Below are 144,179 nucleotides of genomic sequence, written 5' to 3'. Positions count from 1 at the left end.
TTCTGCAAGAAATTAGAAAATGCGATTCTCAGGAAATATTTAATAAAACAGCAAGCCACATTCAAAATTCAATAACTGAAACTCACAATACCTCTTACAAAATTAAAAAGCAATAAATATTGAAACCCCACATCTGGTACATAACGACGCAGGAGATTAAGAAAGATAGACTCACTGAGATGGCGCATGCAGAGAGCCCCACAAGACCACAGGAGTTCCAACTTTTAACAAAAAACCAAACGATTTACATGAGGCATGTACGACAAACCAAGACGTCAAGTTGGAAAATATTCTGTACAAATGTTTCGAATCCCTTTGGCAAGCAATGTAAGGTGGTTTTCAAAAAAACAATTCCACCAGCTCAATTAATCTCTCTCGAAAATAGGCATCTCATACAGGAGGTCAATCGAAAACGGTTGAGAAACTGCCAGAAGAGATTTTTTCCACACCTCTGAAGAAAATGGGGGTCTTCCTATAATCATTTTAACTGCACCAAATGGAGGGCATTCTCAAGAGATGAAATAGTTACAATAATTAAAAAGTTGCATAAGGGTAAAGCACCAGCACCAGACAGAATATAAAATATAATTCTCCAACAAATAAATAAAAATCATTTCCTTCTTTGAATTGTTCAGTAAGTGTCTGCATCCGGGATTCTTTCCGGACCCACTGACAATAGGATGCATTATTCTCTTTCAAAAAGAAGGAAAACCGGAAGATGAGGCCTCTTCCTATAGACCTATCACTCTTCTCCGCTGTATTGGTATCATCTAGTGTAATCTAATCAAATCAGTGAGCATCAAAATGGATTCAGAGAAGGTCGGTCAACAGAATTGGCAGTACATCAATTAATTAAAAAAATAACAGAGGGAAGTAAGCAAAACCATCATATCCTGGTATTAACAATTGACATTAAAAATGTTAATATTGTTCAGCACAGCTCAATTGTGACCAGCTTTAGAAATAGACAATGCCTTAAGCACATGACAACAATCTTTAAAAATTTGTTGCTTAGTAGAAAAATCCCTCTAAATTCAAGTGAGGGTTCAGCCATTAGAGAACACAGGATGGACTGTCCACAAGACTCTTATAATTCACAAAACAAGTAAACAAAAAAACAAGTAAAGGATCCCATGCAGATAGAGCAAAAATGCTTAAATTTTGCCAAAGATTAATATTTAATAACTTCTGTACGCCATTGCTTAGCAAGATGTCTTTCTGGATGTCATTAATCAAGAAAAATATTAAAGAGCATGTGAGAAAGTTTTAAAGAAACCACGTTCGCTAGTATTTGTGAAATTAAACTTAATTTTTAATTCTGATTTCAAGCATTCTAAATCAAACTGTAGAGACCCTTCTGTCAGTTGAAAATAAAATTTTATTAAACAAATTTGAATTAAACTTCAATTTTACACTAAAAGAATTCAGTGTTATTACTTTCTGTGAACAGATTTGTTTTAAACTTTTCCCATAATACTGAGTTTTGATAATATGTATTTTGACGATCTGACTGGAAATTTGTGAAATCGTCAAAATATACACAGTTTACGAAAATGTGAAGAGTGGCGCTAAATCATGCTAAGCTATTTCAAAATAATTGAGTAAGAAGTTTATGTTTTTCCAAACTAGAATCATTCTTAATGAAAAATCTCGCAACCTAATTATACTACTCACAATTGCATTCTATAATCTTATTTTTAGCAAGAGTTTAAATTATTTAATTTTAAATTTAGGATGTTTTCAGATGGTGGATTTTGCCTTCATCTTGAGTAAGGATTATCTAAGTGAATTCCGAGACAAATTCAATTATTAATGTTGTTTTAGTAAACATACTGTGCGCGAGATAAAAATCAAGTACTGCAAATTATGAAATAACACCAAATATTTTTATATACATCGCATTTTCGTTAATCTAACGAAAATAAAAAAAACATGCAGTTGTTAATTCTTCAAAATAATAATAAACTTCTCGCGATGCATTAAGTCTCGATAATAAATAAACTTGCATAATTTGGAAACAAAACTGTAATTCCACATTTGTTTTTGTTTTTCTCTCTAATACTTATTCAAAATGTCAAGATGTAATCAATAATTATTCGAGTCAATCCTGACAGAATGCGAATATAAATCTGAATCAATTTCATCATTATTTTATTCTATTCTATTTAAGCTAAAATTTCAGTTACGAAGATAATGCAATTGAAAACAAGATTCTATTATTTAACATCGAGGTTCACATTCACTCTTCCTATTCCAAAGAAGGAAACTGAGTGCTTTTTATTCAAACAACTTTTATCCAAATTTGCAGACGTTTCAGAGTATGTAGAAGATCTTTATTACTTACCTTGATTGAAACGATGAACACATTTTAAAATCGGGATATTCTTCTGAATTGATCACAGATCTATATGTTCTGCCTGCAACTTCTCAAGATGGTGGAGGTAAGACGCTTTCCGATGAAGAGTCCTAATAGTAATGATTTTGGACATTCTTTAGATGCGAAATGCATTGTTTAAAAGTAAATTTAAACAAAGTATAGAGCAATAAAATAACTTTAAGGAACAATACTACTGTTTGTTGTAGTTCATTCTTTTTGCAACAATGCTTCCCATTGTTAAAAAATTTTAGTCATTTAGTTCTCAAATAGAAGTTGACAGCATAGGCTGACTTTTACTAAAATAATTAAAATTCAGCCATTTATTAAAATATCAATTTCGTTATGAGTTCGATTCAAAAGGTCCGGTGCACTGTGACATCTTTGCAATGGTTGAGATAGCAATCAAGTACAATCCGATTTATTGTACTAATTCCTCGTTTTTTAATAGCAGTATAGGATTTCTTCGCAGATAACGTTTTATAATTCGGTTCCTGAATGACATTATAAAATTTGTTGCAGAAGCTTTAATAATTGCTCGTCCTCTTCCACAAGCCATATTAGATTTAAAGTCAACAAGCTGACGCTATTTAAAAGTCTTATTTCCTGCAATTCCATTGGTTTTATGACATTTAACATGACTTAGTGACATTCGGGATGTTGCGTTTTCATATAAAAGCAATTGTTTCTCATTTCACAACTAAGCATATCGCTGATTTCTAATTTAGCATTTATTTTCGAAACATTTCATTTTGACTTTGAATTAATTTGTCAATAAAAGGCTTATGCATTGAATATTTATGCTTCTTTCTATCCACAATTCAACCTCATTTTATTTCGGGATTTTTCCAAAATACCAACATACAGGGAAACGTATAGGCTAAAAAATCGAATGTTAGTTCTCATCTGATTTTCTTGGCTTCAGAGAGATAAAGTTAATAAAATAAACTTAAAGCAATAAACCCTCGGATGAATGTACTTTTCGCTTACTAATTTTTAATTTAGAATGTCTGAACTGAAATCTAAAAAGAAATGAGTAGCAATTTTTCAGTTGCAAGCCGACTGCTACCCTAGCCGTAATAACTAATTTATGGCTTTTGTGCCAAAATAAAAAATAAAAAAAAATTTCGCCACTATTATATAAATAGCCGTCTTGATCTTGGTAACGCTGGAGAAGTAATATTACTGTCGAATTTCAAATCTTTCAAGGAATTTCTCTAAAAAGTTGAAATTATATTAAATGTGGCAAATACTCCATGATGCTTGTTATCATAAAAGCTGATGAAAGATCCGCCAATTTCACCACCATGATTTATTGCTTTACATCATTGAGTGTATTGTTTGAGAAAAAAGAACAGCTTTGATATACAGTCATTCACCAAAAAAAAAAAATAGTTTATCGCCAAATTTTATCGAAATGGCCAAATGTGGCACGAACGGCAGCAATAGCGAAACGGTAGAAAAAGCGCCACCAAAGAATTGCCAAGCTCGCAAGACACCAAATGATTGCATATTAAAACTTAGCTCAGGAAATTTCCTGAATATTTGAAAATGAGATTTTTCAAATGGATGAAGAATTGTACCAAATACACCCATTTGGTACAATTGTACCAAAGACACCCAGAAGAATTGTACCAAATACACCCAGACGATTTATTGTGATACATCACACAATAATAGAATCTTTCGTAACTAATGCGCGCCAGTGGCAGATGGTTGGTATTAAAATCGCGAAGTTACTCGGCTAATGAACAAGTATCGAAATAAATTATTAGAGATGTCAACATAGACGAATTTTAATCATTTTTTGTGTGGTTTATCACCAAATACTATAAGTCAAGTATAATTATGGGCACAAAATGCGTGAGGAATGAGATTGACATTAAGTCAACAAAATATTTATTTATTTTATGTTGCTATAAAGAGGTTTCAGCGCGAATTTTTTTTAAAAAAGTAAATGTTCCGTTTGTTCTTTTGCTCTAATTCTTTCAAATGCTCTTTTATTCTATCAAACGATAAAAATAATTTACATACCTTCTTCTTGTTGATGTTGCTCAGATAGCAAAATGAGACGGTCGACTGCTTCAAAATCCATTTCTTTTATTCTTATCTTAACAAAAGATAAAACCTTTTACATACTTCCTTCATGTTGATGTTGCTTGTGATGTTGCTTCGATAGAAAAATGAGATGAGTGAATTTTTCATTAACCATTTCTTTGTCCTTAACCACTTCTTTTATTCTTAATTTCTGAAATTTATAGCAAAAAACGCTACATTCTCATAGTTAAAATAAAAATATTCTTAAAGCCTTTTGTTTTTTCACACTTAATTCTTTTTAAGTAACTGAAGAATATTGTTAGTTTGTTTGAGGTGAGAAATTTTTTAAATACAACTTTTCTCATACTAAACTCAATAAACAATATGCTATTGTGGCGTTGAAAGCAGATATTTCCAAACTTGGCGATTTATTAACACTTCAGTTTAACAGCTTATCAAACGCGCAACTCATTTTAGATTCAATTTTAAGACTATTTAAACGAGAGTGTGGATTCTACCCAAAATTTCCTTTCATACTCTCTAATATATTTGTTATGTCAGAGAACGCGTTACTTGGTATTGGTACAATAATTATAAAATATTAACTTTTGGCGAAAATTTGGCATATTTACTGAATCTATCATATAATACTTGGCGAGTTATTTCGCTATTAATCCCTACAGGCATTACTAGTTCCAAAATTGAGTTTGAGCTTTAGGCACGATTTTCAGAATCGATTAAAGCAAACATTTGACAAATAACTGCATTTGTAGCTGCAAAATCCCATATATAATTTGATAGCTTTAAGTCACTGCGTTTTTCAATGATCGCGAATACATGTTTCTAAAAGTACAGGATGACCGATAGTCAGCCAGTTGGATTTGGCTCAAAATTCGACAGGTTCATTATAGGTATTAAATGTGTGGTTTAATCTAATATTATAGATGTTAAACCGAATTTTATGGGTCTCTCTTCGTTTTGTAATTATCGTGTTAAATTCCTCTGAACAAATTTTACTCAAACTGACTCAAGACTGCATACCAAATTTCATATCTCTATCTGAATGCTTTTTGGAGTTATCTTTGTCACAGACAGACTGATGGATTTTTCCGAAAAATATATATATATCGAACTCAGGGGTGTCTAAAACATGGAGATTGGCCAAAATCTCGAGTTCGAATTTTTTGATAGTTACTATAATTTCTCTATACTATATATATATATATATATATATATATATATATATATATATATATATTAGAAGGTGAAGAGTAGACTGCATCTAGATTTTTCTTTGCAGAAAAACAGAAACAATCTGAATACTTTATCATAAGAAGACTTGTATTAAGTCGACAAAATATTAATTTCCTTCAAGGATATGAAGATGGTAAATTTCTCTTCTGATTTGAAACTCTTTGTAAGTTTACTTAATAATGATGCAGAAGTATATTTAATTAATTCAGAATTTTTCGAAAACGGTTTTTCGAAATATATATTCTATTTATGATGACACCATTTTTAGCCACAGAAATCATACAAATTCAAATTTTTGGATTCTTTTCGAAACATTAAAATATTAAAAGTATTTTTCGTACTGAATTGATGAAGGCTTACAGATGTTGCAGCTATATGGCGATACAAATAATCTTTCCGATATCATTCAAATACGTAGCTTTGAATGCATATGTTGTTGCTGCCCAATGGATGCTCTAACATCATCATATCCCTCGTTACAAAAGATAAGAGAAGAGTAGGTATTATAATATTCACATCAACACTCGGGTGAAGATTTTTAAAGAGGTGCTTTGAATATTTCATCCATATACATGCATATCCAACGATGATCTCTCATAATAATTGTCAGTATAACATGTATCGGTACTTTGGGATTATCCCGTTGCCCTATCAACTCTCGCGAAAATGCGCCAATTCTTTCGCTATCTTTTAGTGCCCTTTTGGCGATAATATCGGGTTTGGTCAAAATGTTCGACGGGTTAATCCCAAACTATCTATTTATCATTGTCAGTATCGAGAAAGTCTGCCAAAGAATGCGCTACAGACGTGACGATGTCTCTTTAACAAAGGGATCGGTGGTAAAAGGTTACAGTTGGATGCCCCTTGATTTTTTGAAGGCAAGATCAGTACCAAGGGATCTGTTTTCTGTCAGTAACCCAACAATAACATCAATGAAAACTAAACATTATGGAAACCAGAAGTAGTGCTTCATCGCTGATATTTGTCGCCAGTCGATGGGGCACCCAAATCTACACTAGAACAGGAATAGACAGAGTGGTCTTTCAAAAACTTTCTTGTATACTTCCCAATAAAAGCGTTACCTCAGAAAATGCTTACAATGAATAGCTTACAATAGTTTTACAATAGGCACCAAATATTAAACTTTGGTGGTAATAACTTTTTTAACTATTCTATCGAGCCATCCTAGGCGATTAAACCTTGACATAAGATCATTATTATCCGAAAAATCAAATTTGAGTTTTAGACTCCTTCGTCCAACCGATTGAAAAAAAGGTTTGTCACAAAATGACACTTATAGTAAAAAAAAAAAAATCCTATACCAAATTAAATATATTTAAATCATTGCGATTTTGAGTTATCTACATGTTTCAAATTTCAAAAATAGAGACGCTCAATCGCAATTTGGATTTGGCTCTAGAAATGTTAAATCTGTGCACCGAATTTTATTCGTCTAGTTCTTTTTGTTTTGTATTTTTCGTCTTAACTTATACTCGAATGGCCGACGGACATTCTCTGAATGCATTATATTCAAAATTTGATAGAAATCTACAAATGCCGTTTGCAGGCCATGCAACAAATTTCATTTTTGTTATTCAAATCAATTTTTAGTTTTCTTCGTTCTAGACAGACGGCAAAAATGTTTTTTTCGAACACAGGGAGGTTTAAAGCATGAGAACGTAGGGATTCGTAAAAATTTCGACTTCGAATTTTTCGGCAATTACATTACTTTTTCTATACTATGCAAATGAGAAAGTAAAAAATTTGATACCTATATTGAAAATGTGTATGTAAAACTTCTTGCTGAATGTATTTTTGAAATAAATTCAACAAACACCTGTATTACAGTAGAGATTTAAAAACAGGGTATTCTTTTTACATAATTTTGTTAAGAAAAATGTAAGATAAGATTTATTTTTCAATTATACCTAAGAAATGTTTTCTTTACTATGAAGATCAATCTTTTACTTTTTATTAATCTCTTTACTTGCTATTTTAATCCTGTTATGCATATACCAATGAGGCAATTAAGTCTTTTTCCCGTATTAAAAGAAAGATGACATAAATATGAGTACTTCCCTCGGAACAGTCAGTCATTTAAGTAAAAGCAACGTGTAAAAGTGAAATAAAAAGCATTACATGCAAATTTTATTTGAGACAATTTCCTGAATTAGTATTCAATTTTTTTAATAGATTCGCTTTCGAAGATTGATTTGAGCAAACTTTAACTTTTATATTTTTAACATTTTTCCATAAAGATTAAAAGTTTAACTACCACAGCAATTGGATTACATATCATTGATATTATGAAATCTCCAAAATACTGATAGTTCTGCGAAAAGTGTGAAAAATAAAGAAAAGAAGTTCATGTGTCTGCAAACTAGCAGCATCCTTGTTGTCAAATATCGCAACTCCACTATACTACTCAGAAATACATTCTATAATAAGATTTTTAGAAAGACTTTGAATTATTTATTTTTAAATTTCGGATGTTTTCAAATAGTGGATTTTACCTTCATCTAGAGTAATGATTATCTAAGTGAAGTCAGTGACAAAATCAATTGCGAATGATATTTTAACAAATATATAATGCGCGTGATGAATTTCAAGTTTGCAAATGGCGTTATCGTGCCAAATATTTTAAAATATTTCACTTTTTCGTTAGTCTTATAAAACATTCAATTGCAAATATAATAAAATGATAATAAACATCTCGTGACGTATTACGTCTAAATAGAAAATAAACTTGCATAAATTGAAAAAAAAACTGTATTCCCACTTTTGTTTTGGTTTTTCTCTCTTATACTTATTCACTATGTCAAGTTGAAAACAAGCATAATTCGAGGCAAAGCTGCCAGAAGGCGAATCTGAATCTGAATCTATTTCATCCTTATTTTATTCTATTCCCTAAAAGACAAAATTTCAGTTGCGAAGATAAAGCAATTGAAAACAAGATTCTTCTGTTTAACATCGAAGTTCCCATTCACTATTCATATTCCAAAGAAGGAAACTCAGTGGTTTTTATTGAAACAACTTTTATCCAAATTTGCAGAAGTTTTAGAGTATGTGGAAGATATTCATTACTCACGTCGATTGAAGCGATAAACACATTTTAAAATCAGGATATTATTCGGAATCGATCACAGCTCAAAATGTTCTGCTTGCAACTTCTCAAGATGGCGGAGGTAAGACGCTTTACGATGAAGATTCCTAATAGTAATGATTTAGACATTCTTCAGATCATGTGAAATGCATTGTTTAAAGGTAAGTCTTAACAAAGTATAGAACTTTACAGAACAATACTAATGTTTGTTGTAGTTCATTTTTTTTCCAACAATGCTTTCCATTCTTAAAAAATTTTTGTCATTTAGTTTTCAAATGGAAGTTGACTACATAGGTTGACTTTTATTAAAATATTTAAAATTCAGCTATTTATTAAAATATTAATTTCGTTATGAGTGTGATTCATAGGATCATTGCATAGTTTTGCTTTTGCAATGGTTGAGAAAGCTGGCGATCCATCTATTTCGTTCAATTACTTCATCATCAATAAAACTAAGATTTATCCTTTAAAAACTCTGGTGTGGTGGCAGTATCACGCTCTTAAAGCATTACTCGTTTACTTAGAAAGAAAGAAAAATAGTGATCTTACAACTTTATTATTTCTAATTTTTTCAACTGAAAGGACTTGCGCATGCATTAAATACATTAAAATCAGTTATATTTCACTGGCACTGAAATGCTTAAGATTATCGGTATATTTATCATATTATACATAAAAAAAATAGGAAAGCTATCGATTTATTGTATTAATTCATTATTTTAACATCAATATACGATTTCTTCTCAGATAAAATTTTGTAAATTTGTTACTGAATTGCATTATAAACTTTATGGCTCAGGCCTTAATAATTGCTCATTTTGTTCTACATGTCATATTAAAACATTTCAATACCAACAATCTCACTCTATTTATAAGTCTTGTTTCTTGCGATTGCATTAGTGATATGACATTTAATGTGACTTAGTGACATTCAGGATAATTCAATTTCATATAAAAGATATAAAGTTGTTTTTCATTTCATGATTAAGCATATCGCTGACTTCTCATTTAGCATTGCTTTTCGAAACACTTCATTTTGGCTTTGAATTGTTTTGTTAATAAAAGTCTTCTGCATTGAATATTTATTCTTCTTTCTTTCCATTATTTAACCTCATTTTGCTTCTGGAGTTTTCCGAAATACCAACATACAGAGAAAGGTATAGGCTTTATAAAAAAGGAATGTTAGTTCTCCTTTAGGCTTCAGGAAGATAGAGATAATAAGACAATTCTCTGATTAAAGTATTTGTCGCTTACTAATTTTTAATGGTAGAATGGTTTAGGTTGGACTGAAATCTAAAAGCACTGGGCACCAATTTTTCAGTTGCATGCCAACTGTTTCACTCGCCGGCAATATTAATCTCTGGCTCTTGCGCCAAAAAAACCCGCCAAATTCAAATTCACCGCTAATATTACATAAACAGCCATTTTGATTTTAGTAATTGTCAAAAAAATACTACTAATTACAAATTTCAAATCTTTCAAGCGATTTGTCGAAAAAATTTGAAATTAGATTAAAGATGGCAAACCTTTTATGAGGATGTTTAACCTAAAAGCTGATAATAGATTCGCCAGTTTTGCCACAATACATTGCTGCTGTACATCATTGAATGTATCGTTAGCGGAAAATTCCTGAATATATGAAAATGTTATTTTTGAAATGTTTGAAGAATTGTACCTAAGACTCGCATTTGTTAATATTTTATTTATGAAATCTTAGAAATGTATCATTTACATGAATATATGTTTTTCCTAAGTATACATCCACTGATTCGAAATTCTCGTAACTTTTTTTCATAACAATAAAGAATTATATTTAATTAATTCAAAATTTTTCGGAAGTGGGTTTTTGTAATACAATGTTTAAAAAATGTGAAGATATGTCAAAATCTCCTGTTCCGATTTTTCGGCCATTACTATACATTCTCTAAACCAACTTTACGAGAAAGTAAAAGCGCAGTGACTTAAATATGTCAGACTCGGTATGCCATTGATTTTACGACTTCAAGTATAGTTTTGTGTCAATTTTTTTTTCAATCTGTTGGGTAAAACGCTTCTAAACCCCAAATTTGATTTTAGATTACTTTTAAATGCATGCCAAGGATTAATCGCCAAAAAAAAAAACAACTAAGGATCACTGGATAGATTCAATAAAAATGAACTAAACTCAGGCCAAAGATTAATATTTAGTAACAGTTGTATGCCAAGACATGCAAAGAGCTCTCTTGAATAACATTACGAGAGAATAATATTAGAAAGTATGCGAGGAAGTTTTGGGAGAACACCTTCGATGGGATTTTTTTAAATTCATTTTTTTAATTCTGATTTCAAGGATTATAATCAAATTTTAGAGAACATTCTGTCAGTTGAAAATAAAAGTTTATTAAACAATTTTGAACTAAACATGAATTTTTCACTAAGAGTGTTTAGTCTTATTATTATGCAAACAAATTTTTTTAAAAGACTTTTTCATAATACTGAATTTTAATAGTATGTATTTTGGTGATATGATTAGAAAATTGTTAAATCGCCAAAATATTGACGGTTCAGTGAAAAGTGCGAAGAATAGCGTTAAATCAATCTAAACTATTTCAAAATATTTGAGTAAGAAATAGAAGTTTATGTTATTGCACACTTGTAGCATTTTTTGTGTAAAATATCGCAACCCAATTATACTACTCAGAATTGTATTCTATAATCTTATTTTAGCAAAACTTTAAATGCTTTAATTTTATATTTCGCATGTTTTCTAAAGATGGATTTTGCTTTCATCGAAGTGATGATGTCAGTGACAAAATCAATTACTGTTGAAATATGTACTGCGCGAGATAAAAATCAAGTATACAAATAATAAAATTATATCAAATATTTTTGAGTGGTTTACCTTTTCGCTAACCTTATAAAAATAAAACATTCAGTTGTTAATTTCATAAGAAGAAAAAAAAATCTCTCCATGCATTAAGTCTCGATAATAAATAAATTTGCATAAATTGGAAATAAAACTGTAATTACACTTCTGTTTTTGTTTTTCTCTCTTATACTTATTCACAATGTTAGTTGAAAGAAAGGATAATTCGAGGTGAAACTGCCAGACGAAGAAGGATGAATTTCAATCAATTTCTCCATTTTTTACTGCAAAATAGCTAAAATTTCAGTTGCAAAAATAAAGCAATTGAAAACTAAAATCTCGTGCTTAACATCGAGGTTCAAATTTACTATTCATATTCCTAAAGAGAAGAAATTCCGTGATTCTTATTCAAGATCACGGATTCTTATTAAGATTCAAGTTTAAACCACTTTTAACCAAATTTTAGAACATACACAATATCTTTATAACTTACCTCGATGGAAGAGATGTACTCAATTTAAAATCAAGATATTATTCTGATAAAATCGCAAAATAATCCGGCTGAAATTTCTCGACATGGCGGAGGTAAGAGGCTTTCCGTTGAAGAATCTTAAACAGTAATGGTTTTGAACATTCTTTAGAATATGTGAAGTGCATTGTTTAAACATAAATCTAAATAAAATATGAACAATTAAGGAGTTTTAGGTAACATTGCCATCGCTTATTGTAGTTAATTATTTTGCTAACAATGCTTCTCATTGTTAAAGGATTTTTGATCATTTATTTCTGAAATGGAAGTTGACTACATAGGTTGATTTCTATTAAATTAATTAAAAATCATTTATTAAAATATAAATTTTGTTACGAGTCTGATTCAAAGTTATGTGCGCCGTGATTTTTTTCAATGATTGATACAACAGTTAATCTTTCTATTTCATTTAATTATTTCTTCATCACTAAATGTAAGAGTTACCGTTTAAAAACTCTGGTGTGGCCACAGTATCGTGTTCTTTAACATTACCCTTTTATTTAGAAAAAAATAAATTTAGTAATCTGATAGTTTTTTGATTTCTAATTTGTCAACCGAAAAGATTCGCACACGAATAAAATTTATTAACATCGGTGACAATTAGCTGCAAATGAAGTGTTTAAGGTTGTTTTCATGTATATCATATTATGTAGCAAGAAATAATATGAGCTCTCGAGTGATTTATTGCATTAATTCACTGTTTTTTACAAGCAATATACGATTTCTTAGTAGATAAAATTTTGTAATTATGTTACTGAATTGCATTATAAACTTTATTGATGAGGCCTTAATAATTTGCTTATTCTCTATGCCATATCAAGTAATTTTAATACCGACAAATCTACCTTATTTAAAAGTCTTGTTTCCTGCAATTCTATTGGTGTTAAGACATAATGAATTAGTAACATTCAGGAAGTTGCATTTTCATATAAATAAAAAATTATTTTTAAATTCATTATTAAGCATATTGCTGATTTCTAATTTAGCGTTGCTTTTAGAAGCATTTCATTTTGACTTTTGAATTGTTTTGGCAATGAAAGCCATATGCAGTGAATATTTATTCTTTCTTATTTACTATTTAACTCCTTTTGCTCCTGAAGTTTTTCAAAATATCGAAATACAGCGAAACATAGGCAAAAATATTAAATGTTGATTCTCCTCTGACTTTCTTGGATGAGACATAGGGATAATAAAATAATCTTAATACAAAAAGTCCTCCGATGAAAGTAATTTTTTTATTTACTAATTTTTAATGGTAAAATGGTTTAGGTTGAGAATCTAAAAGAACTGAGCACTAATTTTTCAGTTTCATGCCAACTGTTCCCCTTTGGCAGCAATATTAATCCACGGCTCTTGCGCCATTCCCCCCAAACCCAAATTCACGGCAATATTTCATAAAATGTCATCTTGATATTGGTAGAGAAACACTATTACTGTCAAATTTCTAAACTTTTAAGCGATTTGTCTAAAAAATTTTGAAATCTGAATAAAATTAGTAAATACTTTATGATGCTGATTATCATAGAACTTGATGAAAGAGTCGCCAATTTTGCCACAATGCATTACTGCTGTACATTACTGACTGTATTGTTTGAGGAATTTATTGAATATATAAAAATGAGATTTTGCAATAGGATTAGGAATTGTATCCAATACACCCATTTGTTAATATTTTATTTATAAAATCTCATAACAGTCTCATTTACATGAATATCTGTTTTTCCTAAATATGCATGTAGATTTGAACCATTTTTGTTTGAATGAGGGGGATTAAAGGATTTTTAGCTACAAAGACTGTCATCCCAATTTGAACCATTTCAACAACTATAATAAAGGTTTTTGTGCATTAATCACATCCCAGCAATTAACCGGGATGAATCACACGTTAATAGACTCTTTCGTAACTAGTGCTCGCCCATGGCAGGCGTTTGATATCGCCAAAGTAACTTGGTAATAAAAAAATCGCCAAAGTTACTTGGCTAATGTAAAGCTCCGAAATAAAAAGCAGCGATTCCAACATAGACGAATTTTAAGAAAATTGTGTGTACCCTATGGCCAAACATTGTAAGCCAAGTATAAGTGTTGGCAGAAAATGCGGGATGAATGAGAATGATATCGAGGCTTGTTACAAAGAAGTTTCAGCACAATTTTTTTAAAAAACGGTAAATATACCTATTGCTCTTCTGCTCTAATTCTTCCAGCCGCTTTTTTTATTCTAACAAACGATAAAATAATTGACATACCTTCTTCTTGTCGATGTTACTTGGATAGGAAAACAAGACGGGTAATTACTTCAAAAACAATATTTTTCTTTCTTACCTTAATTTCTGAAATGCATAGCAAAAAGTTATGATAAATTATGTTTGTGGATATAAAATTATTCTTAAAACATTTTTTTCTTACATTTAATTCTTTTTAAATGTTTAATATTATTGTTAGTTTGTTTGAGGTGAGAAATTCTATAAATACGATTTTTCTCATACTAATTTCAGTGAAAAGTATATCATTGTGGCGATACAAATAGAAATTTCCAAACTTCGCGAGTTATTAACAGCTCAGTTTGGCTGGAATTTAGCCTTTTTACTGAATCAATGGTGTCATCCTTGGCGAGTTATTTGGCGATTCATCCCTGGCATGCGTTAATAGAATCCAGAAATCAAATTTGCGTTATAGAAACGTTTCTCTCAACTGATAAAAAAAATTGCAAAATAACTGCATTTGTAGTCAAAAATTCCCATTCCAAATTTGATACTTATAATTAAGTGCGTTTTTCAATTATCGCGTTAACATTTTTCTATAAGTACAGACTGACAGACAGTCAAAGATTTTGATATGGCTCAAAATTTGACTGTTGCATTATATATTTTTAATCTGCGTTTATCAATTTCTTTGGTTTCTCTTCGTTTTGTAGTTATCGTGTTCAATTACTCTGACCAAATTTACTCAAAATTTGTCAGAAACCTACAAATTTGTTGGTAAAACCGTACACAAAATTTCAACTGTCGAGCTGAAAGAGTTTTTGAGTTATCTTTGTCACATACAGTTGGCCATTTTCCAAAAATGGGGGTTTTCCGACAGAGGGAGATAGAAAATGGTGAGATTTGTGAAAATCTCGAGTTCGTATTTTTTTATGATTACTATACTTTCTCTTCACTATATATACAGTGATTTTCCGTGGTGGGAAAACAGAAATGGTCTGAATACTTTACGACAAGCAGATTGTTATTAAATAGGCAAAATATTAATTTGTTTGTAGGATATCAAGACGGTCCATTTCTCCTTTGGTTCGAAATTCTTGTAACTTCTCTTAATAAGAATAAAGAAGTGCATTTAATTTATACAGAATTTTTCGTAACACATAGTCTATTCGTAAAATTTTTAGTCAAAGCATTCATACAAATTCAGATGCTTTTGATTGTAATCAGAGCATTTACACATTAAAAGTTGTGTGTGTGTTTGTGTGTATGTGAGTGTGTGTGTGTGCGTGTGCGTGTGCGTGTGCGTGTGCGTGTGTGTGTTGAATTAATGCAGCTAAATGACGATGAAATGTATAGATCTAATATCTACACATTTTTATATACATATGTTGTTACTGTCAAACGGATGCTCTAACATCATCATATCGCTTCGTCACACTCATGACAAAAGATATTAGAACATAGGTATTATGGCTTTCACATCAATCCCTAGATGATTTTTTCTGAGATGCGTAGAAGATTTCATCTGTTTCTATGCATATCATATCCAGTGATACTCTCTCATAATAATCGCCCGTACTTTACTTTACACTTTAGAGAGGGCTACAGGCGTGACGGTAACTCTATAACAAAGGGATTGGCTATGAAAGCAGCGGGAGGGGTCTCTCTAACATTTTTCTCATATACTCCCTAATAAAGTTGTTAAAGTTTGGCGAGAATTTTCCAATTTCGCTGATTCTATCGAATCATCTAAAAATTTTATAGGTGTCTGAGTGTTAGACGTGTTTTTTCAACCGAATTGAATGACTCAAAACTACATTTATAGTCAAAAACTCCCATACCTAGTTTAATACATTTAAATCATTGCGATTTTCTTTTTCCGAGTCAACATGTTTACAGATAGATGATCAATTCCTTTTTAAATTTAGTTCAAAATTTAGTAGTTGTCTAAACTATAGATGTTAAATATGTGTACCGATTTTTTCATCTAGTTTTTTTGTTTTGTTTTGTACTTATGTTAACTTATACCGAGCGGTCGGATAGACTTCCTCTGAACGAATTTTGCCCTAAATTTTATAAAAATCTGCAAATGCTGCTTGAAGACTCAAATTTCATCCATATTGCTCAAGGCGTTCTTGAATTTTGCCTATCACAGACTGACAGACAGACGGACGGATATTTTCAAAAAATGAGTTTTTCGAATACAGAGAGGTCTAAATTTTGGAGATTCGTCAAAATCTCGAGTTTGAATTTTTTTTAGAGTTAAATACTTTCTCTGTACTACATAAAAAGAAGGTAAAAATATGATACCTAGATTGCAAATGCTGTATACTGAAGAAAATGTATTTGAAAGAGATGCAATAAATGCCTGTCTTACAGCAGAGCTTTTAAAGCAGTTTTTTTTTTTTTTTTACTCACTTTGGATATAATTTTTTTAAAAGAAAACTGTAAAATAATATTTATTTTTTATATACATCTAACCAATCTTTTACTACCCAAATACTGCAAGGGCATTATCATGGTCCATCTCTAATACTTCTTATAAATGTGAAAAGCCATTTAATTTTCTTTAGCTCATTCATGTTGTGTTGACATTGTTATTTTTTCTTACTTCTTCAATAATGTTATGCCTATGTCAAAGAAGCAATTAAACATTTGTCCAATATTAAAACAGAGATGATTTAAACATGAATGATTCTCTCGTAAAAGTGTGTCATTCAAACAAAAAGCAACGAAGGAAAAAGTGAAATAAAAGGCATTAAATGCAAATTTTAATTCAGACCTCCCCTGAATTGCTTTCAATTTGTTCAATAATTTTGTCTTCAGAAGATCGACCGGAGCAAACTGTAATTCAGATGTTTTTAAAAGATTTTCTTAATGAACAAAGAGCTTAATAAGTACAGCAATTGGACCATTAGATTCGGAAACTCCAAACACTATAGAAAACTAATTTTCATTCACTTGCATTTCCCATATAATCAAATTGGGGAAATATTTTATTATTTGTTCTCCTTAAGCCGGGGGGTAAAAACTTTGGTGTTTGATAAGGATTTGAAAGATTTTTTTTAACCGCAAATGAATGCGAAGCATAGAGAACAAATCAGTTTCGTACCTTATATCAGAATACCCACGGATAACTTAAATCGTTTATTGACAAATCTTTGCAGACGTCAACATACAAGAGAAAGAGTGCGGAATAAACAATTTAAGAATTTATTTCCTTTTGAGATCACTGACACATTCTAAAATCCTATTAGTCACTTTAACAATGAAATCGATTTTAAATGATTATCTGATAATCATGTTTGCCCAATTTTACTCAATATTTCTCTTTTAGAAATTGTAGGAAATACCACTTTTGCGGAGTAAAATATTTCATTGCATTAATGTCAGTTATCTGAGAAAATGATTTCTTTATTAATCCTTTTGAATGCTATTTTAGTTAAGCTAGATACTCAATTAAGATTTCTTTTGATGACATTTTTCAGCTGCTTCTAAATGAAGTTGTTTAAAATTCTTAGGACTATTTTCATTTCAAGATTCACTTGCTTATTTAAGCTGTTTTCTGTTAATCAACAGAAACTTTATGGAATAATTTATTTGCCCTCAAAGAAAGGAAAATAATAAAGATGAAATTAAACTATAAAATATATTCGCATTATATTTTTATGTTATATGAAATTGAAAAATAAAACAAGTCCGCGAGAATATAACATTTAATAAACTGTTATCAGTATTTCGAGATACAACTCGGGTTATATTACATCTTGAGTAAAATAAACTATCACATACTGGAATGTAAGCAAAACTCAAATTGAATTTTGAACTGTTGTTGAACAGTTGAAGTTTTCAGATCAAGTAACAGTAGTAAAATAAAATGAGCTTAAATGTGGTCAACAAGACTGAAAAGAACTTGTTCAAACTAGGAAACAGCAAGAAATCTATAGCAGTTCAATCTGAATTTTTAATACTTAATTTTATTGAAATCTCTTTGCATTCAAAGGAATCTATTACTAACCTGTCTTAGAAAGAAAAAAGCATCCACTGAACATACTTCATAGTTGTTTTCTTGTGAATTTATCAGAACTGGAAACGTTTGATACGCAACTTTACCAAGATGGCGGTGAGAATACGATTACCAAAGATAAATCTTAACAATAATGCTTTTGAACATTATTTGGATTATGTAAAGACTATTGTTAGAAACTGTTTCTAATTACACTGGAACAATAATTATACCCAAGTAACAATATTATGACTTGTTGAAACCGATTCTACTTTCAACAATGTTTTTCATTGTTAAACTTTTTGAAATTCATTTCATATTATGAAGTTAATATTATAGCTTCAATTCATAAATCTGTCTAAATCAATTACAAAGTCATTTATCTTACAAAAAATAAGGTTATTTTTATAACTATTCAAAATTTTATTTGTTTTCTATCAAAAGGAGCTTTCAGCTTTTTTACAATTACATAAGCTCTAAAATCACAAGCAGAATACGATTTTCAAATTATACAGTGCAAATGTATTAAAATGAATTTCATTTTTAAATTTCGCTTGATAATGCTTTGAATAATAACAATATTTTAAAAAGTACTTTAAAGAAAACGGAAATAGTGATTTGAAATTATAATTCTTGAAGAATAATATATTTACTATATTATTCAAACCATTTCAACGACAAATGATTCTAAGTTAGTGATATTTTTGTCTAACCAATTTCATTGTGTCAAAAAAGAAATTTACAGTTGAAGAAGGGATTAAATTGAAGAATAAATTGAGATAACTTGATATAAATATGAACCAGCAAAAATTTTGGAACCACATTTTTGATTAGAACGTTTTTCATTATAATAAAGACATCTGATGATTTTAGAAATTTACTATCCGTTAACACTAATTTAAGTTATGAGGATAAAAATAAATAATAACTATTCTATAAAAGTTACCTTACGTTTCTTTTTATGTGCAAATAATACTAAGGAAACGTACTGAATTTAAAAGTGTAGTTTTCAGTAGTTCATCTTGCATGGAATTGGCATACAATAATTATGAATTATTAACCTTTGACGTGCATTAAACATTTTTAGTGAATTTGTCGTGTGATCCTTGGTGAGGGTTTTGGAGATTAATCCCTAAAAAACCCGTTAAAAATATCCTAAAATCAAATTTGGGATATAGAAACGTTTTCCCAACAAATTGAAAGAAAAATGTGATACAAAATTATAATTTGAGTCACAAAATCACATACAAGATATAATATATTTCAGTCTCGCGTTTTTGAGTTACCGAGTTTACATGTTTCTGAGGGTACAGACCGATAGACAGTCAATGTTTTCTTGGATATGATTCACAGTTTATAGTTTTCTATACTGTTTTGGCCCACGATAGCTCAGCTTTAAGAAAACTCAATCACATATAAATAAAACACTAACGCTTGGACTGTATCCCCATTGCTTTCTTCTCAACACTCACTAAAAAGGTTATATCATTTTTACCACTTGGTGGCGCTACAAAATTAGTGGGAGGAGCGTTCTGCTGACTTATTGGTGCCAACATTCCGCCCCCCCCCTTCTTGAAGTATCATTTCAAAATTTCAGAACATTATAGAAATAAAAATTTAACAATTATCTTGCACAGAATACAAAAAATATTACACTTTAACCCTTTAAAGGGCCATTTTTTTCTAGTCATATTATGTTAAAATATTTTTAGGTTTGAAATTAGAATAAGAAAGGGATTCATTTTTCTTATTATATAAATCTTATTTGATTAATTAATTAATTTGGTTAATTAATAATTAAGTAACAAATCAAGACACATCATTTTGTGTGAGATAAAGAACTGAAGCATCTAAGTTTCTGTCTTTCTAAAAAAAATTTGTCAGAACTTATGCCAACCTACATAATTTCATACAAAGATTGATAAATTTGGTGGGAAGCATACTTCCCACGGCCCTAGACAGGGTTAAAATAAAATTGAACATTGTATATAAAACAATTCTGAAAAGAGAAGATATATTTCAACAGTTACGATGAACAATTTGAATAAACATTATATACCATTTTAAATACTAAATACAATAATTAATTACACCAGATATACATTGATTTTATTCACATGGTAATAAATAAATCTTTGAAATAACTCCTTTTTTATTCCTTGTGGAGTTTTCACAAATACTATTCTAACTTTGCCATCTGATCCATAAATTAAATCTTGTATTCTTCCCATTGTCCACTGGGAAGGGGGAAGATTATTATCTTTTAAAAGAACCATGGAATCTTTTGAAACATTTTGTTTCTCACACTGCCATTTGTGTCTGGTTTGCAAATTATTTAAATAATTCTAATTTTCATTTTTTTCCGAATTATTTGGACCATTTTGCTCAATCTTTGCCATTGAGATAAAAGGTTATTTTTTCTCTCTGAATAATCTGGATCAGGAATACTATTTATAGGGCGTTAGTTAGAATTTAATTTATCTGAACTCGAATCGCTACATCCTACAATATACCCAAATACAGAGTCCTGTAACATCAAATTCTCATTTTTAGCATTTAATTTTCCCGGCTTTATTATTTCCTAAAAGTATTCAGCGCCATATAAAATATCTATTTTCCCAGGAATATTAAAAGTAGGATCCGCAAAGTCAATTGATTCTGGAATCTGTGCACGCGTATCTATGTCTCATCTTATTCAGTATTAAATATGTTATTTTTGATACCACTAACATCGAAATATTTCTTTCGAAACTTTTATTTTTATTAGCCACAGTTGCTGTAAATCTGCGATTAACTACCAGCGAGGCATTATTAATTAATGGTACTGGGACAAATGCAGGAAATAGATTAATTTTTTCTCTTTTTGAGTTGTAGCCTCTGCATACAATTCCGACTCATGAGGCAGCACTGCGAGCAGTTATCCAAAAGGCACTTATTTCCTGCCATTGCGAACATTTATCTTTTATTAAACACCTTACAGTAGACAAAACTACATTTTGATTTCTGATTAGATTTGTTGCAAGGAAAGACATACTCCACTTATTGGAGGAAACTGAACCCTGATCCAAATTTATCCCCTCCGATTGCGAATTATTTATGACTTCAGTTTTTTTTTTACATTTCAAGATAAAACATTTTTTTGCTTCTTTCGAAAAGTGTATTAATTTATTGTGAGCTTTTCCACAGAAATAATTTCTATACGAACATTTTTAAGGCTGCAATTAGACTATTAACATAAAAAGCAGGCGTTTTTATTTTTTGCTGCTATTACGCGTTCAAGAACCGAAAGTCTCTTAAATTTAGGACAAGCATATAACGGATGACTTTCGCTCTTTAGACATAAATCGCAATTTTTATTTTTCATTTCATTGAAAAATACTTTTAATGCCGGTTTAAATTCGTTGCTATGATTTTGCCCTTTTCTCGTCTCATTAATGCTTTTGTCTTTGGAAGCAAAATACAGATCACATTCTTTTCCTAACTGGGGAGGTGTAAACCACTTTTGGTTTTGTCTAATATTGATATGAGTTGCTGTTTTTTTGTCCAGAGTTTGGAATAATTTATTCGAAACTACCAACTCTTTTAAGGTCTCGAAATCTGTAACACCTCTTAATTTTAAATAATATTCAAAACTCGTCATTAAATATTGCACATGAGTTTTGCGTCTCTAGAAGCATTTCTAAAATTCTCTAAAACCGCTTGCGCTGTTGGTTCAAATTCTCTTAATACAATTGATTTAATTTCGTCATAATTATTTAAATCTTTCTCAGCGGTATGAGTTAAGATATTACAAGTTCTTTTCCCTAATAAATTTAATAAAATATCGGCTTTAAACTTATCGGGTACCTTTTAGTAAGTACTAAATGCTCTCTAACGAAGTAAAAAAGAAACCTCAATCCTGAGCTTTGCTCAGTGGTTTAATACACAATATTCTCAGACTTTAATAAACTATATAGTGACTCTTCTGGTTCGGTTTTAAACTCTACATTGATAGAAGCCCGAGTACTATTTTCATTAGCCCTTAATTGCGCTAATTGTATTCTATTTTATTGTAATTCTATTTTAATTATCTCTAATCTAAGACGCTCTAGTTATATTTTACTACCCTGATCAGATTTTTTTATTTCTATTCACTATTACACGATCTACAGAATCTTTAACAACTTCGTTGTCATTTTTGAACACATCAGTCTCCTCAATTAAACGTTTTATTTCACTCTTTTCATGTCTTCCGCAACAACCAAACCTATATCCTCGGCGACAAGTTTTAATTCATCTTTCTTTAATTTTGCTAAACCCGCCATTTTAAATATATAATTCAAGAAAACAATATCACAATTTTATTCTAACCTCATTAAAACAAAATTAACTTCATCTCGGGTAATTAATTATAACGCATCAAAAACAAATTAAACTTCAGCTCGGGAAATTAACTAGTTAATAACTCAAAGGATAATACTTCCCATACGTCTTTGCTGGGACTGCTGTCACTCGAGACCAGTTATCCACAACAGAATTCTCATTCTTGGTATTTTCGCACCAAGTTCGTTATCATCGACGATACCTCCACTAAAAATTACACATTTCAAATAACGAATCATTATACAATAGATGCATAGTCATCTCCGGCGAACTGGACCATGTTTTCACCCACGATAGCTCAGTTTTTAAAAAACTCAATCACATATAAATGAAACGCTAACTCTTGGACTGTATCTCCATTGCTTTCTTCTCAACACTCACAACGCACTCTAAAAAGGTTATATCATTTTTACCACTTGGTGGCGCTACAAAATTAGTAGGTGGAGCTTTCTGCTGACTTATTGGCGCCAACATATACTATAGATGTGAAAGCTATTCTTATTCTCTTAGATTTCAGTTATCGTGTAAATTAATATTCGAAAGCCGCAGCGATAAAAAAAAAAGTTCAAATGTGCTCAAAATTTGACAGAAATCTTTGAATTTGTGGTAAAGATTGTATATCGAATTTTCTCCTTCTAGCTCGAAGTGTTTGAGTTATCCTCATCATTTACAAGCAAATAGACTGACAAACAGACATAATACCAAAAATTTGGTTTTCGAACAGATAACAACTTGGCGATTTCAGTCTCCAAACTTTATACTATGTGATTCAGAATTTTTCATAATCAATAATAATGCACTTGGGTATATTTTTATAATTTGGCGAAATTATTTCTAGGTGCATTCAGTTAAAACCGAATTGTAGCTTTTATTATAATAATATATTTCGGTTGTTTTAAATTTTTATTACAAACATCCTAATTAAAAAATAATATCTGGAAAAAAATAAGGTTAACTGATACAAATACAATGGCATACAAAAATTTTTAAAGGCAGACACTTATTCTGACACTTACGTTAAGTATCATATTATAAAAACTCATATGGCAATTTTTGGAATCCATTAATTCAGCGTTTCCCAACCTTTCAATATTTGCGGCCCAGTTTTCAATCATAATTTTCATCGCGCCCCCCACTTACAATAAAACGTATACAACAATAATGTATATTGAGTATTTTGGATTCTGTTTTTAAATTATTTTTAACTAACTGCCAAAACAAGAGTAAAAACGAGCCAACGTTGGCGAGAAACCGCATCTTGCATTTTGGTCAAGCCAGTGGTAAACAGCGAATGAAAACGGGTAAAATTTAAATATTATATTTGAAATAAAAGTCAAACAGGAAGATAACGTTAAAGTTATCTCTTACCCAGCCAGTTTCATTCGAATCGATCCTTTTATCGCTATCGAATCTATAGTGAATGTGTATGTTATACATGTTTTCGAGTTAATTGCAATTCACCATATTAAATATTCACAGCAGTAGATTCATGCAGACTCATGGATACATTTTTAAGCGGAAGTAAGCAGCATTAGACGATAGTCAAACATCAACAAGTGCACAGACGAGCGGGGTTCTGAAAATAAAATCAAGAAAATATTCTCAAGAATACTTAAATTTTGGGTTTACCAGTGCTGAAGTAAATGAAGAAGAAAGGCCCGTGTGTATCATTTGCTCAAAAATGTTGGCCGCAGACAGCCAGAAACCTAATAAACGACATTTGGAAACGTTTCATAGTGAGTACGTCGACAAATCCAGAGAATTCTTCAAATTAAAATTAAAATCATATAAAAAGCAAAAATCATTTTTAAAGAAACTTTGTCTGTGAATAAAAAAAGCTTTAATTGCATCTTACAAAGTTCATATAAAATAGCCAGACGTAAAACTCACATCATTGGTGAAGAGCTTATTTTGCCAGCAGCAATTGAGATTGTAGAAACTTTGGAGATAATTTTTCAAAACAATTGCAGTCCATACCTCTTTAAAATGATACTGTTGCTCGTCGAATTGGCGATATAGCAGAAGATGTACAGTGTCAGCTTTTCTCGAAGTTGCATGACACAGAGAAGCTTTGGCTTCGAAAGAAATGAGTCCTGGTCTGAATATTGTGTTAACTACGGTTGTAACCGTAGTAAATTATATATAAATGAGACCCCTGAAATCGAGAATCTTTTCCGCACTTTGTAAAGACATGGGTTTCAGTACATTCAGCATTACTATTTTATTGCGAAGCAAGATGGTCATCACATGGGAAATTTTTGCAAAGTGTTTATGAATAAAGAGAAGAAATTGCCAATTTCCTAGCAGAAGAAAACAAACCGGAGGCCCCGAAATTTTCGCGATGGTTTATTTGTGCTGAAATTGAGGTACTTGGTCGACATATTCGAGAAATTAAATAACTTGAATCTTTAACTCCAAGGAGCAAATACACATACGTATGTTGGATACGAGTGATAAAGTTCATGCTTTTTGTAGAAAATTGAAATTGTGGAGCAGAAATTTAAAGCAAAAAAAAAAAACCCTAACAATGTTTGCAAATGTGAATGATTGTACTGAAACTTACAAGGCTGAAGAAGAACATGTAAAAGCTGTTTTTGTAACCATTGAAAATCATTTAGCCTTGCTGATAGAATTTTAAAAAGTATTTTCTTGCTGACGACAAACTGATAGCAAGTTACGAGTGGGTTAGGGATCCATTTCATAAGACTCCAGAAGGACTGTCAATTGATGAGGAAGAAAAATTAAAAGACAATTTAGTAATAAATCGCTATTTGAATTTTGGGCAGAAGTAAGGATGATTTTTCTGCACTAAAAACAAGGACATTTCACATTCTATTATCACTTTCAACATCCAACTTTTGTGAAACTGGATTTTCTGCTATGGCTTCTTTGAAGACAAAATATAGAAATAGAACTGAGAGTGGCTATTTCTAATACTAAGCCTTCCTTCGAAAAACTTTGCTTTACAAGACAGGCCTAAGAAAGTCAGTAATAATTATTAAATTTGTTTTTAATTTAGTATGTTTTGATTAAGTAAGTTGTTTTACTTTAATAAGTTATTAAATATGTCGAAATATATTTTGTTTTGTATGTGTGCTTTCCCTTCAGGCAGTTAACCAATTTTTTAAAATATTTTCTCTTGGATGTTCTCGCGCCCCCCTTCTAGTGTGCTCGCCCTCCCCTAGAGGGCGCTCCCCACAGATTGAGAATCGTTGCATTAATTAATATCCTTCTTTAAAATGATATCGGAACAATTTTGTCAATTATTTAAAAAGAATTATTACCAAACATCAACCCACCAATAGTAATCATAAATGAGAGTTATCTTAAGTTTTGGAAGTTTTTTTTTAACTTCCAGTCAACAGAAAAATACATATCGCCTCCTCTAAAGATATGTTATTAGATCCTCGGGTTTTCAATAAAAATGAAAGAAATAATGCACCAAACATTTGAGAGAATTATCTCCACTGGTCTTTGCATAATTTTTTAGAATCCTGATATCGATTTGTAATTATATTTCATTAGAAGAAAGTCGATAGTATCCAAACTTGAATGTGTGAGATAATGAAATATCGCCAAAATATGGGGAGTTTTCGCCACTATTTGACAGGTATTTACTTGGGATCCTACGAAATTAAATGTACCCTTTTTCTAATTTTCTGAGCGATTTACGGAAATTTTTAGTACCTTTCAGGAAACTCTACCATGATAGTCCAACAAGTTCATAACCTGCAATAATTAGTTCTATATAAGTGAAGTTTTTTTTAAAAAAAATGAAAGCACTCCACTAGCTTAATAGCTGAAATATAACATTTTTAAACACTCTTTCAAGCAAGGCACATTAAGTTTTTGCATTCTAGATTAATCAGTATTACAAAAAAACAAATAAAAACTTACTAAATTTAACGATATTTTACTATAATAATAAAACCGTAAAATCAATCACAAAAAAAATACATTTTCCAATATATAGTCACAATTCAGTTCAATGGGATGGAAAAGTTCCAATGCGAAAGTTTTAGATCAAGACATATATCTTTAGATTGGGAAAGGGTGGAATATCGACGATGTGTAGGTCTGATGCTTTCCAAATGAGAAAAGGATTTACTATAATTATTTTCTTTCCATTCCTTAAATTCCATATTAATAATTTCATTTTTGATGTACTGGAATATATTTTCGGGAGATATTCATTTCACAGCGTCAGAAATTTGCGCTTTTCAAGTTAAGCCATAAATTTCATTTTATTTTGAAAGAGGAACAAATGTTCCTGGGTAAGTATAGTTAATTTAGGGAATGAATGATTAATATTCATAAGAGTTGGTAAAACTGATAAGTTATCTGTGAGTAAGACGTAATTATTTATTTCTAAGCTGGAAATTTCGGGGAAGATTGCCAGTCCTTTACATGTAAAAATACTGTTGAGATCAAGGAATGATCCGGAAATTTGGTAGCCTGTTGTTGTATTAATAATTACCAGTGTCGATATTTCCTTGTTTTCTTTTTGCTGCATCTATCGCAATTAAAATTTAATTAATACACACAGACATGCATCTTCGATCAAGCTGCTTTTTAGGAGCTTGAAAAAACTTTCTTAAGACTTCCCTCGGTAAATGTTTATTTTAAAATGATGAATCATGTAAGTAAAAAGTGATTTTGAACAAATCTGTTTGAAAAAGAATAAACGGAATGATAGAAGTATGAAAAATTTTACGATTCAAAATAAGAGTACCAAATAAATATTGAAATGCTAAAAGTTTCTGTAATATAGGTCAAACAATGGGGGAAGAGGATTGGAGAAGACAGGTTAAAGCTGAATTCTTACCAAACGTAGAATGTTTAATGTAAAATCGTGAAGTTAGAATTTTGAGCCTCTGGTTTAAAGGAATTTGACCAGTAATCCAATAGCGAAGTTAAAGTGCAGTTGGATATATAATTTCGAGAGGGAGAAAAGTTGAGTTTGAGGAAGCGCAGAGAATGAGGCTATCATATTTGAGAGGAAGATTTGAAGCAAAAAGAATTCCAAGGATTTTAACATTATTACTCCAAGGTATTAACTCATCGCCAATATAAAAACGGCTATCTTGAAATTCCTTTTTATTTGAAAAATTGAAAGCTGGACGTTTTTCCGGTTTAATCGTAATATGCCATGTCTTACAGAAACATTCAAGTAAAGATTTCTAGATGTTATCAATTACTCTATCCATATTACGGTTGAAACATGACAGAAAAATATTATCTGCTTACACATAATAGGGAAAACCAGATGGTGTTATTTCAAAAATTTCATATATGTTGTTGGATTGAACACCAATTCAAACCAAGTCCAAGAGATCGTCGAAAGCGGGGTGCAGTAGCTTCTGAGAGTAAAGACCTCTAAGCACCCGAGGACAGAAGTTGGACTTTAACTCATATGAAGATGACACTCATACATTTGTCTGCACAACACTTTTTACGGGGGGGGGGCTTTTCATACACCTCACAGACAGAACACTGGATAGAGAACAACCATGCTCGAACCAGGACTCGAACCCGGCATTCCCAGATCACGGAGCAGACTCGCTGCCCCTTGGCCAGGACGCCGGCTATCATACATGTAAACAGTATAAAGGAAACGAACTTAGAACGCTTCCCTGAGAAATTCCTCGGGTAAGAATTTTTTGGTAAGACAACATTTTTCCAAGAAACGAAAAAAATTCTGTTATTAATAAAATTATAAATCCATCCAACAAGGCTACCTCGGAAACCAAGATGCATAATAAAAAGCATTGATATAAGGTCGTCTATCCACACTGAATCATACGCCGCTGTAATATTAAGTTTAACCATTACAATAAATTTTCTACCATTTTTCGCATTAATGATGTTATGATGAATAATATATTGTATATTGTTGCAACCCAGCATGATTGGGGTGAAATCTTGTATAAGAAAATTTGATGGTTCGACTGAGCACTATGCGTTCAAATATTTTGTACATTGCTGAAGGTAGTGAAATCGAGCAGAAGGACGATATTTTTTACTGGTTTATTGGGTTTTGGAATGGGAATAATTTCAGCAATTTTACAATAAGCTTGGGTTTTTTTATTTAACCAGTTGTCATTAAAGACTGACAACACTTTTGCAATAAAAATTCGTGCTTCAATCTAAAACTAGATTGGCAAATGCAGAAGTCATGTTCGATTCAAAGACGTTTGATATTGAAATCTTCAAGGATTAAAATGTCCACATAATTAGGAAAAAAGTTTGTCAAGCCATTCCTCAGTAAAAAAGACATTTTAACCAGTAGATGTTAATATAATTAAGAAAAATAAGAAGAAAAATCTTTTAACAGCCATCGCTTCAATATCTGTTGCCGTTAAATAGTTAATGTCGATAGTCTGACTTCAGATTTTAGAATTAATTGCTACCTATCACCTTTATCAAAGCTGAGAGGTCTACCTTTCAAAAACTTTTTTTTTATTTGGGAAATATAATGGACCAGACTGCCAAGAAAGTTTCTTGAAAAATAAGAATGTCTTTATGGAATACGAAGTTTTTTAAGTAGGCCATTTAGATGTAATGTCATGTGCATTCTGTTGACTGACGGAAGCACGCAAACCCATGATCGGAAGGGAAAAAATTAAAAGATAAGCAAAAAGAAAGTGAAAATACCCCAAACAAAGAAAATAATAATAATAAAAAGTGAGGGGCTAATTCATATTTAAGATATCTACTTCGCTAGGTTTTTCCAAGATATTAGAAACTGAAGAATATTTTCCTTTAAATGAAAAGATTTCATTTAAAATTCTGATATCAAATTTTTGAAGAGTGGCCGAAGTATTTAATTTCTTAAGTTTTTTTCCTCCTTTCATGCTGTTGCCCCCTTCATTATAGAGACCAAATTACGAATTATTTTGAAGCACCATCGAAAATATCGGATAGATATTTATGAAATTCTCGAACATAGTGTTAAAAAAATTGGTTTGATCTAAATTTGCGGTTTGAATCAACTTATGCGTTTCGTTGGTATGATCCTTTAATATATAGGTCAGTTCTTCTTTCGATACGAGTATTTTTATTGGCCTTTCAATTTGCTTTTTATAAACTTCTGCTATGCTAAGCTCCGAATTAGGAGGTCGAAAAAGACGTTGAGCTTCAATAAATGTCTGATGGTTTAAACATTTGAACCTTAAAAAATTTTTCTCGGACAATTAGTGTCTGTCATTTTATGCTCGCCTGAGCAATTAATACATTATTATAGAAAATGTCAGATAGTAAATAAACAATGCGCGAGATAAAAATCAAATATTAAGAAGTGTGTCATCATTCCAAATACTTAACTTTTTCGTTAGATTTACAAAAATAAAAAAAATTCAATTGTAAATTTCATTATATGATAATAAATATCTCGTGGTGCATTAAGACTCGATAATAAACAAACTTGCATAAATTGGAAAAAAACTGTAATCCCACTTTTGTTTTTATTTTACTTTCTTATACTTATTCACTATGTCAAGTTGAAAGCAAGGATAATTCGAGGCGAAACTGCCATAAAGCGAGTACACATTTCAATCAATTTCATAACCATTCTATTTTGTTTCCTAAAAATTAAAATTTCAGTTGTGAAGATAAAGCAATTGAAAAAAGAGTCACGTATGTAACATGAGGGTCCACATTCACTATTCATATTCTGAAGAAAGAAGAAATTCAGTGATTTATATAAAACAACTTTTATACAAATTTGCAAAAGTTTTAGAGTATGCAGAAGATCTTCAAAACTTACCTCGATTCAAGAGGTTATTATAAACATATTTTAAAACAGGGCATTCTTCTGAATTAATCACAGCTCAAAATGTTTCTGCTGCAACTTCTCAAGATGGCGGAGGTAAGACGCTTTCCGATGAGGAATCCTAACAATAATGGTTTTGGACATTCTTTAAATTATGTAGAATGCATTGTTTAAATCTAGATCTAAATAAAATATAGAGCAATAAATGAATTGTAGGTAAAAAAGCCGTTAAATGTTGTAGTTTATTCTTTTACCAACAATGCTTCCTATTGTTAAAGCCGTAATAAAAGTGAAGTTTGCTGCGCCAAGGATACCAAGTCGCCAATAAAGATGGCGGACAAAGTAAACAAACACTTCTGAGGAACAGTTACGGTTACCCTTTCTATAATATACTTATAATTTTTTTACTGACAAGTATCGTTTTTTTTTCAGACCTGCTGCGCCGGTCGATTGGGAGCAGAGCAAAAATTTGAGCATGCGATGCCTTCGACATCTGTAGATGGCACCGGGTAGAATTTTTTAACTTAAAAAAAACATTCTACGGCTTCGCTGGCAGCGGGAGCGGGAACCTCGTAGCTTCGCTAACAGCGGGAGCAGGAACCTCGAAGCTTCGCTAGCACATTGAACATAAGGACTGTGTGGATAACAGGAACAATACATAACCAAAAGAAAAGAAAGAAGAAAAGAAGAAACAATCGAAAAATTCTCCATACAAAATTTCAAACAAGCATCCTTTTCCCAACTTCATCAACTCATAAAAAATATAATCCACGCACCCTTCATCCATTCTGCCGGTTCAAAATACTTCGATATGAAACCATTCTTCGGTATCAAATCATTCTTCATACAAAATTTCAAACAAGCATCTTTTCCTAATTTCATCAACTCGTAAAATATGTATTACTCACCCTTCATCCACTCTGCAGGTTCGAAATACTGTCTTCCATCCCATTTACCCGACATCCATTCTTGCACAATTGCCGACATAACAAATGAGCAAGGGAACCAACAGTTAGAGCACCAAAAGAATTACGGGAACTGAGAAGAATTCTATTAACTATTGAAAATTTGGACAAGATATATAAATAAATATATATAGGGAGAGTGTGAACTAATAGTAGGAATTGAATAATAAAAAGAAGTTCGTCGACATATTGCGTTAACGCACTGTTTTTCAGTAGCCCTCACATATGAAACTTTGTAATTCTGTTATTCAATTCCATTTCACTGTTGAAACATAATGTTAAGGGTATATTGCTAAGATAAAATTTGTTTCGAATTTAATATTTTTCGCATCTTTTTTCACCAAGTCGTATCAAATTTTCTGAAAGCTAGCATGCTAAGTTTATTCAATAATCTTGCTTCGTGGAATTATGAAGGTATTGTGATTCACAAAATGTTACATGTCCATGTAAAAGCTGTAGAGTGATTTCCCAGATTTGTTAGAGAGTCCAACTTCATTCAGAAGAGCTGGGATGATGATCATCCGTGTAATTAGATGTGCTATAATTATATCATATCTCCTAGTGCTTCCTGGTACTTACTATTTTAATACATTTGGTGTTTATTTTAAAAGGAAGTTTCTTGATAATATCTTCAACAGCAACCCACTCAAAGGTATGGATACGACTCCGTTTTTAAAAGTAATCCGCTTTTTCATTCCAATTCATGTTTGAATGCCCTGGAGTCGATACCAATACAAATTTTTGGTTGAGACTTGTTCTACTTTTAATTTTAATTTTTTTTAAATTTACTTTTTGCTATTCTATGGAAAAACTCTCGTTGATTTAATACATTTTTCAAGGCTTTAAGGATAGATTTTTCAAGGCAGTACTACAAGGCTCTTACTAACAGTATTTTTTTTCTGGACTTGTGAATTTATTAAGACAGACTGCTAGAGCTTCGGTATAAAGATAGAATAGATTGGGTAAATTCGAAATCCAAACGAATAAATGATATACTTTCGATAGAAGTTATAAAGTGCGATTTGGATGCATCTGCAGCTATGATAAAATAATCTTGAAATTCTGTACTGAGAATTTTGTTCTGAGATTTTCAAAATGTAGGTTGTGATTTTTGAGATTGAACTCGGAAAGGAATATTTTTCACACTTCATTTCAATAAATGGTAGGAATAGAAAGGATTATAATTTTTGCTTGAAAGAGAGTCTAATTTTCAAAGCATGCTAGTAACTCCATTTTAACCTTATTTTAATTATTTGGCGTTTAATTAATGCCAAATTTAGACTTTTGATCATATATAGCGTAAATATATGGGCAATATATATTATATATCATATACTGAGCACTACTTGTGATTTGTGAAGAAAATCTTTTGATTTTATTTGAAATAATTTCTTGGCCATCAATTTCTAACGAGACAACGTTTGAAGTCCATTTAGGAAGAGCAATTCTGAGAGCCATTGTTTGAATAGTTATGCAAGCTTTGTATTGGATTTCAGAAAATTTGTTTATAAATGCACAAGTGTAAAAAAAAATAAACTACGTATACTGTTATTGCAAATATTGATATCTTTTGTTCTAGATCCAGATGTTCTGTAGGGGATACAGTTAAAAGTGTTGATTTTTCTAAGAGCTTTTGTCCGGATGTTCTTTAAGTTAATCTCATTTTGGTATGTTTCGGAAAAAATTAAAACTAAATATTTAAAGTTTCTTTGCAAGGCAGTGGGAAGCCTGCATAAGTAACGCGACATAATGGAATTTCGTTCCGAGAGATCGGTTATAAAATATTTTTCTGGGCAAATATTGCATCCCCAGTGTTTGTATTATCGATAGACGTTTTCCACAGTATTTAATGCTTTTTATATAATACAGCGAAAAGTGAGAGCAGAAAATAAAAAATATGCTTAGGTGAAATAGAGCAGTCCACCCGTTCATCAAGGATTTCAAAAACTCAGCCGGATTTCCGCTGAGTTTTTGAAATCCTTGAAACATTTCGGATCATAGATTATGATCCGAATGAAACCATTGAAGACACCGCAACTATTGAACAGCAAGAACCGCCACCACCATCGTCCTTTTAAACGTACCCTGAAGGAAAAATTAAAAGAAAGCCCAGTTCGATGGGTTAATTTTAAAGCATATACCCCATCTTAAATACTACTGTCCTTGACAGGTATTTAAAGAAACATACGGTTAAAAGGTTGCCATAATGTTCTTTTTATCTTCGACATGGTTTTTTCATTTGCATTTTGAACTTTTTAATGTTTTAAACCATTTTTTCCTATTTTACCTTATTCTCGTTTTAACTAGCTTATAGTGTTCTAGAGATTTGACATTTCATTTATGATTGATCTTACATTTATACAGATTTTAAAATACATTTCAATTCTACCATTTTATTGGCGCAGTTTAGCCAAATCTGGCTCTTGCGCCATTAAATCCCAACCAACCAATTAAAAACTCAGCCATGCAACAGGAGAAGAGAAATGATGATAAAACGTAATTTTTAAATTCTTGAATCTATTTGTTGGAATATCATCATTTCCTGGTGAAGAATATTTTGTTTTTTGGTAGAGTGTCTAACTTCCTGAAGATGAATAGATAAGTTAAGGGTGATACATAAATCACCAAAAAAAAAAAGAAAGAAAGAAAGAAAAACCGAAGACAATTGGTTTATGCACTATGAAAAAGTCTGAAAAGAGATTACTTTGGATTTGAAATATTTTGATGGTCAAAATAAGATAGTTTGAAAGATTTATTTCTTGATTTGAATGATTATATATTTTATTAAGCTTTGAGTAGAAAATACGAGGGTTTTGGCTTATACTACACATTATGTCTCAATATTATTATTTTTATTCTTTAATGTAATAATGAAATTTTGCCATGTATTTTTTGTGCTTGCTTTAGTACAAAACTGAAATAAACCCAGGGTTTTTTTTAATGGAATAATTGCTTCAACTTTTGGAAATCATGACATTAGTTTCTCCGCCACGGCGGTAATTTTTGTGTAGTAATAGCTAAAGCTTTATCCTGCTGGATATTTTTCCCAAATTTGACCATGTCATTACGACAACACTAGGCTCTCTTTTGAAATTCTAATCTGAAATGAGACTATTGAACTTGATGAAGAAATGAATGGTGTCTATAATGTAAGATCAAGTAATGAAGCCGTTTTAATATAAGCGGTAAGATTAGGATTTTATTTGAGTAGAAAGAAATGAGAAATTTGTACTAATTGAACGAAAGCCTTATTAGTTGGTTTAGTTTTATCTGAACCCTACAAAGGGAGATTCGAAAAAGTCGTCAATGCACAATGTACCCAGTGGGTACTTATATCAAACCTATTCCAAATATTCATAATGCATTTTGAAAATTCAAGAACTAAAAAATGTTAGCAAAAATCCTCATGTAAGTGTCAAGTTTAATAATTGCAGCAAAAAAGTTTGTTTTACATCCATACCTGCCAACTTTCAGACGTATACTCAAAAGGGAATAAAACTATTTTTTTTTTTTTTTAATTTTTCAAGCTTTCAATTATATACTCTAAATAACAATTTCATTTCGAAAAAAAAGAAGCATTTAAAAAAAATGAACATTACATTCGCGGCAGTCAAAATTAAACAAATGAGGAAGACAAATATTAAAATAATTTTGTTTAAAAACTTAGTTTGAACAAATAAAAAAATATCTCCAAGAAACCAAAACATTTCATTTTGTCAACATTTTCTAAAATTATATTCATTAATCAACTGAAATTTTTAAAAACATTTTTGATATATGTTGTATGTCTATGATTTCATTTCCTTGCCCTTAAAGGAAATAAAGTATTTCGAATAAAATCATTATGTAGGACATTTCTACATATCTCGGATGAAAATAAATCCCATTAAAGGTAAATGAATGACTAGATTTCATAAAATATAATAAGATATCTCGCAAAACATATGCTCTCGACTGCCATAATTCGATAAACTAAAAATAAAAATCTAATTCAATGTTTAAAAAAATTAAATAAAATTGATTCACTCGGGTTTGAAATAACTTAAATATCACCTGGAACGAAGTAATGGATCGATTGGCAAAGGAAACAATAAAAATATCTTTCACATTCGAACTAATACCTTCCGATAATGCTATTTGAAGCCTTAAAAATTTTATTGTAAATAACTTCCATAGTAGCAAGTATATTTTAGGAACATACAATTACACACTTAAGTAGCATCCCAGGCATTGATATTATTACGCTCTAAATAAGATTCGAAGAAAAGCTATTATAATTCGATTAATCACTAAATTGATAATTACACTAGGATTCTTGAACCTTTTAAACTTATATAATGATCCATTTTTGCTATGAGTGCAACAGCGTCAATGATATTGATCATATCTTATTGCTCTGCAAAATGTTTCCTTACTAGAAAAACATTCTTTGGATGAAATGCTTTTTCTCAACATACAGGGTTAGCATCACATTTAAAGCACTGTTGGCCAAGTTACCAGACAGTAAATCCAAACTATGTTTTCTTGGGAACTTTTAAGTTTCTCGGTGTTTCCTAACTGTGATTGCTTTGAGAAATAAGGGAGAGCAGCTTTTATTGCTTTTTCCCATATACTCATCGTTTCAAGTAGAAGGAAATTGAAGCTAAATCAACATTCATTCTCAAGCTAAAAATCATCGATCAAAGAGCATTAAAAATCCCAGAAAAAAAGAGAAAAGCTTTCCAAATGGTCATGTTTAAAATTTTCTGCTTATTTCATAAAAATTCTGTTCAGGTAGAAAATGTTTCATCACTAACCTGGAAAGAAGAGACGATCACAAACATTTAAAAATACGTTACTTGGTTTTTCTTTTAAAAAACACACAAAAAACTCGGAGTTAAAAATGTTTCGTCGACAACTTTATGAGATGACGGAGAAAAGGCGCTTTCCGTGAATGAATTTTAACAATAATGACTTTGTGCATTCTTCAGAGCGTTATTAAAAGCATTGTTCAAAACTCGATTTAAACAAAGCTTTGAACAATCACTGAACTGTAGGTAACAATATCTCACTCTGTTACAGTTAATTTTTTTCCCTCAATGCTTTCCATTATTAAAACTATTTTATCGCTCATTTCGGAAACATTAATGAATTTAATTAATTTTTTTTAATGAAAATGGAATGAAAAGACCAGTGAGAAAGAAAATATCTGTAGAAATACAAAATAAAATGAATTTCATAATGCTGGCGAAATTCTGATTTTTATTCTTTTTATTCGTATGAAGTTATGAAGCATATCAAACCATTATAATAAATTTTTTAACATAAATATTTTATTAACTCTTCTGTATTAATATTTGTTTCATTAATTATCACTTTTTAATAAAGCGAATGTAGTATTTCAGTTATATCTAATAAATATTCTTAATCATTTAATATTTAATTGGTAATTGTCATATGATATAAAGGGCACGTGAACATTAGAACTTGCTAGATACTATCATGTTCACGTTCTTATGTTCATCCTATTGGAAATGGATTTCAAAATGTATACTTTGAAATAAGGAGAATTTTCACAAACAAAGCAGAAAGAAATTAAGGATGCAATTTTTCAAAACTGAACCATATCTGCAATTGATTCAGTTTTGCAAAACTACAAAACATAGTTTAGATAGAGTTTAGAGTAGAGTATTTAAATTCTACAAAATGATTGTTAGTACCCAGTTATATAACTGTGCTCATTTAAAAAAATTACTTTTTTAAAATAACAGATTTAAATACTCAATTTAAAAATTTCTTATATTTTAAAAAAGTAATATGGGAATGTATTCTTTCAATTATAAGATTATTAAATTCGTTCTTTTTCTTCATATTCGACAATTTAAAACTGCTACTCAGAGAGAATCTGCATTGTGAATTTTTGTTCATTGCATATTCTTTGAATCTCATTGGACTGAATGGGAGATTCTTATTAATTATGTCGATGTGAAGTTGATATTCTGCAAAATTTTACTAGAAGGCAACTTACTAGATTCTGAAAACCAAATTCAAAAGAGGGTTGAATTCAACTCCCAAATTTCCTCAGAAAATATATTGTATTTTTCATTTGGCATTATTAAAAATTAAAAACATTAAAAAGAGGCTGCACCAATGAAATATCTCTAAACCTGTTTTAACATACAGTTGATATGAGTTCTATTATAAGAATGAGTTCATTTTGCATTAAATGATAAAATAAAATGTAGGAATAAAGTGAGGAAATCCAGTTTAATAAAATTTTATTTCCACAAGAACAGAACCCTGATTGAGCGTCCCAAAAACAGGGGTCGATAAAAAATAACATTTAAAAAAGTTTATTGTGTATAATAAGCATTTAACGAGAAATCAATAAAGTGAATTATATCCCTTCGTTGATTCATCTGCACTTTTACGAGATTTCAGTTTCGGTGCCGGTTTTGAGGAGCTGCCACAGGTCACGGCATATTTGATTTCTCTCATGAGTAACTTGAATAAGGACATCTGAAAAAAATAAAAATTCTATTAGATTGAAGACCTATGCATTGATAAAACAGATTTAAAATCTTGCATTAAACAGAATACCTATCTTGAAGATTGTATTCTTGAAAAACTGTCAATATCTACTAGAAATAAGATTGAATAAATGTGTATCGGCGTTTTACAGGCCAGGTCCTTTGCTCAGAGCTACCAAACTTAGAATAAAAATTATTCGGAGGTCGCGAATGTGCGCTTTGAAACAATATTTTTGAAATTTCAATTAATTAAAAATTAAGCTCAATTTTGAAAATTTTACCAGATGACATTTGACATATCATCTAAAAACTCAAAATATTATCTCTTTAGTGATGCTAAAATTATTGTCATATGTTTTTTTTATTATGAATCAAATTTTTTAAAGTATTTTACAACAATGTTGAAATTAAATCATTACAACTGTTGAAATTAAATCATTACGACTATTGAAATTAAATTCAATTTTTTCCAGGGTTATTAATTCTATTTAATCTGTTTTATTTTCCATTGCTGATGATCAAAATATGAAGATTAAGTTAATTTTCCATGTCGAGTAGCTTTCAGTATAATGTGTTCTTCAAGAAAATTTTTAAAAATTTATTGTACTTGAAATTTTGACTTAACTTCAAATAATGGTGAAAAAATTTGCACTCATTTTTAAATATCGCTATCATTGTGACATAATTGCATGCATAAAGATTTTGGCAGAAAATTACAAAAATGGAAAGCACACTTTAAATCTTTTTAAATAATATAAGTTATACGTATGTCCATCAAAATTTCAAGTTTAAAAATTCTTTGCTAATGTAGCCATTAATGCATAGTTACACAAAATACTTATTGATATTTTTAGCAACCATTAAACTCGAAGAATCAATTGGTCACCAAAAGCGACAAGTTAGAAATATACATACACTTAAAATGCTTGTTATTATAATCAGGTTGTAGCAGCGTAATTCGGACATCTCTTACCAGAAACGAAAACCTTTAAGCTGAAACGTTTTACGAAAATAAGAAAGGCGGAATTTATACTGTAAGGGAATAGGAAGAGGGGCAAATATTTGTCAATAATGGGCTACAATAAGTCGTTGGATTTTGACGCCGTAGGAGAACATGCGGACATATAGTTTTTCTTTAATATTTTAATTTATAACGGCACATCTGATTGTTGTCACCCTTAAAAAAGATGTTTTCATCATGCTGATGGTTTAAACTAATCCTCACACTCCTTCAGTTAGGCCCTGCAGCGTTAATTACTAATGAAATTTACTTTAGGGATAATCGTGCATCTATGCAGTTTTCAGAAATAATTCCAATCAAGATAATTTTATTCAGTTTTATAGTATTACGAAACTTTTTGTCACTCACCTCTCTTTCTTTTTCTAGTTTCCGTTGAAACCAGAAGAATTCAATGACTCCCATGACAGCAGAGAGTAAGATGCCCAATAACATGACTACAAAGACGCCACCAACATTCCCCAGTCCCAACTCGTTCACTGATCCTGATGCTTTTGGTGATTGGGAACAACTACCACCTCCCTTTTTCTGCTTCCACCACCGTTCTTTGAAAGTATGCAGTTGCCCCTGCTCTTGAAGTTTCAAGATGCCGCCCGACAACCAAGCCCTCAGATTTTGTCTTCCTAAAACATAATTTATATAGTTTAATAATGCATCTATGTACAATCACAAAAAAAGAAATTTCTTGCATTGTTTATAGCTAAAATTCTGTCATCGTTCATCGTACAATGTTAAAAAAAAGTTATTTCGAAAGGAATTAAGGTACTCTTAAAGTGTTTTAGACCAGAAATTACCCAAAGAGTGGTCTACATATTAACATAAAAAAAAAACTTCCAAATTTCCATTCGCAAAACCCTATTTCCAATCCACATTAGAAATTCTTCCAGGAAATCAAGTTTCATTAATCTTAGTCTATTCATTTCGAAATTATGAGCCAACAAAATTTTGTCTATCTAATGTTAAAATAAAATTTTAGACTTTTATCCATATTTTAAAAATTACTATAGAAATTGATCTAAACTTTTTTGTTATGGAAATATAAGTATTTTACACAACGTATATTATTTATTACTAAAAAAATTTTAATTTCAAAATACTGAAAGCGTTTTATTTGGCATTTAAATGTTATTGATAATGCATTTCGATGGCCAACAGAAAAATAAAGTAATATGGGTCTTTTTTCCCACGACTGCACATTTCAAACAAGATTCTTAAATAAAATTTTTGTCTAATATGATCAATGCTGATCAGCTAAGATTTATTTCACTCCTGGATTTTAATCCCATTGCTACCAACAAATCTAATTTTTAATTTTTTTTTGTGAGATATGTTTTGACAAACTTGAAATTAAATTTTGAATTGGGAGACAAGGAGGTTTGCTTATGAATACAAAAGGGATATTAAGTTTTAAAATTCTTATTACTAACTTTAAAAAAATTGCAAAATACATCTGGCCAACACAAGTCATCAATCAATAGTATAGTCGTGACTTAAACTATGATATTTTAGGCAGTAATTACTATGTGCCATAACGACTGTAAAGAGTTGTGCCATATTTGGGAAAAGTTTTATGAAATAATTCTCAGAAATGCTTGAAAAAAATATCCACTATTAATGATGCAAATTTCACATGGTCCATACAGTAAACAGCTCATATTATCGAAATCGCCAAGTATCTTTCATGAAAAAACTGAAGTTACACAGGCGTCCTGCCATCAACCTTCTTAGCAGAATCAAGTAACTGTAGATAAAACTCTTTACATAATCACAACAAAAGATGATAAATAATGAAAACAATTTTATGTCCAAACAATCACCTAATGGATGTGACCTGAATTTCACACATTTAACCTTAGGATGAAAAACTCGATACTGCATTGTAATATCTTGATCCTGACCGATCAAATAAGAGAGTAACGTAATAAAACAATTCTTTTATTTACAGCCTTATATATGTACACAAAACAACTTGTTCTCCTTTAGGTTAATATCATTTACAAAATTCACACAACAGGTGAAAGTTTAATCATGAAATAGTTCCTCTATCAAATCGGAGAACAGACACCAAAAAGACACTAACAGGCTGTTAGCTCAAACGGCTACTCCAGGGGGCCGCTCCAGAAATCCACCGATCTTTATCGGGTGGATCCTAACACAGAAACTCGAATCACACAGAGCTTCTTACAAAATCAGGAGTCCCTTTTTCGAACACCGACGTCTCTCCGAATCCTCCTTTGACACTTCTCACCGCTCTTCTCTCTCTTTTCTTCAAACAAAAAAAAAACACAGCATTATATTTCCGTTAGATCTCCCCCTCTGACTTTCTCATTGCTGCACTTGAGTTCCTTATCACCCACTAGCTACTCAGCAAGGTTCCCTCAATGGTCTCCTGTTGATTGTGTGAATGTCTGTTAATGATTCATCTTCGTAGCTGGCCCTTCCCGAACACTTTTTAATTATAATCAATTCACAAGTAACATCGGTGAAAGTCCATCTGATTTCGACACTTAATGACAACGGTTGCTGGGGATTGATTGTTTCTCGAAGGTTTGAAGACACCCTTCATAATGGAAAAAAAGTTTAACATCTGGATGTTTTGACGTTCTTGTCCCTTGAAGATATGTTGGATCACTTTGAAACGACGAAACACGTATCGCTAGCATTTCTGAGAATTATTTCATAAAACTTTTCTCAAATAGGATGCAACTCCTTACAGTCGTTATGGCACACAGTAATTGTGCTCCTTTATACAAAAAAGTATACAACAAATGACCAGACACAATGACTCTACTGGTGAAGAGGATCCCCATCTGGCGGTCCGTAGGCACTTAACTATGTGTGGGAAAACGGGTGACGTTATATCTGGCCCGAATGCCAATTACCAAGTGAGGAAAAAGGGGAAACGTTACAGCATGGTGCATTCAACAGATATATTACAAGTTACGATGCGCCACAAATTTATAAATTTCTAGAACATGCAAAGTTATTTTTCAAAACTCTAAATTCGAGTCCCGTATGAATTTCGATTATAGAAATACTTAGTTAAGTTATACTAACATCTAGTTTTGAAGCAACATTAGGGCTATTTGGTGATGATTCATTTTAGCATTCAATATCAAATCAATACCTTTCTTAACAGCAATCCCATATCCTTTATTATCGAGAAGACCTCCTACTTGCGTGAGGTTACATTCTCGCTCTATATTGTACTCGATGGAAGTAGCTTCCATGAAGTATGCATAGTTGCCGTCATTTACTTTGTGAATTCCTTCTGAATTGGATTTCATGTACACTTCGTCAGCATTCTTCTCCATAAATTCAAAAATGCGTCTATAAGTGCTCATGTTTGATTTCTAGAAATAAAATTAGTGTTCAATATTCGCTAATCGTTTTGAAAAACAATTTAAGCATTTGATTGACATTTAAAAAACATTCATAATCTTTATATTTGAAAGAAACATACTAAGGAAAAGAAATAAAGAAACTTAAAAACCAATGAATATACGTACCTTAAAAAATCCATAAGTCGATCCACCTTTTAAGCATCCGTATTTTATCTTCTCTTGATTAGCCAAATCTTCGACATTTTCAATGGGAGACACTAACTTTTCGACTGTCAAGAAAGCTGCCAAGTTCGCAGTGTAGGAGGATATCATGATCAGACAGAAAAAGTACCAAATACTTGTGATAGCTCGAGTTGACATTGCCCTAGAGGAAGAGTCAAATAAACAATGAAAAAAAAAAACAGTTGACTAAGACAGTTTATGTTTGAAATATTCTTGAAATTTCTTTTCTTACTTTCCTGGAAATGTGAGAATTTAGAGAATTCGACCGCAGGAATAAGGCGGGGAAAATATTCTTAGACATGAAAAATTGATTGTGAGATTATTATATTTTTTCCGATATTTCCGCAAACATTATAGAAACCAGAAATCTGCATATCAGTTATATTTTTCAGGTATGAAAATATTTTTTTTCTTTTAAAATTAAATAATTATTTTAAATAATATTAAATAATTTATTTATATTATTTCAAATTTATATTTATAGTTATTTTACATTCATATTTATATAATTATATTTTTTATATTTATCTATTTATTATTTTTATATTTATAGTTATATAATTATATTTCAAATAGCTTAATCAAATTAATAAAACTTTTGTTCATTGTGAATCTACATTTATAGATTTGATAAAATTGCAGAATACATCAGATATTTGCTTTTTCAATTACGTTGGCTTTTAGTATATTAAGACAACTCAGTACAATAGATACAATGAATTTCTACTTTCTGGGTAAAAAATTCAAAAGAAAAGTTGCATTCAATGAATTGACTGTCAGAAAAGTGCATATTTAATCCATGCATATTTAAAAGTGCGTATTTATTCTGACAATCAGTAATTCGTGAGATTACGTAAGAAGAGTAATCCGTAAGATTTGATCCTTCACAGTTAGTATAATTCTAAAGAAATGTTTATTTAAAGCATTCTTATAATGTATTGCAAAAAAAAAAAAAAAAAAAAAAAAAAAACTTCTTTACAAGTGAATTCTTCAGTGAACTTCTTGTATTGAAAAATCATCTGAAATATATTGCTGTTTGGACATGACTACAATTTGTTTTTTGTTTTGAGCATTTATGGAAGAGGAAAGCAACGTTTTTCTTTAGTACACAGAGCTAATTAATTGGATTTTTCCATGAAAAATTAAAAAGCTTTTCCAAAAGCACGATTTTTTTATTATTATAAAAGCATTAAAATATAGGAAAATGCAAAGGTTAAAAATCGTAAAAAAGGGAATGAATCGCTAATAAAATAAATTCTGAATGAAATTTTTTGTATTTATTTTGATGTTTGTTGTGGTTTACTTCGTTGTATTATTTTTAGCGTATCTAGTTTTTGTAAATTTTGCCTTGATCTCCTTTAATAAAACATTATTTTCTACAATAAAACGAGTACTTAACGAGTACCTCGTAAACATTTCATTTTTATCTATCTTTTTTTAATCTTTGATATATTCTATAATCCATTTCTATAATCATTATGGAAACTTTTAATCAATTTTTTCTGAAATTTATAACGAGGTAGTAACTGTCATAATGTGTCAAAATCTAATAAATAAAGAAATTAATTTAAATTTAAATTTCTCTCTTGGAATATCGTCAGTTCTATCACAGAATGTTGTAGATTCTTATTTTAATTCAATAAATAAATCCATTATATCTCGAAGCTGTTTGTCATTAGAAATGCGGATAAGAGTAATCAGTGAAATTGTTTCCACTTATAACATTATGTTTCTAAATCCCCAAAATGTTCTTCTTAATTAGCATTAGCAGTTTCTTTTTCCCACAACTATTTCAAATATTGCAAGCATCTTGTTAAGTTTTTCAGGAAAAAGTTTTAACTTCTTTTCTCGCTCAAAGTCTCTCCGTTCCAATTTATGTCATTCACACCATATTTGCATTAGATTTGACGATATTAAAATATTTTATTAAAACCATGAATATAAAACCATGTAAACTTTCAAAAGTCTAACTGAATGCCATCCATTGAATGCAAAATCTAGTACAAATTAACGAATAAATAAATGTAAATAGAATTCTGTTAAAAATAAACAACAACTTACGTGGGCGCTATATCTGAACCTTGCTGCATAAGAGATCCAATAGCGAACCACATGCTGTTGAGTAAACTGAAAACATTTTCTTCAACTTGATCGTTCTGGCGACAAGGGTGGGGGTTGGACCACTCGTATGGACTCAGTCGACCAATCAAGAAGTAACTGAAACTGATGAAAGTATAAGCAGCCATCACTAAAAGCCATACCTCCCCGGAAAACGGCAGGAGGAAGGAAAACAGAGAAGTAACTTTTTGTGTAGGTTTTTTGAAGAGAATGCTGATGCCGGTCTGCATGAAGGGTAGGGTGAAGTCGACCCCCTGTATTCGTTCTGTAGTGATGGTCAAATCAGCAATAGCTAAATCCACTTCCTGTGAGGAAAAAAATGTTGTTATTTTTTTTTTGCTTTATTTTATTGAAATATATTTATTTTGCGATTTATTAGAAATTCAATGAGTAGCATGATTTAGCAGTCCCCAGTAACTTTAAAAATCAATAATTTGAAAACGAATGAAAATAAAAAGAAAGATGCGCAGAAAGATGGATAAAGTCTTGCTCTGTCGAGATGCCACATAAGAGTTGATTGATATCAAACGAATTTGTTTCAAAAAGTTGGGAGACAGATATAAATCAGTTCGCTGTGTTTTAACGTGATAACTCGTGATAGAATGTATAAAATGATGATAAGTAGAAAAAAAATATACTGAGCTCATTGATTTTTATTTATTATAACAATATCATTCTTCCGCAATTCGCTCTTCGTTACATGCTCTCCTTGTTTATAGAAATGCCGGCTTCTCTATGAGATCGAAGTTTAACCTCCAACCAAGATCAGAACAAAGCTATAATGTAGCAGAAGATCAGAATAAATCTATAATGTATATTTTGTCAATAAACGGGAATTTGTTGGCTATATCCATTTGAAACTGCTAGACGGCTCTGCAATTATACATTGCAAAAGGTAAGATTCTAAGAGGGGTAATGGCATCAAAATGTTCAAAGTATCGTTTTTCAAACAATAACATTAGCTGTAAGACAAGTTAAAACCTTTGTAGCAGTATTAAGCAGCACTTCGGAAACGGATCAGAACTTGAACAACAAAAATGTTGTTTATTGCTATAAAAAAAGTGTAGTAGTTTCTCTCTACCATCTGAACTTCTGAATGGAGGGGTGGCACTTTCAATATTTGTGCATTGCAATTCTAACTTATCCTTTGTAAGGCATTCCTAGGGTCATCCCAAATAGGCAAACGATGCGAATATGCAAGGTTCCGCGGCGCTCACTGATTTTACAAAATAATTATTTCGGTTTTGTTTTTCGTTTTAATTCGAATTTACGTATTTGAATATTATCACGCGATTTTTCAAGTTTCAAGTCCATTAATTCAGGGCAAAAGAAATACTTTAAATCTATCTAATAAAATTCGTAATCAATAATAATTACTGATGATCCTGATTAGTCAAAAACGATTCATCGTCTTTGACATGTTATTAATCAAATGCTAATCAAACAAAAAGACACCTAAATTACGACGATGATATCGAATTTATCATAAAATATTTTAGAAAACGAAACAAAAATATATCTTTATAATTCACATATCAAACTGTGTGAGTCTTTTTTGTTTTATTAACTTTTTTAATTTTGATTTATTACCTTTTGTGATTGAAAAATTAAATTTATAAAAATAATTTGATAATTCGTTATTTTCGTGTATTGTTAAGTCTTTATTATTGTAATTTGTGTGCAATGCAACAAATATCGAAATGCAATAAAGTATTATTTTGTTGCACGAAATTTGCATCTAGTCTCCGCAAAATCAAATTGGTTCCAAGCTCCGCTTTTGCTTGGGATGGACATGCACATCATCCCTGCAACTGTAGGACTATCGGTTGAGTTGTGAATTACGCTATCAGTAAATTATAGAATAGCAAGAAAAATCAATAAATGTTAAAAACTTACAGAAGCACAAATATGTAGTCCGAAGCATTAAAGCATGATAATGTTTCAGACTTGATTCGTTTTTTTATTTCATTTTTTACAATTTACTCTTAATTATAAAAGCAACTATTATGTGCATACAAAAGATATAAATGTAATCGCTACATGCGTGTGTGTAAAAGTAGTTATTAAAGCAATGTTAAGTGCTGTTGTACAATAAATTAATAAAAAGTTTTAAAATAATTGTTAAATTTTAAAAAAAATGCGGAAATAAAATTAGTACATTTGAGAAGCTAATTTTTGAGATTTTTTAATAGTGTAAAAATAGTTTTCACATGTTTCTCATTTTTTTAAAAAATACCCTCAAAAAATTTCAATTAAGTTTTTAATTGAAATATAATAGAACTGTTTTTTAAAACTTTTGCCTTAGTACTTCAACTGCTTTCCAATACATAATTACGTGGCAAATTTTATATCTCTAAATCAAACGATAGGCTCTGTGAAGAATACTGAAATCATGAATGTTTGAGGATGGAATTCAAAAATATTATATCAGCTTGTATAAATAGCTATATCAAAAACAAAATTGTAATTTTTATCCCTTTTTGGCAAAAAAAAATCATTTTTTCTTCCTTCATTCGTTTATGCATAATTGATTTTTCAAGTTGATTTTTTGGATCACTCTGTTTTCCACTTTATGGAAATTTTACTGTAGCATACCTATTTAGCGAAAATTCTGATTTGTATGTATAACTGTATTTTGTAAACTTACCCCACTCACAACCTCTCCAATCATGCCATCCCATTCACCACTATCGCTGAGTCTGCCGTATTTCGAATCCTTAACAGGGTTAATTTCGTATGAGAAATGCAGGTACTCTGCCAGGGCATTCAGCAAATCGATTGCATAGCCCTCGAAGCGATCATTGCCCTGCATTTTAAGGGAAGACTCCTTGTACATGACGTAAGGATCGGTCTGTAATAAAAGGATACATTTGTGGTCAGGAAATGAAGTCTTCTGATTTGAATATCAAATATAATATGAATCTTTCTAAATATATTAACATTTCAACAATTTCATAATCAATTACTATATGGATTCTCTGGTATACTTTGTAAAGTGATAGTTAAAATTTAAAATTCGGAAATGAAATTATTGCATGGTTAAGGAGCTATAAATATTATCAAAGATATTCTGTGTTATAGTATCGTCAGTTTCGTTATTACATTCTTGAATAATATAAATACTGTCATCGTCAAAAAAATTCAATCTGGCAATTTTTATGAATTATTACTCTTAAAATCTTCCCTAGTACAAAAAAACACATTTTTAATTTCTTTAATAATAATTTTAATTTCTTTAGTATTCAAAGAGGAAAAATTGCAGTCGTCATAAAGAATTCGAACTCCTAATTTGAAGTAATCACCTCGTCCCAGGAGCCCGAAAAACAAAATTTTCGAATTATGTCTGTCTTTCTGTAAACATGACAACTCAAAACTGTTTTTAACTAGACAGATAAAATTTGATTTTTACATCAAATTTGTAAATTTTTATAAAAAATTTTTCGTTATCCATAGACGGAAAATCCGACTGTGTACAAATCAGAATCTGTACAAAGTCTGTATCAGATTTTCCAATGAATCTGCCAACGGGAAAACTCATTATCTGTCTACTCGGGCAAACACTGAAAAGAGCAAAAGATCTAGATGGATGAAATTTAGTATGTATTCTCTACATAAAAACCGCCGACTCATATCAAATTTTGGTCAAAATACAGTAGGTAAAAGTGCTCTTTTAAAAGATATTCTCGATCTTGCTTCATTTAGGCGAACTTGGTTATGTAAAAGTTCAACAAAAATACAACATTTTGAGACAAAAATACAACACTAGTTGAGAATAAATTGATTAATAAAAAAGATCCCATTTATTTATTTTTATGAGTGTCACAAAATGAAAAAAAAGAAATAATAATAAGAGAAAAATATTCTAAATCGCACTTTATTTAAAATTATAAGTTTGGTACTTACCAAGATAGTCGTTACTTTGAACCGCGAGTTTTCCAAGTCAATAAACTGAAAATCGGAAGCATCTTCAGGTGGAACAATATTAATATTCCATTCACCTTTCTTAGAAGGCACGATGGATCCTATCTGTAAGGTAATGGAGTTTTAAAAATTCCATATGATTAAATATAATTAAAAATAACTCCAAACATAATAATGGGTGTTTTATAATCATTTTTCATTTTATTTATTCAATTACTATCTAAAAAGATATTATGAAGGAAAATTAACCAGTATTTTGTGCATAAAGTAGGGAAATATTTTGTTTATTGGTTCAAGTTTTAAAGATGTAAGATGATATGAATGTGAATGGTAATTTACTTTGTATTTAAATAAAGACTTTCAAAATTCCAATCCTAATTTTGATTAAACTATTTTTTAAAAATAAAAAATAAAAATTGTTTATGATACATTTTTCAAGATTAGAAGCTTCACTGTGTATGAATCCGATTTCCTTGTAATTCAGCTAAAAATAAATGGCTTTAGCGAAACTAATAACCCTAGTTGAATAGATTTTGATTCGTTTGTCTTGTTCTGAAGTCTATTTTATTAACTTGTAATTATTCCATTACCAGATGAAATTTTATAACATTTCATCAGAAAAGTTTTTAGAATAAAATAACAGTTTTCATAAGAAAGATGATATTCTTGGTGAATGCAGTTGATTTTATTGAATCTGATTTAAAGAAAGTTCTATATATGTAAGATATGTTTCCATAACATATATTAAGATTTCTGTTCGGAACTATATAATCAACTTTGAATTCGTCTTCGTAGTATGATTTTTCAAAACCCACTAATACTCCAGCTGATAAAGCTTTCATTTCTTCATGATTTAAAATGTTAATTCATTTATCTTAACATCAAAGAAATATTGAATAAACCTATTAACAAGCTTTTCTGAAGTTTTAACACAAAATAATGTACTAAAGCATTTAGGAATAATCATTATCTATAGTACTTTTATCTACTTATTATCTATTACTACTTTAAATGAAATTAATTTGTCCTGATAAAATTCATTTCAATTGCTAAACAAACGAAAATGCGATGTAATTTGAAAAGAATTAATTTATTAGAAATAAAAAATGTTAGTAGCCACACCTTGAAATTATTAATAAATAGATTATATGGTTCCCAATAGATATCCATAAACTCAATGACATAAAAATAAATGATATTTGCAAATGAAACATACCTTTTCTAGCCCATTAGCTGTCATGTATATGACATCCAATGCAATTATGGAACGAAAGCCTTCAGCATCGAATTCTATCATACCTGTTAAGCCAGGCGTATTCAGTGCTGTCTGAAAGAAAATTCTCATTTAATAAAAGATTTTGCGCAATTAAGATTCAAAATAAGAATGTGATCGAAGTTATATGAATTAAAGTAATAGGAATTGCTTTAATGAGTCACGTTTTCGTTATCGGGGCAGAAGGGGTCGCGAGTTTGATGAAGAGTTCGATTGAAGCTATGCATGTTTGTCTAGTTCAAATAAATTTACTTCGGGACTCAAAGACTCTCATATTAGTGTAGCGGCCAATTATATGATATCCACTTATGTGTCATTCTCATCATTTGACGATTTCTTATATTTATAAAACGTGTATTCAAGTATCCCTATTTCAATTCCAAAGCGTTATATTATTTTAAGGAATCAATTATTTATATTATTAATTGATTCTTCTAAAAGAATGTTCAGTATATTCAGATGCTTACATATCTCTATTAACTATAAAGGAAAATGTGTGTGGGTATATTGATTCTCTACAAGACAAATCAATCGACCTAAAGCTAACAAATTTGACCCAAATGTATTGTGGAGGAGAAAAAGGCGCACTTCCAGGCGGGTTTTTTTTTTAAACTTCCCTGGATTTAGGCAACTTTTTTGATATATTTTTTTTTCATAGTTTTAAATAGTAATTTTCGCTGTTGAAAGGAAATAAAAACCATTTTAATTGTTTCATGAAATATATAATCTTAATTTTCTTCCATTGTGAAAACTGGAGCAAAACGATTCTGCTGATTATCGTCGCAATTTATATGAGAAATCAGAAAATAAAATTACAATCCACAAAAGACAACATACAGTTTGAAAAAAATTACCCAGGCAAATCTTTATTAATAAAAAGATATTAGGCACTAAATATAACATGCATAAAGTTATTAAAATAATACGCTGATATTAACTTTCATTGATATTTTAAAAACAGTTTGTTCAGAGAATCATAAATATAAAGTATGCACAAGAAATTTTACTGGAATAAAAAGACAGAAAGCTACCTCCAAGAGTCTGTTGTTCTTAAATAAAATTAAAGCAGGCAAGTTTTAGATTGTAGAAAAGGAATTTAATACTGTCATTATAAAGAATGAATAGAAGGTACAAACTTAAATTCAATATTTAATTAAATTAAATCCGTTCAAATAAAATATCTCATTGCATGATTCAAAATAAATTTAAATAAAAAATTTGGAAATAAGATCATGTGCAAAACAAATTCATGGTGACTTCATTTGAATTCCTATAAGTACTATAAGATGAGTGTTTATGAAAGGGAAAGAGGTGCGAAATAAATATTTCAAAGTTATGATACGCATAAATAAATAAAAATGAGAATCCATAATAAAAGGCAGAAATGATATGAATTAATGCAGCTGTATGAACTGATGAAATTATATGAATGCTGCAAAATATTTTAAAGTAATATAATATGACACAATATTTATTAAAAGTAGAATAAAACTAAATCAGCACTTACATTTTTCATGAAATTAAAAAGTGTCGTTCCGTCTATTCCTTTATTCATAAGATTACAGGATATGGGTGGAAAAACGGAGATATTTTTTGCTAGGTCCATTTGTTCTAGAGCAGAAGCAAAGAGTTTCACACCATCGTACATCAAGGCAGCTTCCGTCTGATAGAAAAATAAATTACATTGCAGACTGAATCCAATGAATTATTTAAAAATTGTCTGGAAAATTAAAATTTCTAAATTATTATGGTCTGGAATTTTTATACAATGACAAGGAATTTCTTAGTTAATTAAATCCTTTTCTACAACTTTCTAATATTAAATTTTAATTAACAATCAATTAATCAAAATTGAATATTAGATTAACTCAATTAATTTAACTCAATTCTAATTAACAGTCAAAATTAATATTATTTAATTAATCATGTGATTAGTAAAATTTCCTAAATCTAAGAAATTTTGAATTTTCAGAAAAAAAATTTTAGAGGATGGAACAGACTAAGTACATACTTGAATTAATATATAGAACGAACTAAAAGTGAAAGCATTATTTATTATTTATAAAATAAGTTCGTAACTGAAATGTTATGTTCTTTAATAAGACCATATTCATTCGAAAGTTCCAAAATTGCATATTAATAATTTTCCAAGCAACAACTTTTGGCAATATATTCCACATTCCATTTCCGAGCTTAATCTGATAAATTCTTTTAAAATATTAATATTTTGTGATTTTCTAGAATATTATACTTTATTATGTAAGTCTTCAATTAATTAAGTAAGAATAAATTAGCTTAATTTTCCTAGACAACAGTATTTTACTGTGATTTAAAATCTCAACGTAATGCAACAAACTGCCAGTCCAAAGAAATAAATATCATAAATTCATTTTTCGGGGCTATAATTACAGCATCAAATTACCGACAATTTCGTGGATATAAATTAATTCTTCATCATAGAATGGATCTCTTTACAGTATACACAGAATTTCATAATTAATTTTTGGTATCAAATTCCATAGAAATAAATGTAATAAAAAATTTATAATTAGAATTACAAGTTTTGAGTTAATCAATTGAAGCGGAAAGAAAAAAAAGTACTGAAGCTTTCAGACTAATATTGAATATAAAGCTTCTTAAAATATCAATCAAAAACCCAAATAATATGCTGATAATTCAGTATAGCAAATATATCTATTAAAAAATCTTTTAAACAATTCTAATAAATTATATTTGTCAATTTATCATTGAATAATACTTTATTTGCATGTTCTGTTTTCTTATGAAAATATGTATGTTGAGTATCTTTAAAATAATTTTAAGGCTATTCAGGATAATTGTTTTAACTGAAAAGAAATATCGACTTAAAAAAATGTGAGTAAATCTGCTTGAATTATTGAAATTTCAATACAATTTGAAAATAAGTTTTCTATAATATAATTCTATTTAGAAGAAGAGAGTAATTTTTATGCTAAATTATATATTAGAAAATTACCGTTTCGAAAGAAATTGGAAGAATCTGTACGTATAATTCTTTAATTTAATAAATCTTATGCGTTAAAATAGCAAACATTTTTGCAAACAGTAGTAATGTGATGCTTGATGTAACTATGTTAATATTGCAGTGAAGTGAGAAAATTTATGTGTTTAAAAAGAGGAATTTTCAATGAGATTCTATTTAGAATTTTTTTTATTTTAATTCATATTCTCTTTTTCTATTCATAATCTATTTGTAAGATCATACATATACTTTATCAGGAATTTTTTATACCTATTTTCAAAAAAGGTTTTCGAAGATGTGGAAATATTTTTCATTATTGCGGGAACTACTGACAGATCTCATCTCCTGTATGGCGCCATGTTGGCCATCTTGCGTCATTAATCACGTGATGCTTTCCCGCCATTGTTGGCAGACGAGGTCTGTAAGACGTACAGCTCACGCTCATGTATCTTTATGTGTTCTATGTTAGTAATATTTTGTCCTTTGTCCTTTAATCTTAATAAATATATTTCACATATTAATGCTGGTCGTTGCCTTTCCCCACATTATTTTTACCTTTTTCTTCAATATCTTAGAAAGAAAAGCAAAAGATAAAATATTTGAATCTCGGCCTATTTTAGTATATATTTCAAAATAAAAAGTGTGTTATTATTTTTAAAGTCATATGCGTCACAAAAATTAAACTCAAAATATTTGAACCGTGTACTGCAACTATTTAATAATCCTTATTCGGATGCAACAACGACAAAAGAAAGCCCGTTATGACGAATGAAAAGTGTATCTTCAATCGTTGCACTGTGTTCTCTGGTAGAAAATGTATGATTTAATGAAAACGTATACTTCATTAAGGCTAAATTTTCTACTCTTGAAGTTAAAGTGAAAAAAAATGATGTGATTTGGAGCTCGACTGATATTAGCTATGCTAGCTAAATTGTTTATCTTTGTTGCCGTTATGAGATTTGACCTGACTGTTTAAATTCACCGAGGGTGGCATCTTGCTGTAATTAGTTGAGTGACCTTGAGCGTAGATAGAGGCTCTTTCTTTCGCTGCTCCAATCTTGCATTGATTTCTTTCAGAACCTCCCTGAATTCCATAGTTTGCTCTTGAACCAGTCGTAGTCCGGTGATATTTGTTTTTCCGAACTGGAAATCCTCCGTATCAATTGTATGTATATCCTAAAATATAGGAAAAACCTGAAATTAATGCTTTGGAAAAAGACCTTATCCATACTGATACACACATCTATATATACATGTATTAAATATTATTTCTAAACACGTAAAATAATTATTTAATGCTTCAATTGCCTTCAATATGTTTTCTGACTTTTGATTGTTTATGTTTAAAACAAAATTTATTTTTATTGCAAAATCCGTTTTACTTTCTTCAAAATGTCTAAAACTGATTCTTGGTAAATGATCAAACTTTTTGAATCTTTTGACATAGATGCTTTACAATTCTGATGCACAATATAGGAAACTGATAGACAGATATAAAGACTCGAAACAATTCGCTATTTTGAAAAATAAAAGAAGAATTCATAAGAAGTATGAGTAATGTATATTTTTGTTCTTCATTTAACACTGTACATATGATGGTAACCATGTGATGTGTACAGTATAATTTGGGAAAATGAATCCTTCAAAACAAATAAAAAATATTTAAATCTAATAAATCTTTCTTAATATGAATTTTTTGTTCAAAAATAACAAACAGGACCATCCGGAACATATCATTTAAACTTGGGATATTCTGGATATGTGCATCAATTAATTTAATAAATTAATTCAATCTGTTTGACCACAATATTACCGGCGAAATAAGAGATTTTATACTCTCTCATGAAATGTGCCGAAATTTTAATGATATATTGATCTGGTAACATATTTATTTGTAGTTAGTATGTGTTAAGCTTCCAGAAAAGAAATTTCGATTACGGTCTTGATATACTACATTTATCAAATTGGTCCAAAATGTTAACAGAAATCTACCAATCTGATATAAAAACAACATTTCTAGTTCAGTCAGTTTTTCATTTCTCATGCTCGCAGACAACCAATCCATGTTATTTTTTTTTATTAAAGGAAGCGTGAAATATAGCTATTTATTGAAATCTCATGGTTTATTTTTTTGATAATTACAACAGTTTCCTTTTGTATACGTAGTGTACAAAAAAAATTGTAAAATGCCTGATATTACGATTCTTTAACAGTGGTAAAATTTTTTGCTAATTTCAATTTAACTGATCTTTAAGCTACTGTAACTTTACGTAAATAGAAAAAAACTGTAAATACATGTAATGAGAAATATATATAGTCAAATTATATTTTTAGAAAAATTATTTAAAAACCTAAAATGTTTCGTATTGTTTTCGCAATTTTGTTGAGCCAACATTTAGGTTTCACATCTTTTTTTAAAATAATGGTTCCAAGAGCAAAATGAAAATAACAGCTTTATCATGTCTCACGTATAAATAAATCTTATGATCTCATTTATAAATAATATCTATTGTTATTCAATAACATCATGCAATATACCCCAAAAATATGTTTTTGTTTCTGTTTTAGAAGCATACTGGTTTCGACATGATATTGCCACACTTAAGTCATCAATAATAAAGCATATATGAGCACAATTCCTTTGTGGAAGCACTACTTTAAATGAATATGGAAAAAAAACAATATTGAAAAAAATCATAAAATTATCTGAATGTTTAAAAACATTTAATCAATAATCATTGTTACAGGATGGAATTTAATATGTGTTAGATAAGTGATAAATGGTTATCAACAGCTATAAACTAAATTGTTTGATAAAAAAATGGCAAGAATTAAATGAATGCAAAATAAAATAGTTTTAAACACCTTACCAGAGACGTTATTAAATACTTCTGGTGCTCTGTCATCATTCCAACTTGTTGAGCCTGTAAATGAAGTGGCAATGTAATCAAGAAATGATAATTTCATGAATAAATTTCGAATTTTTTTTTCTTTTTTATTATGCACACATTTTATAATTTATTTCAAACCCAAAGTGGAAAATAACATTTTTTTTTTTTTGTCTTTGGAAATATGAAACTAAAAATTGTAACCCACGGATTGGATATCCTCTCGATGTGCTCCCGAATCTACTGAAACTAAGCTGGCTTGCACACACTAAATTTTGATTTATTATCATATTTTTAATACGTACTTTGACAATTTGTTCCAAAAGATATTCTGTAGTGCTTTTTTTAAATATTATATCTTTGTTGAGAAAAATGCTTAATGAATTTGATGCATGATACTCATTTAATAATACTTATATATGTTCGATCTGCACAAATCTTCGGTATGGAATAGTTTTGTAGGAATTTTCTATAAGAAAAATTGGATAATTGTATTAAAAAATTAATCTTTCAACTATTTTCCAAGCATTTACCATCACATAAAGGAAGCAGAAATGAAATTTATTTTTATATCTGTTCATTAATTATCTTACAAAATTTATAATTACGACAGCAGAGGAATTTAACTATTTTACACAAAAAAAATCAATCAACGAGCAACAATACTTCGATGGTGGTTACTCATTGTTATACTAATATTAATAACATAAAAAACTCAATATCATCATAAAAATATATCGCTATATTCTATTGATGTTCAAATAATTTGATTTTATTGCCGAAATTAAGGAAAATTCAATATTTTATTTAATCAAGCTTCTAAAATGTATTTATATTCTTTTCACCTATAGACTGAACAAGGGAATACGAATAAGAATACGCTATTTATTATATGATGGATTTATTCATTGAAATGTTGTTTGGTTTAGGTAAATTTTTATGCTATTTCTTTCTAGATGGCTTTTACTTTCTTTAAGGCTATATCCCAAATTCAGATGAAACTGCAGATATTAATTACATTTATTTTCCATTTGAATGCGGTTACACAAGTCTGCACGAACACTTACTTTTCTAATATTTGGAGACAGCGTTGGTCCAGTGAGTACAGTGATATCTACAGCGTGGGTCGAGAAAGTACAAACTATCTACAGAAACTTGAGTTTTTTTGTTTGTAGAGTGTATACATGAAGTGGTTAAATGTACCATTTCATATAATTTATATTAAAGAATGTTCAAAAAAATATTCAAATAAAGAATATTCAAAGTTCGTTAATGTTATGAAATTTTATGAATTTCCAAACAAATTCGAACAATGCACCAATTAAATTATCATATATTCTAAATCCAAAATACCATGCAAATGAACCAGTTATCAATATACCAATATAGGTTGTTCTTTTTTTACGCCGGCCTCCTGGCATAGGGGTGCGTCTTCCCCATGATCTGTGTGTTCCGGGTTCGAGTCCCGGTTCGAGCACGGTTGTTCTTCTTCTGTGTTCTGTCTGTGAGGTGTATGAATGTGTCCCCCCCCACCCGTGAAAAGAGGTTGTGCAAGCGAATGTGATGCATGAAGTAGCAAAATCGTACTCTTGGCCCTAGTTGGCGCTACTGAAAAAACAAGAGACGCTCACTCGGCTCAAATCATTGACAGATCTGTCAACGGGCTTGTAAAGTGTCATAAGTAACAACAACAACAGTTATTTTACAGTCATTTCTGATTAATTTGAAGGGGAATTAAATTTTGGAATCCATTGATGATGTCATATATATCATATATATCAAAGTTCAGTTAGATGCAAGTAGATGGCTTGCTCAATAACATTTGCTATGTGCTATAAATTCAGTGAATCGACTTCATTGATTTCTGGATGGTAGGGATTTGAAAAGGTATTTAAAATTTATCACATGTTACTGACAAACAATTTAATAAAATAAATTGATATAAGCATAATGCATAATTTATATCATCAGTTTATCCTGTTCATTTTAATAAACTCTTGAATAACGGGATGATTAGGGAGGATCCTCACAGTGAGTACAAAATTTACCTTAAATGCATGAAAAAGTTTGCTTTATTCGACATCTCTAAACTTTTACTAGCTTAGAAATATTTAAAGATGATATAGATAGGATAGATTTTTACCAATATATGCTGTATTTGAATTCTCCATATAGCTAGCAGAAACTGGATGTGTGTCATTCATTACACTGTGTGTGCCGAATCTTTTTAGAATATCCCAGTAATAAAATATCAAGTACTTTTTTGATAAATGAAATAACATCATAAACAATAGGACCGCTTCATAATACTCCATAGACCAGCTGCACTATTTAAAGATAGATGGCTCAGACGGAAAAATTTCAAAATCTTTCCAGAACAGCTTAATTGAATATTGTTTCCAGTTTGAAAGAAAAAGAAATAGCGCCGTCATGTCACAATCTAAATTATTATTATTTTAAGACCTAATATTTTCTAAGTCTAGACATCAATTTCTTTTATTCAAATCCAAAACTTACAGAAAATGCTTGTTCACATTTAAAATATACCTACTAATACATTACGTAGGATGAAGTTAAAACATAGCTAATTAAGTTGTGTATGTTGATATCAAAATATACGAAAAAAACGTATTTTTTAGCAGTGATTTTGATAAATAATACGAAGTTATTGTATTAGTATTACACAAATTATGATTATATTTTTATTTCTTCATTATTTTTTAATATATGAAGTTATTCTTGCTATTACATTTCATCCGCATATACACCATCTTTAAAGTTAAATGAATTGCTTTAAGCAATTGAATGCTTATATAAAACTAAAATGATTTTAATTTTCTTATTCATAAGATTTTAGCATAGTTAAATTATTATTAAAGAATTTTTTATTGGAGAAAAAAGGTAAATTTTTATATCTTCAGCTTTACATTTGTGTACGAAACAACAATATTTTAAAACAAAACCAATATTTAATTTCATAGAAATCGATAGCAAAAAGCAAGAAATCAGACTTAAAAATTTGAAAGATTAGATATTTTCTATGAAATATTTTTAATTATTTATAAAATATGTGGCTCATACATCCTTTGCGAAAAAGACGCAAGACTGTGGCTATTGAACTATTTCTGCAGTGATATAATTATGAACACTTACCGCTTTCAGAACATCATAGAGATGTTCTCTTGGAACGTCGAGAACAATTCTATATTCTATTACAGTATCTGCCTTTGACCTTGAAATAGCTGCACGTTTGATCTCCCAAAAGGTGTCCCGGTAGCTATCATTTCGAAACTGATACAGTTTAATATCCCACTTTTGGTTTTCACCTTCTTGTAGGAACTCTTTCAGGCGAATGATAGCTGAAAAAGTTAAATATTAACTGCATCTTTAGAAGAACCCCTCTGTTTACTGTTCAAAATGCAACTCTAAAGAAGAAATAAAAAATATACTTAGTATTTGCAAATGTATGTAAATTTTTTTCTTTTTAACGTAAATAAAAGTCATTGTGATGATATATGTATGTTCCATATCTCCTCCTAAACTATTTGATCAAATTCAGTGAAATTTGGACAGTAATTTAAGACAAGAGAAAGAATAATGTCAATCTTCTAAAATGAATTAATAATTCAATTAATTAAAAATTATACAAAATTTTATGATTTTTCCACAATAAAGAACAAATTAGTTTACAAGAAATATTTTATACCATTTTAAATACCACATTTTACCTGTTCAATTATATTAATATCATTCTCATAAACGATTTTGAAATAAGAAAATTATAAGTTCTCCGTTGCAAAAAATAATAAAGAATTTAATGATGATGATGATTTTGTAATGGTTATGCGTTTAATAATAATTAGACTTATGATAATGAATACAGCTTTGTAGTGAATTGGTATGAGCGAGGATAGAACCTGGGATTTTGTGGTTCGCAGCCGAGTAACACGATCACAAGACAAAAGCAATTGCCAGTGTTTCGTAGCTGTTAACTGGCTTATAAGCTTTTCACCACAGTACTCTCCCTCCAGTGAGTCCGAGGTGAGACTGTTGAGTGGTGATGTATTAGCTGCTGATTCTAATGCGCCTGTGCTCCTTTGAGTAGCGCCAAGCGTTATGGCGAGCGTGTGTGGGTGCGTAGTTGTTGTTACCTTTTTGTGTTGCTGCGTCAAGTGAGTCTGACGACTTTGTGTTGCTGAGTCAGGTGAATCTGACGACTTTGGGTTACTGTGGGTAGAACAACTGTACGAAGGTTGAAGGTTCATTGTCCGAGGTCACCAATGTAGCGGATTGGTATGAGCGAGGATAGAACTTTGTGAACCTTGTGGTTCGTAGCCGAGTAACAAGACCACAAGACAAAAGCAATTGCCTGTGTTTCGTAGCTGTTAACTGGCTTATAAGCTTTTCACCACAGCTTATATTTAGCATATACGCTATAGAAAAAAAATTCAACTAATCTACAGTTGCTAACATTTAAGCTATATTTATTATAATTAAAATTTCAGTTCATTAAAAATTGAGCCACATGTGGGTCTTTTTCCGTGATATATTCTGAAAACATTATTTCCCAAAAACTATTTTTACGCCATATTTAAAATTTAAAAAAAAAAATAGTTTCTCATCAATACTGATTTTATTTCTTCACGCAACGTTTTCTTCTATTTTGCAAAATTCAGTTTTTAGACTCATTTAAACTGTTCGACTCTCTAACTGATATATCTTCTGAAAACTCCTTTACTTCACAAGTATTTTAGTACTTATATGCCACACCATAGTGGTAAGGTGAGTGCATGATTAAGAATTGTGATGACTCAAAACGCTGGTTTTTACTTCCTTTGGAACAGCAATAATGGTTGTATGGTTAAATGGCCATATTTCCAATGGCAGGTTGCACTAGTTTCAAGAAGAGTTGGAATGTTAATGGTCATTTTGTAGCTGATCACAGTACACGGATTATCATCTAAATTATACAAAAAATACTTTTACACTACCCTTTTTCCATTTAGCGATCCATATGAAGTTGCCCTATACGAGAATTTATGCTTAAAAGTATAATGATAAATATAGCAAACAGTTGATTAATTGAAAAGAACTAATTGGAATTAATATTTTCATGAAAATATTTGATTCTATTTGTTGGATTTACTGTCATATTATCATTACAAACTAATTTAAATAAATATAGTTTTGTTTGTTCTCTTTTTTTTTGTTGAAAACATAAATTTATGAAAAAAAAAATTATTTAGTTCAGTATGAACTAGAGTTTTGTAGAATCATCTTTTTTTATAAAGAGATATTTTAGAGAGTGAGTGTGTGAGAGAGAGAGAGAGAGAGAGAAAGGGGTAGAGACTGATAGAGAAGTCTCATGATTGTTTCAAACCGATTTAAATTGGTTAATGACTTAAATTAATTAAGACAAATAATGATTTAAAAATAATAATGTTCTCGCATGAGAACTTGAAATTTGCGATCGTAGATTTCACTTTAATTTTTTTTATCTATTTATTTAATTTTTATCAGTATTTGTACTATTATACACATATTCAGCAAAACAGATTATACACCAAAGTAAAATTATAACCTTAAGGTCAATTAATAAAAGAATATTTTCTGTGAATTTCTTCTTGTAAATCGTTCTTTTCTGTAAATGCACTATTTTTATGAGTCTAACATTTAAAGAAATTTTACATCGTTCATTTTCTATCTGTTCGTCATAATTATTGATTTCAATGTTTCATAGGAATCTCTCCTATCAGTGATGTTCCTTATTATTTATGGGCTGCTGTTGCCGGGTGGTAAAATATTGGCTACAGAACCGAAGGGTTCAGGCTCGAGACTCGATTCCATCGAAGAAACATTGTGTAAGCGGGTCTGGTGCACATTAAATCCGTCGGAGACAAATGTCCTCCCTCTGATGTGAAATGGAATCTTGAAGAGGGAGTTTCAGCTCCGACGCCATCCTCAGCATCTGGCCGCGGTTGCAAGCTACGAGATCCATCCCAAAATATCCCTAGTGTTGGTGTAAAATGGCAAAATAATTGAATTGAACTTCTTATTATTTAGTTAGTGGAAGGGTTTTGTTAACATTAATTTCTCCATACCTTCGGCAGTCTACATATTAAAGTTGGTTTCATTTTTATTAGCTGTAACACATGTCTCTAAGCAAAAAAAAAACAACCTATTTTATGTTCATCCTGCATTATTTAATATTTTTTAACGAAATGGACCCTTTTCTTAAGCAAAATCTATTAGCAAAATAAATTTCTAAAATGAAAAATATTAAAGTATTGCTTTTACAATAGCCTTTAGTGATTCCTAAAATCCTGTTTAAGAAATTATAGTCTTACCATTGTCTTCTTCATAAAGCACTATGAATTCTTCCCAGTTCCATGCTTTTACAACACGCACGAAAGCTTCGCTGAGCTCAGAAGGTTTTGGATAGAGATTGATGGAAAGCTGATCCCTATTCAAACGGTATTCCCATCTGGCTTCTATATGTGGAACTTCTAAGTCGTCACAGATGGATTGGACATGCATACTGGAGAGTTCCATCTGCGGGCCGAAAATGGCACCAAGTCCTTTCTGGAGCAAACCGCAACCTGAAAAGAGTCCGACGCAATGACACCTTTGGAAGCTTATAAAATGTTTGTAGACTGCGAATTTCATTTAGAAATATGTTTTCATATAAAAGTATTAATTAAATTTATATTATTAAAAGTCGAACTGAAGGTTGATTAGAAAAGAAGGAAAGCGTAGATTTCTACATTGTTCCTTAGTTTTGTAGATGTCTAATATTGTATGCATATTGTAGCTTTTGTTCTGTTCAACATTTAGACCTTTAATTCTTAACTAAATTTGAAACATAAATTTCAGTAAATTCCTCTCAAATTATATTTTAAATATCAAAATTAAAATCGTTATGTAATAAAACAAAGTTTCCATTTTTTTTATATTTTATTTTACGAACATTATTGAAAAGTCAATATAAAGGTAATTTAGAAACCTTTTTGTGTATAAATATCCAGAATATTTCTAAAATGTGATAAATATATAATGCAAAGATTAGTTTCGAATTCTACCCATTACCTCGAAAATAAATCAAAGCAAAAATGACCATATTTTACTTCAAAATCTGGATGATGCATGAAAGTTCGAAATTGTTCAGCAGCATTGAAAAATTTAAAACTAATGGAAAGCCTTCTATTTAGCCTTGGAAATGAATATCTTTTAAATAGGAGCGGTAACACTGAGTGGTAAGTTTTTGGCCAAAATGGGTGCAAGAGTCCTCCAGAGACCGTTGAAAAGCCTCTCATTTTATTAAGTCAAACCAACTGGTAAAAAGAAGACTTGCCTCGAGGATAAAGCAGAGAGTACTTTTTGACTCTGTCGGTAAGCTATGGGCCTCACTGCTTGATGATAATAACAGTTGCTCCCAGATTTTCGTAGAAGTGCAGCTGTGGCACTTTTCCATCATAATACAGGCCATATCTGTTTGCCCGCGTACTTGTATTGGCTCTGGCTTTGTGACTCTCCCTTATGTTCTCTGTGCGGGCAACATCAAATTTGTGATGCTATTCATCTTGACTCGTGATCTGCACTTGCATTTTAAAATCGTAAAGTTCAGAAAAATTGGAAGGCTGGAGATCTAATGGCGCCATAACCAATCATCTGGGCATTTGTAATAAATAATAAATGTTGAGAGGTAACGAGTTAAGCATTTGTTTTTTTGTTTGTTCAAATATTCACTATATATCATTAATATTTTCTAATCCTTAAAACTATGTTAACTTATTCTCTACGATGACATTCTGTGGTGTAATGTGGACTGGTTAGGAATCTACCAGCGTGTAAAGATTTTTAAACACTTCAGGAACACAAAAATCCTAAAGGTTTAATTTCATTCTTTTAATCAAAATTATTCTGAATTTTAAAGAAGCTAAAATCTCTTGAATAAAAATCTAAACAATGAGTGCAATATTACTTAGCTCACTGAATGGCGCCAGCCCTAATAAAAGTAAAAAACAAAACAAATGAGATGTAAAAAGGTATTTAAAAAAATGTGCACTATGAGGTTAAATAACCAAAAAACAAACAATTAAGTGGCAACTGAAATATGAATTGCAAACCAACTACTGCAGCGAGTATGTTAAGAAATTTTCAGTACATTATTTTATTGCCGAATAAAGTAAAGAGGAATTCATCCACTTAATTATATTTATTTAGAGAATCATGAAAAATGTTATACTATAAAGTATTAGCTGTCATTGATGATCAGTTGTTCTTTCTCCCCTTCTTATAAAAGCATTAGTTTAGTAATGGTCATCAGTTTTGATGACCAGTAGTTCAAATGAAAGTACTGTTTTAAACTATGTAATTTGCTCAATCGACAAAACATCATGATTGGTTTGCTATACATATAAATTTGCAAAAAAAAAAAAAAAATAGTTAAATAGCCCCATTTGTGGAAACTGACGACTATGTAAAAGTGTTATTTTGCTATATTTCATGAAAGTGGACCATGATTATTAGTAACGTCATTTCGAATGAATGAATAATTGGTGATCAACCACCCAAAGAAATAATAATTGATGAAACTTGACGAATAGTTGGAGTTTTGGTACTGGTTTTTAACTAATTAATAGCTTTAATAACCTAATAATTTAAAGTATATGGATAATTATCTTATAAATAAAAATAAAAAAATAGCAAATTTTATAAATTTATATGTTTTTTTCTTATATAAAATAAACAACAAATATAAATATTATTCAGATAAATAATAAACAAATTATTTGGATTGAGCTTTTTAATTTTTTCAGCTATTATTATTCATTCGTCAATTCAATTAATTCATCATAATTATTCAATTTAAAATTCATATTTTTATTTTATCACGATGATTGTTGGATGCAATCTTATAAAATATAAGATGCGAAATGCATGATAGTAAAAAATAATTGAAAATGTTTCCGGGGACAGACATAGGATATAGGATCGAATATAAATGTATACATTTTATATAGATATATCAAATTTAGCACTTAATTATTTCTTAGGTAATAAATGGTTACTAAAAGAAGAGCCTTTCAAAACTTTAATAATTTTTTTAATCAACAATCAGTTAAAATGCTTACGTTTTCCTCGCTAACATCAAAGTGTATCATTGCACAAGAACGATTTTTATAACAATTAAAATTCAAAATTCATACATTTTCGTTCCTACAGATTTTTCTCTTATCTGAATTAGCTTTTAAAAATATTTTATAACAACTTTTGTACTTTTTATTGCTTTAGTTACCGGATTTATGTATAGGCACATTGTAACGCTATTAAAAACATCCTTATGTATGTATGTATATGTATAATACATCGTTGCTATATAATTAAGAGCAAATTTTTAAAAAATATTATGAAAATAAACTAATAAAACCTAGGACATTATCACTCTACAATTATTCAAATTATAATATTAATCGAGTTAGTTCGCCATGGTAACATAAACTACAAAAAGTAGATATATAAAAAACAATTCAACAACCATAGGACATGTTTCAGAACAATGGATTATTTTTTCAGAATGTTATAACTAAGCAAACAAAACACTGCTTCTCAGATAACACTAAAATGCAATGATAATACTAAACAGATAATTTAATAATAAAATATCTCAGAAGCTTTTTCTCACTCATTTTCTAATAAAAATAATTTTACTTTGACCAAAAATTCAGAATGTTTTTCATTTAGTAATATTTATTTAATTCTCGCAGTCTTCTATTTTTAGTGTTTGTTAACAGAGATGTAGAAAGTCTATCGTCAATCTTCTACCTTTCAACAGTTATCATACAGACTTGCTGCCAATTTTATTTAAAATTTTTATTGGCTATTTCATGAATAATATGTTTTTCCAAATAAGTTAACTCAAGATTTTAAATTGAGGATCTTGTATAAATTCGTTATTTTTGCAAAACGATGCATGAAAATATGAATGAGATTCACAGTTCAGAAACTCTCGCGAATCTTTAGAATTTCACTACTCTACTACTCCTTTTCAGGTTATTTTATTTAATTTTTTAACTACAGCTCACAACATTATTCAGTGTTTTTCCCCCATACTACACATATCGATTCTCACAATGAAGAAAAAGCAAAATATTTTCTAAATTCCTCGACGTTTTTAGAACACCCTTAAAGTAGTAAGGAACCTTACAAAATAGGAAAATAAATAATTAAAAATGGGAAAAAAATAGCTAATTATATTTTTTTTAAAGCAGAAAGAGAAGAAAAATTTAAGAAATTTGGAATCTCCAGTTCGAAATATCTCAGCGCGAAAATGCTTTGGGACTTTAATTAAGAACTAATTTTAAAAATAAAATATTCAGTGGCGATAACATAAAGATGAAAAATTTATTAATACAGTCTAAAAGTGAGTAAATATAAATCCAATATTTAAAAAAATGAATAATAATACTATATATTTAATATTATTTTTAGAAATTTTCTAAAATTATAGAAAGAACTAAGGAAAAATATTCAGTTTGCTTAAAAGCCGATTTTTTAAATTTTAAAATGGTGTAAAAATGATTTTTATTCAAGAATAAGCTCCGAATATGCTTGAGAGAGAAATTAAAATTTTATTTAATTTTTATTTAAAAATCAAACCAATGTTGTAGATTCTTTCTTGTGGAGCATCTACAACACAAAAAATAACTATGTACCAAATTTGGCAGCTTTATATCTAATGATCTGCTTTGTTGAGCATTTTGAAAGATTTATTTATTACTCAAATAGTAGGATACAATTTACAGATAATACGGCAACCTATGAACATTATAAACTAATCGCATTGATATTATATTTTCTTTTGCTTTTTAGTTTTCCTTTAGGCACATTCATCCACGTTAATCATATCAAGTTTACTTTACATTCATAGCAAAGTTGCAACTTTCTGTAATTATTTTCAATGGTTACTTTCTGTAATTGTTTTCAATACTTCTTTTTAACGAATTTTTGAAAAATCCTTTCTTATGTTTTTAGTCTGAAAGTTAAATGATCGATATAATGGACAAAAAGGAATAAAGAAAAATAAGACATGAAATGAAAAATAAGCAAATGAAACACCTGTCGGATATGTTCTGCAAGCTTTTGAAATCCTTCAAATCGTCTGGATTTTTGTGATTTATCAAAAAACTTCTTTTGGATTTAGAGACACTAGAGTTATAGAAAGGAAAAAAGATCTGGAAAATTGAAAAAATGGAAAATTGAAAGGCCGATTGTTTCTTTTTTTTTTTTTCACTTCAAAATTCAACTTTTTTTTCTCAGAGAGAGGGTTTTTTTTTTTTTTTTTTTACTTTTTATATAAATTTCTAATTGGATTCTGTTTCTCCTAAACAGGAACATATCTGAATCGTCGAATAGTTATTTTCTTTTATTAGAAGTCACTTTTCAAAAGAAAGATGCTCGTGTAGTTTTCTATATTATTTAGATAAAAAAAATGACAGATCTATTATAATTAACTATACATGTAATAAACAACAGACATTGCAAATCGTTTATTGCACATCTTTTATGACTTTTATTTTTGGACGAGTATTATCGGGTTGATTGGACAAAGATGAAATGCGTGGCAAGGGAGACTCGATAATTTATCTTCTGAACCATCACTTCAACATTTATATGATTTTTTATTAAAAAGACTACGAATAATTTATTATCCGAGACAATTTCCTAAACTAAGATAAAAGCGTTTAAATTCGGGATTGTTTGATTTATCAATAGCCCTTTGTCAACTTATCGTAAAAGTTAGAAAAGATAATTCAATTTTACTTTTGTAAATTTATCACAGTTTCATCTAATAATATTTATAGGCTGTCATACTATGTGTAAAATGCATCATGCAATATGTACGATTAAAAATCGTTTAAAATGCGCCAAAGAACAGGTTTTTTTGGATTTAGATCTACCAAATATGGCAAGTAGTTAGTTTTAAAGCAGTAGATGCTCGTTAAGAAAGAGTTTATAAGAATTTCCTTAAGATTTTGAATAAAAATAATTAAAATTTTCGCTAAATAACTTCGAAGGTTTATTTTTTGTATTAAAACTAATTTACATTGAGTAAAAAAAAATTTTAATATTAAATAACTGTTCAATGCTATCAATTTATTGCCATACAATTCAATTCTAATAATTTTTTTTCAAATTATTTTAAGTAAATTTTGCGACAATGCTTTTCATTCTTTTAATAATTGTTTATTCACAGGTGAATTGCAATGATATTAATAATATCTTTTATATTTATTAATAAATATACAGTATAATACAATGTATAAATAAATATATGACTCTTATAACAAAAAGTTGATTTTTTAAAAATAATATAGACATTGTTTCTAATTCTAAAACATTTTCACGCCACATTGTTTAGGACTGGAAATTCTAAAATTTAATTTAATTTAATTTATTATGTATGACTAATAGCGTTAATAACACAAAAGCATTACAAATTTTACAATATTATATTATCCAGTAGTTTTATACAGATTTTAAGCTTATCAATCCTCATAATTAAAAACTTTTAATCAATATTCCTGAATACTTTTAAGTTTTAAAAACACAATGTAATGGTATTAAAATTAGTAAAAATGACTATATTTTTATAAAAATTTCCTCTTTCCTTTGAACTTTATCTGTTGTGACCATATTATCTGAATTCCATTCTTGGGTAGATCGTATATATTAGATAAATGAAAAAATAAAACAAAAAAAATTGCAGAGTAAGAAAAGTATTAATTATTCAAAAAAAAAGTGGAAAATTATGGAGAAAAAACATAAATAAATTATTTTGCCTAATAGAAAATTCATTTGGTCACTTTATATGTACAATTATAGGAGAAAGAAACTTCTTTAGAAGCTAAATTTTTGAAAAATCATACCTAGCTAAATTTTTTCTTAGTATAAACTACTCACTTAATTGAAAAAACAAATTAATCCGGAGCATATATTACACAAATGCACATTTATCTTGTAACCTGAATCCTAAATTTCAATTAACGGCGTCTCTAATTTCATATGATGCAAAAGTAAGAATGTAAACAAACGCTGTTTTTCAATATTTTTGAGATTTTGTTTAATAGTTATTGTTAACGGACTTTACTTATGCGATCTTAGAAAATGAGCTAGCATCGTTCTCCGGTTTCAGATGTGTAATTAGAGCTAATATTAACACAATCAAACATTTTGAAACTTAATTGAAAGATTTCCAGTAAATTAAAATTTTCGTCTTTATTAAAATACATATAAATAAAATGCAATATTTCTGTTGATAAGACTTTTGAAAAGAAGCAGGTTATTAATAGAGTCTAGAAACTTAGCCACTGTTAGTCTGCCTGTTTAAATTGCCATAAAAGATAGAACTTTCTCGCATTGATTTGTTAATAATTACCTTAAGTCTTAATCAATCTTAAATGAATTTCTTGTTATAGTTGACATATATTTGTTACACAATATACCTTTCCACTAAGAGACTCTTACCCATATTATATATAATGCTAATAGTTAAAATTTCATAATAAAACGCTAAAAGTATAAAAATAGTTTATCATGATTTAACAAAGTTAATTATTCTGCTAAACCTTTAGTTTAGAAGATAGTTTCGATTTAAACAACACAAAATGTGTTAATATTACACTATTCGAATTAACGATACGCTGTAATATTCCTCAAATGAAATTTTATCATTGAAAATAAAATTATTATTATTTTAGGAACGACATTTAGGATTGCTTTCACAAAAAAACTATTCAAACACCTACTATAATAACCTGGTAGTATTTCTTTACATTTGCTCTTTAGATATTAAAGGCTCCGACCGTTAAATACTTATCTGCAGTGTGATTGTTTGAAATTAAGAATACTGCCCCCAGTTGCAAAATGAATATGCACTTGTGAAATATGCATCGGGACCATACGCCTAAATTCTGAGCTATTCTGCCTGATACAAAACTTTTGGTCGTCTTATGAGTTTTACAAAATTAGGAAAAGAAATTTCTCATTTACTTCATATAGTTAATCTTTTTAATTATTTTTTCAAATATCATCTATTTACTTTCAAGCAAAATCCAATATATATACGTATATGGGATCCATTTTCAATAAATCGAAATCGAAGCCAACTAAAGGTAGTAGCAAATTTAGGCATTTTGTTGCTTTATGCATTGCATATTATGAGGTCTGTCTTTTAATATTTTTGCACGTTTATAATATTATTTCAACATATTTTTAAATTCCATTCCTTATAAAAAACATTTTAAAAAATGATTACTACTGCGATAAAACTTATTTTTTCTGTCTACTACATCTCGGCCCAGCAATCGCAGGTACTTGCTTAGTCTGTCTAATCAGATATCGACGATTGATTCGGGACTGTCGCGATTATAAACAGGGAATGTCTAGTCACTTCAATTTTTCCAAATATTATTGTCCCATGGCAGCATTGCTCAAAATCTTTCACCGTAAAACCTTTGTTAAAAAGAAAATATTTGGATGTCCCCTTTGAGCTCTTATAATGATTACCGTCTAGATAAGAATCATTAGAAGGGAGGGACAAAAAATGGCGAGAAGAAAATTCTAAACACCCAATTGTGAATCCTGTCTTTTCTTCTCCCTGCCGCCAATACTTTTTTTCTTCTTTTTCCGTTAAGAAAAACATTGGCATCTTAAAAGCAGTGGCTGTATTTTTAGGATACGAACTCGCACACAAAGCTGACAGATGACGTCAGTTCAAAGATTTTTTTTCACTACTGCGGGAGACATCTATTTTTAGCCAGGAATGATACTTCGCTTTAATTCTAAACTTATTGTGCTCCCAACCACCAACAAATAGATGCATTTTGCGACCACGTGCCTCCATAGGTGCGTGTACTCTTCGATCAATAAGTTCTCGCTATTGAGGAAAAATAACCTTTCGTAAAGCTCTTCAGGATTTCATTCAGTGTTGTGAATGAACTCGTAAAAAGGAATTTTACATTGTTGCAATTTTTGAAACGCTCTTGATGTAAACAAAACATTTTGGGTTCAGATTTTTAGAGTAAATTAGACGCTTTTGGTACTAATTTGCTTGACCAGATGTTAGCATTTTAGGCTATTTCACTACTAATATGTAATTTTAGGCAATTAAACTACTAATTTTAGAGTAAATTAGCCGCTTCTGGGACTAATTTGCTTGACCAGATGTTAGCATTTTAGGCTATTTCACTACTAATATGTAAATCATATATTTAAATTTCACTTAGTTATTTGATAAGGTTGAAAAATATAAATTTAATGGAATCTTTCTGCAATAAATTATTGAGGATTCAAGTACATTAGGAAATGAAAGTGAAAATTGTATTAATAAAATAATGTAAAAAGGGCAATTTTTTTTTCACTCTTAGCATCGGCAAAAACACGTGATTAAATATTTTTATAAAACAATGGAATTAGTTTGAATATCATCATAGCAATAATGTTTTTGCAGGTTGTGTAGCAAATTGTATAAAAAATCATTTTTTAATAAAAGCAAAGAAAACAATACCGGAGAAATGACATTAATATCGTTAAAAATGTTTTTGTTTGTTTGTTTTATGATAGAATAAAAATTCTTTTTGTAAAATATTTCCTGAAGACATGGCTGAAAAATATTAACAATTTGTTTCATTTTCATTACCATAATTTTAATGTTGAAAAATTGGTAGCGATCTCAAATTTTGAAAACTAAATATCAAAAAGCTATAGATTTATATCAGCGGCATATAAAAATGATTGTAGAAATCTGTATTAGCGTTTCTGAGGAAGAAATTCTTCATGAAACTGGTAGACACAAATTTAAGCAATCGGGGCTATATTTTAATTTATAAAAATATGAATATTGATATACCTACATAACTCTGTCGCTTTTAAACCATCTTGGGAATATAATTTCTCAACCATAGCAAATATTCTTGAGTTTTTCAGCATTGTTTCATTCATATTGAGTCTGTCAACAGCAACTCTGAATGCCAATTCTATTTCATCGTCCTCTTCTTCAAATATGCCTCCTAAAAAAAATTTATCCATAAAAAAACTAATACTTTTTTCATACAAGCAAATGCTACAATAATTATGGCAATGCATTTTTGTATTATCACTATTCAGATATATATAGATAATCTTTAACTCCATTCATATTAATAAATTTCCCTACCTCTGAAAAATTATAAAATGTAAATGTAAATAAAATGTGTAAAGATAAATTCTTTAAAAAGCGAAATATATAATGTACAATAAATAAAATATTTCATTAGAATATAGATTTTTTTTTATATTTACAAGTGTGCAGAGGAGATGCTAAAGTAGTAATAAATTTAAAGACATTCTAACTACAGATATTATTACTTTTTGCAGACATTTTTGTAATAAAAATTTGAAAAAAAATTGTCTCATTAAATATTGGAGTGTTTAATGACAATATTTTATTTAATAACTGATTTTATTTTTTCATTATAGTTCATTATACCTCCTCATCTGATGAAAATATTGAACAAATACGTTTAGCACTTTTTCTTAACTATAACTATTGGCTATTTGAGATACATTTTTTAGCTACGAAATTCGGTTCTAAATTAGAGCTGAATAATTTTTTCTTGAAATAATTTCCTCCTACACATTTATAAAAGTTCAGTCACTTAATATTCAAAATTACGTCGTATATGTAACTGAGCCTGTCTTTTAGCATCTAATTGAATGTTGCTTTGCTAAGGGCTTAGATTTCATATAATCATATCATAAACTGAAGGAACAACATCAATTTGAAATAAAAAAAATTTGTTACAGAGGTTAAAAAGTATAAATATAAAATACAAAATACAGTATGAAAAGAAAAAATATAAAATACAAAAAAACTAAAGCAAAAATAAAATGTGAAAAATAAATTTATTGAAATGCAGTCACTCAAAAAAGTATTGGAACACTTGGCATGAATAACTACAAAGCTATTTATAAAACATTATAATAAAAACTAAATGAATCAAGAAATATTTTAACCTTTGATGTATAGTTTGTGAAGAAAATTCTATTGGTATTTTAGAATTATAATTTGATCTAGCTTTTCAAATATAATTCAAAGGCAAATACGAGACAAAAAAAAATAGTGGAACACTTTTGAAATGAGAAATTCAACAAATATATAGCACATCAGTGGAATTGAATTTACTATCATTTTCTTTGGATCATAATTTTAAGCATGAAAGTTTCAACGTATAAGATTTCTTATAGAAAAAGTGGCAAGAAACAAAGATAATCGGTTGATGTGCGAAATGTGTAATAAGTCATTGGAAAAATGGAAAATTATTTCGCTGTATAAGATATATCTTGATATTGAGTAAGGATAGTGTTTTTAACATTATTCACAGGTTCAAGAAAACAAATGATGTTAAAAACAAGCAAAGATCAGAGCATCCAAGGGCATTTACTGAACGTAAAGAGAGGTGGATTGTAAAACAAATTCACATTAAACCAAAAACTAGTACAATACAATTGACTCTTCAATGTAAAATTAAGTTTGAAAAATATGTAAATTCTGAAACTGTGAAAAATGTTTTAAGAAAACGTAAATATCATGTCAGAGTACCTCAAGCCTTACATCAACAAAGCAAATGGACAAAGTAGGCTGGCATTTGCTAAAATGTATGTAAAGCAGCCAAGAGAATTTTAAGAAAATGTAATATTTGTTGATGAAAACAAATATGTCGGATCAGATGGCAAGCAAAAAGTTTGGCGGAAACTAAATGCAGCTACGCATGCCAAAAATTTACAGCCTATTGTCAAATATGGAGGTGGCAATCAAATAGGCGGGAGTTGTATGGCAAGCACTGGTATCAGAAACTTATAACTAAAATAATTTAACTAAACTTTTTTGATGATATAATGAATAAATACGTCTATCTTGACATTTTCAAGCGAAACTTAAAGCAAATTCCCAGCAAACTTGAAATCTCAAAACATTTTAAATTGTACCAAGATAATGTCCCCAAGCATACTGCTGGTATTTGCAAGTTATGGGTCCTCTACCATTGTTCTAGTGTTTTTAAGATTCCTGTTCAAAGTTTTCCAGACCATAATCCCATTGAGCATGTGAGGAATTATTTGAAGCAAAGACAAAATAAACATCAAATTTCTAACAGACAGGATTTAAGAAAACACTTGATCCACGAGTGTGCCAAAATCAGTGGATCGTTTTGCAAAATATTACTCTAATCTATGCCAAATAGTTTACGAGAGGGCACAAAAAGAAAACATGCGGGTTTTTAAAGGATAATCAAAATGATCATATGAATTTATTGGCGACGATTATGTATTTCAAATTTACAGGTCATCTATTATCTATTTTACATCAGAACTAAGAAATAAGTTCTACTTGGATTTATTGTAATATTATCTACGTGGAACAACAATGTAAAACGATGCAGTATTCTTTTTTGATATCCAATCAAGTCAAGACATCTATAGTCCGTTCATTTAGATACATATGTTCGAATATAATTTCTTAGTAGGCAAATCTTTCTACTAAACTTCTTACTTATTTAATTATAATTTTCAATAAAGAGTTCACGTTGTTTGTGTGTCTTCTATTTAAATGACTCCAAACAAATTTCTTTTATGAAATCATAGTAAAGTATGTTTGTGTAGGTCGATAAGCAAAATCTGCTTTTATAAGTGAGTTTATTTTGCTGCTGATCAGTCCAGTAAATGTGTTTACGACACCACTCATATATATTTTTTAAGGTTGAATATTAAATGAAACTCATTTAATAAGCCTCAAGTGAAGAAATACTTTTTACTCTCCAGTTCATAATCTATCATGAAATTCAGATTCCCGTGTTTGTTTCCATTTTTCCAATTTACAGCAGTTATCCAAGAGTTCTTCTGTCTGTAATCTCTAATTAATGACCCTCATTTGCAAAAATATTTGTTGATAGATCAAAACAATAATTTTTAATAACTTTTCCATTTTCTAAAATCTTTTTCGCAATGTAGCAAAATTGCTCTTGGTAGTTCTGAACTCATAATCAACATCTATAATTGAACGCCATTCTTTCAATTTAACTACAATATTTTCATGTAGAAAATCATCTACATGTGTTATATATATATATATATCAACCAAATATCAAAGCTTATTTCCACATTTAACAAATATTCGGTCATTCGCAATTTACCTTTGTGTACGAAAATTAATAAATTATGTCTGTCCCTTAATTTATGGACGTTAGCTAATTCCCAATGATAAAAGGAATCTTTTTTGTATGAAAGTTATAAAACGCATTGTAATCGCCAGAAATCTGGTCCTTGAGAATTTCAGAATTTTGCGTTTTAAATTTCTCTGAATAATAATAAAAAAAATAACAACAATAATAAAAACAGTTTTTAAACAATGTTGTCTAAGCTCTGTCTTCAAGTGAACATGAGTATTCAAATATGCAACGAGATGCAGGGATGAAACTATTTTCCAGCCTTTTTAAAAATTTCTATTAAAATTTGACAGAAATATATCATTGGGAAGACTGTTCATCCATGCCAGCGTGAATGCAATAACCCAAAAGTTAAATGATAAAATTCATTATATAGTTTTATTATTATATTATTAAGAGAATCTAGCATGCGTGCCAATTTTGAACCCCGGACCTAAATATATGTGGCCCTTATGCATATGTAAACACATTAACTCAAGGATGCATCAAGCTAAATTAATTTTATTCGGTATGCGTTCTTATTATTAAAATCTTAAATCGATACCAAATTTTTAATATAATAAGTATTCGATACATACCCAATTTGTTTCATCATACCAAACTTAACACAGAGCCAGCCGTACTGTGCAAATATGCTAGGGAGTCGAATGCTCAACACTCACGATAATATATGGTCAAATGGTATTCGACCGTCAAAATATGCTATAATGTATAATATTTTGCTTTAATTTTTTAAATGATTTTTTTTAAAAACGCATTTTTAAATAAAATTAGACTACGAAACTTCCTTTTTTAAGCCAATAATCGCCAATATTATAACAATTCTGAACGGTAAGAGCATTATTTCTAGTCGACTAGTTTACTAGTCGTCACAGCTAAGCAGCTGGTTTATAGATATTGATGATCATTATTTGATTTAAGAGAAATTGTTTAGATATAACTTCGTGTCCAAAATACAGTGATTTTGCCAGATATTAAATTTGTGTTAATTCAATTACATATGCTTCATTCATTGTGTACGTGAATCTTTCTAATTGAAACTATTCCTATGAAATCATGAACCTATTAAAATGTAAATATCCTGTTTATCTATCTTCTAAATTCGACAGTATTGTAACTTCATTCTCTAATTTGTCTTGTAAACTACACAAATATTAAACAAAATCATTCTTTAGTTTTTTTATAATGGAAGAAAATCACATCATTAAACATTGGATGAAATATTGAAAGCGGTTTGAATTCAGAAATACAATTTACTGTTGGAAAAAAGAAGAAAAAAAATGTTTTTTTTAAAAAAAAGTACCAACATTGAGGAAAAGTTTGCAGGACAATTTCATTGGTAACATTAAAAAGCCGGGTTTTTTTTGTTTTTTTTTTGAATTTTGAAATAGTGAAAATTTTGTTATCAAGAAATCATATTTTTGGAAAAAAACGCGAAAATCTCAAAAATTTCGCTAAATTGTTAATTAATTCAAATTCTAATTAAAATTTCAAAACAAATCGCTTTGAGGTGATTCTCGCTCTCCAAAGTATAAATGTGCGAAATTTGGTAGCTCAAAGTCAAACTGTAGGGCCAATGCAACACCAACACACACTTCCATCCTTATTATTAGTAACCATTAGGGATTAGATGGTTCATCAGGGATATTGTTTATACTTAATTTTAGTTAAATCATTTAGATATAACTTCATGTGCAATTGCCACTCATTAAGGCTGTGTCACTATAATTATCTTATATTGCTTACTTTGTGTACATGAATCTTTCTAAAGAAAACCATTTCTGTGAAATTATAACACTGTACAGTTCATTTAGCCTCTAAATTTTGAGGTACTATAACTTCTTCTTTTTTATTCGTCACATAAACTAAATATTTTCTTTAAAAAAATCTTCTGTCTCTTTGGCTTCCAACAATAGAAGAAAATCACGCTATCAGATATGTGATGAAACAATGAAAACAGTTTGAATTTCAAGGTACAAATATAATCTACTGCTGGAAATTAAACAAAAAAAAATTGGAGAAAATTATTCCATTTTAAAATTACTATAATTAAATGAAAATTTTGAAATGTGTACAGTTCATTATCGTGCAATAGTATTTTCGTAAATTATCGCTGTAAAATGCAGAAATTCAATTTAATTATTAATTAAATAAAAATCTAATTAAAATGTTAAAAATTACTCCGACGTTTATGTTTACCTACTTTAGAATAATTTTAAATAATTAGAAACTTTAGTAGAGATTTGCGGTAACATTTTTCAAATTATCTTTTTTTGCACTTTTATCATCTCATAAATTGAAAGAATAAATAAAGATATTATCTTTTAAAAGCATTTCAAATCCTCCTCTTGAATCTTTATGATCATGAATCATTTCAGATGTATAAATTAAAACAGAATCAGGATTAACTGTACAGAATCTTTAAAAAATTTATTAAAAGAATTCTTAATAAATTAATTTTATTTGTTTTAAAAGAAAACTGTGCTACTTTTTTAAAGGAAAATTCTTTAAATATATTTTGAAAATATTCATCTTTAGCGATTTTTTTCAGAGCTATTACGAAACTACGGCTTGTTTCAGAACTGCGGCGAAACTATTGTTAGTTTCAAAACTGACTACGTTATTGTAATGCAGAACTGTTTGACAATGTTTTGAAACTAGTCACCTTTGGAGACCAGCTACATCATCAGGAGTATTGATAATGTTTAATTACAATTAAATCTCTCTTATATGATATAACATAATGGAAAGCTGTCATCACTGGAAGAAAATAACGTGATCAAATATTTGATATAAATAAAAAGAATTTATATTTTATCTTAACAAAAAAACTATTGTTAAAAATTTTGTAGATGAAAAACTGTATAACATTTAGATTAGAGTCATTAAAAATGTAATTTTTAAAATATTTCAACAATATGGAAAGAATTTTTGTAATATATTTTTGAGATTTCTTACTGAAAAAAGTCCAAATTTTACTTGATTTTTAATTGATTTAAAATTTTAAAAAAAAATCGTCTCGAGATTCATATTTCTAGCTTTTAAATTATATATCTGCCAAATACGACAGATCTTGGTTAAATTGTTCTGGTTTATAAAGTACTGAAATACACACACAAAGGCACATAAACATATTTCCTTATATTATTAGTAGAGTTATTCAGAGAAAATTTATTAACATTTAAATAATGTTTACATTTTCGCAATTTTTGTTTATACAATTACTTATAAAATGGGACCTTGATAAAATTGAATTTTCTCTCAACTGAAATAAAGTCTTTATTTATGGCTTAAAACTTTCACGGAATAATAATATTAAAAACGTTTTGCGAAAATTTTGATTCTACAGCAATATTTAGAACTTCCTGTCTTTCTTTCTGTTTATAACAGTTTAACACTAATCTTACATTCAGGTATTTTTAAAAATCCAATTCACAATCATCTTGCCAAACTTAGGACAGGTGCCCTCCAAGTGATTAACTGCAAGGAATTAAGATTCAATTTTTCAGCAAGTCGTATTTTTCATAGATAAATTCTTTACTGTCAGTTTTCAAAATAAACTAGGAAGAGCTTTGTAAATCTTTGAAACTTCCTTGTTACTTCTTACGGCTGTAGTGACTTTAGCTAAAATTATAATAAAAAAATGTTGTATTTGAAGCAAATTTAAATGTGGCAGTGAATTGCTAAGCAAAAAATTTATTATAAATTTACTTGAAAATTTATTTAAAAATTTACTTATATTTAGCTTATTAAAATTTTTCTGCATTTAAGTTGGGCTTTTAAAAAATGTTTCTTCAGTAAAAATGCGTTTTTACTTCTGCCATTAGTTTCTAATAGTTTATGTATGGGATAACGAAGAATAAAGCACATCCTAAACTAAATCATCTGCCATTTCTTTTGCATACTGTTTAACAAAATATTCAAGATGTTTTTTTTTCATATTATTACTATATGCTTAAGAAAAATTACCATGAAATTTAAATCTTAAAACAAAGTATTCGATTTCTTTAAGTCTGAATCTCTGAACGGTGAAAACAGGATTTTAAAAAAAATATTAGATATTATGCGCATTGTTTGATTAAAATCGTATGGGTGCACAGAAAAAAAATTACTTCACGGTTAAAATATTTTCTTAGCGATTAAATAAGAGTAAAACGATTCAATTAGTATACCAGTTTAAAAAGCATTGAAAAATACATATATATTCAAAATATCCGAAACATGATAAAGATTTTAAAGAATTGAAATCAATTTTACACATTATTTTTATTATTATTTCAATATTAATCCCCTGCTTTAAACGTAATGTAACATTGATATGTGATCTCAAATTAGAAGGAAGAAAAGTCTCTACTAATAATAAGGAGGGATTAGTGTTCATTTCTGTGTGTGCATTGGCGTTCTATAAACTATAATTTAATAATTACTGATATTTTTAGAACTGGGCATATATTTTTGAAGACGGAAATATGCACTTCGGGGTGAATTTTTTTTTTAATTTTTAAAAAGAATTTGAATTATTTTAAAAGTACAGAAATTTGGAAGTTTTTATACCCTAGCTTTATTGCGTTTACGTCAATTTAAAATTTAAAAAAAAACATTTTTATGATATTATTCATCATCAATGTTTCCTAATTTTATTTAATTTCTAAAAATATTTAAAGTATATTTTACAACAATATGTTTAAAGGTTGAAGGGAAGCTCAAATCGTTTTCATTGTTGCATTATTTCTCATTGTTGATGATTAAGAGTGAGTATCAAGATGAGTATTTTTCATGTTGAATAGCTTTCAGTATAAGACATGCTTTTAATGAAAATTTTTTAAAAAATCATGTTGTGCTTGCAATTAAGGTTTCACTTCAAAACCAAACATTGATGAAAACTTTTTAAAGTAAGCTCAACACTTCAAACAATTATGAAAACTTCTTTAAAATATGCCCAACATTTTTTTATCTTTCCAGTGACATAATTGAACGTATGAAAATATGAACCGAAAATTCAGAAATGCTTAGCACAGTTGAACAGAATAGTATAAAGACTGTAAAATAATATATTTTTGGCAAAATTCGAAACTAAAAGTGTTTTGAAGAAGTAATTCTTAAGATCAAGTTATAAAAACATTTAATTGAAATTTTTAGCAACCATTAATTTCGGCGAATCAGCAGGACTCATAAGTTGGGAATTTATAAAATAAAATCCAACAGTAATGCATTAAGGATTATAATTTACTTGAAAATGATAATAACATTGTTTTATTAATTAAAATTTGTGGAAATGCAATCAAGCTTAATGGGAATAAACAAGGTATTGTAAGGAATCTGCAATTGAGTAGTCAAATGACTATAGAGAAATATTTAGAGTTCACAAAAATATACTTGAAAAATGAGTTCAAAGAAAAAGTCTAATAGTTCAAACTAGTTTTTTTTTTAAATATCAACAATTAATTTAACTTTCAAAGCAAAAGTTAACCCTTTAATTTGTTTAATAACTATGCTATTCTTAATCTAACCAACAAAGAATAATTTTTAAAAAATTACCGATTTTATTATTCACTAATAGATCTAAGAGTTCAAAATGAAAACAAGTTCTTTTTTATTTAAATTTCGATTTGAAGTATTTAATAAACTTATCTGTCATTAGAACAGATTAACAATCTCATTGGTTCATAATAAATATTAAAGCATGTAATATAAAAATAATTTATTTCATATTAATATAGAAGCCGGAATGGTGAATTTTATTAGATAATTATAAACCGAAATCCGTAAACGATGTGTCATGCTTTTTAAATATGTGTCATCTGAACATCCGTCTTTGTATGATAACAAACATCTGTAGGTAATTCTTTTTAAGTCTGGTGCATTCTCTTTTCTATGCATTTTCGGTTTTAAGGAGGAAGATAGGATATGGCTTAAATGTCAAAAAAAAATCGGATACGAATAGAGGACGATTAATTTTAATTATTAATTTAGGAATTTATTAATTCGTACTAAATGAAAAATTTTAAATATAAAATACCTATAAATAATGCATTTGAAATTTTTTCTTACAAAGTAATGAAGGATTAAAGGTAAAGGATTAAATATATGAACATCTTTGAAAAATATATGAGCAATTTCATTCACCTCGAGAGTTTTACGATTTAATTCCAATCGATGCAGAGTGGTATGAAATAATTTACAACTTAAAAATATAATGAGGTGTTTTTAAAAAATTAAAGTCACAATAAAGAATTCCTGGAAATAAAATAATTTTAGCTCTGAAAAAAATGGTTGCATTTTCGAAACAGCAGTGAGAAACCACATAAAAGAACCGAAGTTGAAATTATTATGGGATTATTTCGACAATATTATTTTAAACGCAGGAAAAAAAAATTTTCTTTCCATTTAATAAGTTGCAATCTCCAGGAAAGACAAAAAAAGTTAAACGGTGGAAAGTGATATTAGTAGCCCCAAATTATATTTCTGATATTTACTCATGCAAAAGAAAATTGAAAATTCTTTCAGGATAGTGTATCGATCTAATAGAGATTTCGCATGTAAAAAACTTATTTATTGTATTTATTTTTAAAAACTACTAATAAGCTGCAAATAACTTTAATAATATAGCTGTTTCATTGAATCATACCTTGCAGTTTATGTCAAAGCTTCTGGGACGGTATCGTTTTTTTTTTTTTTTTTTTTTTTTTTGCTTTTAAAAATTGATTTTTTTTTTCTAGTCTTATAAAATAAATGGTTATGATTGCGGAAATGTATAATATGTATAGTTTTAAAAGGCTGAAAACTCATAAAATAACATTTGAAAATGTATCTTATGGGAGTTCTATGGTAGAAAGATACAATTTTATGCCTGTTACACAAAACATGATTTTCAAAACACATAGATGAAATTTTTTTATTTGTAATCATAATCTCATGCTACTATAATTACTAACTTTATTTATCTATTTTAAACCTATTTATTTACGCCCAGGTATTTTGAAAAGACAATTTATAATGAAAAATATCATACTTTTAGATTTTCAAATTACATGACAATAAATATTTTCAATTCTTTTTAATTTTGAGTATATTAACTGAAAGTGAGGTCATTGCATATATACTCACATGTTATGCCAATTTTGAAGTGATTTTATCTAGAATTATTTTTGCTGAATGTACCAATTTTTGGCAATGAGCATGAAGATTAACAAATCACTATACATATTCGAAAAAAATATTTTTATGATTTTTATAGTAAAAATACTCATCCGTTCGATATATTGTAAATTTCACAATTAATACAATATTTCCTGAAAACTCCATCTATTTACAACTCAAATTTCGGTAATTTTCGTTATCGGAAAATAACCCAGTTCCCATAAGTGAATTGCTTATTGTTTGCTCACAACTGCATCGTCATCTCTATCTTACATTTTGTTTTTATTTAAGATAACTTATTTTGGTCTAAAACTGTTTTAAGCGGAATTATTAGAAATTATTTTCAGTAGAATAATCAGAAAATTTTGATAATAACTCAAATTAGAAAAAAATAACACTCTCAGTAAATATCTTAAAAACATTCATTATAAAATTAAATGTATTACATATTTTATTTAGGTATTACAAAATGTTTTGAGCCCATTTACATTTTATTTGATAGTAAAAATATTTGTTGGAAAATTAAAATCGTTAGAAAAGATAACATTTGTTTGTATAATTAAAATTGTCCTAAAATCTTCATCCTAACAAAAAAATGATTAAAAAAATTTGAGCAAACACTAATATTTTAGTTATTATAGACCGATAGATAATGGCATTAATTAATCCGAAGCTACTAATGGCGCTTGCCAACTAATTTGTTAATGGTCCATGACACTCTAATCAAACGGATTTAATCTTTGTTAGAAACTGTCGATTTAGCAAAAGCGAAATGAATTCAGATGTAATTTCATTGTTGCGGATCATTTGCTTATCTTTTGCATTAGGTAAAGATTGCCAGCACGGATATTTCATTCTTTTGTCTTCTATTGAAGTTTAGAAAGCATTTGAACAAATTATGCAATTTCTTCGTTATTAAAGTTCAAGTAAAAATTCAACAATCTATTTGTTAGTAGTTTTCAAATTTTCTAACGCTATATTTATTATCAGTAAAAATATTTCTTCTCTTTCTTTCTTTCTATTAGCCTTCCCTCGTTTTGTTATTTTTATCTAATTAGATGCTGTCTTTCTTTCTGAAAATATACTGTCTTATTGATTCCGTAAAAAATATATATAGAATACTTGAGATTTTTGAAGATTATGTGCAATTCTGTATCGAATTACAGCGTCTTCGAATGATTTAATTTAAGCTTATAAATATGGGAAGCGTAATTCGATGCCCGCATGCTGCATTATGCGATGATTAAGTGTGAAATATAATTTTGGATTTTATTATTATTTTTTTACTAAAAAACAAAATGCTTAAAAGCAAAATAATAACCAGGTTATTTTAAGAAGTAATTAATTAAAAGTAAAACTTACTTCCAAAATTAATACTGAATCATAAATTTGATTTATTAAACAAAGTTAATATCGAATTATTAATCAAAGTTCATATCGAACGTATAGCACAACAACAAAAACAACATGTACCATTGTAAAAAGTCTTCAAATACTAAAATCTTACCAATATGAATGCGGCCAGGTAGAGCACAGCACAATCCTATTACCGCAAAAAAAGCTGTAAGCCATTTAATCAGCTCCATCTTTTTCCTCTGATGTTTTCAATTTTGCATCATAGTGTCAATAAGCCATTGTTTGAAACATCAGAGGTCTCTGAGCTCAACTGCTGGAAGTAACCGCATTCGGTGTTCTGGAGGCAGATGCTTTCATCCTGGCTGTGAGTTTGTTTGATACTGACGTCGGCTGGTGGGAGTGAAGCCTTAGAAACTTGGAGAAGGACCCAAAACTTTTATTTTTGTTTTTTTCACTGGAGTGGAAAGAGACCGCTGGCATGAGTGACTAATTTACCGTTCATCGTCGCCGTCTACTACTTCCAGAGGGGATAGCACCTGTCTTACAAATGAGAAAGTCGTGGTTCTCAAAGGATGGATGCGGTAGACGTTGATGAATGTTGAGTTCAAAGGTGCTTCGGTGAATTTGATGTTAAAAAGAGATGAAATCTAGCTTAATTTATTACGTTAATTAATATCCCAGATATGATAGGACTTTTCATTTTTGATGAAATAATTTTCTTATTCTTTTTATTTTAATTCTATTTTTCGAAATCTAATTATAATTTTCTATTTATTAAGTTATTTATCTATTTAGTATTAAAATTTAAATTTAAATCTTAAAACTATTAAATGCAATCACAACATGGAAAGCATATTATGTTGAACTGAAACAAATGTTTATTACATTATCATATTAATATACAGACAATCTTTCATGAAGCGAAAGAGAAGATTTAGTTTATTATGTAAAAATAAAGTTTTTGAAATTCTTTATTTTTGTGCGTTACTTTTTAAGACAAATAGTTTTATAAAATTTATTATTACTTCCTTTTAAATGTAATCAAATAATAAAAAAGACTAATAAGGAAAAATTTGTGATTTAAAATGTTCAGATTTTATTCTAGCTGAACCTTAACTTGCTTTTGTTACTAAAAGTCAAAAGATATTTTTAGCATGGTAAGGTTTACAGGTTGGTATACTGTCTGTAAATATCGGCGTACGTGATACCACATGTATTATTGAATAAAACGCTGTGTAGGGAAATCACTGGACCGATAGCTGACTTTTTATGCTCGTGATTGACTTGGATGAGAATGCATGTTAGTAGCTCAGACAATGAAGCTGAAAATCTCTTTGCTAAATTAGGGAATTTTATAGATTAAGAAATTACTATTCCAGCTCCCTACTCATATGTAATAAAAGAAAAGTATATTTTTATTCATTTATAATTTTTTAAATATGAAGATAAGTGAATCAATTTTAAAACTTTACCAAGCACTTCCGATTATAAATTTGAATCTCTTTATTTTTTAATATCATATTTCATATTTTATTGCCATATTTCAAATTCTATTTTTAAAATACAAAAATTAAAATACCTAAATACCTTAAATATTTTTGCAATTCTCAAAAATCAAAACATTTACTATACTTAAAAATTTTCCACTACACTTTTATAAGCACAGATAAAGTTTTAACATTTTTTTTACATTACAAAGTTTTAGTGTTGTTAAGGATATATTCTTATTTTTATGGCTTGAAATTATTGTTATAAATAATCATCCGATAAATAGCTTGTATACCGATAGATGACTACCATAGGAACATTTTATATAGAATTAAAAATTTCTTTTCCTTGGTTTATTTTGTCATTAATTTAAAAATAATTTTACAGATTTAATAGTGAAGTCCATATAAGAATGTATAATTTTCTAAAGTTTGATTTTGAAAACTGCATTTAGTTAAAATTTATTCATTTAAATATACTCAGAGCCAGAATTAAATAATACTCATACTTTGTTTTTAATTTCACACATTCCAAGTACTTAATCATTTTGAGTCTTTCGAAAAATATTTAATTCAAAAAAAATCTTTAGTGTCTAACTATCTGCCTTTGGAGACCAGCTTGTGTACTGGGGATAATGGTTGCATTTAATTTCAATTAAATGTCTTATGCATAACTTCATGTCGATGATTTCGTCAAAAAAATATGTTTCAGCAAATGCTTTGTTCATTATGCACATGAACCTTTCTAATTGAAACCAGTCTCATGACATCATAGTGCTATTTATAACTTAAGTATCCTCTCAGTTATCCTCTTTCTTGGTACTGTAATTCCTCTTTCTTATTCCTAGTTAAATTACGCAGGTATTAAACAGATTCCTTGCTTTACTGGCTTTTAACAACGAAATAAATTATTGATTAAATACGTATTTGATAAAACAATGAAAAAGATTTGAATATCATAGCAAAGTGTAATCTTTCTTGAATTGATATTCAGGCAATTAGCATTGAAAAAAAGATTAAACTAGGCAAAAAAATTGCCAAAATTTTGAAAGAATTTATGGAATATTAAACTAGTATTGAGAAGATATTTTTTTTTTAAATTTAAAGATGATGTAAAAATAATTTTGATGTTATAATATTTTTGGAATTTATTGCAGAATTTTTCTTAATTTTTAATTCAGTTTTCAAAAAATTCGCATCTAAGTGCACATTTTCCGCCTTCAAAGTATATTTGTGCCAAGTTTCTTAGCTCAAACAGTCTGGCTTGTATAAAGGGAAAATACATACACATTCATCTTTATTACTAGTAGAGATTTTGCATTCAGCTCCAACAATATTTTGGCAACCAGATATAACTAGATAAAATATTTACAATAATTAGACTGAATAATTTATTCACAATTTTGAATTAATAATTCTTCTTAACCATTCGATTATATTTGTTACTAACTGAAAAGCAATGTTCTTAAGAATTACTAAATATTGTGATATGCGAAAAAAAAGGATTATCAGAATATATTTTATGTATTGGTTATATAAAAGAAAAGTAGCATGGTTAACTTTAAGAAAATGGCGTTTGAAGTTACCCAAATGTAGTAAACCATAAGTGCGCATTTGAGGAATTAGAAATCAAATTTTAAAAGTATGTTTCGAGATATACTTTTTTTTTCTGAACATTAAAAATTCATCTTTGTTACATTATTTTAAAATTAATTATTACAATATGTGTAGTCATTTTTAATTTTGAAAAACAAACCTTCTTACTTTAACGAACAATTCCCAATAATGAAATTCGAAAATGTTAATTATCTCCATAAAATTTAAATATATGTGTACATCTTTCGTATATAAAATATATGTGAAATTATAATACTTACCTGAAAAGTAATTATTACCTCGTCATTAACAATCCACATATCGAATTATTCCGAGTTATCCAATAAGGTAAACTGACGAATTTTATACTTGGAACAAAAGAAAAAAAGAAAAAAGAAAGAAAAGAAAAATAGAAACCGCCTAATAGAATCTTAAGTACTTATTCAGAGCTACCTTTGAACACTTTCCAAATATTATTAGCAGCTTGTAAAATTCACTCATCAGTTTACAGAATTGCATATTTTATTGTATATTATATTATCATTCATATAATATCTATAAATTCTTATATTTAAAAACCATCTGGATATCGTTTAAACTATTAGCATTTTTTTCTCATTAATATACAGTATCTTCACATAAATATTTATGCAATAAGAATTCTAAATAAATTTAACAAGAAGAAGAATAAACGCAAACGATTCTGCAAAATAATAATAATGAAAAATGTTGCCGAAACAAAAAGGAATAATAGTTCAAATAAGTTATTAAAAAGTTTTTAGAGGTGATATTTTTTGTTGGAAACAAATAAATACCGAATAATTTTTACCTTATCAAAAACAAATAACCAATTAAAAAGTATTACTTAATATTAACATGACCTGTAATTTAATCAATCACATTAATTTTGTTTAATATTTTGAATAAAAATATATTTTTGTTTTATACATTAAAATGTGATTTTCATCCTTATTTATAAACAGCAAATTGGCATTGCTTTATACCATTCTTATCCAACAACGTCAAAACTATTTTTATTCGTTGCTTTTAAAATTCTCAAAGATTCATTTTAAATAATAAAGAGTGAATGATTTTTAATCTATAAATTTTATTTAAGTGATGATGTAAATAAGATTCTTGTTTTGTCATGAGGAAAAAAATTAATAGTTTAAAATTAAATGTGCTTATATTTCATCTTATTTCTCTGTTGTTGCATTGCAATTCTGAATGATCAATTTTTCTAGTGCTACTCAAGGAAAATACAAGCCAAATTTTCAGTTCTGTTTGCTTGGGAATTTATAAGACCAGTGATGAATGATCAATTGATTATCTTTAAGTTTGAACTTAGTGATTAAAGTCACGAAATGTTATAATATTATGATAATAGAATTCCATACCATCAATATTCTCCTTAATAAAAATGTTAACAACTGTTACAGCAATAGTATTAAATTAACTTTTTAATCCCATTGAACCTAAATACCTTCGAATAAAAATTCTGATAAAATATAAAATTAAATTGATCATATAAAACACAATTATTAATATACGGAGGGAAAAGGAGCTTCTACGCAGCTCAAAGAATCACTAACATGAAAATATTTCTCACTATTAAATTTCAATACGTGTAAAAAATGTTTACACTTTTAGTTATACGTTTACAAATACATTTATATGTCAGCAAAATTAAACATTTTAAATCAATTAGAAGTTTAAATTATTGAAATTCGAATTCATATTTACCGAACTCAAAATGTTTCCATTTAATAGAAATAACACATTTAGAGTATTTTTGATTACTAGTAATTTTTAGGTTCGAGGTAGCTAAAAATCAATCAGGACGTTTGTTAACTCTTTGAACCATTTTGAAAGTATTAGAACAAGAATTTTTGCTACTTTTGAAGTGATTTTATCTCACACTACTTTTTTATGAACTCGCTGAATTTTTTAGCTTTTATTGCTGTAGTTTTCAGCTTCAAACTAGAATCTCACACCAACATGCATCAAATCGAATACAAATGATATGATTCAAATACAAATGCTATTATATTTGAATCGTACCATTTGTAAACTCTGTATACAAATATAGAATACAAACATAATTTTTACATCAAATTGGGTAATTATAACATGAAACTTTTTGCTATATGTTTTCTAAGAATATATCCCGTGATTTTTTGAGTTTAGGTTTATTGTGAATGTATTAGATAATTCAATAGAGCATTTATATATACTTTAATGAACATTTTGCTTCTAATTTAGAAATACAATTTTTTCATATAAACTGTAATTAATTTCAGTATCCAACTTTTATAACTTATCTATTATATCTATTACAGGGTTGCCCCAGCACCGGGAAATACAAAAATTTTTTAAATCATCTAAAAATGCAAGGAAAATGCAAAGAAACTTGTAAATTTTGATATCTGAAGTTTCTTAGTTCCTTTTTCTATCTGAGAAATGCCGATCTCTAAACATTACAAGAATATATTACACTATATCCAAAATTTCCAGCAACGAAATATCATTTGCAATTGTGTAATCACAGAAACCCCTTTTCTACCGCCTCTTCTTTTTTTCTCTATAGTTTAGTCCAATTTCTTTTCAGAAGCAATTGCCTCTTCTTTTTTTCTCTATAGTTTAGTCCAATTTCTTTTCAGAAGCAATTGTTCCCGAATTGCAACTAATGAGTATGCGCGAAATTGCTGAAACTACATGAGAAAATGGAATAAATTTCTTTGGTGTGACTATCAACATTCAATCTGCGGGAGCATCGCGGTTGTGTTTAGTCGATCACACATGATTTTATTGAATATTTTGTATATTATTTGTAAAATTGTGATTTTATTCAGAGTAGATTAGAGATTTTATTGTAAATAATGAGCTGTCCATCCATTCCACATTTAACTCGGAATGGATTGATAAAGATGCTAATTATGACTCTCTGAAGGGATTAGAGAAGTTCCGCAAAATCCATTTGCTGAGTACTGCTCACTTTTCAAGAAGATAATAAGTTCAAGTAATATGGGAAAATAAGCTTTTTTACTAATTATGCCAAAAGAGGAAAAGATATAAAATTGCATGTTAGTTTTTAAAAAAGTCATAATCGGTATTGGATTTTGTAACTGAAAGGAACACAGAAGAAGATGGCATGGGAAAAAAAAGTCAAATTTGATGCACGAAAATAAGCCAATGTCGAACTGTTTAGTTCAAAAACAATCATTTAAAACTGAACTTTTATGGGCATTTGAATTTGTTGCGTCACATTCACCCTTTAATACATTCAGTGGTACATCGGAAATATTTTCACGTGTATTCACTGGCAGTGGAATAGCCAAAAAAATATATCTTAGGTCATACAAAAATGTCGTATATTATTTGTTACAGTTTAGCTCTATTTTTGCAATATTTATTTTTTTTGCAATAATTTCTTCAGAAGCCATTTTATAGTAAAAAAAAATTTTAATATGCTTTGATGAAGCTTTGAACTGCGTTTTACAAAAATGCCAAATGTATCTTATTGTAAGATATTGGTGTGAATCAAGCAATAGAGTCACCACAAGATATTAGAAATCAGTATTTTTAAGACACACCATTGCTCAAGAATTATTTGCGAATTTTAAAGAAGTTATATCAAACTTAGACATAAAATTGCTTTTACAATTTAATAGGAATGAACCAAATGTAAATTCAGAATTTTAGAAATATGTCGAAGAAGAACTTTCGTGCAGGAATGACTTTAAAATTTTAGATTTAGGTACTTTTCGACTACACATAATTCATGGAGTGTTTTAGTGTGGACATGTACTCGATAGATAGTAAACGTTACTTTAAAAATATTATATAGAATATTTATAGTCCAAATGGATATATCGATTTCCTGGAAGTTACATGTTCTAATGAATTTTCATTGAAGTTTTAACCTATCCACTGAGTTGAAAATGTATGTGTTTGCGAACGTACTCTAAAAGGTCTTTACAACATAAAAGAAATACATTGATTCAGTATTAAAATATGTTTGCTGGATCTTCCACGATTGATAACATTGTAAATATTTGTCGGGATAAAAGCATTCAGGCTCAGGTTAACTTCTTTTATATTGCTAATATTCCTCAGCCATTGTACAAAAAATTTCAGACATATGAACCAATGATACCTTTTTTTATATGAAAATCTTTTCATTCTTGTGAAACAGTTGACGAAAAATATTGTCAAAAGGTGCATAATTGACGAAGCAAAAAAATTATATAGCCTATTTTCGATAGAGCTAGATGTTCCTAAAAATCTAAGACTGAGAAAAAAAAAGGATTTTGGAATAGGGACTTCTGCTATTTGAATATAAGTAGAGCTACTGAAATTGAAAAAAGAGGCTTTTCAACAGTGTTTTACATTTGTGTACTGTTCTGTCTTAGACGTCTTTTTTCCCTTTTTCATCTATGGTTGCCATGGAAACCGGCGCATGCGCAGTTTTCCTAGAACTTTGATACTTTTTTTTTTTAATTCTTAGCTATTCAGATTTGTGATGTCTAATTCGAGATGTAGAGGTGAATAACTTATTGTTCATGTCTGTTTTCGTGTTCCTAAATAAATGTCATTCTGTATTTAATGATATACTGTATTATCAAGAATTAGAAAATAGATTTTAGATGTTAGATTATAGATAATTAAAGCTACTAAACCACATAATAGATTTAGAATTATTTGTTGAAAGCTTTGGAGTCATAGATATTAATAAAAACTATATTGAAGAACTATATATAATGAACTATATATATGAAGAACTATATTGAAAATTATTGAAGAACAATGAATTCTTGTGTGAAAAAAGAATGGGAGATTTGCTTCAACCTCTTTATTCTATATCACAAATTTCTCTGTCATGTTTAGAACGTGCAAAGTTCCAATTTGAGATTCTACTCATAAAACTAAAAAGTGATTATAAACACATTGGTTAATCTAATGGAAAAATTCGTTTACATTATTTCTATTCTAATATTTTGAAGTCAAAAGAATTTCCTTATTTTTTGGTAAAAATAATTCCTGAGTGATCAAATGGCAGTGTGTCTGTGGTATCTTTAGTATCAACAAGGATATGAAGAAATTCTTTTGAAATTCTATTCTTCAGGTGGTTCTTGTTGAAAATCTGAAAGAAGATTCTTTAATTGGTCTAAGAAGTGTGTATGATGTCATAAACTTTTATGTATGCGTTTTAAATTTTCCGATTTCAAAAGATTTACTTCTGTAGACTAAATTAGGATGTAAAAGGGATTATGAAGCTTTAGAAAAGCAAGAAAAAGTTCAAGGAGAAGAAAAAGAAAAATCTTTAGGGGGAGGGGGAAGAAAGAAGTCCGACAAACGCAAGCAATATAGCAAATGAAATTCGTGCAAAAGAAAACAATGAAACTAGCGACTAAAATATCTACGGAAGCTACATAAATTGATTGAATATATGAATTGGCAAAAATAAATAAATAAAATCATGCTAATCATGTTTCTTAATGTTTTTATTAAGTAATCATTGATTTGGCGTGCTTTATAAATAAAAAGTATAGGAGGTGATCAATATTCTTTTTTCTTCTTAATGTATTAATTTTGTCTTGTAAACTCTAGGCAATAAAGAAATGGTTTTTTCCCCTAAATTTAAATATTCTTTTAATAAACAATTATTTCGAGTAATGTCAAATTGTTGCCTCCTTTCCTTGCTATTTCCGCTCATTATAACTATGGAGTATTGTTATTCTATTATAATTAGCACATGATTAATATTCGCGCAGTGCCTCTTAATTTGCATTTAAGTATAGGAAAAATGTATAGAAAGCATAGGGAATTTATTTTTACACATTTGAGTGGCAATTTTGTATTACATCATTTACAACTTTTTACATATTTTCAATCTTTTGACCTCATATTTCAATATTTGACAAATGGCATAGAATCTCCAATTTTATATTTTATATTATAAATGCAGTTTCATTTTGTTTTCTGTTTTGACGAACGCCGATTTCAGGGATTTAGTGCAAACAAAAGGCTGACCTTCTTTTGAACTTGAACACTGATATTGTTTATTGTAGACACATTCGAAAGCTGATGGAATGGACAAGCCTTTGGTTGAATTAAACATATTACGATTAAAACGGTATTTACGATTTTCTACATTAAATATTTTGGTGGTAATTTGATTTTGCATATCTCCAATATTTCAGAGCTTGTAGTTCGACTTTAAATTCCGATATTCTGATTAAAAGGATGTCATCTTAAATATCTTTTTCCTCTAACAAAACATGTGCTTTTTTTTAGGTTTTAGTATACCAGAAACTTTTTTAATTAGAATTATTCCCGATTTGTAACATAATCACTTTATCCGCCATAAACTGAAATTGGTAAGAAATAGGATTGGGTTCCCATAGTGTTTTATAATCCACATTGGCAGTTTTATCACTTTCTTCCATTTTGAAAATTAGATCAAACTCACTCTGTATACAAATTTTCTATCTTGATCAATGTATGGAAGGATTTTCTTTTCCACGTTAGGTATTTTTGAAACTTCACTCTTTAGAAGTTTTATTTGCCTTTTTTATCTTAAATGTTTGGATCTTGTTTTGATAGGCCAAGATTTTGCATCAAATAATTGAGTTATATTTCAGAGAATTTTTGTGATGCTGCGAAACCTCATTTTCCCTTCAACTATTAAATTCAGAATTATGTACATCTTCACCACACGAAAAAATGTCAGGCAATGATGAAAAAAAAAAAACTCTGGTACAATTCATATCTTTACTACGTGTCATAAGTTGTCTTGCTGTTTTCAAAGAAAAGTATCCTTTTTAATCTTCTTGTAATAATTTAAATCTTTTACCTACACAAAATAAAAACTTAATCATCATAGTGATTAACAGGCTTTCCCTAATCAAGGGCGCATTAAATTACAAACCCTTTATGCGTGATTGATATTGTGATGTGATATGTAGCATGATGTAGAATATGTGATTTGTTAGTACTTAACATTTGATTTAGATTATGGTATTAAAAATATAAATAAAATAGCAGAATAGGGAGAATTAAAAAATATATAAGAAGTAAAACCTATAACATATGTTCGTGGTGGATACACCGAAAAATAATAAAGTAAATAAATGAAGCTTTGATAGAAAAACCCAAAGAAAACTGAAATTTTAATCGCATTCGTATACAATTTTGTGTGAAAATTTTTTTTTAGTGATTTTTTTAATTCTTATTATATTTACCATATATTGTTTACAAATCCTCACTTTCTTACATTTTTATTCCCTTTCGCAGATTTTTGATATAAAACCATATTCCATTTATTAGTATTCTAATAATAATATGTTCATAAAAATTTTATATATATTTTTTATTTTTTGTCCTTCTTAGTCTTTAATTTATAATTCACTATTATAAATATTAGAAAACCTTTTTTTTTAAAAAAATTCCCTTAAAATTCTCTACCATGTGGCGCCATCATGCGAGATCAATTTCTTAATTAATTTTAGTCTGTGAACTAATAATCAAAATGTAGAAATATTTAAATAGTGCATCTTCTCTCAAATTCTAGAACTAAAATTTTAAGACTCAATCACTTCAAGAAATGTGTAAAAGAACTTTAACAAATTCCCATCTTTTCAAATATGAAACAAACCAAGATAAATAAAATCATATAAACATTAAAATATTAATTACTGAATCCGATGTTAGGAAAGATATACAAAAATAAAACAATGACTCTAATCAAATGTTTATATTTGTTTATAATTTTAATGCTAATTATTTCAAATTTCATAATTCATTTGCAAAAGAGATGCTAAGTTCATTAAAAATCATTGAAATAGGGCATGCTGAATTGTATGCAAATTTAATTTCCGAGCTCTTAAATTCTTAAAATGATTAATTTAAATAAATAGAGCTTTTACTCTTGGTTTTAAATTTGCTTCTTTTTTCAAAGGTTCAAAATTGTATCTCAAAAAATTCTTTTGGATAGCTTTTTTGCAATAGCGTTTTAAAAAAAAATAAATAGATCATGCTCCTTTAGGGCATGGAAAACGACTTGTAGATCGCTATTGTTTGTCTTCTAATCGAACACTGCCTAAGAAAACAGTGGTTTGAGGTGTATAATTGTGTCCTCAAAGAAGCGACATTCTTTTTTCCTGGATTGTTTGCCAGGACGTTTTTAGACTGCCGCTCTTCCGCCGCTACCTCCATCGAACACACTCAACGACCAGTTACGTGAAATCGCAACCTTTCACTATTCCTCAATTACGCAGTTATTTCGCTTACAGAAAGACTCACACAATGTGTTAGATTTGTAACGTTTCGGAGAGATAGTGAGTGAAGTGTTCGTAATTCAGTGTTGTTTGCCTGCATAATGTGCAGTCAGTTATTCTGAAGTGTGTGGGTGTTGCCAACTATTTCCTGTGATGCTTAATTCACCTTGTTAACGAAACAATCAAGGAGATGCTGTCAAATGTTGAAAAAATAAGATAATATTTTGCTTCAAAGTATATAGAAATATTTAAAAAGTATTAGAAATAAAACTAAATGAAAATTTAGAGATTTATGGAGATTTGTATAAATTTGTGGCTTAGATTTTACTATTTTAAAACGAAAGTTTTGGAAGAAAATTATATCTAACCTCAGAATTCAACGCATTTTTTGCTGGCTTACTTCAAACGATTTTCTAGTAATATTCTTCGTCAGAATGTTGAGATGCCGTCTCAATGGTTATGAATTTTTTTGCAAATTCTGGATTTGAATAAGCATTTTATATATATATATATAAAGAAGTTCGAAAATAAATATCAAAATTAAGCTGGAGAATGAAATCAAAATTGTAATAACAAACTTTTATAGAGATCCCCAATTAATATTAAAGATGTGACTGAAAAGCTTAATGTGTGCATATCTAAAAAACTGCTGATTTTGGATTTTTATACCACAAATTTCATTAACACCTGTTTTTAAAAATGGAATATTTTTTCAATGAAAATTATAAGAATAAAGTGGCAAAGCATTTTCAAGGAAGTGAACCAAAAATTAATTAGTTAGTAGTTGAATATCAAACGTATCGGGAATCTCAAAGTATGACGGTGAGTTACCAATATGATGTTGCTTCTTCTACTTCCGGTGGTTTTATTCGGTTGTTATTCCGATGGAGGGGAAGCATTTGGAAGTTGGTTTACTTGGAAATGTTCTTTTTCACAGCTGCATATTTCTCTCTTGCAATGTTGTACAGATTTATCCTCTCGGACTATTACAAAAGGTAAGAAATGCAATGGAATTTAACATTCAAATATTGTTTAATTTGGTGAAATTAGTTTTTAATAAGAATGCTGATTATTGATGAATTTTGTGTTTATATTTTAAAACCACTGCATTAAATAAAATTCCATCATAACAATGCATAAAGAATGATATGTATAATGTATATAAAGAGTATTAGATATATTGTGTATACAGAAAAATAAATAATTTAACATAAGATTTTAAATAATCAAAATGAGTCTAAATTATAAAATACCATTAATATCTACTGTTAACATCAATTTATCGTTTAATAAAATGGTATTGATATCTGAAATTGTTAACTATTCCCAAAGAATAGTATTGGATTTAAATTCAAATTTCCAATTGAAATTCGTACAAATATAAAACAAAAAAAAGCATTCTAATTCTTTTTTAAACATAAATTATGTATAATTAGGGGTAAAAATTTATTACCTACCAGATTATTTAGTTCTCCAGGAATCCAGCTTGTGTTTACTCAAATAAATCTCTTATGTATAATTCAATATTCAGAATTCCCTCAAGAAAACATTTTTGAGTATCTAATCGTGATAGAAATTAAGGCCGTGTTTGCAACATAGATTAACACCTGTTTATTATTTATATGAACCCTTTTTACAGAATCAAGTTTCAAAATATATGGGATTTAAAGACTAAAGTATTATAGGGCTGTAGCTCTTAAAGATAATCATATATTATTAAAACTGTCAGTATCCTGTTTATTTTTAATTTCGCGATACTACGAATTTACTTTCTTATTCGTCACGTAAACCAATCAGTTATTAAACAGAGTTCTACTTATTTATCTTTCAACAATGGAAGAAAATTTCTGCTTTTAAATATTTGATGGAACAATGAAAACAGTTTGAATTTCAGAGCAAAAATATAATCTGTAATTAAAAATTTGAAAAAAACTTTTTTTTAAAATTGTTAACATTTAAAAGAAAATCGGCATAACTATTAAAATGGCATCAATAGAAAAATATTTTTTTTAAGTTTAAAGATGATATAAAATCGGTCTTTGTATCATAATATTTTCGGCAGTTATCACAGGAAAATATTAAAATATTATTTAATATTTAATTAATTAAAATGCTAGTTAATTTTTTTAAATGGCTCCGAAGTACACATTCCATTCTCCAATGCATATTTATGTGCTAATATTGGTAACTCTAGATCTAACATTCTTTCCCAACAGCGCCGACGAACACATGGGAACATAGATACAAAGAATCATCTTTATTAGTAGTAGCGATTATTAGCATTATTTACCTCTAAGAATTTGTTAACCCATGTACTTGCCTTCAAGTAAAATATTTTTAAGGATAAACTTTTCTAAAATGAGCATCATATATGTATGTATATAGTTACTTTTGCAACAGTATGAAAAACAATTAAAATTATAATTTCTGTTCATTTGTAATAAATATAAAAGCATCTTTCGTATAAAATTCGAAATATTTCAGATCTAAATTATTTATTAAAGTATTTTCGGGTGCATAAATGAAATATGTGGTAATTATTAAAATATATTAGCTAATATATTTTTATATTATTATTCTATAGCTATATATTATTATTGTTTAAATAAAATTTTTCTTTTCTTTGACAATGAATATTGTTTATTGCACTAATCTCTTTGTATAACTGATTTTAAAATTCAATTTCAGATTCAAAATAACCGAAAACATTATACTAAAAAATTAGCAATCTAATTATACAAGGATAATGTGGGCATATTTCCTAATTTTGATCCGTATTCAAATAATGCGAAAAAAAGAGTAAAAAGAACAATAAGAAATATAATATGAGTAGAAACGGTAATTGATTTTATAACATTTGTATTAGTACAATGACAAAACTATTTCTTTAATTGAAATGCTTCATATTTTTGCAATTTTCTTCCAATATTAATATGTGTTGTAATGAGTATGTAAAATAGAGATTTGTTTTGGAATGAAGAGAAAAGTTCTGTGCATTTTAATCATTCAATTTTTTTAGAAAGTTTGGTAACTTTAAATTTAAATCAAAACGTAATCGGAAATCGAAAACTCTTAGTATATATTTAATCAAATATTCTCTTCCAAACTTACTGAAACCATACTTCGAGCAAAACGTCTTTCAATATAATTTACAGTCGATTCTGAATATTTTTTTACAAATTTTAGAACATTTCATTCAAAACGATTAAACTTGCTTCGAAATTTAATAAATACGTTTTCTAAATATCTTTCATGAATCATGGATTTAAGAAGATTCACACCTGAGATATTGGATAAATAAATCAGAATTTCCTGGCGGCTTTTTATGAACAATTTTAAGCATCTTACATCATTATTAATTAGAACGATTGGTATGAAAATGAAGTTTTTAGGCTTGTCAGACATGTAAAATCAATTTGTTTACTTTAAAGAATTTGATTTTGTAGAGATATCATTTATTTTTGAAAATTTTCGTTTTTTTTTTTTTTTTTGCAAGCAAGAAAGAAGTATTTGCGGTCACACAACACATGCGATAATGCATAGCGAAAGTTCATCCTCCGTTTTCGTATTATACAGATATTTACTCTCTAACTATAGTTTTTTTTAAATCTGATATTGTTTATGGTTAGATTCTATTTGCAAATTACAACATGTGATAAGCATGTTACAAAAATCGTTCAAAACACTTCAAAAAAGACACACTATATGCTTGAACTGTAGATATCATATTTGGTAGATGCAATCATTGAATTATAACTGCTCATTAAAAAGGATTTTCAAATTGTAAGTTGATTCTTAATTAGTCTTTCACATAAATTATCATTACAATTAATAAAGTTTATAAATTATGATATTTTATTAATCTTTTAGTTAATATTCTAATCAGAAATGTTAATAATTGCATATGCATTATTGCACAAAAATAAATTTATACATAACTTTAAAATTAAAAAAATGTTTTAGTGACAACAATTTTTTATGTAATTTTAAAATAACTAAATTATAAATAAAAAAACTAATTTAAAATAACTAATTAATATTTCTAAATATATTTAAGAACAATATTTATTATTATAAATATTATATATAAACACACATGTTTTGTGATGATATTTATGTGTATATAATCATTTCAATTTGGATAAAGAGTAATTTTTTTTAAAAAAAATAATATAAAAAAGACGAATCAGGCCTAAATGATTTTCATGCCACGATATTTTGAACTAGACATTCGATTTTTTTATAAACTAAATATAGAAAGTAATGTTAAAACAATGCTAATCTTTTTTTATTGCTGTTGTTTCCAAATCAAACCGAATTTAATATGAAACGAATTTGTCTTCATTTTGAACGGATTCTATAGCCTAAATGGTTCAAACCTGGCTTTTCTAAATGATTATAAACAAGTATTACGCTTATTTCTTGCCGAATAACTAGAATACATTCCGTATTAGTATCTTTTATCTTCAAATATTTCTAATACATTTCAATTTGAGCCAACATTTTTTTATCAAAATTTCAATTATCCCATTTTTTGTTTCATCCCTTGTAATCTTTCTTTCTTGCCACAGAAAGTAAGTTTCTTGATTATAAGATTTATTTCCAATTATTATATTTAAATTTAACTTATATTAAAATATTTTTTAAATCTTTTTCCATGAAGCCTTTTCTTTCCCTTTTTTTATTCGCAAGAACATGTTTTGGTCCCTTGAATTCTATTGCAATGATAATCCCATTAACAGGAATGAAACTAAAAATTTAATTGTTTTTTTATTCTTCAAAATTTTGCTTTGCTAGCTTCAAAGTTCAATAAAGCCTTTCTGAATCTCTTATCAAACATTTCGGTACAGAAATGGAAGATTTACAGTACAAAATAAATGTAACATGCTTCATTTTCCCTTTTGGAGGATTCTAATACACAATATTTCAAATCGGACGGCAACATCATAAATATGATGTCTATAATGCATAACTACACGCCTGACATTGTATTGTGATGTTATGCGCCTTTCTCCTGACAAAATGAATAATAGATCTCAAACATCGATCTCTGGCAACGGATAATATGAAGTGTGTCAAATGAACTGGAATATCTTAACTAGCCATTTTATAGATGGGTTTATACTCGGTCAGTTATTAGACGGCCGGTAAGACAGCGCATGCGCGGACAGGGACTGATTTATGTCTGCCACAACTTCATAAGATAGATTCGGGTGTTCCTTGTTTGGCCATAAATTGCCGTTTTGGCGTCAACTCAATTTTTCTTTTTCACTTCATATCGTATTAAAATGATGGATATTTACACAAAGAAGCATGGTAAAATTCAAAAAAACAAAAATCAACATACCTAAATTTGGGAAATTATGGAGAAAAATGGTACACAAAATGAAAAAAAAGGGGGGGGGGGAACTCAATCTGGCATCAGAAAGGACAAAGAGCAAAAAATGTCGGAATTAATCTATAATAAGTTATCAATTTTTTCGCGCCAAAAAAACCTGCCAAATTCTACAAATGCATGCGCAGTAAGGGAAAAAAAATACAATTCAGAGGCAAGTTGTCCCATCGTAACAAATGCTAGACATGGATTTAAGAGTATTTTTCAGCCTTTCTACGCATGCGCTGCCTTCTGGCTGTCTTATAACTGGCGGAGTGTAAACCCATCTTATTACCACATCAAAAGCATACAATTTGTTGCAAATTCTTATCTTGTCTTTTAATCTTAAAACTATGCCGCCCGCTTATCTAACGGAATTCTCTTATTTGACGCAGGTAGAACTTCTGTCGCTGGCGGTTTCTCGAAGTTTTCAAAAAATTATAATTTTGATTTTCATAAAATAATTAATTGGTTTAAAAATTAACAATTTTCATACTCTAAATAATAATTTATTGCAAAGAATTAAAATAAAATAAGATATTCATAAAAGAAATAAAAATTCACATGACACCAATGTGGCGTCATCGCACTTGCTCGGTAGTTTCTGTATGACACCAACGTGGTTTCACCGGGTGGCATATAGTTAAATTTGTATTTTTTCTAATTACTAATTCTGATTTGTAAACAATGAATTATATTGAACAATTTAATTATTTATGAAAATAATATTAGGACATATCATTTTAGCATTATTTCCACTAGAAAAAACGATTTATTCATAGATCAATAATTTTAAAAAATTTGAAGTACTGTTTTATTGAAATATGCAGCGAGAGATATCGCACAATTTTCACACTTGCACTTACAGTTTTATTTCAATTTTGTAAGTCGTAATATCAAGTAAAATTGGTGCAACTTATAAGAAAGTGGTTTGCATGAATTCCATTAAATGTTTGTATTTTCCTTTATGTTCCATTAATGAATAAACTTTATGTTTGCACACAAAAGAAAATGGCTGTTTGCGTTGAGTCTAGAAGCGATGTGTTAAGTTTCTGGATTATTAACTGTTTTGAGTGTACTCATTTTTTTTTCCACCAGAGGTCAGAGCCCCGTACCGAATATAATGCTAAGTACTAATTTTTTTTTAAAAAAAAATTTAATTCTATATGTTATTCTTATTTGTACAAAGCTGGGTCTTTCAGTTGTTGCTATCATAAAAACAAAACATTTAAATGTGTAAAAGGAAGATGAGTGGTTTTCTCTGATTCGATTTCGCGGGGTGCGAAAACATAAGGGATCATCAGGCCCACGCAGATACTTCCTGAACAAATTTTTTTCCCGTTTACAAATATTTATCAAATAATGTTTTTAACATTTACAAATATTTGTTCGATATTTTTTTTTTTTCATTTACAAATTTTTGTTGAACATTTTTCCCATTTACAATTATTTTTTGAATAAATTTTATATGATTTACTTTTATATAACTGATATAAATTTATCAAAAATTATTTGTTGAAGTTTTATTTAAAGCATCAAAAAAATCTGTATCCAACAAGACTGCCAATTAAATAGGTTTATTAATTATTGTTATAATTTGCTCTTTTGAAGAGAATAACATTTTTTCGAAAAAATCAGCAATCAATTTCTAAAAATAATGGAATAATAAATTCTAGAATAAAGTAAGATTTGTAAAAGGAATGAATGCAAATATTATTTATTATTCAAGAACGAATTATTTGATGGATATAAGATCATTTTTGACATCTTATGCCAATTTTTGTTGATGTTCTTTTCTGATAAACTTTTTCTATTGAAACTTGAATAAGGTTATTGGCATTAGTAGTCTCAAGAAGTTAATATCCGCCTTCATTTAATTTCTTTATATAATTTGAAGGCGGCACATCTTTAAGAAATAATGAACAGAAATTTGCATTTGATTTTTCCATTTTAAATATAAAATATAATTATTAATAAAAAATAGCACAGAATATAATTTATCTTAAATAAAATAAAACATTCCTTATAAATGAAAAGTTTGTTGCTTTTTTTTTCAGAAAAACCAAATTCCAAAAGGATTTTAGTTTACCATAAAAATAAAGCATACATAGATATAGATTTGCAAAAACCAAAAACAATTGTAGTATTCTTCAGATTAATAAAAGAAGATATTCAGTCGTCAGACGATTTCAAAATATGAATATTAAGAAATAAAAATAACAACTCATAAATCGTTTTATTGCTATAAAGTGGAATAATACCTAAGAAATAAAAGAAAAAATGAGATGATTTTTGTCCTAAATGGCAATAAAAACTTCGGCATTTCGAATTTTACTTTATGTGACTTTTTAATTTTTTTCATTCTAACAAAAATAAAAGTAAAACAATTTTAATCTAAGGAAGTATATAGTAATTTTTGTAAAAATCATAATTTAAAATAGTAAAAAAATTAAAGTAATGAAAAATAACAAAAATAAAAGTAAGACAATTTTAATCTAAGGAAGTATATAGTAATTTTTGTTCAAGTCATAATTTAAAATAGTAATTCTGTAATTATTAATATTTTGAGCTGAATTTTGTATATTACATTTAATCCTTTTTTCTATAGAATTTGAACTTTTGGAAATTAATATCAAAACATTAAAAATATTTATTTATTTTGAAAGATGATTTCTTATTTTTGCCGTAACAGAATCTATATCTTCATATTTTCATTGAAACAAAAGACATTTTCTTATTTTTTATTTCTTCTAATATTTACTTTCGATGTAAGTGCATCTGTTATTGAAGGTTCAAATACTTTTGTTTGTTTGGAGGAATTAATTTAGGATTTTGCGGGTTTAGGTAATGCATATTAAGAAATCCTCTTTTAATAAACTAGTCAATTTAGCTTCAAGTTTCAGCATAATTTGAATATAATATAAAGCTGACAATTTATATTAAATTGATTTTTAATTTTAGTACTTTGTTTAATGTGTTTAAGCTTTTATTTATTCAGCAAGACTCATGACTCCATGGCATCCACATTTGTTCACATTAGGAACGCTCGGAAATTAAATATTCAGGGTGATCAAGAAATAACAGCAAGTGTTTGGAGCCCTGTAGCGTGTTATGTACCGGACGAAATATGACAAAATTTGGCCACATTAAAGTATACAGTTTCGAATTATCATATATATATATATATATATATATATATATATATATATATAGTACCTAAAAACGCCGGGGAATAAAAATAGGGGGAATCCTGGCGCTGCAAGCCCATAATGTGTGGGGGAAAAAAGAATACATAACTGCCAATTGAAACAGTAAATAGCAACACACCAAATATCAATGAAAAACGTTTATTAAAGCAACTTACAAATTTGGCTCAAGGTGACCACCAACTTGATGCTCTAATAATTGCATGCGGTACACGAGGTTTTCGACGGTGGCTCGTAGCCTATCGGCATTTATTTGTCTGACATGTAACGTTATTTGATAAAGTAGTAAAGTAGGAATATCAGGAGCATGTCATTGATGCACATAGTAGCCCCACAACCAAAAATTGCCAAGATTCGGATCAGTGTCATCAGTTAATGGGTGGTATCTAAAACGGATAAAATTTCAGGATCTTACACAATATCTTCTGCACCGTCGAGAACGGAATATCTGTCTGTCGTGATATTGAACGTGCACTGCTGATAACCTGCTTATTAGCTATCGCCTGATCCATAACAGCAGTTGCAACTTCTTCAACTTGTCCCTGCTTGATAACTTTACGTCCTCGGCCTGGTTGCACACCAAGAATTCCTGTTGTTTCAAATCTTTCAACCATTCTTCGTAAGTTAGTTATGGTCATCGATCCTCTACGTAACTATTTTAACCGCCGGTATTCACGAAGAGCAGCACTGGCATTTTCATCTCGCTGATAAAACAGTTCGACTAATAAGGCGCGTTCATGCAGTGACAACGCCATCGGAGGGTGAATTCTTGCAGAATGACTTAAATTTCCGCAACCCTTCCTTTTATCTTCGATGTCATGTAACAAAATATTCGTATAAGCAAATTACATAATAAAGTTTCCGATTGCAGCTCCAGAATTTCCCCTATCGGTACTAATTTTTTCTTAGTATTAATTTTTTCTTAGTACTAATTTTTTTTCTTGATAAATCGAAACCGCATACTTTAATGTGTATGGTGGTAAAATTTTGTTATATTTCGTCCAATACATAACACGCTACAAGACTCCGAACACCTCCTGTTATTTCTTGATCACCCTGTATATTCATTGTTAATTAATGTCTAAGTATATTTTCTGTAAGAACTAAGAGAAAATATTAAAACAGATAGGAACTTGATCATTTATACTTGGATACTCGAGTGTATTATTATTATATAATTAACAATTAACAGAATTTGCATTTTTTTACAAATTTATTTATTTGGAAATTATATTAAATATATCTTTTAAATTGAATTGCTTATGAACCATTCATTCCGGCTACATAGCACTCTCCCACTAGTTATAAATAGTGTATATAAAAGAAAATTCATGTGAAATTATAAACGGATTCGATCGTTTTAAGGTAGCATATTCTAAAAAAACTTTAGATTTTTAATCTCTTTTTTCATATTAACATACTTTTTTTAATTTTGATAAATATTTTATGGACTAATTTTTCAATTTTCCGTGATTGGAAAAATTCATTCATTGTGAAATATTATATACATTTCATTTCATAGAAATACTTTTTATGCTTAATTTTTAATCTTTATATGTGATGTTTACGAGGAGAAATGTGCAGTAATTTTATTATCGAAAAATTCGACTAAAAATTGATAAATTTCCATTTTTAAAAACCTCTATTATCAAAAATAAAAACAACATCTTTTTATATCCTGTTAATTTGTGAGCAAGATAATTAAAAAGAAGGAATTATTTGAAAGAATGATATTTACCAAGTGATAGTAAAGAGTAAACTATATATTTGTATCGAATATTGCGCAGAATTTGTCAACAAGAATGTCAGTCTGCCATATGTATGGAAACACGACAATTCAAAAGCACACAGAATAAAATACATGAAATTTGCCATGTGGTTTAATTACCAGAAGTGCTGAAATTTTGAGTTATATCCGCCTACGGCTGACTGTCCAGCTATCGCTATTCGGGCATGTACAAGTTATAGTTTAAACATACAATAAGATATGTATATGAATTTTATTATACTATTCTTACTCAAAAATTTCATACAATATATATATATATATATATATATAATTCTGAGTAAATCTGCAGAAAGGTAGGGTATCTTTTCATGTATAAAAAGGGTGTCCCAAAATTAAAGCAAGATTTGATTTATCCAACATTCGTACAGTAAAGTGTTGGCAACCTTATTAAAAAAACCATTTTACAGTTGGTAGTTTAGAGTTAGTAAAAATGGAGCGTTACACGACAGAACAACGTGTTTTCATTGTTGAACAATATTTTTAAAATAATTAAAGTCTGGCAGCCATAGTTCGAAAATTTGAGAATTGGCCACCTAGATAGTGTGATTTAATACCAATGGATTACTTTTTATGAGGTTATTTGAAGTCAAAGGTCTATGCCAACGAGAGTAAGTACGCGAGCATTAAAGGAGGATTTCAACTCTTCATCAATGAAATTCCACCACATTTATGCAATATGGTCATAGAAAATTTGGACTGAATAGTGCGTATCTGCCAGCAAAGCAGTGGAGGAAACGCATTTGCCCTGCCTGTTATTCTATACATAATCCTATCCTGTATACTTTACAAATCAATAAAAATATAACAATTTAAAGAAAAAACTGTATTTTTTATTTAATTCAAATCTCGCGTCAACACGTTGTTCTATCGTGTAACGATCCACTTTTACTAACCCTAAACTATCAGCTGCCAAATGGGATTTTTTTTTTATTTGATTGCCAACACTTTACTGCGCAAATTGTAGCAAATTCAAATCTTGCGCTAATTTTGGGATACCTTTTACTTGTGTATATTTGAGCGTAATAACTCAAAACTCTAACGAGATGGATTGGTTGAATTCAGTATTTGATCAGAAATCTAGATAAAACGGATTTGGTAAAGATATAAATGTAACATCGAATAGTATAATGCCAAATTTGATATAAGTATGATACCCAAATCGTTAGTCTGTATCAAATTTTGGGATCAATCGGTCTACAGAAATGAGTACTCAATCCTCTTCGATACTTGATGAAATTCAAAACAAAACATGACATACTGTATAAATAAAGAGGACGTCATGGGATGAAAATATCCGCTGGTTCAAAAACAATTTTATACCTATATTATGCCTCCAGACACAAAAACTGGAAATGTCTTCATAGATAAGAAATATATATTACATATTTCATTTTCTTTTTGTCACTCTGTTGTAATACATTTTTATTTTCATTCTATTTTTTAGGATTTTCGAGAGAATTGTGTCCATGTGCTCCACTTTCATGGACCTAATCCCTCTCAGTTTCGTCTTAGGATTTTATGTTTCTTTTATCGCCACAAGATGGTGGAACCAATATGTAGCCATTCCTTGGCCGGACAAGTATGAATTGCTAAGTACATTTTAAAAACCTGAATTGTTTGCTCTTCTATATGTATCAAATATTTTTTGTAACATTGGATAGATGTTTTCAATGTGTAGTTTATGTTCTGTACTTTTTATCTAGAGTCATGTTCCCCGGAGAGGGGGGGGGGGACACATCTCGTAATTGAGGATAAGAAGCTACTGGCATGATGGTTAGTTCTCGCCATCCTTGTTGGTATACGTACCTTATACCTTATTGGTTTGTTACCTCCTATCGATGACGGGACGTTGTTCCCAAGGGAAGGGTTGTACGGTGGCCGGTGATAGCCCTAAGAACACAACCACAGTTCCCGCCAGTGTTGTTGTCGCGGCGGTCCTTCAAATTTTTCCGTGTGCCTTCGGGTGGGTCGGAGTAGTCAGTGTATCATTACCTATAGTCATAGTTTAAAAGTAAAAATTTGATTCATAATTTGAAGCATGAAAGCAGCCAAGTAAAGTAGAATAAATAGCTTAGTTTTAAATCCCCAATATACTGTTAAAAGATGTTTTAACTCATTTTCAAATATATAATTTTTTTGGTGTGTGTGTTGGCATTTTATTCCCGTTTCGAATTATTTTGCTTCTAGAATTACTTATGCGTTGGTTTATATCTATTATAAAACTTTCCTTACTATTACTGTCGCTTTCAGTTCAGCTTTTCAAAACCGCACTAAAGTAAACGAAGTAATGTTTAAGTTGTGAAAAGTAATATATCTAATAGAGTTAAAGCCTTAACTGGGGACGTGCGGTCTGTGAGACCGCTAGCGATAGATTCAATTCAATTCAATGGATTGACCCTGTAGCTTGCTGTTTTGTGACCTTCAATACACGTGCACTTTTTCAACCGATTCAACGGATACTTTTTAAAATAATTCAGTTATTTCTTTGAGCACGGTCTCTAAGACCGCACCTCCCTGTTAGTGTCCCAGTGATAAACAAGGTTTAGCAGATGGCGCTGAAACTTGGGCCCCGAAATATCATTCAATTTACAGATCCTAATATGAAGCAGTGCTCTAGACACTTTTAAATGAAGCAGAAAGGGATTTCAGTGATAAGGATAATTCTACAGAAGAGTTTTTCTATGAAAGTTCGCATTCAGCTGATTCTGATATGCATATTCAAACATAATAAATTTTTTCTAGTGATAATGTATTTTGAAAAATTTATAAAATATATTAATATACCAAGAAATATATATATACAGAATTTATAGGGTGATTTTTATACTAATTCTTAACTTGTATATTTAAAATGCCCTAGAAAACTGTGCTATGAAAGTCACACAAGCCGATAAAAAAAGGGCCAATTTTACCCATTGTCATTTTTTTTTCATATAATTATTGAATTTTACATTATATTGTCTTCTATATACCTTCATACACTGTAAAAATAAATACGATTTAAAAAGTAAAATGTTTTTTCAAGAATATTTATTGTAACATGTAGTTTGAGAAGAATATGTATGTTCCAACGCATTTACTTTTTTCAATGATAATATATTTTGAAAAATTTCTAAAACATATCAATATATCAAGAAAAATATCTGCAAAATATATTGGTAGTTTTTCATACTAATACATTCATTAGAAAATTTAATTTGAGTGTAAATGAAATGCGGTCTCGTAGACCGCACTCCCAAGTTAAGTCCTAAAATTTCACCTCCCCAGTTAAGGGTTAATATATTCAATTATTCATTGCTGATCACTAGAGTTGACATTCCGAGGCTTGATTTTGCGCCATATACAATATACCGCGTCTTCAAGACAAACCTTTATAACTATTTTTTTTTGTCATCACCTTCTTTGTAACCATAATAACTTCATAAATCCTCATTTAACCTGAATTTGTCAATTCATTTTCTGTATTGGACAAAATTATTATTTTTAGAAAGAATTTAAATTTGGGACGAGTTTAAATTTCCTCTGGATTGCCAAGGCGGAATTAAATGTTAAAAAAGCCCTTAGACAATGAAAGTTTTCATCTTTCCTTCTCTTTTTCTAAAGCCATATATTTAGTGAGTTTATAGCTATATAAACAGTTTTTATTTACCGACAAATTGAAATAATAAAACAATTCATTCCAGTTGGCCACCAAGACAAATTATTTCAATACGAGGCGTATAAAAAAACTGATTGTGAATTGATATTCAATTTTTAAAAAAGAGAGACCATACTGATCAGCAAACGATTTAAAAAAATTCTTTTTTTTTTTTTTTAAGAATAATATTCTGAAACTTAAACGATACTTGATTTTAATTTGAATGTACAAGTATGTGGTTCTTGTAAATCAAATGAAGCGCAAAATTAATGAATCATTAAATAATCACAAAAATAATCTCGAGATCTAGGAGACTCCTGCAAAGCTGTAGGACCTCTAATAAAATTATTACGAATTATTTTAATTTATTTTTCAATAGATATTTTCATCTTTATGAAAACATAATCCAAGTTTCAAACAATTTATTTGTTATGAATTATACTGATTAACATTCGTGTTTATGAGTAGTGAATGTGTGTCGACTAGGGTGCTAATTCTGCAACATGATCATTTAATAGAAATAATAATTTGATTAATTAATTGTAAATAAACCATATAATGCGAATAACTGAACTGGTCTTTAATTAAATAATTTATCTATTAATAAATTATGAAAATGTAATTACGAAAGGTTACGTTATCTACTATTAGAATGCAATCTAATGACTTGAATACATTTTAATTTCAGAATCATATATGAAAGACTGAAAAAAAAATCGACTGGCTGTAGAATGTCTCTTAATATTGAAAATTTTAAAACTTATAGAATTATTTGTTTCAGATTGATGAACAGTATTTCTTTGTATTTTCCTGGAACTGAAGAGACAGACCGCGTTCTGAGAAGGACGTTGATGAGATACCTGAATCTAGCCCTCATTTTGGTTCTCAGATCCATCAGCATGGCGGTGAAAAGAAGATTTCCGACAAGAGAACATGTTGTGGAGGCCGGTGAGTTTTCCAGTATTATCATTTACGCATTATCTGTATACTCAAGAAAATAAAATATGCGAAAATTAATACTTTCCTGACTCCTGGATTGCATTCAAAATTACCACAAAAAATATTCATTTCGAAATATTTACCACTGAATTGACTCTTTTTCATTCTCTCGCTTCTAGAAGTACCATGTTTGATTACATGATGCAAATTTCAAAATTATGGTTCATTAATTTTTAACACCTCGAAGAGACTGCTCCTAAACGATAAGTTAAAGTAAACTCTGAGGTTTTGGCTCAAAATGAATTTGATTTTCATTTCTAAATTATTGTGAATATAAATTTATATCATTAAAAACCTTTCTTTTTTTCCTGAATTTTTATATATTGCACTGTTAAATATTTGCGGCATTAAAAAAGTTTTTGAATTATTGAAAGAGGATCCAAATAAAACAATTTTTAAAACGAGCGACATACGCAAAAATTTCACGGTAATTTGACCAATCTTAGAAAAAAAAATCATCAAAAAATTTATTTTTTATATGATTATTGGAATTTAGACAAAATTCCAGTTACAATGGAGTTTTTTTTCTGTTTCGTACACATTGTAAATGCTTATATAAGATACTTCGAACACTTGGTATACTCGGGAAGTTTTGTGTTTTAATATATTTTACAGATAATTTTCGAATACTGATATGAATGCAAGTCTTATTCTTACTATTTTATGAGTTTTGAACTAAAATAATTAAAGTATGAAATTTCATTCCAATATTTTATTGCTTACATAAAACATTATATCTTTTTTAATAATTTTAACACACATAACAAAGAATTTAAACCTAGACTGCCAATGCTAAGAGAATGTTTTTCCTTACATAATAATGTAATCGGGATTTATTAGCATAAAATGACATAGTGAACTATTTTTATTGATTATCAAAATAATTCTTTTTTTAATTTTATTGATCCGAATTTTGAAATCCAGTTTAGGAACAAAAAAAATGGATACATTTTTGGTGATTTCAAAATTTAAATTTGGCGGGGTTTCTTTCCATTATGAAGAAACAACCAACTAAATAAAATACGCGGTGTTTTTTCTTATTACCCATAATTTTTTCACTTCTCAAGACTTACTTTTATGACAAATATATGTAATGAATGCAGAAAATATATCAAGTCGTCATAAAAAATCAATTTTGCATACATGTGATCTGTTTTCCCTTTTTCAGAACGTCATTTCTCAATTAGAAATAAATTTACTAAACATTAAGTGCTTACGACACCAAAGTAAGATAATTTGAATTTCCTCTAAATGGAGTTTTGAAAAAGTCAAACGCTTAAAATGGTGAACAAACAAGAATGCGACCACACATCCTAATATTTAAACTTAATTATATTACAGTAGTAGCATTGACTGTAGGAACAGTGATTGCACTCGAAATATATATTACAAAAGCAATCTTTTCCTTCTCCCAAGGTTTCATGACAAAACAGGAGTTGGAGATGCTTAACTCAGTTCCTAACACCGAGTTCAACACATTCTGGATCCCCTGCACATGGTTCATCAATCTTTTGCGAGAAGCTAAACAAGAATGCCGAATTACAGATTCAAATGGTCTTAAACTCATTATGGAAGTAAGAATTTCTTTTAAAAAGACATTATGATATATAATAGGCCAATGGCAGCTTTTCAACCTTTCACTTACGAAGTGAAAGAACTATAATCATCAAAAACTTTGACCTTGGGAATTTGACGAATTTCCACGTTTCAATTTTACCTGAGTTCGAAAAACACATTTTAAGAATTATGATTGTCTGCGATTTGATAACTCATCAACTTTTAAAACTAGACAAGTGAAATGTGCTACCTGGTTTTTATACCAAACTTATACATTGCCTTCGCTATTGGAAGGAAATCCACTCTAAGGAAGCCTGTCGATCTGTCTGTCCGAGCACGATAGCTATAAAGTGCAAAGAGCTAGATGGATAAAATTTACATTTCCTCTAAAATGTAAATCTGTATCCACTTTTCAATGAAATCCGTCAAAGGGTTAAACGTTGTCATTCTGTATTTTTGCATGCATAAAAATGCCATAACTCAAAAAGGTAATGATTTGAATAAATGAAATTTGGTATGTGATCCTTTTAGTAAAATTATAGTTCTGTTGCAAATTTGATTTCATTCGGTCAGAATAAATCTCCAGAAATATACATTTGGTTTTCTTTTCTATACAAATGACCGGGATTCTGAAAATAAAAATTTAAGTATTATTGACCTTAGTGGCCTTACCCAAAGGCCACAATTTTCACCGGAAGAGAGAAACAATAATACCTTCATTTGAAAGCATGAAAGAAAATTTCAGGGAAACTACTTTTGCTGATTTTTAACTTATTTAAGTTTAAGTATTTCAAATATTATTTTATAGAATTAATTTATCAGCAGTTATAATTTCTGCAATAACGTAAGGATGGTTTTCCCCCCTAAGATATTGTCGCCGACATCTCTCCTTCAAAAAAAAAAAAAAAGAGTCTAAAGAAAGTTGAGTAACCCCCCAAATGAGAGATGAACTTAAAAATTATATATTTGGATTGGGATAAGACAGAAGTTCTCTTAATGGTTTTCAATTGCATTGAGACGAGAATCTAAACTACATTTTTGTATAAATTAAATTATATGGAATATATCAAGGTATAACATTGTATTCGCATGTGAATAATATACAATCAAAATTTTATATTAGGGACAGTTTATTTTATGTATTTTAGCAGATCCTGTATCAAATGATAGAACAAGGGTAAATGCCCCTTACGGCATGATATGAATATGATTTTTTTTTTCGCTGCTAGTCGTCGTAAATGGTTTAACCCTTTCAAGGGCCCATAGAAGTATGCTTCCCACCAAATTTATCAATCTTTGTATGAAATTTTGTAGGTTGGCATAAGTTCTGACAAATGTTTTTAGAAAGATAGAAATTTAGATGCTTCAGTTCTTTATCTCATGTGATGATGTGTCTTGATTTGTTACTTAATTATTAATTAATCAAATTAAATTTATCTAATAATCTAAATGAATCCCTTTTCTTATTCTAATTTCAAGCCTAAAAGTATTTTAACATTATATGACTAGAAAAAAATAGGCCGGGTTAAAATGCAAATAGCGCTTAGATCATGGCATTATATTTTTTTACCGTTCCTCCAAGATATTTCCTTTTTAAAAATGGAATAAAGGGGTAATAGAAGGGATGTCCCCATAGTATTCTTCAATATTGGTACCTGGAGTAGTATTTGTATTTACTATCCTCACTGGTCACTATACCTCTAATTTTACCACTCTCTGGACAGATTCACGATTAGCATCCGCAGTATTATAAGTATATAATAACATCAATTACTACGTTTAAGGCAATATCATTAAAGTTCGCCAAGGTGGCAATTAATTTGTTACGCCTAGAGGATTTTGTTAAAAATTTGATGATATCTCTCACAAAAGAAGGCAGATGAGGGCTATCGATGATGTTTCTAGGTTTAAAAATATTAAAAAAAAAAAAAAAAACGTTTTGCGAAATATGTCTAGTAATTGAGGCTGTGTGACTGGTTTCTGACAATTATTTAAAATATGTAGGTTATATTTAGGAATTTTCGTTAAAAGATTGATGACTATCTGTCCGTCTGTCTGTTGTATATAAAAATAATTAATAAACACACTTTAAAAACTCATTGAGTATATTATGAACTTTCGTATGTGATCTTTGCTTTAAAATAAAGAATTAGTACCATGCTTTATATCTAATCCAGGGCAACTACTGTCCTTGAAAGTACTTGAATTTTATTTGCAATATTCAGAGTCAACTTTGCTGAAAAACAATGACCAAGAAAAGTTCTTGATTTTTTTTTCTCTAGGTCCTTGAAAAATAGGCGAAATGTACATCTATTATTTTTTGGAAAAGAAGGGGAAAACACAATATCTAATTTGATTTTAGTTGAAATTATGAAAATTTGAATGTTTGTGAAGTGAATACCCAAAGTAGTTTGTGATTAATTAGTATATAGTATTAGCCGCCGTATATTAGTATATAGTATTAGTAAAAGCGTTTGAATTGAGATTTAGAAACCACATTTGAACTCTAAATATCGGCTTATTAACTGCAAAATGAATATAGCAGTTATCTTTAGTACGCTGCACTTAAATATCTAGAAGAATCTTTTTATTTAAGAAACAAGAAAGTATGCTGAATTTGAATGTTAATGTAAAAATATTTGATTTAATCATTTGTATTTTTATGTCAGAAATATATAATTCTGTTTTTTTAATTTTCTTAAATATCTTTGAATATTTTTTCTTCGTTAAGAGTAGAAACTTGTATTCAGTCTACCGGTACAAAATTTATATTCGATTTTCATCAATATACATCGAAGTAAGGGGAAAAGTAGCATACTGAGGAAGTATGCCAGACAGACAAGGAGAGAATACTTCTATTAGTTTAGCATGGCATCATGAATGTGTTCAAATACCAGGATAACAAGATGCCATTATAAACTGAATATTTGCAGACATATCCTGCCAGATGCATTTAAAGCTAAATTAAGTATCCTACTTAACCTTTATGAGAAACAGACAATGGAAAAAAGTCTTTTTTCTCAAAGAAAATGACAGAACATTTTTAAAAACTTAATGGTGAAGTATCCTGAAGTAGAAGTACTTACGCAATGATAGAGGAGAATGCACATTTTAATTTCGGCGAAATAGAAAAAGTAAATTTAGATTCCGACGGAGAAGAAAAGACTTGAAGAACACTATCGAGGAATGAAATAAAGACTGAAGGGAAGATAATAACATGTTTTTGTTCGTTGGAGTCCTGCCCGGTTTGTTCTAAGCTCAATGCCACATTAATCAAAGAGAAGTCACATCTGTAATCTGGATTCAGAGCTATTTGCCACAGACTACAAGCAAAAAGGTGAAATTTGTAAATCTAGAAAGATTTTGTTTGATTAATTGAGTTAGTTAAGTGTTGAGTATTAAATAAAAGTATTGAATGAGGATATTTTTTCCTAAAAAGTATTTCGTTTTCTGCTTTTGCTATGAGGAAAAATAATAAAGGAATAATCTAATAAGGGAATGTTAATCCACTTGAAAACAAAAATTTACTAGCTTTGATTTTAAGTGTGATAGTATATGAAGGAAGCAACATACACTGTTGGGTATTATTTTATTTATTTATTGCTTTATTATGAATGCCACCATCAATATAATCATTCAAGTGCAAAGATTGTATATAAAATATCCCATCTCTTTGAAATCCAGATTTCGATATTCTTTGATATAATCAATAGATGTTAAGCATCCAGTACATATTGATTACAGTCGCCAAATTAATTTAATGTCATTTGATTGCATTGTTTATTCTTGTATAAATCACATTTCTTGCTTTTAAACATTGGCGACTTGGCATCCTTTAATGACATAAAAGAATATCAATTAATGGATTTCACCCAAATTGAATCTTAATGATAAAACATAATACAAGATATACATGGATAATACATGGTCAATGAATAATACATAGAGTGACCAATTCAATCATTGTGTTAATAGTCCATTAAATTAGACCATTGCGAGATCTTTTTTAATTCTTTGAATAGATTTTTATTAAACTCTTTACTTTAATTTGATTTTCTTAGTCTTTATATAGATGAAATTTTAGTAATACTTTCCCACGCTTACATATGAGTTAGAGTTTGTAAATTTTATATATTTGCGTTCTCCGATGACAGTATATTATTTTAATATTTGGGATATTTATTATCAATTGATTTTAATAAAATTTTTGATTCGCACTTATCTGATACTTAGGTGCTTCCAGACTGTTGAAAAATTGAACCAAGTCAAAAAGTTTATGAAAAAGAATGTTTATGAATATAGTTTTGTCACAATACTCAATTTTAAAAAAAATTACAAACAACAACTGTGATATTTGAATCTGTAATATAAAATAATCATGTCTCAAATTTGCATTTTGGTGAGATATCCCCGTCATATAACTGTATATTATAAACACAGCCTTCCTTTTCAAATGAATTTAAAAACTGGTGGGAGGAGTCTTCCAAAACTTGTTCACACACTTTCTTATAAATGTGGTATTCCCTTCTTTTCGAATAAAATTGAGGGCCTTGAGTTAGGCGGCGAATCCCTTGTATGGCATTGGCGAGAAATATTTAAGGAATATTGATATGTAGCGTGAAATTTAACATTTTTATCTGAATTTAGAAATCATTATATCATATTTTAGTTGAATCTATCGTGTGAATTTTAGCTTTTGTTTGGCATTTAATAGACACTTAACAGTAGGTACACGGAAATCGAATTTGTATTTTAGAAGCTTTGTTTCCAACCGATTGAATCCAAAATTTAATGCAAAAATACAATTGCAGTCACAAACTCACGTGCAAAATTTCATTGATTTAAGTCATTGTTTTTCTCTTTTCTTTTTCAGTGTTTTTTTTTTTCTTTTAATTATTGCGTTTACAGAAATTCAACTCTTTTGCGAATTTAAATTTAAATTTGATATCTATATTTTAGATGTTAAATCTGTGTGCCAAATTTTATCCATTTAACTTTTTTTATTTTTATTTTAATTTAACCTTTTATTTTCTATTTTTAACTAGATTAGTTTTTCGTATTAAGTTATATTTGAACAGTCAGACGGACAACTTTCAGATGCATTTAGCTCAAAATGTGATAGAAATCTAGAAATTCGTTGTGAAGACGTATACCAAGTTTCATCCGTTTAGAGCAAGGCATTTTTCAGTTATCCTTGATGATGACTCAGACATACGTAAGACAAAATATGAGTTTTTCGCACTCAGGGAATTCTAAAACAGGGAGATTTATCAAATTGTAGATTTCGATTACTTTGACAATTAGAATACTTTCCCCTTTAGTTCGCATATGAGAAAGTAAAAAATTGATGATACATTCATTTTATGAAATTGTTTCTTTAGAAAATTTTAATATACTACTTAACTACTTTTAGGAGTTTAATGATTTCCGAAGCAAGTGCGGGATGTTATGGAGTTACGATTGGATAAGTATACCTCTAGTATACACACAAGTAAGTGCAATGCTCTTCTGAACTCCGATATTAAAACGTTTTGAAATATTCAATAATATGCAAGTTTATTATTATTAGTTTCTAAAACATATTTTGAAAGTGAGTAAGTGAGTCTTTACATTTACAATGATTAGTGAAAAATTTTAAACTTTTAAACATCTAAATACACAGAAATTTAAAGTCCATAAACGCAGTCAATAAAAGGCGTCACTAATGGATCACAAGCAATTTATTTTGTCTTGCTTATACATACTGAAGATCTTCCATATGTAATATCTTTAAAATATATTTACTATATCTGATGGAATATTAGAATAATTTTGTATATTTCATACAAAATCAGATGTACCGCTCATTAAAACCAGTTGCAACTGCTGTTGATTTTAAGTGATTAGGTGCTGTTTAATTACCAGTAAATGCCGAAATGTGTATTTCTACGCGTCTTGATACTGTAAAAAGAATTCCATGAAAATTTCTCTTTACATAAAAAGTTTCGTTCTTGCCATATCTGTTATTGGCGTTTAAATTTAAACCATATTCTGATTTTTAATTTGAGTGTAATAATACATTTTGTAATATCAATTCCGTATTGTCAATTTGTGTCTCACGACTGCTTCATTCATGCGTTCATCCGAAAATTTTATAATTGGTAATAGTACCAATTATTTGAGGATGGTAATTATAGCCCTTATTTGATAAATTTTTATAAGACATTTGGAATATTAATGAATATAAATTATAAGATAATTTTCGTATATGTATCTGGTGTTTGAAAAAATATTTCTTTAAATAAAGAACTTAATCATAGAAAATTTTTAATATTTATTGCTTCATAAAATTAGAGACAATATTTTTTGAGAAAAAAAATATTTACTAATTTCCAGAAAATTTGTTGTACGCATGCTAATAGTTTTTGGCAAAGGGTTAATACTATTTAAGAGTTCCATACGATAAACATACTATCATGCATAAGTGCTTATGCATTTGCCATTTATACGTTGCTTATTACAGTTCCAATTTATTCATACCCATTGAACATGATAAAGTTGAAAAAATATTATGATTTTAATATTTTTCCTTTACATTTTTATAACTAAGAAATTCTAAATATTGTTTAAGTGACCTCTAATATTTGATTCGATTACCATTTTCTTTTTATTACTTGTTTTGTAATTGAGTATCTACTTATATTATTTATGTTTTGAAAATGTTTCATTTTTCAAAAATGGCAACATTGTTTTAAGTTTCAAAATGTTTTTTTTCTCGAGTATTTTAGCTTTTTTAACTTTGCACCTCTTATATCGCATTTACCTTCGGTACTAGAGTTCATTACATTCTGCAAACTAGAGTATTCTTATTTAGAGTATAATTGAAAAAAAAAAACTTTTAGAGTGATAAATTAGAGTAAATTATAAACAAAAGTATTTCATTTATAGAATACAAACATTCCGTTATATATCATTTTTACAACTTATATAGATATTACTTTTGTGGAATATATTCTCTGATCAAAAAGTATTCTGATTGCTTCTTTTAAAGTACGTCTACAGTAGATATAATTTTCAAACATTTTTATATTCAAATATTTTTACAATTTCATAAACACCTAACAACATTCAGAGAATTATTTCATTTTGTCATCTGAAAAGAAATTTATTTTTAATACGAATTTTAACTTAGTCGATTTCCCAAAATGGTGAATGTTATGAGTAAGGAATATGCATTCAACTTTGTTCGCGCAAAACAATTCTTGAAGTAAAAATATTTAAAAATTTGTGAATCGCATTTAAGGATAATTGTTTATTAAAAACAAAAGTATTTAAGAGAGGATAAAATGTTTTTAAAAGATAGAAAATCTGTCATAGTTAAAATCAGATTTCAAGATTATCTATAGTTTGACGATTATCCAGTTAGTCATGTCGACCAGATCTGAGAAATGGCTTTTGGTAATCATCATCTGGCAATGAGAGGCACTATTGAACAAGTTCTTCTATAGAAATATCGAAAGCGACAAAAACCGTCGAGAAATAACACATAGGATTTTCGAAACGATAATACATCCTTTCACAATACCGTTATTCTCGTGTATTTTGATTAGAAATAATCAAATACGGCTCTACATCTGATATGTCATCTTGTGACATTTTCTTTTTCCGTGGATAAAATTCCTCTTCGTAGTCACCGTTTTGAGTCCATCAATTAGATAAAAGAAAAACATTCTGAGCGGTTCGCAACGAACTCTGAAACGGTTTTACAAAAACAAATTTAAAACATTTTTTGACGCCTTAAATTTGAAAAAATATTGCCAGAAGCCCATTGTAATCATAGGCGATTACTTTGTGGGAGATTTAATAACTCTTTATCAATAATTGGTACCTTTTGTTGTATAACACCATTCACTGTATATTTTGATAACAATCATATGAAAGTAGAAATCTGTCCTGATACAAATATCAGGATTTCAGAATTATTTGCAGTTTATGAATCAAGAGGAAACAAATTATTTAGTGCTAATTTCTAAGACGTTGAAGAAAATGTGAAGAAATCACTTATCTTTCTTTAAAAACTCCATGGATTCCAATTCAAATATTTGAAATCACTTCGTCAAAACACTAATGAAAAACTTTCAAAGAGTATAATTCGAATCATAATATTGTATACAATCTTCATAGACAGTCAAAATGTCAAAAGGCGATTAAAAATTATTTTAATTAAATGCCTATCTGCATACACATAAATTATATAAATTAAGAAATGCGTGGCTCAAATAAGAAATGCATGTTTAATATTCAAGATAGGCAATAAACATAAGAATTTTCTCATTTTTATTATAAACGCTTAAATTTTGTTTTAAATATTATATAGCAATAAATTAGTACAATCTTGAAAATTATGACTTTAAAATGAATTTATAATAGTAGCATTAAATTTGAAAAAATCGTAGTTGTTTATTAAAATTTTGATACCTTACATTTCCATTCATACTTTAGTTTAAATCAGTCCTCCTCCAACATAAACAGTGTTTTACTTTATTTCATTTATAATCATATTTGATATTATCCAAGTAGCAACGCTTTTTTATGCAGATAAATTAACTTAGCATATTTGTACAATTCTAAACGACTTTGTATTTTATTTTTTTGAAACTTCATGTTACAAATTTAACTCTTCTTACACTGCATATTTCTTCAATAAAAGAGAAATAGAAAATACTCTGATCATCCGAAACTTTAACCTCAAGATGTTGCTATATATTTATTTTTAGAGCTTCTAGTCTTCCAGTAAATATAATAAAAATTGACTGATCTAGGCGAATGAAATACGGTGGGTGGTTTGACATCAAAAGATGAAATTTGTGAATAAGAAATCCTTTCATTCATCAGTTGAACCGCTTTTATTTATCATTTTACAAAAGCAGAGTGAAATTTGTAAACGGAGTGATAAATGGGTGAAATTTTGTAAATGCTTTTATAACCAAATGGGTACTTACGTATTAACGCCACCGCAGCTACAGATTTGGCGGCTTTTAAGTGACCACCAAAATGTTTCAAATTTCTGACCAAACGTGCTAAAAATAGCAAATAATTAACGGGTTTATTGCGTGCCTTTACATCTGTTACCTTGTATTTGAAAGTAGTTATACAGAAAATATGACCAGTTAGAGTGATATGTCATCTTAAAATCATACTGTAAATATGCGCAAAATGTTTTATTCGTTTGATCAATGAAAAAAAAAATGTATAAATCATGCTTGATTTATTTTACTATACAATGAATCTAAATAAAACACAAAATATTCTTAAGTATGGAAGTTTATGTGAAAATGAACTAGGTATGATATTTTAAATATATTTTTTATATATAAAATTAAATACTGGCTTGTATTCTGGATTTTCAGTAAATATAATTAATATATTTTTTCACTTTTGATTTAAGCTTATCATTTCATTTTATATTTCTTTTATTTGAAATGAAAGTATTTCATTTTTATTTTTTATTTCCATTTTTATGTAAGAATCTCTTTTATATATGATATTTTGCTTCTGATATTAAGTTAAAAGAAATTTCGTTTCACTTAAAGTATTATTTCCAATTTTGAAAATGGATTCTTTGAACATCAAGCATGTTTACATTTCCTTGTCACTCAACATGTACAATAAAATGAAAGAAAGAACAGGGGTGTATTTACAAGAAGAAAATTAACAATAAGGAACTGCATCCTTCAGAATATTATTACTGTGCGAGTAGTACATTATCATAGGCAATGCAATTAGCAAGCGTTGCCATTTCGTTTTGTGAAAGTTCGACGAATCTTATTTCTCCTCAGATTTATTGGCAAAATTTCTTTTTATTGTCATAGCTAAATTATATAATCGTTTCCACCTCCTATATTTTTTTAAACATATAACATTTTTTTAAAATTTTCTAATAAATTTTTTTTATTAAAATGATTTAGAGAAAAATATGTTATTTCCATTCTCTAAAATAAACAGAAATGTATTCTTTTACAGGTTGTAACATTGGCCACATACGCATTTTTTGGAGCTTGTATCTTCGGACGCCAGTACGTGGAAGCGCCAGATAAACCAGATCAAAATTTTGAATTATACATTCCGGTTTTCACAATTTTTCAACTATTTTTCTATATGGGGTTATTAAAGGTGAGATATTATCTTTATAACTGAATGTAAATTGTACAAACGATTTTATTCGTTTGTAATAACACCCAGAATAATTATCACATATTAATTCCTAAAGCACTTTAACGGTATCATGAATATCAAAACATAATTTAACATTATCATTAATGATAATAATGAGATTTGTATAAAATTCTATGATTTACCACAAAATTATTATAAATAGATAATTTTAAAAAAGCAAAAGCGTCACATTTTGATTCCGTTGTAATCGCAAAAGTCCAACAAAAAATATATCAAAAATTCCTCAAATAGTCCTCGAAAAATAAAACTAAATCTGTATGCGCATTCTGTATCTAAGAGCCGCCAAAGAAGATTCTAATGCATTCAGCAGAGAACATTTAATGTTAAATTGGAGGTAAGTGATCGTTAGAGATCAAATTAAAAAGCTTCTAAAGGAGAATAAATTAGATTAGATAGATAGGAGAATAAATAGAATTTAGAATAAAGTGTTACAGTACGCCTGCAATAGAGTGCGTCTCAAGCCAATAATAAACCACATAACAACCGTTGCCATAATACAAATTGAACATTAAATTGGTTGCCAGATACCATGTCATACATTTAAATGATAATAATAAAAAAACACAGAGACAACACAGAGAAAACAAAAACACACTAGAATAGAACTAATAAAATAAATACAATTATAATTAAAATTACAAATACATCCAACAATAAAGATTACTATAGTCTGGCTTTGACGAGTGGGAAACTGACCTACCACCCAAGATAGATAAGTACGTTTATTGAGAGGGAAAATTGTATCAGTCAGAGGAGTCGGTCACCGAAAAGCTATAAGGGTTTAATAAATTTGACTGCTTTAAACTCAGCGCATTTTTCACCCTACTTCTCATTATTGACGTATCTTCAATCGCAGGATTTGAAGCAAAGAAGCAAAATAAGAACTGATGAACCTTGATGTTCGTCTCTCTCCCGACTTTTCAAAAACATCAAAACCGGACTATATTTTTATTTTGAACAAAATAATTTTGAACATATTTAGCTACTTTGTGGCTTTTTTCCCCCAAATAAATCACAGTAACATCTTTTCATTACTATTGTGTACAAAATTATTGTATACCAAACTGTTCTATTGTATACGAGAACTATTGTAAATGCCAAAAAATACATCAGCAGATTTTGTTTATTTTCCACTCACTGTTTCGAGCATTTTTCATATTACGTCATTCTCTCTTTCAATTTGTCCATCTGTTAACATTTTAATATAAAAATAGGAAAATGGAAATAAAAAATGTAGTTATTTTAACTATGAAAGTAATTTGATATTTCGCCTTAAAATTAAAACCATACTCTTTTATCACACTTTTCGAATGCAACCTGTCAGTGAAAGTCTGTCTACTTGGGGGCAATAGAACACGATAATTCAAATTGGGGTTTACAGGTCACCAAATTTGGCTATTCTGGGCCAACATTATCCTACGAAGTTAAGAATAATTTACGACATAATGTGGAAGCACAATAGAAAATTGAAGGACGAATAACTAAAGGAAATTGGCTAAATAATAACTAAAGAATTGACTATAATAACTAAAGAATTCACTAAAGGAAATCCGGTTGGTTCTAAAACACACCGGTTTTTCTTTAGTCAAAAATTAACCAAGTTTCGTAATTCAGAAACGTGTTGTAACTGTTTTATGTTAAGACAGACATAAATATAAAATACAAGCTTGCCTAAATTAAAAATGCAAATAATAATAATAATAATTTTTTTTTGAAATTACACAGAAACTTTCGCATGAAAAAAGAAGTTACAAATTATACAAAACTAAAAATAAACTGTTGCAGAGAGATGAAAATTAATTACAAGAATTCGATTACTTTTTTTTATGAAACAGTAATAAATATTCTGATCTCTTATTTAATCACGGGGATAGCATTGATTACGGATATTCTTGACCAGATTCTCGATGAAAATTTTAGGTATATTCGTCTACTCTTGTTTATGTCATAAGATCTTTCTTGTCATTACAAAATCTTTCTTATTAAGATCGCATGGAGGTCATAGGAAGCTCTTTAGAATGCTTCACTTCATGTATCGCTTTACTTTCAAGAAATCATGAATACGAATCGTATGGTAGCAACGGACACTATTAACCACGAAGATGAAATAATTTAGTTCATAAGATTTTGCTTTCATTGTTCTTCTCTATAAGATTTAACTTGCTTAGGCCCGTTCAACATTGTGTCTGCCACTACTTTCCTCTTCCGCAGTGAACTATCATAGTCAATAAACCACTTCCTCTGTAATGATCAACTTCCGAAATGTTGGCAGAAGAGCAGACAGTTCCGGGTTCATGCCAAATGTATTGTAACAGCGTCTTGAATTGGACGATAAACAAAATCTACTTTCATTCCCGTACAGCACATTTCGTCAATGCGGATAAATTCAGTTGATATATTAACAACATTCGATATTTATCTTTTTTTTTTTGTTGAAAGTACTAAACGGAACATATCTTAATTAATTTATTGTCAAGCAAACCAACAGAAAGAATACCATTTCATAGCCCCGCATCCGTAACCATTCTGATCACTGAACAATTTGATGGGCATGTTTCGGGAATTTTTTTAAATACCAACATATTTACAGTACAAAAAACAAAAATAATTATGTACAGAATAAAATAATAATAAAAAAAATGATAATAAAATGAAACCGTTTACAAAGACTTTTTTCTTAGGGTTTTTACGTGTGTGTAGCTAAGTCGTTCTCTTGGCCCTAGATGGCGCTACTATAAAAAACAAAGGACGCTCCCCCACCGGCTTAAAATCGCTGTTTTCGTAATAGCGGTCTTGTCCATGGCAAGTGCCATAAGAAACCACAACAACAACAACTTTTTACTTAGAATAATTATAGAAAGATTATTTGTAATAATAATATGCAGAAAGATATTATGTAAGAAAAAATACATGAATTCTGTATTCACTTGTTATCATGACATAGCAGATGAGGATGCAATTATGAAAAATCAAATAAAAAATAATTTGGTTAATGGTAACAAAGGTAATTTCTGTTTGAAGGATATTTAAGATTAACCTCTATGTCACAGCCTAGCATAATATTCTACTGCCTATGAGTATCCTTGAGCCAATTTGATAATAGTTGTCCAATTATTTGATTATTTATTGTTTATGTATAACGATCCTCATTTGCAGTAATTTGAGCTTGTCGAACCAGAACAATAACTATTACAATTTCATAAAATGTTTTCCACCACCACTTAATAAAGATTTTGACAATTCCAATTTTGTTTACAACATATCAGATTAAAACCGTTATTATTAATTTTCTTCGAATTAAAAATCGTCTTTATGCGTTCATTATACTCAAGATAAACAACAACCTTTCTTCCCATTGTTCAACCTCCACTCACTTATCTTTTATGTCTTATATGCTTGTCTTGTGATTCAAAAATTTGCATTATTATAAACCAAGCATCTATTTCTTATCCATAGGTGATGACATGAGATTCTTTCGAAAGTCCATTTTTATGTACGAAAATTTGCGTTTTGTCTTTGCCCATTAACTAATGTACTTCGCTAAATACAATATACTGTAAACACACTACCTAAATTTTATGGGTATCTAACCGATTTGGATACACCAATACGAATTGGTAGTATTTAGAAATTAAGTAATGCATAAAGAGAATATAAAAATTAATATATAAGATATGAAAAGTGAACCGGATATAAAAAAATAAAGCCAAAATAAACTACAAAAGATTTTAAATACTATAAATTTTTTTAAATAATTTAATACACAGAAAAAAAATTTTAATTAAAAGTTCCAGTATTCTTCACGTAAATAATTTTGCTTTAAAATTACATGTGAACATTACAATATTACGTTCCATAGTTAGATGTCATATATATCCCTCTTCATTTAAGAAAGACCGCACCAAGATCACCAAGCGTGCCTCCATTATAATTTCCCATTCTAGCTGCCTTCAGCAACCAGCTTGTTCACTCGGATTATTGAATTTTCTGGCTATTTAACTATTTATATGGAATACAATTGTTTAGAATATTATTTTGCTATTTGATAAGATTGAAAAATATATGTTTAAGGGAACTGACCACAGCAAATGACTACGCATGAAGTTCATATATATATATATATATATATATATATATATATATATATATATATATATATATATATATATATATATATATATATATATATATATATATATATATATATATATATATATATATATATATATATATATATATATATATATATATATAAGCATTATTTTAAATAAAGTAGAATTCAGATGCGACAAGCAGTGAAGAACCTTTGCATTTTCAAATTCGTTTTATTCTCTCCCGGGAAGTAGGCATGATTATTTACAAGAAGGCGCGGACATGGAGCGGCACGAAAGCAGAAGTCGTGAAGAGAGCAAATAATAAATTATTCCTCGTCTTATATAATATAAGCTATTGATAGGTAAAATATTTTTTTACAGTGCTAATATATTATTAAGATTCTGATGGGGATTTCTGACGCATGTCAATCCCAAGTAAGGGAAAAACAGGGATCTTTTAAAGAAGAATGTGCTTACTGGACATTTTTCTATCCCGTCACGCGGAGCGTGTAATGTGTAAATGTAAGTAATTTTACAAAGCTTCTCTTGAATTAGTTAAGTAGAGAAAATGGATTTGAATCAGGAAATAAGAGAATGAAATTACTATGGGCTAAATTAAGAAAAAGCTTTGGAAATTAATTAAATTGAAATTAGAATTTAAAATATCATTACATATATATATATATATAGATAGATAGATAGATAGATTCCGAAATAAAAGCACAAAAAAATTCTGCTCCTGAGTTAACATTTAAAGAAATATAATTTTTTTTAGCTTAATTTTAAAATAGGAAAAAGCATTTGGCTGAATGATTTAACCACAATGAAAATAATTTGATAGTTTGTTACAGATTACATAAAATTAAATTTAACAAATTTATTAAAATGTGGGGGAGGGGAGAATGGACGGAAATGAAATTGGTATCATTCAAAAGGTAAATTTTTTCATTTTATAACTGTGTAAAAGTCATTTTTGTGAGACAATAATTTCAGATAACGTAGCGGAAAAAACACACCCAAACATTTCCTTTTAATAAATTTATATTTTAATTAACTTTTAGACTGTGAAAAGTAGACTGTTATTTTCTTCTGATATTAAACAGCATTTGTGTTAAATTTCTTCAAAGAAAAAAAGATAAATTTCTTCAAGATAACACAAATGAATTAATTTTGTTATATGAAAGATTTTATCCATTCATTTTATCATACATTGGTCACAATACCTCTATTGATAATAAAGATCGTGCAAGTGCGTGTGTTAGTGCTCTACATGCTTGACCTAAAGCAATTAAACTTAAAACACGTAACTTTGGAGGTTCGAATATGCACCTCGAAACATTTTTTTTTTTTTCAAATTTTAACTAATTAAGGATTAAACGAAATTTTGACAATTTAATACCATAACTTCCAAACATATTATAAAACAAAAAGGATGTTTACATCATCTTAAAATTCTATGAATAACCTTTACAACTATATTAATTTAATAAACATGCATTTTTTTTTTGAAGTTTGGAAATGTGTTTACAACATTTTTTGCCTAATATACAACAATATATTACATTGCTACCGACATTCAAATTGCTTTCATTGTTTTCCTCAATAGTAGTTGGATATTTACGTTTTGAATGGCATTATGATGCTATGGGGTTAGTATTTATTAGAAAAATTAGAAAGGTTCGTGTGCACAATGTACATAAAGTATGTAAGACAACTAAAATGGCACGCCTTTAACATCTGACAGTTTGATGGAACTATGAGCATGAAGTTATGCGCAACTGATTTAAATGAAATTAAAAATATCCACTATCCCTAGCGAATCAGTTGATCGCAAAGGCGATTAGTAAATAACAATTGGAAAAATTAATATTTTCATGCAATGAGATTATATTTAGTTCTGCTGTGGATAAATATAATTTGTGTTTAAGATATATACTATCTATCATTAACTGTCTCCATTATTCATAAGGTAGCTGAACAATTGATTAATCCATTTGGAGATGATGATGAAGATTTTGAACTGAACTGGATCATTGACAGACATATGAAAGTACGTGCTACTTTTCTGGATCTCTAATTTTAAATTATAAAAGACTTCGGAAATGTAAAATCTTCTTTTAATTTCAGGTATCCTTCTTAGGAGTTGATATACTGAACACTAATCCTCCTCCTCTGGTAAGGGATAATTATTATTATCAGTTGGACATGAAACTACCGTACACGGAAGCGGCATTGGGTTATAAAAAGAAAACATATAGAGGATCAGTGGCAAGGATGCAGTAAGAATATATATATATTTTATTAGAAAAGATTACTGATAATACTGTTTTTGTAATATTTTGAGTACTTAAATATGTGATAGTAACACACGAAGCCGAAGTAATGCATTAACTTAATTCGTTGAGGACCATGATCACGTGAGTCTCCCTTCATGGTCCGCGGTATCAAATACGCGATGAGCCTTTCCGTTCCTACGATCACGTTGGCGCGATTTCTATTTGGAACGTTTGATTTAAATTTTTAAACAACACTAGATGGCGGTTGATGTCCCTTATTGCTTTGGAGTATATCTCACAGAGTGTTGACATCCAAGATAAGCTTTCGGTTTTGACCTTTTTTTTTATTTTTTTACTTGATCTGGGTTCTTTAAACATGTAAGCAATTGCACGTGTTCGGCTCTTTCAAGAGGATGGAGCATTTGAAGAACTATGATTTATTTTGCTCTGGAATTTTGTTTATATTATGACTGAGTGGAGAAAGGACGGAATGCTGACTGAGTGGAGAAAGGAAGGAATGCTTATTGGTTTATGTAAGGGGAATAGGATTTTTTTTTTTTTTTTCAGTTTTGGAATAGCTACACCATAGAGCTGATATATATAAGATATATAGTATTTTGTATCTTTTTAATCAGTTCCATTTTTGCCTTCCCATTATGAATAGAGTGAAATATTTAAAAGTCTAATTGTATGGCATTTGACTTTCATATGCGAGCAGGCATTGGTTTCTGTTTTACATTTCTAGATTTGATAGATTTATTGGTATAAGCAAACGGCTCTCTGGAAGTGCGATTGAAAGAGACTTAGGTGTTCTTGTTGATTGCTTTTTTTTCTTTTTTTTTTTTCATTAGAGAAAGTGCTTTTAGGTGTCTGTTGCTGCTGGTGAGAGTGAAATATTACACAATTTTTATACTTATGGTTCTGTTTTCATGAGTATAATATTTGTTTTCGTGGGTATAGTTAAAAGTTAAGTGTTTTGCTTATTTCATTCATTTCTATTAATGTTATAATCTTTATATTAATACGTATTAAGTAGTAGTAAATTACAAACGTTACTTGCGAAATTGAAGTCATTACATTAGTAATGATTTTATACGATTTTTTTTTTTTTTTTTTTTTTTTGTAAAATTAAACTTAATTGTGAAAACTGCAAGGGCCCGTGTTGACGCTCTGCTTCGGAATGTTCGGGTCTGTGAGAGCGCTTTGTTCTCCGCCCGCTTGTCCTGAAGTGGTTAACATATGTTATCTGGTAGGAAGCATCTTCCATATGGAAAACATTAAAACTATGTGATACTTTTTTTTTTTGACATATTATGGGTGGGCAGATGATTTTGAGTGTGTTGTGTTGTGGTGTAATGGATGCGTTTCTTGTGACCTCCTGAATCGAGAGTGCAGACAGAAGAAATTTCTCTTGCACACTTCGATTAAATAGATTGTTCTTCGCATTTTCATCATTAGTTTATTCGACTTCATCTAGAACGGGCTACACTATACTATCTAGTTAGAAACCCCTCAAAGGAGCATCTCAGATACAAATAAGAAAAAAAATTGTGATGGTAGCTAATTTCAGCTCCCCGGGTGTGTACATTAACATTAAAACGTTCATCGGTGTTCGATTGGACACCGGACTTGTTTAGTTTGTTCCCCTTTCCGCATTTTAGCAGGGAATTGAAAATTTTTCGTGACTTTTAATCATTTTCCATGGTGATTACACAGAAAAAGTTTTGTGGTTCTAGGTTAATTAGATGAGACTTTAAATCTAAATATACCTAAGTATATCGTCCGCCGGTGTGGTTCAACACCAAGGCAATTTATCTTTATAAATTGCTGTCGTAAGTAGATAGATACCTTTAGTAAAACAAGCTTCCCGAAGTACTATCGCACATTTGTTTGACCTTGAATGCAGTGTTATTGGGTTCACAGCGGAAATGAACATATGTTCTAAAATTGTTGCGTCTCAGTGTTTCGTTACATAGCATTTGCTTATCTGCTCATAAAAAAAACAATTCATTCAATTTTCGAACCTTGTGCAGAGTAGACAATATTAAACTTAACCCTATTGAACAGTAGTCCTGCAATTATTTAGTTATTACAATTATTTTACATCGCAGTTTCGAAATGACACCGCCGGACGTTTAAGGGTAATCGAAATCCCGGACGTTCTTGTGTTAAGGCTGCGAGGTCGAGTTACTTCAACTTCCATGACGTGCTGTACCTCCTAAGGGAAAATTTGCACCATGATCGGTGATAGCCATTAATCCCCGCCTCCATTCTGTTTCAACGGCGGTACTGCAGACTACCCGGAATGCTTTGATGGGTGAGGTTAACACTGATTTAAGTTATTTGGTAAGAAGTATCTATGATTCTCCCAACTAAAGACAGAAGCATAAATTAATTTATAAGCACAAACACATAGTATGACGCTGGGAGACATGTTTCCCCTTATGTTGATAGAGGCTTCACGCAGTATGCAAGAGTAGTAACAGTAGGGTTTTATCATCGAAACTTTTTACTATTTGTTTTAATTTATTTTTTTATTCATGTGTTGAAATTAAAATAAGAAAGCAATGAAATACGGTTTTAATGCCCATCAGATTAATTATTTTTAGAAAGGGCATTAATTAAATTTATGTTTCAAATATTAAAGGCGTAAAATATCTGGCCTTTCTTTTTTAGGATTATATTTATTTAATTAATAAAATTACATATAATAGAATTATGAAACTTGGACGGTTTGAACCTTAAAAATAATCAATTTTTTCACTTTTACCCTTACAAATTAGGGAACATTTCATCGCTTACGGAAAGCTAACATATATATTTTATAAATTTGAAAATTCAAGAATTAACTTTTTAAAATATAATTAGAAGAATCCGTAAGATGAAATCATATTGTTTTTTTACGTTTGTCTCAAAAAAAAAAATCCTAGTAGATTTTTTTTGTATGGAATTTTTTTAAAAATCTTTTTTACTGTATTCCTAAGGAATTTTATTCTACAGTATTTTCACACATAATGTATCTTTTAAATTAATTATTTATTTGGGGGCAATAATATATTTTTAAGAAATATTTTTAAATAAAAAATATGTTCTTTTTTCCAAATTTTCAAGTTTTGTGATATTGAGTATTTAAAAAAAAAAAAATAAGAATAATAAAATGAAAATCTATTGTAAACAACAAATCCACACTTACATATTATGCTAGTATTAAAATGATTCTATTTAGAATTTTCAGTACTGATTTGTGATTATGAATTTGAAAATTTTCTTATATAAGCATATATCAACTATCAGCATATTTTTAATTTTCCATTGAAAACCAATATTTTTTAGCTATTTTATAACAAAAACAGCTTATTGTCTAAAAATAAAGATTTCACAGTTAAAATAATATTTATTTAAAGAAATCCTCTTTATTTACAACCGAAATATAGATGAACTTCGCTGTCCAGAACATTAAAATTCTCTTAATACTCTGACATAATATCCAGATTCTCTAATATTTATTTTAAATCAGACGTCTCAAACTATTTCTAGTTGCTTTCCCCTTTTCGGATTATAAAAAAATTACCTTACGAGATACTTTTTTTTTTCAAAAAAGTTTTACAATTAATATTAAAGTTAAAACAGAAACAAGAAAATAAAATTGATTGATAGTAGAAAATTCAAATAAAAGTGTATTTTAGCGAATTTTAATGGAATTAATTTATTATTTTAGTCGGAAAAGATTTTTTTAGGTACGTTAGCGTATAAATGGCGAATAATCCGAAACAAAAAAAAAAAAAATTGTGAGAATTATTGCGACCTTAAAACGCTGCTTGGGAAGCTCTATTTTAAAAGAAAAAATGTCTTCTGGTGAAGAAAAATTTCCATCCGCAATCTGCTACCTCACTTGTAACATAGTAGTCACAGATGATAAAAATTGTCCTCGTGCTAGATACAGTACCCCATAAAAAACACTTTCTGGCAACTACTCACGGTAGATTTTTCTTTTTCCTTTTATTCTAACGCAAGATCGTTTTTCAGTGAATTGTATTTTAGCACCCTTGTTTTTTGTGTTCGGCCCTGGGACGTTGCAGACTAGTAAACAAGTCGTTGTTTTCATATTGTTTATTATTTTCTCACCGAAAGACATCTCATTTGATGTATTTGTTAATACCCGTTGGCTGTAAAATACGAACTAAACAACGTCAAGAAAACATTCTATGTATAGCAACTACTAAATCAAATTAAATATTTCTCAACATTCCATTTCAAAATGTTTATAAATTCTTGTTCCTTTTTCTTTTCTACTCATTGGTTTATGATTAAGAGATTAATTGTATTTATTACTATTCATCATAAAAATTATTTTTGTTAGTTGGATTATTATCTATATTTATAATATTTTCCTTATTATGTATTTAACATTGATCGAACTCAAATTTAATCAAAACAATTTGAATTACCTTGTTGACTTCACATACACATTCAATTTATACTCGTTCTTAAAATTAATATTTTCTTATCAGTTCAAAATTTTAAAATTATTCCCACTTCGTTTCATTGCGTGTGTTTCTGGTTTTTCCCCCAACATTTCTCAGAATTTCATTTCTGCAATTTAAACTGTCTAGCATTGAATTGCTATATCATAAACATTACAAATCTTAAAAAAAGTGAGAATTCAATTCCCTTCATATATATATATGTAACATTATTTTGGTTGATGCAGAATGCAGGTTTGAAGACATAGACGCGACGTTGTATTTTTAATTTCGTTTTATTCTCTCTCTACCACCATCCAGGAAAGCATAATGATTTACAAGAAGACGCAGCTCGGCACAAAAGCAGAAGTAAGAAAAAAGGGGCAAAAGGGGCGAACAAATGATCACTAGTCTTATATAACATGGGATTTCCGGCCACGCGCCAATTCAATACACGTGGTGACTTTTGACACCTTTCCAAGGGCACCGAAATGATCACTTTCATTTGATACGTAGTACTGATGGCGCATTATTTTTACAAAGGAATTAATTAAGCCGAAAGTGGAATTGGATCACGAAATAAGAGGATATTTTAGAATGAAGTTACGATGGGCTAAATTAAAACGAAGTTTTGAAAATTAATTTGGATTAAATTAAAAGTTTAAAATATCATTACATATATATATATATATATATATATATATATATATATATATATATATATATATATATATATATATATATATATATATATATATATATATATATATATATATATATATATATATATATATATATATATATATATATATATATATATATATAAAATCTTGAAAAAGGAATGCTAGAAGCTTTATTGATCATGATAGATGAATATCTGAAGAAATCTACTTGAAAAGGCTATAGCCAAAGGATAGAAATGGCACTTATCTGAAAGTCATAAAGGACTGCGTCGCGTAGTGAATGACGTTTTATGTATATAGATATGACTTGGAATTATAGAAAACTTGTTCTCAACTTAAACCACTTTTGTTTAAACATATAGTATCATTATATAGAATAGTTTGTGATATATTAAAAACAAAGTTCAGTTAAAATGTATCAATTACATATAAATGAAATTGGGCTTATAATTAGGGTTATTCAGTTTGGTGTAGGGATTGCAATACCGGTATACCGAATACCGGTATTTTGAGCCATTTGTACAATTTTGTAATACCGGCATTCATAAGTTTAAATACCGGTTTTTCGGTATTTACTAGAAATTTTTAAAATTGTCTCCACTATATGTTCAGGTATCGCGAACATAGCAATATAGTATACGTTTTTGTTTTTATGTCTCCCTAGCGGGCGAAATTAATTAGCTAATTAATGGCTTAATTAATTGCTTAAATCTAAATTAGCGAAACATAGATTATCCCTGAAAGAAAATATTGTATCCATAACGACTGATGGAGCAACAATTATGAAAAAAGTTGGAAAGTTGATTGGTGCAAATCAGCAGTTGTGCTATGCACATGGAATTCAATTAGGAGTAATAGATGTATTATACCAAAAATATAAAGAACAGAAGAATCCAAATACTGTGGATATAGAAACTTCGGATTCCAACTATAATAAATTGAAAAATCGCACAGAAGAAAGGCATACCGAAATAGAAAATGTCTTATGGTATTTACATAATTCTAATGATTTTATAAATGAAAATGAAAAGAAGAAAAGAAAATAATCAATTCAAATCTGATTAAGTTAGAGTAAAGTTTCTAAAAAATTGTTCACCCACAAACCTATCCACATTCAGAATTCGGTTCAATTATCGAAGATTATGATGTCACTACTGTCGATAGTGAAAAGGAATTGTCTCTTGAACAAAAATTAGAATTAGCAATAAATAAAAAAAATTCAACGAACAAAAATACAATACAGAAATCAGCTATATCCAAAACCATCCGAAGAGAAATCGATTTATTTGAAGATGAGGGATTTAGAGGTAAATACTTGGAAAAAGTATATTGCGTATTGCTAACAGTACCACCAACTAGCGTAGATGCCGAAAGAGCGTTTTCGACAGTTGTAATTTTTACACAAAATTACTTTTCAGGCTTAATGACAGTACGATTGATGCATGACGTTTTTTTAGATCACATTTCAAAAATTTGTAATAGTACCACAAACTGAATAGTGATATTTACACCTTTTTTGTGATTTAAATAAATAAGATGTTTCTTTACTTTTTTGTGATTATATACTGTTATAATTTATTACAAATTATTTTTTGTGATATTTACACTCTCTAACAAAACTGGCAAATAATAATAATAATAAAAAAGAAACACCTGTGTTTTCTTTCTTTTTCCAAAATTTCTAATACCGGTATTAAAACCGGTATCCCGGTATTAAGATTTAAAAAATACCGAATACCGGTATTGAAATTTTGGTCCGGTATTGCAATCCCTAGTTTGGAGTTATGGTTTCAACATAATTTTCAGTTTATTATTTTTTTTCACTTTTAAATGCTGCAGTTTATAAATAACCATCATACCAAAAGGAAGCATTATTTCAAACATTATTTTATTTTTCCTCACTTTATTTATTTATTTTTTTGCAGGATTCCTCAAGAGAAGCAGAATCTTCTCGTTCCAGAATTCGACGAGGATGATGATGAAGACAAGATAGCAGCTACCTATGGCATGGGAAACAGGGGAGCTTCGCTTTGGACTCTGGTCGGTGGGAAACTGAATACACGATTCAGTGTTTCCAATCAAAACCTTGACACTGTAACACTGGAAAGTGGAAGTAATAACTGGAAAGTTTCGAACCCCTCATTATTTCTTAATGACGCCGACCTCACCAGTGACAGTAAACACCCTCCTTCTCTCTTTGGGTAAGTAGATGAAGCTGTCAAATGCTTTGCGAGTATTAGTAAAAAATTCACTGGAAAAGTAATATTATTTCATCTGTGCTTTAATTATTTTTAAAAAGAATTATTTCTAAACAGAAGCAAATTTCCTAAAAAAAATAAACTAGTTCTATTAACACACAAACATTGTAAAACATCTAGTAATATTTGAATGCTGCAGATTAAACTCGTTAGGAATTCATTTATAAGATAATATAAATTTATTTAATTAAAAAATTAGAATAGGAAACGTATTGATCTAAATTCTTTAACTCGGTCTTCATAAATATTTCCTTTATTCCAAACAATATAATTTTATATTATTAAAAAAATTAAAATTTCAAATTTACCATTTTTATTTTTTTAGAAATCTGGTAAATAAATACTCAAGTTCACTAAAATTGTTATCATTTTGTTGTTTTCTATTCATTGCTAAGTACATTAAAATTTTCAATGAATGTTGTGCGTATACTCATTTCCAATATTTTCCAGCAATTCAGAGTAATAATGATAATTTTCTGTGACTTAATAGAAAAAAGTTAAAAACTTGCAAAAATAAAAAAAATAGAAAAATCAAGAGAGTAAATAACTTCAACTTCTTTTTTAAAAAACAAAACAGAGTAAATAAATGTGATTAGGAAAATTACGCGAATTATTACTGAAAACCTGAATTTGTATCTGAATATAAGTCCAGTATTAGAGTCCGGATTTATTTTTGAATACAAGACAATTCTTTAATATTCATCAGATATTATATTTATGCATCTGCTTTTTTAGGATTCATCCACCTGATGAAAATTCTATCACCATGGCTAGCCCACAGACAGGGGCACAGCAAGCAACGGGACAAAAACTTTTACCAAGAACACCTTCCGATACATCCGCCATCCGAAAAGCAATAAAAAAATTCCCAATTAAACGACCTCATTTGCGCAAACGGGGTCACAACCACCCGCAGAATCGATGGGTGGCATTCCATGCTACACCAGGCAGAGAAGAAGATCACGAAGTTCTGTCCCTCTACAAGAGCGAAAAACCTCCTGGTGACTTCTTAGATACTGCTCCTGCCCATAGAAGGCAATCCTTTGACGAAAGGAGCTTGGCAGCTCTCAGGGACAAAGCATCTTCGAGATTCCAAAGTTTACCAGACGTGAAAAAATTCGCCTTGGAGAAAGGAGCTGGACCTATAGAATGGGACGACTTGATCGCTGAAAATCAGGAGAATCTAAGCACCGCCAATTTACTGTTGGATCACGATGTCACAGAAGATAGTGGAGATGAAACTTATGGTTGTGAGATTGGACCACCTATATTAACACTCACTAGAGCTTCACTGACTCCTTGTCCATCCAGTGAAGAATCTCTGGAGCATACAGGTATAGAAGGTCGTCTGGGCATGCAACAGGCGTCGTCTTTGACGTCGATTCATGAACTTCAAGATTTGGGATCAGATGAGAAAAGTTCAGATAGAAAGTGAAAATGCTATCTACATAAAACGATAATAAATTTTATTATAGTTCCTATCATGGAAACATTAATCCGTTATTACTAAGTCATAAAAAATAAATAAAACTGCGTAAGCAAATGCAGTAATACATTATTTCGAAGTATTTCATTGTTTGAATGAAATCTTAAGAGACAATGTGTGACCAATTTATCATACATCTTTATTGGTGATTTTATCAACTTATTAAGTAAAGCCAATTTGATTGTGTACGGTGGAACATTAGAAGACAGAGAAAATGAATAGTGGTGTATTACGGTAGAGAAAGTGGTCAGAAATCGTTTAGTGGTATTGAAACTACTACATTAAAATCTAAAAGACATCTGACAAAATATTCACCGGAAACATCATTACCAGATAATTTCCGTGATCACTTTGGACTTCAAAACTTGATTTCTTTGATGCCAATGTGTTCTAGATTTCGGATCTAGAAAGAAAATTAGATTGAAAAAATGTTCATTATTTAAAATAAATATTTATTAAAAGCTATTTTTTGGTAATATGTTCATTTTTATAGAGAAAGCACTAAGCGTAAATAACAAACACTCACTACAATGATATTTAATTTCAATAATAATTTCTATAAAGAAAAGTTATGTGGCAAGCCGGAAAACAAAGAAAGATTCTTCTTGTAGACGATGTTGGGTAACGAAAATTTCACCCTTCGCTGTTACGATCTCTTTTAATTTCTTAAGGTTTAAACTATCATGTTCAAAAAAGGTGGATGAAATAGTGGTGAGAGCTTTTGAGCAAGGTATATCACTGATAGGTAATAAAGAAATAAAAGTTAGATATTGGAAATAACTTCGCAATTTTTAAGAAAATATAGCATTCGGGGAAAAAATTGGTCCAAAAATTCTTCATTAGAATGAGACAATTCGTATAATTTGAATTATCTTTCTGCCATCATTTGTAATGGAGAAAATGAAAATTTTAGCTACCACCATTTACACTTTCATAACTTAGATGGCCCATCTATAAACTAGACCGAGGATTTCACCTTTCCTGCAAGATATCCTTCAGTTGAAATCCATTTATAATTACTCTAGTAATGCTTTTACAAAACCATGATTAATGGAACTTGCAGAAATTTCCAGAAATACGACTTTGGTAGTATTGCTAAAATGATAAATGCTGTCAACATATGATCAACTGGTTTGATTTTTGCGATCAAAATTCCCTTTCAGAATTTTTAAAGAAAATTCTACACTTACGCAGGTTTAAAAATTGCATTTTAATTACAAAACTGAATTTTCTTATTCTATTTCTCACCTTAAGTTTTTTTAAAATTTTTTTTTTTATTTAGAAGACGATTATTTAGTCAAAAAAAATTATTCGGAAGTTGCTGTCATGAATATATCTAACATTAAACACAACAGTGAATAATGACTAGTTACATGCTTAATTTAAATTTATCATGAAAATTTGGAAATTAATCCCTTTCCTAATTTCGTCTTCTTCAACTGACCACCATTTAAAATTAGATCAGTTTCCAATGGTTTAAAATATTGGCAATCTAAGGTATTAATCCTAACTTTCTATTGCAAATTTTGCTACAAAAAGCATCTCTGTTTCTAAGCAAAAACAACTTTTGAGCGTATTTCTAAATTATTACAGTATAAATGCAAATAATCAAAAGTAATCTAAATCGAACTTTTTACAATAAAATAATTACATCAATACCAATACTATTTTTATATTTTACTATCACCGTAAGAGAAAACTAATAATCTATAATAGATAATAACCTCTATTAAATGAGTGCATTAAATAATTTTTCCAAGTAAACTTTCATGTATTAAAAATAATTTTAAAAACTTCGTATTTTATAAATAAATAATGAAGTGCATAATTAACATATAATTTTTTCATACTTACGATCCAAACATAAAATAATTGAATGAAATTTTTGTTTCAAATGAGATTTTTTTAATTAACTAACGTTTTCCTGAATATAAAAAAGAATACTCTAAAAGCTAGTAGCATTTGGAAAACATTCAACTTTCAAATATAATATTTCTTTAAAAAAATGATTCGCCATCTTTTTTTTCAGCTCAAAATTGGTTACAATTTTTTTTTTGTTGTTTTTTTTTTACAGAAGGATTCCTTTTGAAAGATTGAATGCCATCTAACTACCACACATACACTTCAAATAAGATTTATTTCAAGCATAAATTTATTTATATTAACTTCCTATTTTTAAAGCAACAGTAGGGAGAAAAGCAAAACGATATTACACAATCACAAGTTTATTAGCCAGAAATATTTTTTCAGTTTTCATTCAGACGATTTCCAGAATAAGCAGAAAAAAAGGGGATTAATAATGTTACTTTTATTGTTATAATAATAACGTTTCTTTATGTAGTTATTTATATCCTCACCACTCAAAGAAAAAATAACAAAAATGTTTTTATACGAATAATGGTAAAAAGGAAAAGTATTCTGAATATGAATTAAAAATTGAATGTGAAAAGAAAAAAAAATTAAGATTCAGCTATTTTAATCAAATTTTCAGCCGTTTCCTGATCTGCAAATTTCTAAAATTTTATACATTAATGTGTTTCCAATGGCAACAATCTTTGCTATAAATAAAGAAAAATATATTTCGATGGAGTGTTTTTTTTATCTAAAATTTTAATTAATTAAAAAAAATCGAAAGTTCGGTGTTTTTTCTTGATAACCACCGAATATAATACTGCACAAAAATAATTTTTACTCGATTTTTAAATTTAATCATGTTTTTCTAAGGCTACCAACTGTCGTGCATTATTGCGCAAGTTTTTTACTAAAATTTGACATTTTTTTAAAAGAATCTTTTTTGGGGTGGGGATGTAATTTTCAACAATGCATTTCATGGTTGCATATTGAGATTCTAATTGTTTTCATAGTTTCATAAAACATTATTTTCTACTTTTGTTAAAAGAAAGATTCTGCTTAATATTCGTGGTGTTTGCTTAAAGAATAAGAAAAAGAATCAGTAGTATCTCGAAAGCTAAAAGATAAATAAACCGGTTAGTTACGCTTTTAAAAACACTATGTCATGGGACTTGACACAACTATGAAAACCATTCACGCAATTTTAATCAAACAATGTAAAGTTATTAAAATATCATGGCTTTAATGTCTATCACAAAAATGCAACTTATGTATAACAGATTTTTAATTGTAATAAAACGCAGTCTATATTAATGGCAAATCAGCTGGTTGGGACAGATTCAAAACTTACATAGCAATAAATCCCTTAATTTTATTTACTTTTGATTAAACGCAAAAAGGTAATCAAGGAACGAATTTAGATAAAACTTTTTACATGATTCCAAAATAATAATTATGAAAAAAACTTATTAAAGAGTAACAAATAATAAAGAAGTTCGCTAAAAGCGCGTGTTGGTTTGTAAACCAAAACGTAATCAACATAGACTGACTACTCCGACTTGCCCGATAGGCACACGGAAAAACTTGAATGACCGGATCGCCGCAAAAGCAACACTGGCGGAACTGTGATTGAGTCCTAAGGGCCATTACTGGCCACGGTACAAACTCTTCTTTAAGGAAGTACGTCCCGTCAACGATGGGAGGTAGCTATCCCCACCCTTTCGTATATCCTCAAGGGTGATGGAACAAACCACCATACCGGAAGGTACTCATTCTCAATTACTAGTTGCCCCCCGAAGGATTAAACTAAAACGTAAAAAATTATTTTTTTAAATCAAAATTCTGAAGACGGTAAAATGTAAGGCATTACAAATAGTGCTACTATCCATACAAAAACTTAAACACAATGAATGTCAAAAATAGGAAATTCCTAAACATTTATGCAAAAAAAAAAAAAAAAAAAAAAAATGGATCATGAATGTTTTTTTTTAAATTTATATATATTTTGAATGTTTATATCGGCAATAACGCATTACAATTTTCGCTTTATCTTTTAATTTCTGGAAAAATAATTATTTTCTCAATTTTTAATACATTAATAAAAGCGAGATTTTTAGTTTTTAAAACTTTCATTATTTTATTATTAATTAAAAAAGCTTTCATTGTTCCAGTGCAATTTGATTAATGAAAAAGTATAACACAATTTTTAAATTACGGTTTCAGTAACAAAAACATGCCTCTTGGCATTATAATTGTAGTTACAAATTTCTGAACTCAACGATATTCTAGTTATTGGAAGGGGGAGAGAAATGAAACATATTTTTAACATGATGATGCTTATAAACAGTCATGATGCAGCACGTGGAAACAAAAAGTCGCCTAAACGCAGCGCAAACCTGGGTAATAAATTTGGCATGTGGTTATTTCTTGATAAAAACGCTTCTATATTTATATTTCTAATTTAATTTTGAAATAATTTTTCAAAATTTCAATTAAATTTTTAATTAATAATTAATCAAAAATTTTACAGTTTTCCTCAATAATCTCAAAGCATATTGCTGTAAAAAAATTGTTATAAAATTTTAAAAATATACTTTTTAGTAATATCAATTCTATTTTTGAAAAATTTCTTTTATTCAATTTCAATAATTTTTTTAAAATGTTTTAAAGCTTATTTTACAAAAATGCTTTTTATTATTTTAGTAACTAAATAATTTTTTTCGTATGTTATGTTGTTCAATATGCTACTCATCTCCTATGTGCACGTTATTGCTGCTGTATAATTAAGTGATTTTTTTTTTTTTTTTTACAAAAATAAAATGAAGATAAATTAATGAAGTCTTAATCATATGTCTTGCCATGTTATTTAAAACCAGAGACTCCAATCTCCTTTAAATTTTTTTCTCGGTTTAGGTGGGTTAGAACAACATTTAAAATAAATTATTAAAGAAATTTTTAAAAAAAGTAAGAAGAGATACAACAAAAATAAGAGAAAAAACATTTTTTTTACACAATGATTCATCGATGTCAGATTCATTCCGCACTTCAGCCACGACCTCCGTAATACGAAGGTCGTGCTTCAGCTAAGCTTTGCATTAGCTTAAAAAGAAAAAGGAGGAAAGAAAAAAAAAAAAAAAAAAAAAGAAACATACTTCCTTGTCAAAAGAAATTTGTAATGATACTCGATGCTTACAGATAATATTTCAACAGAATATTAATGGTAGCGTAAGCATAATCTGAATGGCAAATCTCAAAGAAAATGAAATAAATTGCCAATATTCACTAATGGAGCAGTTTTAGTTACAAAAAATCATTACATTGAGTTCAGTAAGTACTAAACCAGCGTCCCTCTGTTTTGAAAATTAGAATCTACAATTTGCCCCACCACTTTCTTTCAAAACTTTATACCATAGAATAATAAGATAGAAATTGAATTGAAATCTAAATAATAATAAAATAAATTTTTAACATTTTATAGCCTGGCCTTAAATTCAAAATATCAACTAGCTTTAATTAATTGTTGGATTTTTAAAAAAAATCTTGGTATTTTCAAGGCATTAATTGCTGCAAGCAATCAAGAAGTAATTGAAAATGCAAAAAAAAAAAAAAAAAAAAAAAAAAAATCAGTGCACACAGTATGCAATTTCATTTGGATTACATTTTGATGAATGAAATGAAAATGTTCTACATGAAAATATTTTGCAGCTAATGATTTAGGCTTTTACATTTAACCGTTTAAAGAGAATAAGCAGAATAATTTTCTAAAAAATATTAAAATTTATTATGCTGAAATGAGTATGAATTAAAATTACATTAAATTATTTAAGTAATCATAAAATACATGATTAAGTCATACATAGAATTGAATTTCTGCTGATGTTTTTGATCCTGAAACAACACAAAATCACCACAAGAATCATAATTTGTATAAGGGGACAAAAGGCGGAACACACATTTGTTCGCATCAGAACATAAGAGCAAGGTGACAGAAATTTTTCCCTCAGTGATTTTAATAAGCGATTCTGACACTTATAAATTTAGAAAAAGGAATCTTAGGTATCTTTAAAAGGAATTCTTAGGTATTAGGGATTTTTATCCCTTCATTCATAGCATGGGAAATTGCCACAGTCATCAATTTTTATTGAACACATGTCAGAATTAATTAGCCAAAAGGTGTGAATTGGACTATAAAATAAGAGAACATTTTAGAATGAAATTAACATAAGAGAGAAAAAAAGTTAATAGAATAGTTCATAAAGTATGAAATATTAAGGGCTAATTTAAGAAAAAATTATCATTATTAAGATTTAAATTAAATTAATAGATATCATTGCATATGCATGACGACTGAAAAGAAACTTTTGGAATTAAGTTCAATTTATTTTACATGGTAGGCATATTATGTACAGAGAAGAATCGTTAAGACGACTTGTCAGTATACATCGCGACATCAGAGTAAAAGTGAGAGAAATTTGATAAGGATTTCTTTGAAATGTATCAACTTAGGCAAAAATAATCTTAGGTAGCTTTGAAAAAAGATGCGTAGCTGTTAAGGCTTTTTATCTTTTTGCTCCCGGCGTGGGAATAAATGAAGTCAGCAGTTTTTTAGCACATTAGAAATAATTAATTAAAAGGTGGGAATTGGATCAGGAAATAAGAGAACATTTTAGAATAAAATTAACATGGACTAATTTAAGATAAAAATTGGGAAATTAATTAGGATTTAAATTAAATTAAGAAATATCATTAATGTATATAATTAAAAGAAAATGTCTGATTCGACAGTTAAATTGTATTTAAAGTTTGCTTAAAAAAGTTTTTTTTTGTGGTTTTGGTTAAAAGTGTTTTAAATTTGTATTTTTATAATCGAAATACTGAAACCAACTATCATCGATACTGCCCATAATTAAATATTCTGCCAAATTATTAACATATCCTACATAAAACTGCTTGCAAAAATAATTAAGACCGGTAAAAAAAAAAACCTATTTCACGTACTTAAAAGAATAGAACCCTTTGAAACTTCTTTTGTTTAACGAACCCTAAAGGATTTAGGGTCTGGGCTTATCCCATTACTCCCCCCTCTAACATTTTTGAAAAGGATCATCAAATTTTTTTTGAGAAATCTGGTCCGAATTAGTTGTCTGGTTATAAAAGTTTATTTGGTCCTGTATATTCTTCTTCATTTGATTGAAACCATTTTACTTTTCATGAATCTGAATAACAGGAGTTGGGGAAAAAAGAAGAAGAAAAAAAAAAAAAAAAAAATTCTTAACTGCAATTAATTGACTTTTCAATTTTATGCTCTTTGATAATGGCAGCCAAGACAAGTGCTTTGTCTGCATCTTCTTAGTTATACTACTGCTAACAGATGCTCTTATAAAAGAAATATATATATATATATTTAAAAAGCAAATAGCTTATGGTTAAAGC

The 144,179-nt window shown here is 28.9% G+C and overlaps 2 protein-coding genes across 2 annotated transcripts; one reads left to right on the top strand and one right to left on the bottom strand.

Annotated features, from left to right (window-relative positions):
* Positions 1-37,684: 37,684 nt before the first annotated feature.
* Positions 37,685-83,888, bottom strand: LOC129968801 (glutamate receptor ionotropic, kainate 2-like). Its single transcript, XM_056083058.1, has 15 exons — positions 83,648-83,888; positions 71,653-71,808; positions 62,086-62,337; positions 58,892-59,097; positions 55,721-55,774; positions 53,868-54,026; positions 51,357-51,512; positions 49,793-49,903; positions 48,559-48,681; positions 47,303-47,506; positions 44,599-44,960; positions 42,481-42,679; positions 42,099-42,324; positions 39,323-39,594; positions 37,685-37,942 (listed from the first exon to the last, which is right to left on the bottom strand). The coding sequence occupies exons 1-15, from the start codon at positions 83,724-83,726 to the stop codon at positions 37,808-37,810; spliced, it is 2,694 nt and encodes an 897-aa protein (XP_055939033.1). The 5' UTR covers positions 83,727-83,888; the 3' UTR covers positions 37,685-37,807.
* Positions 83,889-94,785: 10,897 nt separating this feature from the next.
* LOC129969444 (bestrophin-4-like) lies at positions 94,786-137,360 on the top strand. The gene is made up of 10 exons (XM_056084017.1): positions 94,786-95,853; positions 106,672-106,806; positions 109,646-109,812; positions 111,280-111,437; positions 116,834-116,911; positions 121,423-121,572; positions 127,699-127,779; positions 127,857-128,008; positions 135,077-135,352; positions 136,145-137,360. The coding sequence occupies exons 1-10, from the start codon at positions 95,675-95,677 to the stop codon at positions 136,842-136,844; spliced, it is 2,076 nt and encodes a 691-aa protein (XP_055939992.1). The 5' UTR covers positions 94,786-95,674; the 3' UTR covers positions 136,845-137,360.
* The last annotated feature ends 6,819 nt before the right edge of the window (positions 137,361-144,179 follow it).

This window comes from Argiope bruennichi, chromosome 5 (genome assembly GCF_947563725.1).
Source record: "Argiope bruennichi chromosome 5, qqArgBrue1.1, whole genome shotgun sequence".
In the NCBI taxonomy this organism is placed as follows: domain Eukaryota; kingdom Metazoa; phylum Arthropoda; class Arachnida; order Araneae; family Araneidae; genus Argiope; species Argiope bruennichi.
The sequence above is the reverse complement of the archived record's forward strand: the minus strand, read 5'-3'. Positions and strand labels throughout refer to the sequence as shown.

What these genes read in the sequence shown, in the direction of transcription:
- LOC129968801 (XM_056083058.1), bottom strand. Translation starts at nt 83,726, where the DNA reads ATGGAGCTGATTAAATGGCTTACAGCTTTTTTTGCGGTAATAGGATTG. An exon ending in TCTATGATGTTCTGAAAGCG is followed by an intron (nt 55,775 to 58,891) that starts GTAAGTGTTCAT and finishes CTTCATTTACAG; the next exon opens with GCTCAACAAGTTGGAATGAT. An exon ending in CAGCTAATGGGCTAGAAAAG is followed by an intron (nt 48,682 to 49,792) that starts GTATGTTTCATT and finishes ATTACCTTACAG; the next exon opens with ATAGGATCCATCGTGCCTTC.
- LOC129969444 (XM_056084017.1), top strand. Translation starts at nt 95,675, where the DNA reads ATGACGGTGAGTTACCAATATGATGTTGCTTCTTCTACTTCCGGTGGT. An exon ending in TACCTCTAGTATACACACAA is followed by an intron (nt 116,912 to 121,422) that starts GTAAGTGCAATG and finishes ATTCTTTTACAG; the next exon opens with GTTGTAACATTGGCCACATA. An exon ending in GGATCAGTGGCAAGGATGCA is followed by an intron (nt 128,009 to 135,076) that starts GTAAGAATATAT and finishes ATTTTTTTGCAG; the next exon opens with GATTCCTCAAGAGAAGCAGA.